The 144,179-nt window shown below is 43.0% G+C and overlaps 1 protein-coding gene across 2 annotated transcripts; it reads right to left on the reverse strand.

Moving 5' to 3' along the window:
* Window positions 1-12,643: 12,643 nt before the first annotated feature.
* LOC124595990 lies at window positions 12,644-118,656 on the reverse strand. Of its 2 annotated transcripts, none has more exons than XM_047134937.1 (4): window positions 118,542-118,656; window positions 75,315-75,556; window positions 39,953-40,099; window positions 12,644-13,126 (listed from the first exon to the last, which is right to left on the reverse strand). In XM_047134937.1, exons 2-4 carry the CDS (start codon window positions 75,543-75,545, stop codon window positions 12,761-12,763), a joined length of 744 nt encoding a protein of 247 aa, XP_046990893.1. In that variant the 5' UTR covers window positions 75,546-75,556; window positions 118,542-118,656; the 3' UTR covers window positions 12,644-12,760. The 2 variants fall into 2 exon arrangements, with proteins under 2 accessions (XP_046990893.1, XP_046990891.1); XM_047134935.1 differs by having other exon boundaries at window positions 39,919-40,099.
* Window positions 118,657-144,179: the final 25,523 nt, after the last annotated feature.

The following is a 144,179-nucleotide window of genomic DNA, read 5'->3' on the forward strand; positions in this document are numbered from 1 at the left end:
ATACTCGAACATAATACGTGTTCCAAAATTCTACAACTGATCGACGTTAGAGATTTGGGTCTATAGTTCTCCACATCTGCTCGAAGTCCCTTCTTGAAAACGGGGATGACCTGTGCCCTTTTCCAATCCTTTGGAACGCTGCGCTCTTCTAGAGGCCTACGGTACACCGCTGCAAGAAGGGGGCAAGTTCCTTCGCGTACTCTGTGTAAAATCGAACTGGTATCCCATCAGGTCCAGAGGCCTTTCCTCTTTTGAGCGATTTTAATTGTTTCTCTATCCCTCTGTCGTCTACTTCGATATCTACCATTTTGTCATCTGTGCGACAATCTAGAGAAGGAACTACAGTGCAATCTTCCTCTGTGAAACAACTTTGGAAAAAGACATTTAGTATTTCGGCCTTTAGTCTGTCATCCTCTGTTTCAGTACCATTTTGGTCACAGAGTGTCTAGACATTTTGTTTTGATCTACCTACCGCTTTGACATAAGACCAAAATTTCTTAGGATTTTCTGCCAAGTCCGTACATAGAACTTCACTTTCGAATTCATTGAACGCCTCTCGCATAGCCCTCCTCACACTACATTTCGCATAACTTAAGGCTCAAAACAGGAATTTGAATTTTAAAAGGCAGAAGGCCTTATCCTAAAATTTCTTTAAATCAGGCTGAAGGCCCAAACAGTCTTACGCCTTAAGGGCAAAACAACTTAAATTTAAAATCAGCTAGAAGCCACACATAAACAAACAACAAGGACAAACAAAATAATCCAGTACATCAAAGGACGCTCAGAAGTTTCCAAGGGTCAGCCTGGAATTCAAACACTAACACTCGCCTAGGTAGACAGTCGGCCCATAATTCTCAATTCTGCGGCAACCCAACCGAGAGACAGTCAACGGACAAGCGACACGATAACTTCCACTCCACCCGACCAGCACACAACAGAAAGTTCAATGGAACAACGCAGAAGGTATCGGCGCCCACAACGAATTACACATTCACCTGTCAAACTACACATCCTACAAGGAGACAGATAAGCGCAAAGCAGCAGCGTGCGACATGTGAAAATTACAACTCATTCCGTCACTAACTCTGTAAACAGCGCATCAGTCGGGCAATGCATACACAGCGATTGCAGCGCGTCACGAGCTCTTACCGCTAAGTTAGTTATGACCCTGAAGTCTCGATTTTACACCCAAGATGCAACAGAGGTGAACGCATAAATGAAAGCTCCTTTAGAGGAGTGTGTCAAGTTTATTCACACATAAGATGGAACTCCTCTGATGACCGACAGGTTTACCGTTAACGATCGCAAGTAGACAGTGCTTTAAAACACATACGGTACACGTAGCTGTATACGAGTAGAACACAGGCTATGTCACGTGACTGATGCATCCGGTACCTCAATAGACATACAGCATAATGCACCCTCAGTGGGAAAAAAATTGACTGCCTCCCTTATTCCCTTCGTTTCGATGTCCCCGTTTTTCCAGGATTCCTCCAGTTGGAGCGTACTTGGTCCGATATACAAATTATTCGGTGCGAACCAGAAGATAGCAAAGTACTTCCTCAAGTTCACCGCATTAGGCTCTATTTTCGGTCGATATATACCTATTCCCTGGTCACTTTTCGCAATTCTATCGATTTGAAATATGGCTCTGAGTACTATGCGACTTAACTTCTGAGGTCATCAGTCGCCTAGAACTTAGAACTAATTGAACCTAACTAACCTAAGGACATCACACACATCCACGCTCGAGGCAGGATTCGAACCTGCGACCGTAGCGGTCACCCGGTTCCAGACTGTAGCGCCTAGAACCGCACGGCCACCCCGGCCGGCTCTATCGATTTGAGGTCAGATCTATATATGCGATCATGACATAACATCTCGTTCTTTGTTCTAAAATGGATTGCAAATGTAGCACATATGTCACCACCAAGCCCATATGCATTGATCGGGACGTGTAATATAGCACTGCAGTCGACTATATGCAGTCACCTCCACATTCGGAGAGCGCTTGCTCTGTTTTCTATATGTCTCTGTATATGCACGCCTCGCGTTATTCCCTCCCATGTAAATTGTTCGGTCGACTGCTTGCGCACTTTTGATGCCTTTATTTAGTTGAGGGAATATGGATTGTGGTGTGTTGTACAGACGTTTGCCTGTTCTCTAGACGTGGGAACGATCCTAGTTGGTTTGTAGAGAATATTGATCATCTCAGATCTGTTAGATGACCGACTTCGGTATTCGAGAGTGCGAATATCAATTTACTCCACTTGTTTCTAGTTAGTCAATGGTTTACAGCACGCTGCACATCGCTAAAGTTTGGTGTTTGTGGAGAAATAATTTACAGTATATATGCTACTTTGGCCATCGGGAGGCTAGTGTGATGTTCTTGATATCGAGAAGTACTGCGAAAACGGTACTCGGTGATATATTCCCTGGTTGGAGATCAATTTGACGGTCCAATATTCTTGCGAGTATGGTTTGTATTTGATGAACTGTACACAACTTTGCAATGTTTAGTTGTCTGTGATAAATGGTGATCAGTGTAAAATAGTTTATTACCATAGAGTGTAGCGTCTGTAGAAAGAAAGAACAGGTTGGCGGTGTATAGATTGAGGGAACTGTCCGTGCAAATTAGCAATCTTTGCGAAATAACGAGAGAGAGCGCCAGAAAGAAAAGGTGGCTGGTGCTTTGATAGCATCGACGTTAGTAATTCGATAAGAGCTCATCAGAATGCTCGATTGATTGTGATGTGATATAGGAACGGCGAGAACATTTGCGTATGCTGCGAGCAGGAAGGCTATCACGTTATATCCGGGAGGAAGACTGGATTAGGCGATATTTCGGTAAACAGGTTCTGTTATGGGAGGAATTTCCGTGCATACAAGCTGAGGCATGAAGAAAGCGAGCGTTAACTATTTCTGGGACACTATACAGTTCCCCGAGAGGTCGACTTGGTTCTTATTTTTTCCAAAGAGATGTGATGCAAGAATAATGTTGAGAACGTTTTAGATGGCGAGTCATCACGCAGACGTTTTTCGCGGCGAGGCGAGAGCTGTGCTGGGTAGTTAAGTAAGGTTAAACGTGTGTGTGTGTGTGTCAACACGCCTTCATTCAACAGCAGAGACAAGCGGCAGCTGGAGATGTGTCAAATATGAGACTGGTGTGAGCGCTGCTTGGAGTGAAACTTTCACCGGTGTTCGGTGGCGGCGGCAGGCGTGTGCAAGCTGTGGCTGCCTCACTTCACGGGGGTTGTGGTGTGCGCGGTGAAGCGTCAGTCAATCGTCACTTATGGTCCGTTAGAATCGCTAAGGGGGGAAAGCAGGTTCTGCTATTGCTGAGTGGATTTCTGAAGCGTCTTCGCCGGATCGCAGTTAGATTGAGGAAGGCCGAACGCGCGCGTCTCTGCTTGGAGTGCGCGATGTGTGTAAATGAACGTTCGGTCATTAACGGCGCCTACAAACAACTTTGGCCTGTGTTCGGCTGCAGCTCGCGGTTGCGCTCCCACCCGACCACATCAGCACGTGTGTGTAGGTGAACACGTATTTGGATGGGAATTTCTCAGGTGAACGGGAGATGCTGCCACCTCATGTTTGCGGAAGCCGAGCAGGGGCTGAGCGCGGTTTGACATATACGTCACTTTTCGCGCTACCTCCTGTGTGCCCAATGGACCGTGCTTGCGCGCGTTTATTGTATTATTTCAGGAGCAGGTCTGTAGGCCTTCATATGCGCTGTTTGAATAGTTCACGAGTACTTACTGTGTCTACAGATCATTGTGCTATATTATTTAGCAGTTTGCAGGTACGCGCTGAAATTATTTCCGAGAATTAGGAGTTGTTTGGCTATTTGGACGTAAATGTTTTACATTATTTACGAGCAGTTCTCATGTCTGTAAGCTGTGTGATGCGTTATTTTTAACTGTTTACAATTAGCAAGCGTGTGTGTAGAGCATTATAAATGACTTATGTAGGAGTGGTTTGGAGGTCTGTATGGTGTGGGGCATGTCAGTACGTGTGTTCTGTGATGCATATACTCCATCCCTAAATAAAGTACATGCGTTCCTCCATCCATGGTCCTAGTGCAGGGTGAGTCCTTTTAACAGAAACCCATAGGAAGAGGTTGCGTCCTGGAGACTTAGGTTAGTGGTGATGATCTTTGTTTGCAACAATTTTCTTAGGTTGGTGCGGGAAGCGCAAGTGACCTTTCTTTACTTCCAGAATTCAAACTCGGCGCTGGTTCCTAGGAAAAGCTGGCTGTCTCGACCTTCAAAGTAGTTGAAATTAGGTAATTGAACGGCTTTTCATACTTCTATGAAATTGTAAATTGAATTATTTAATATGATTAAAATTGAAATGCAGTTAAGTACATAGGCAATTGATAGCTTAAATGCGCGATGTGGGTGTTAGCATATTTACAGATGACTGTATCCGGCACGTGTAAGGAGGCGGCGATCGACGCTGTGTGACGTAAGTGGTCGGACGCCCGCGGGTCTTAAGAGAACCGCATCTCGGTGTTACATCCTCCTAGACCGAGACCGAATCATCGGTCCTGCGTACTCTGACTCCCGATGACTGATGTTCGCCCTGGCGGTGATCTTCTTAGAACTTCCTTTGCCGCTACACTCTTCGTCACCTTTCCGCTTGCTGCCTGTCCCTGGAGCTTCGAATATAGCCTGGGTTTCAGGATCCTTATAGGGCTTCATTCGAAGGACGTGGACCGTATCGCTGATCTTTCGTCGTCTTGTGTCGAGGTCGAAAACTTCAACTTCGTAAGTAACATCAGACAACTGTCTTAGTCCGCAGCTCGTGGTCGTGCGGTAGCGTTCTCGCTTCCCACGCCCGGGTTCCCGGGTTCGATTCCCGGCGGGGTCAGGGATTTTCCCTGCCTCGTGATGACTGGGTGTTGTGTGATGTCCTTAGGTTAGTCAGTTTTAAGTAGTTCTAAGTTCTAGGGGACTGATGACCATAGATGTCTAGTCCCATAGTGCTCAGAGCCATTGAACCATTGAACAACTGTCTTACAACCTTATAACGTCCAAAGAAGCGCCTGAGGAATTTCTCAGAGAGACCAACCTTCCGAACAGGAGTGAAGATCCAGACGAGGTCACCAGGTTGGTAGACAACAGGGCGGTGCCTGGCGTCATACCTTCGGCGATCGTTTTCTCGAGCCTGCAGCGTGCGAAGTCGAGTTAACTGCCGAGCTTCCTGAGCTCTGGTTAACACCTGGCCGATGTAGTCGTCGTCCACGTCATCAGGAAGTAGTGGAAACACAGTGTCCATCGTCGTAGTCGCCTCACGCCCATGCGGCAGGAAAAATGGCGAAAATCCTGTGGTGTCTTGTTTGACGGTGTTGTAGGCAAACGTCACGAAAGGTAGCACCTCATCCCAGTTGCTCTGCTCAACACTGACGAACATTGATAGCATGTCGGCCAAGGTCTTATTAAGGCGTTCAGTAAACCCGTTAGTCTGTGGATGGTAGGCAGTCGTCATGTGATGAGTAATGTTGCACAGACGGTTTATCTGTCGCAAGATTCGATTGAAAAACTTTCCCTCGATCCGTAACTAACGACCTGAGGGCACCGTGTTTTAATACAATGCCTTCCACAATGAATTTGGCTACCTCGGATGCTTCGGCTGTTTTCACTGCTTTTTTAAAGGCATCGCGTGGCAGATAATCAGTGCAAACAATAATCCATCTATTGCCACTAGCAGACTTTGGAAATCGTCCGAGGAGGTCAATCCCAACACGCTGGAAAGGCGTTTCGGCTGGTGGAATTGGTATGAGTCGGCCAGGTGGTTTCTGAGGAACTGCCTTTCTCCAAAAAGAACGGTTGAAATGGCTCTGAGCACTATGCGACTTAGCTTCTCAGGTCATCAGTCCCCTAGAACTTAGAACTACTTAAACCTAACTAACCTAAGGACATCACACACGTCCATGCCCGAGGCAGGTTTCGAACCTGCCACCGTAGTGGTCGCTCGGCTCCAGACTGTAGCGCCTAGAACCGCACGGCCACACGGGCCGGCACCTTTCTACTCTGGCAATCTCGACAGTGCGGCACATAGTTGAGTGGTCAGCGCGACAGACTGTCAATCCTAAGGGGCCGGGTTCGTTTCCCGGCTGGGTCGGAGATTTTCTCCGCTCGGGGACTAGGTTTTGTGTTGTCCTAACCATCATCATTTCATCCCCATCGACGCGCAAGTCGCCGAAGTGGCGTCAAATCGAAAGACTTGCACCAGGCGAACGGTCTACCCGACGGGAGGCCCTCGTCACATGCCATTATTATTATTATTTATTATTATTTTCGATTATTCCCATTTAAGAGAGCGTTTGAACTTGAATTCCTTTATGATGATTGTTTGTGTTTTTTCTGAGCCCAAATTTTCTTCATGTGTTCACTGTGTTGTTTCTTTCGCTCCGCTGTCCATTTGCATCCTGGTCTCTTCTGTGTTGTGGTGTCAAATTTATGTTTTTTGATGATGTTCCTGAATTCAGTTCTGTTTTCTGCATCGTTTACTGTTATTTGTGCTTGTCTGAGGTCCTCTTCAACTTCTTTTATCCATTTTGTTTTTCCCCTGCCTGAGTTGATGACTTTAAGAATTCGCTTTGAAATTCTGTTTTCATTCATCCTGTGGATATGTCCGTAGAACTGCATTCTTCTTTTCCTTACTGTATCTGTAATCTTGTCTGTGTATTCATATAATTCTGATGTTGGTCTCTTCTTCCAGATTCCTTGCTCTTGTATCGGGCCAAAAATTTTCCTGAGAATTTTCCTTTCTTGTTTCTCTATTTCTTTGATTTTAGTTTGCCCACCTATTTGTGTTGTTTCAGATGCATACAGTGCCTCCGGAAGTACGACAGTGTTGTAGTGCCTCAATTTTGCGTTAGTGGATATGGACTTTTTGTTATAATAGTTCCACGTGAGTTTATATGCTTTCTGTAATTTTTTTATTCTTTCCTCATTGGCCTTTAGGTTGATCCCTGATGGCTGAATGATTTCTCCCAGGTATTTAAAATGTGGTACTTGTATGATTTTCCCATGGGTTGTCACAATAGGCAATTTGTCTTGTGGCACTCTTTCTATGTACTGGGTTTTCTCATATGAGATTTGCAGGCCAGTTCTTTGTGCAATTTCGTGTAACTTCTCTATGGCGTTAGTGGCTTCTTTTCTATTATTTGTGAGGATTGCAAGGTCATCTGCAAAAGCTAAACACTTCACATTGAATCTATTATCTTTTCTAATGCCAATTTGGATTCCTTTGACTTCTTTTTCCCATGTCCTGATGATTTTTTCAAGAATGATATTAAAGAGTAATGGTGAAAGTCCGTCACCCTGTCGCACTCCAGTTTGGATTACAAATGGTTCCGAGATATCCCCCATAAATTTAACCTTGGAGACTGTGTCAGTTAATGTTTCCTGAATGATTGCTCTTGTCTTTCTGTCAATGCTGAATTCTTCCAGCGTCTTGCAGAGCACTACTCTGTCTATTGAGTCGTAGGCCTTTTTAAAATCTACGAAAGTGACCACTGTGTTTCGGGTGTTTCTCATCTGGAGAATCATTTTCAGATTCCAGATCTGCTCTATGCATGATCGTCCCTTGCGAAAACCAGCCTGGTATTCTCCTATTTGTGGGTCAGCTTATTATTATTATTATTGTTATTATACTGACAGACACTCCAGAAAAAATCTCTTGCGGATCCTATCGCAGGTCTTAACAAATCCTAAATGTTCGGCCTCAGGTTTCTCATGGGATTTCTGTAGAACATCTAAGCGCACGTGTTTAGGAATCACTGGTAGCCACCTCTTTCCAAACGGATCAAAGGATTTCTCGCAAAGTAATCCATTAACTACCTTAAATTGTCCTTTCACATCCTCTGACCAGCTCAAGGCAAGCATAATTCGAGATATCTCGGCGTCCTTCTTCTGCTCAGCAGAGAGATCCTGGAGTGCAGCGAGACAGTCACTGGCTTCAACAGAGTCTTGATGGTCTTGCACAGAGTGTCTCGAGAGAAAGTCGGCGTCTTGGTGTTTTCTTCCAGTTTTGTACACTGTGGTAATGTCGTACTCTTGAAGGCGTAGCGCCCACCTGCCGAGTCGTCCTGTTGGATCTTTAAGACCTGTCATCCAAGAAAGTGAATGATGGCCTGTAACAACTGTGAAAGGCCCTCCATAGAGATACTGTCGAAATGTGCACATGGCCCAGATCACGGCAACGCATTCTGTTTCTGTAGTTGAGTAGTTTCTCTCGGATTTTGTAAGTGTCCTAGAAGCATAGGCTATAAACTTCTCTTTGCCACCCGAAATTTGCACCAGAACAGCACTGATCCCATACCCACTGGCATCTGTGTGTAGTTCTGTGGGTGCTCTCTCATCGTACAGACCAAGTACAGGGTCAGTCGTCAGAGCTTTTTGCAGCACATCGAAAGAATCTTGTTGAGCACCACTCCAGATAAATGTAGCATCAGTTTTTAACAACTCTTGGAGTGGCCTAGCTTTGCTACAAAAGTCTTTGGTAAAACGACGGTAATAAGATATAATCCGGGGAAGCTTCTCACATCTCTAATATTTTTAGGAATAGGAAATTCCGTTATAGATCTCACCTTTTCTGGGTCTGGCCGCACACCTCCGTTTGACACTAGATGTCCAAGTATTTTGATTCGATTGATGATGCATACTATCCATGCTCTATGGGTTTAAGTCCTGCAGAATACCCCTTTGTTTCACATGCAGTTACCCATTGTAAATCATAAAAATGGTAGACGCAGTGTCCAAAGATTTGGGGGTCAGGATGCCTAACAGCTAGGACACCGAAACATTGATCACATATCTGGCTACAATATTGACCACCAGTATGAGGAATCAATGCTTTGGGTCTCTTTGAGAACGGAACGCCGAGACATCTGCTTCCCCATCACTGTGGAAGTTGAGATTAAAAATATGAAGGTGATCACGTTCAGATAGCAGTCTGGAAACGCTCCACAATGCCGCAGACTCTTCCATACCATATACTCAGGTGTCTTCCACATTTCTGTCAATAAGAAACTTCGCCTCTGTCTTTTTTTCAACCTTTCTGTGTGTGTGGGAGCAGGTTAGTTTATACTTAGCGATGATCAGCTTTCTGTGAGAGTAAATGGATTGAAACTTATTAATGTCGGTTTAGTAACTGACACAAACCTCAAAGAAAAAGATAAAATGTATGGATTTGTGCACTTCTGTAGTCTTACAATTCCTCGATGTGCTACAGAAAAAAAGTATCAAACAGCTTATGAAACAACAACACAAGCAGAACCTTCTATTGTGATTGATAGTACGTGGGACATGATCTTCCTCCAGTACAAGCCAAAAAACTTTACACAGGTCCACAGAAGTGACTGCAATCACTGGCCGCCTGCTCCAATGGACCAACACATGTTTATTTTATTGGGATCACCACGTATGGTCGATGACAACGCGCAGACAGTATTGTTTCCGATATATCGGAAGAGAAAGACGCTCGAAATTCTTATTGGATTCTCTATGAGGTGACATTAGTGGAGTTTTTACAGCTCGTAAGTTTACTCCTTTGGAAGTTACAAAAATAATGAGGGGAGAGAGAGAGAGAGAGAGAAAAAGAGAGAGAGAGACTGTGGTGTCAACGACGACTCTGACACCACTACACTGTCGTATTTCTATCGTGGAGATCATAGGAATACAGTAAAGGAGATTAGGACATGTACAGGGGGATATTTATAGAGTGTCACTCGGTGTCGATGGACTGCAAGTGTTATCTGAATTTCTCTGTGTACTCCACATATACTGTGCTTGGTTGTGAAGTTCCTCGTGTACGTTGGTGTGCTGTTCTAAACAGCCTTCTAACTGTGAAACAGTGCTGTTGGGAGATGATGGAATTCGAGAGAGTTAGCAGGAGTCTGTGATTTGGCTGCTCTGACAAACGCTGGCTGTCGTTCAAGAACATAAGTAACATGAATATAAGACGAGGGGGCTTTTTAATTGTAATTATGCCCTTTATTCCTCGACAAATACGATGTGGTGGGAGTGTTTTTCTACCTGTAAGTTAGTGCAAAACGACACCCGACTGGTGAGAAGGTGGACATACCATAAATTTTCGGACGCTATACAACTATAGATGTTAGGAATGTATTGCTGTTGGAACTTAACGTTACTGTTATTAGTGTTCCGGCACGTTCATAGAAAATTACTGTTTACGGCCACAAAGAAGATCTATATTTGACGTCGGAAACTGCGGTTTCAATGCAGCAATAGCTGTAAGACGTATCAGCGATTTTATGTGGAAAATTATGTCCAGTTGTAAGAAAGACATAGACTTTCGTGGGAAAATGATTTTTGCAGAGCCACACTCGTTAGGAGGAGTATTTCCGACACTTTACTCATTGTTGTATGTGACCAGATTGCTGCTGCAATCATAATGGTTAATTCTAATTAAACTGATGCGTATGTGTCTGGTTTCCTAGGACGACACCACCTAGTGGCCCTCATGGCGGAGGTAGCCAGTGGCTGGAACGAAAGGACATTTCCAGTCCGCCGCTCAGCTTCCCGAACCGCTCAGTCGGGGAACGGTGCTGCAGTTAACCTAACCGTGTCGCTCTCTGGTCGGGTGAATAGCGAGGCAATACTCACAACGTGCTGGACAGCATTTGTGATCGTGTGTGTTGCGAGTATTCTCCCATTTTTATGCGTAAATTTGAGAAGATTCAGTACGGCGAGTCTTTGCTCTGGACAGTTATTTCCCACCCACGTAAAGTGATCGCTTGACTGCTTGTACTGTCATTCTACACACTTACTGTCTTCATTTGTGTGAAACAACATACATTGTGATGTGTTGTTTGCATCGAGATTGTGGAACACAGGTGAAAGAGACATTTGCTGGTTCTCTAGACATGAGAAAAACATACAACTATGAGTGTTAAAAGCTTAGTTATCTTCGTAAAACACAAGGACGATCTGCAATCTGTTTTATATTTGACACCTCTATTCATTAAAATGGAAGAATGATCTACCAGTTCCCGCTATTTTCTCAGTTCCGGCGAGATTGTGCACCAGCGCTCTCACCTGAAGATGGCGGCCAGTTGGACCGCGGAAATATTGTGTCATGAAGACGTTATGATCCGGCTGCATACTCGAGAAGAATATTATCATCCTATTTATAGTTACAGATATATTTATTTATTTCGAGTTGTAAAGTTTGAATCTGCTGTTAATAGTTTTAAGTGATACTGTGAATTCTTTTCGGCAGGATAACTTCAGCTGTCTGACATCGTCAATTTCGACTTGTATTGTGTTTTTAGTCCGCCGCTCGTGGTTTCGTGGTAGCGTTCTTGGCTATCGATCTGGGGATGATGGGTTCGATTCCAGATGGGGTCAGGGATTTACATCTGCCCCAAGATGACTGGGTGTTCTTGTGTCTTCTTCATCATCATCATTCATCCCCATTACGGTCTGAGGAAGGCGACGGCAAACCACCCCCATTAGGACCTTGCCTAGTACAGCAGTGGAGGTCACGCACATAGTTCCCCTACAGCCTGTCAAGAAGCATGGGACTTCATTTCCATTTCCATTGTGATTTTGGAAATAAATTTCGTGCAAACCATCCCTGCAAATTGCTGAAATAAATACTATTCTGCACTTCCTTGGCTCCTGGAAATTGTTTAAACAAACAATATCCCAGAACACTGTTTAAACAATATTTCAATGCCTTTTCTTTCATGCAATCTGATTGACGGTATATTAGCATACTGTTGTGAGATCCTTCCAGTCCAACAATTTAATAATAACTGAGGAATTTGTCCCACCTACTTTCAGAAGGGGGATGGGAGGGAGACTGAGGAATTTATCAGAGGGGAAGGAGTTTGTTAATTTATCGATTTAAGGAATTAGTCAATTAGTTTGATGTCAAAGTTGTCTTTGTATGAGATACGGTGTTTCCCTGAGGGTTGGGGGAGGTAAAGGGGAGTGGTGGGTGGATTCTCAGTAGCACATATTATCACCAGGGGGTCATAAGTCGATTAACAGAACAATACGTTAAGAGGAGGGGGAGGGGGTCGTAAATCAGTCAAGTTTTCCTCGAATGTAAGTTTGCCCCTGAAAATATGGATCCCGCGCAAACGAAATGGCCCAGAACATAGTTTACCCTATTATTGACTGCAAATCAATATGTTCAGCTACTTGGAGACCATTTGCAGCCATTGACGGACTTGACGTTCCCAAACAATGATGGAATTTTTGTGGATGACAAGGCATTGTGTCACGGGGCCAGAATTATTCACGATTAGTTTATAGAAGATTCTGTACAATTTGAGTCAAAGATTTGGCCATCCAGATTGTCGAACATGAATCCAATCGGACATTTTATGGGATTTAATCGAGAGGCCAGTTCGTGCACAAAATTCTACACTGGCAACTCTTTTGCAGTTACGGATGGCTGTAGACTCGGCACGCCTCAACATTCCTGCAGGGACTTCCAACGATTCGCCGAGTCAATGCCACGTCGGGCTGCTGAACTTCGTTGGGCAAAAGGAGGTTCTACACGATATTACAGAATATCCCGTGACTTTTGTGACCTCCGAGTAGCTAATAGAACGCTTGAATTTTTCGTAAAGGAGCCAATCAGTGTAGTTAGTCTCTAATTGTTTATCATTCCGTACAATTTATTCAGTAATAGTCTGTAGTTTACAGTTTTGATTAAGTACATATAAAAAAGATAAAAAAACGTGTGTTTCCGAGCCAGGCACTCTCCGTGCTGCTCACTCCAGGGCGGCCGCCATGAAGATCATGCTGCGCGAGCTGGTGATGGTGTGGAAGGCGGGGTGCGGCTGGTCGGCGTACACCGCCTCGGCCAGCGCCTGGAAGCCGGCGCGGCGCGCCAGCAGCTGCGACGCGGCCCCCGTGAACATGGTGGCGGTGGCCCTGAGCCCCAGGGCGCGGCCCAGCGGCCAGCGGGCCCGCAGCAGCTGCTCGCCCAGCCCCTGGCCGCGGTGCTCGCGCGCCACCACCAGCCCCACCGCCGACAGGCACTCCGGCACGCCGAAGCGCTCGAACACGTCCGGCTGCACCAGCGCCTCCACCTCCTTCACCGTCTTCAGTAGATCCGCCAGCTTCTCGTTTTTTAGCTGCAACATACAGCAACCGATCGCTTTTACTTTTAGTGTCAGGTATCTGTGACTTTGAAATTTATTTATTTATTGAGTCATCATCTCCTGCCTGTTTGATGCTGCCCGCCACAAATTCATCCTACGTGCCGACCTCTTAATCTCAGAGTAGCACTTCCAATCTACATCCTCAACTATTTGTTAGATGTATTCCAATCCCTGTCTTCCTCTACAGATTTTATCTTCTACGGCTCCCTCTAGTAATGTGGAAGTTATTCCCTGATGTCTTAACAGATGTTCTTTCTTCCTGTCCCTTCTTATTGTCATTGTTTTTCATATAGTGCTTCCGTCGCCGATTGTGCAGGGAACCTCCTCATTTCTTACCCTATCAAGTCGACGTAATTTTCAACATTCTTCTGTAGTACCACACTTACAGCGAAAATGCCCTTAATTCATTGGACAACAAATTAGAGGCAACTGGCACATTCTGTGACCTGTCAAAGGCGTTTGTGTGAATCACAGCATTCTTGTAAGTAAATTAAAATATTATGGCCTCACTGGTAGTGCTGCAAAGTGGTTTCAGTCATATCTTACTAATAGAAAACAAACGGTGTCAATTAAGTAACACTTCAGCAGTAGGCAATCAGACATCACCTTACCGGGAAGAAATTACTTGTGGTGTTCCCCAAGGTTCCATACTAGGTCCACTACTGTTTCTTGTGCATATTAATTACCTGTCATCTGTTACATTACCATATGCCAAGTTTGTCTTATTTGCAGATGATACAAACATCCAATAAATAGTAAATCAAATATAAATATCGAAAGGACAGCTAATCAAACTTTCACTGATATTTATAAGTGGTTCACAGCCAATTCACTGTCAGTAAACTTTGAAAAGACCCACTATATGCAGTTGAGAACTTCCAAGAAATTTCCTTCTGGTGTGTGAATAAAATATGATGACATGGAAATAGGAGAATTTGAGAGTGTAAAATTCTTGGGATTACAACATGATAATAAATTCAGTTGGTAGCAACATACTAACGAACTGCTAAAGCGCCTAAACAAGTCTATGTTTGCAATGCGAATGATGTCAGACACAGAAGATATAAATATAAAAAAAAACTAGTATATTTTGCTTCTTTTCACTCCATTAATATCATATGGCATCATATTTTGGGCTAACTCCGCAAACAGAGAAAAAATTTTTAGACTACAGAAGCATATAATAAGAGTAAAGAGTAGTGTAAATCCAAGAACATCATGTCAAAACCTATTGAAAGAATTCGGCATATTAACCACAGCTTCTCAGTAAATTTATTCCTTAATGAAGTTTGTTGTAAATAATATCTCTTCTTCCAACTAACTGCTTAGTACACAGTATCAATACTAGGAATAAGAACAATATACATAAAGATTTAAAATCACTTACTCTTGCCCAGAAAGGAGTCCGTATTCAGCAACGCATATTGTCAATAAGTCACCAGCAACCATTAAGAGTTTAGTTTCAGACAAGGCACAATTTAAACATAATTTAAAAGAATTTTTGGTGGTCATCTCTTTCTATTCAATCAATGAGTTTCTCAACAAGTGCAGTAGACCATTCTAATGAAAATTCATTATACAGGGTGATTCAAAAAGAATACCACAACTTTAGGAATTTAAAACTCTGCAACGACAAAAGGCAGAGCTAAGCACTATCTGTCGGCGAATTAAGGGAGCTATAAAGTTTCATTTAGTTGTACATTTGTTCGCTTGAGGCGCTGTTGACTAGGCGTCAGTGTCAGTTGATGCTAAGATGGCGACCGCTCAACAGAAAGCTTTTTGTGTTATTGAGTACGGCAGAAGTGAATCGACGACAGTTGTTCAGCGTGCATTTCGAACGAAGTATGGTGTTAAACCTCCTGATAGGTGGTGTATTAAACGTTCGTATAAACAGTTTACAGAAAATGGATGTTTGTGCAAAGGGAAAAGTTCTGGACGGCCAAGAACGAGTGATGAAATTGTAGCACGAAGCCCTGATCTTACCTCCTGCGATTTTTTCTTATGGGGGTATGTTAAGGATATGGTGTTTCAGCCACCTCTCCCAGCCACCATTGATGATTTGAAACGAGAAATAACAGCAGCTATCCAAACTGTTGCGCCTGATATGCTACAGAGAGTGTGGAACGAGTTGGAGTATCGGGTTGATATTGCTCGAGTGTCTGGAGGGGGCCATATTGAACATCTCTGAACTTGTTTTTGAGTGGAAAAAAAAACCTTTTTAAATACTCTTTGTAATGATGTATAACAGAAGGTTATATTATGTTTCTTTCATTAAATACACATTTTTAAAGTTGTGGTATTCTTTTTGAATCACCCTGTACTTTAACTTTTGACAATACTAAGTTGTAACAGCCAAGTAACTACCTACTGTGTGAATGATGGATGTAAGGAAAGCAGATGTAGGGCTCAAGACTGTAAATAGTGGAAGTTTAATTTTAAATCTTCTATATAATCTGACTGTTCTTAACTGAGGATCACTGAAATGAATAATTTACTTTGATTTTTGACAATACTTGGTTGTAATAGCCAAGAAACTAGCAAATGTCTGAATGATGGATTTAATGAAAGCAGATGTAAGTATTAAACCTGTAAATATTAGAAGTTTAGATTAAGTTCATGTACATAATGTTACTGTTTATTGACTGAGGATCATTAAAATTAATGAAACTCAAGTTTTTCTAATTACATTTTTGTAATGTTTATCTGAGAAGTTCCACACCCAGGAGGATTCCCTCTTTTATGGGTCTATGGAATGAATAATTAATCTAATCTAATCTAAATATCAAATTTTTTTGTGTTCTGGTTTTCCCACAGTCCATGTTTCACCATCATACAATGCTGTGCTCTAAACGTACATTCTCATAAATTTCTTCCTCAAATTAATCCTAGTGGTGTAGACCTCTGACATTCTCACGGGAAAAGTAAAACAGGGTCACTTATCCGTTGGAGAAATTGCCTGAAAGTAGAATATTTTATAATGATATTTGAGTCTCGTGTACTGAACCGATTTCATGTCACCTCTGTCATGTCCTTTTCCAATCAATATTTGATTTAATGCATCCAAAATTCGTGAATAAGTAAAAACTATCATGGAAACTTTTCAGTGAAGAAACCTGATAGTGATCTGGGTCTAAAGACTGTGATTGCAGTTAAATTAGATGAAGATGTTATTCATTTACTCAATGCACATGTTACAAGAATATTCTGGGGTGTTATCAGTTTTTCATAAATCCGTTCATTTATTATTTCCACGCTCTTGGAATATGACTTCAAGATATCGGCAACTTGCAGATCAGAGTTAGTAAGGACAGCTGTGTGCCAATAATGACCATTCTTGCCATGGACGACTGCATTTTCTTCATCGCCATCTGAAGATTTCTTAGGTTGATCAGTTTCGCCATTGTCCATAACTGCTATAGGACTAACAGTTTCAAAATCACTTTCATCACGAAAATCACTTACGTCACTTTGGTAACTCAGTTCTTCTAACAACGCTTCCCGATTAGCATCTTCCGTTAGTCAAATATCATTTCTACATGCCATTTTCACATAAATGAACTTCAAGCTTGGTGACAGAACAGTTACACAATTTGTACTCCAGGGTCACACTGACCGTTCAAAAAATATTTCTGTTAGATTAATTAAATAACAATGTCCTACAACTTTGAACGTCTGTCCTCTACTAGATCTCACTCAGCGCTGATTTTACGAGGCGCATCCAGAAAGTGTTTCCTTACGTTGTTTCCTTTAAAGTAGACGTATGTAGCTAGGAAAACTGCGCATGCGCAGCAGATGTATGACGTGGCAGTCACGTGCCGGCTGGGCAGGTCCGCAGCAGCAGTGCTCCAAAATCGCGTCTGTTGTTCGTTCTCCAGCCGCCTGCGAGCTTCGGCCAGTGATAAGGTTCCTTAATGCACAAATCATAGTGGCCATCGGAATTCACCCCCAGTTCTGTCCGATCTATGGTCAGAAATGATGAGTAAACAGATGTTGTGTCGCTGGTGTACCCGTGATGAACAGCGTAATGGGCGACCGTGCCTCATCAGTGATCACCTGGCTGAGCGTTCGGATGGTTGTGTTGGTTCAAAACCATTAAGGTGGTAGCGCTATGGCGTAAGTAACGAGTCTCGAGCGGTTTCGTGCCTGTAAGTTATCATCCGTAACTATCAATGCGAATCACTAATTCCCAGTATTCTGCAACAGCGCTTATTTAAATGCGCAGTTTCATTTAAGCATGATATCGGACGCCACGTGGCTGTATATTTCCGAATTGTCAGCAGTAGCTTGCTTAGTGACAGAGGGAACCCAGAGATGCGAGTTTAAGAAATGACTACTTGCAATAGGTGTTTACCTCCCCACTTCGCTACGATCTATCAGAGTGGAATTACAGTTTCTCTGGTACCGCGCGCCGCGGAATTTGAATCCGCGCCAGACGTCATGGATGTCGAAGATCCCTAGAGGTCTCTGCACTATCGGGCCGTAAGCTGTGGCGGCGCGTGCCTCCTGGCCCGCTTTTAGTGTGAGGGCGCCACAGTGGAACACGCGGTTCCAGCGGCCAATAGCATCACCCCCGATAGAGTAGTTAAGCGCCTGCCTCTCGCTCAGCCAGCCCCCACCTGCTCACCTTCTCCAGTATGCTGATGACATCGCCTTCCTGGCTCTCTATCCTACCAACGGTCCGAACACACCCTCCAAACCCACCTTAACCAGTTCACCACTTGGTGTAACGAGTGGTTCCTCCATCACAACCTCTCCAAAACCCATGCAATCATCATAGGCCGCACCACCTGCTCCTTCCGTCTCCATGATTTCTACCTCACCCTTTATGGTCGCCCCATCCAGCTCACCCCCACCCTGAGATACCTTGGCTTCACCCTCGACCGTCACCTCACCTGGACCGCTCACCTCCAGACCATTCAGCAGAAAGCCCATTCCCGCCTCTGCCTCCTGAAACTCCTGTGTGGCCGGACATGGGGATTGCATCCTTCTACCATCCTCCACACCTACAAATCCCTCATCCATCCTATCCTCTGTTATGCCAGTGTCGCCTGGATCTCCACACCCACCCGCTTTTACAAGGCCCTCCAAATCCTCGAACGCCATGCGCTCCGCCTTGCCTTCCCTATCCGCCGCCCTTCCCCCACACGGCTCCTGTATGAACTGATCCCCTTCCCCTACCTCCTCTTGTTCCTCCAACATCTCCGCATCCTTTACATTGTCCGCAGGCTTGATCCCCCCACCCCCTGGTTTCGCCCTTCCTCTCCACCCCCCACCCATTCCCCCCCCCCCTGAGCCCCTGCCCCAATCCTTGCCTCTTTCCGTCCCACATCCCTCCCTACGTGGCCCTCTCTGGCGCCCCCCCCACAAACCTCCCCCCTCTCTTCCCCTCCCTCCCTTCTTCCATTCTCCCTCATCTCCTAGCACCTGGCGGATCCTCCGTTTTGATCATCATCAGTATGCCACGTCAGTGTTGTGTTTAGTGCTGTTTCTCCTGTGCATCGAGAGGTGTGATTTTAATCGTGTACTGGCCGTGTACTTAGTGTTATTATCAGTGTTTGTTATGTGCTACGCCATCCATCGATACTTTCATGCTCCAGTCATACTGCGCCTTGTGTTCTTTTAATTGTCCCAGTGTGTCGTTTTTTTCCTGTGTGCTACTTTTTACGATTTTTATCTCCATTTTACAGTCGCCCCTTTTTTGTCTATTGTTCCCCCCTTTTCTGTACCTATGTTCACCATGTTTTCTCCTTTGTTATTTTTAAATGTCTTCTATTGTTTGTTCTATGTCTTTCGGCTGAAGAGCAGCGAATATGCTGCTGCCAGCCCGCGAAGGGGAATTGAAGTACAATAAAGGAAAAAAAAGGCTCAGCCAACCAGTCTAATGTCGCGTACGTCTGTGGACACGTCGCCTCGCGTTAGACAGCTTGCTTACTTTCTTGTTCTGTGTACGAGTGGACGTGCTTGTTAGGTTTCCTTGTGACTCCGTTGTTCGGTCTTGTTGTCGTTCGTCCTGTCCTCTGTTGCTCTGTCCCTCCTCTACCGCTGTGTTGTTCGCGGGCCTCTCCGCGGGTCCCGCCGCGCCTTCCGTCATTTCAACCCCGCGACTGTTCAAATGGTTCAAATGGCTCTGAGCACTATGGGACTTAACATCTATGGTCATCAGTCCCCTAGAACTTAGAACTACTTAAACCTAACTAACCTACGGACATCACACAACACCCAGTCATCACGAGGCAGAGAAAATCCCTGACCCCGCCGGGAATCGAACCCGGGAACCCGGGAACCCGGGCGTGGGAAGCGAGAACGCTACCGCACGACCACGAGCTGCGGACTCCCGCGACTGTCCCGGTCGCAGTTACAACAGTTTCCATCCCTTGCTAATTTCTGTTTTTTTTTTTTTTTTTTGTTTGTTTACGGATTCCTTGTTTGTGTGCATGCCCGATATCGAGTCACAAAGCATATAATTACCCCATGAGGAATTAGAAGAGATTCATTCTGTATCCTAGTGGTATTCACTTCCTCTGTTGATAATGACAGGACTATAGTGCCGTAAGATACTCAGTGTCTTGGTCATGTTACACTCAATGTTTAGTTTGAATAACAAATGTTAAAGTTTTTTTTAATACAAGTTAAGTGTCACGCACATAGATTTCGTTTCCCATATTTATATTGTGTCTGTAAACTATCAAGGAGTGTGTGTAATGAAAGGGCATAAGTTCGTCACTGCACGGTTGCACCTAATCGGAGCATTTCCACTGCGATTACTTATTTGTTTATTGGTCAGTTTCATTACAAAAAGTGTGAGGCCTAAACGTTTCACAATAACCAAGCAGGATTCTGGGTGACCTTCGCACGTGCAGCGAATGATTCAGTCGCACACGAGGCAAGCCACGGCAAGGCAAGCGGTAACATAAGTTGTACTTCCCCAGTTTCTTCACACCTGTCGCCGTGAACGATGATCTCTTGACAAGACAGAGCCACGAGCAGTTACATACACCTCTTGCAGTACGTCATTAGATGCAACATCATGCTAATTTTTGACTCCCTATTGCAAGCAGTTCCTTAAAAAAACTTATACCTAAAGTTGTGAAAACCCAACTTGTGAGACATTGCAAAAACTGCAACCGTTCGTTTGGATTTTGTGTGCGGTGTTTTCCTAAAGGACTTTTATCACTGAAGTCTCGAAAAATAGGTTTCATATTTATAATCACTGCTCGGGATATCGAGTGCCGGTGTACACTGGAGGAAATTAGTATAAAGGCACGTGGTTATTTATGGAGAAAACATGTTTATTTACGTATTTGGCATCGCACGCATTTTTCCCGTACAGTTTACAACAAAGCAAAACAAAATATATTCTCACTTCACAACTGGAATTAGGCCGAGTATTTAGAAATTGATAAAAAAACGGTCTTTCCGGTGGGACGGGACGGGACGGAAGTTGGTACAAACGCACGTCCGCTAGATGGTGCGCGCCGCGGTGGATGTCAACAGCCTGCTACAGTTAACAGTTTGGAGCTGTGGCTGCTGACGTCGTACGGCAGTTACTGTGATAATGTTCCGTGGAAAGCCTCCATCGGGTGACGAGCAAGCAGGTATTAAGGCGTACAAGGAAATGTACATACCCAGTCGACAGATTGCCAAGAAATTAGGGCGTTCCGGTTGTGTTATTGATGATTTTGTCAGATTTGCTGCACAGTATGACACAAATTGCGAATATGGCCGGTCACGAAAACTGTCAGCATCAGATATGCGTTTCATTCTGCTTAAAGCAAAGAATCAACAGCTTGTGTTACTCTCAAATCGTGGCTGATTTCCAGTTATCAGTCATTTCCACACGCTTTAGACAAATCCTGTCTCAAGAGGCGAACCTGGCATTCAGGAAAAGGCTCCATAACCCACCTTTAAACAATGCGCACAAGGTCGTTCGACTGAAGTTTCCGGAAGAACATATGTCGTGGAATGAAGAGTGGAACAAAGTAATTTTCAGCGCGGAGAAGAAATGTAATTTGGACGGGCCGGACGGTTTTCAGTATTAATTGCGCTCCGTACTGAAGAACACGTTCGCATGAGTAGAAACTTTGGTGGTGGCAGCGTTACGATCTGGGTAGCATTACGAGCTAAAGACACGTCCAACGTAGAACGGCTGCACCGCCAAATGAAGTCCGAAGATTATACACGAATGCTGGAAACTGAATTGGTTCGTACGTATGAGGAATTTAAGGATGATAATTTCGTATTCCAACACGATAACGCTGCGATTCAGTGGCCTATCGCGACGAAGTTGAAGGAATTATACTTCTGAATTGGCCATCGAGAAGTGTCTATGGGTTCAAATGGCTCAGAGCACTATGGGACTTAACATCTGTGGTCATCAGTCCCCTAGAACTTAGAACTACTTTAACCTAACTAACCTAAGGACATCACACACATCCATGCCCGATGCAGGATTCGAACCTGCGACTGGACTGAGCGCCTAGAACCGCTCGGCCACCGCGGCCGGCAGTGTCTATGGGGGATCTTAGCGCGACGTGTTCATTACAGTGGATGACAGTTTGAGACTGTGGCCCAGCTGAAAACTCCAGTTCTAATCTAGTTGATCTCAATTTCGTAGGAAGACATCACTGCCCTTATATAATCAATGCCTAAGAGAATTTTTCTCAGTTATTAAGAACGGTGTAGGTTCCACCAAATACTAGGTCATAGTTGTATTCTGTTTACTGTGCACTTTAGGTTACTCTGACAACAATTTATAAGTGCCTTTACATCAGTTTAAACCCCTAAGGTTGTCTTGTTTATTTATATTTCCTAAGTATCAATGCCACTCGTATAATGTGAATGTATTTTGTTTTGCTTTTTTGTAGACTTCACGGGAAAAATACGTCCAATACTTCCAGAATGAGATTTTCACTCTGCAGCAGAGTGTGCGCTGATATGAAACTTCCTGGCGGATTAAAACTGTGTGCCGAACCGAGACTCGAACTCGGGACCTTTGCCTTTCTCGGGCATCTGCTCTACTATCTGAGCTACCCAAGCACGACTCACGCCCCGTCCTCACAACTTCACTTCCGCCAGTACCTCGTCTCCTACCTTACAAACTTTACAGAAGCTGTCCTGCAAAACTCGCAGAACTAGCACTCCTGAAAGAAAGGATATAGCGGAGACATGGCTTAGCCACAGCCTGGGGGATGTATCCAGAACGAGATTTTCACTCTGCAGCAGAGTGTGAGCTCGAGGTTTGCAGGACAGCTGTTTGAAGTTTGTAAGGTAGGAGACGAGGTACTGGCGGAAGTGAAGCTGTGAGGACGGGGCGTGAGTCGTGCTTGGGTAGCTCAGATGGCGCCTGCACGGTAGCTCAGCGTGTTCTGTCAGAGAGCCGGTTGGCCTCTGTAGTAAAAAACTGAGTAGAAGGATCAACCACCGGACCTGAACAGGATGTCTTGCGACGTCCGCAACGACCAAACACAACGATCAATAACGAAGGGGAAAAAAAAAGATGGTAGAGCACTTGCCCGCGAAAATCAAAGTTCCCGAGATCGAGTCTCGGTCTGGCATACAGTTTTAATCTGCCAGGAAGTTTCACGTGCAATTCCATATACGTAAGTAACATGTTTTTTCCAGAAATAACAAATTGCCTTTACACCAATTTCCACCACTGTGTGTATGTTTCCCCATGTCGCAGCGCAACCTCTTCTTTGCTGCGAGCTGCCCGGTTCTGGCTGCAGAATTGCGCGCGCAGAAATAAGTGTGATAGGTTTCTTAAGTAACGAGGCGAGTGAAGAGTCAAAAATGCTTACTCAACAGGAATATTTTTCCATGTTTCTTGAAATAAACCGCTTTTAGCTGTATATAAAGCTTTACAAGAACACTACCGATTTCGTGATGTCAAATCGCATCTTCTGGTGTTCATACGTCAGTAAAAGATTTAAGTCCTGATACGGGAAGGAGGGGGACTCGACCTTCTCAAAATGAAATACTTCTGACATGACAAAACTGGTTGTGTTGCTGTAAGAGTTCATATACAGCTAAAAAGGTTTATTCCGGAAACATGACTTACTTTAGTTGCGGCTGCCCTCAACAGGAAACTGTTTGAATGGAACATTTTTATTGATTGTTGCCTCCCGTATAGTACCTCGGCAGGTAGGTATGTAATGAGTGGCGTATGCTGAGACAGTAGATGCTGGCAATGTGCAAAGACCTGGCTGTCCGTGTCGTGTGTGAAGTTTCGTGGCGCAACAAGGCTAGGTGGGTAGGTGCCACCAACCGTGGTCTGTGGCAACTGGGAGAAAGAGTGCAGGCATCACGTCGAACGCAGGACCATCGACGGTGGCTGGAGTGTCAGGCCACGACATCGATTTCGAAGCCTGCAGCCATCGTGGCTAGCTGACACCTTCTAAATCAGCGGCTTCGTCTAGTTGACGGTGAAGCTGGATGAGCCTTGACTAGCTTAGCTGTACATTCGACCGATGACTGGTGTGGATGTTGTGGCTGTCTAATGCACGACGCCAAAGGAACCCTGCCACCAGAAGTGTGCTATGACAGCGGCTAAACTCTCGCATGTAATCGGCTGTGGAAACGCTGTGTTCTCCACGCCATTTAGCAACCATGTCGACCACTGACCGGCGGCTGCGCCAGCACTGTCGCATCGCACAGCTAGCAGAGCGCTAGTGGCTGGCCAGCGTATCAGAAAAGGGTCAGAGCACTGCTGCAGAAACAACCAAAAAAGCAAGCCGAACTCGAACGAACGCAAAATCTTCCAGATTAGCGATCTTTATCACAAACTTGAAATTAAGCGCGGATTTCAATGCGAGATGGTTTTATTAGTTTCCACAACAAAACTTTGTCTCAAAACCTGGCAGAGAACCCAAAGAAATTCTGGTCATACATAAAGTATGCTGGCCGCAAGACGCAATCAATGCCTTCTCTGCGCGATAGCAATGGAGATACTATCGACGACAGTGCTGCCAAAGCAGAGTTACTAAACACAGCCTTCCGAAATTCCTCCACCACAGAAGACGAAGTAAATATTCCAGAATACTAATTAAGAACAGCTGCCAACATGAGTAACTTTTCCGTTGCGGCGGAATCTTCTCACGAAATTTCCATACCAACTGTCTCCTCCGAATGCGAAAATATTTTATTGAGGCCGAAATGCATAGGTAAAAAAGATGATCATAATAAAATAAGGGAAATCAGAACTCACACGGAAAGATACAGGTGTTCGTTTTTTCCGCGCGCTTTTAGACACTGGAATAAAAAGAAATTATTGTGAAGGTGGTTCGGTGAACTCTCTGCCAGGCACTTAAATGTGATTTGCGGAGTACACATGTAGATGTAGATATCCCTTGAGTGTTGCCTGACGCCTGACGGCTCACGCTGCAACACTCACTACAGTAAAGTAACAAAAGCCATCACGGGCTGCCTCGTAATACCGTGTCGGACCTCCTTTTGTCTGGCGTCGCACGGACTCGACAAGTGGTTGAAAGTCCCCTGCAGAAACACTAGGCCAGCTGCCTCTATAGCCGTCCATAATTGCGAAAGTGTAACCGGTGCCGGATTTTGTGCACAACCGGACCCAGAAATGTAGTACGGGATTCACGCCGGGCGACCTGGATGGTCAAATAAATTCGCACGTTTCCCAGGACGTACTTCAAACCAATCGCGAACAATTCTGGCCACGTGACAATGCGGATTGTCTTCCATAAAAATTCCATCGTTGTTTGGGAACATGAAATACACGAATGGCTGCAAATGAGTCAATGATCGGTTCAGTTGGACCAGAGGACTAAGTCCATTTCATGTAAGCACAGCCCACACTATTATGGAGCCATCACCAGCTTGCACAGTGCCTTTTTTAGGTCCATGGCATCGTGAGGTCTGCGCCACATTCGACTCGACGCCTGCCATAAGCTCTTACTAACTGAAAACGGGACTCATCTGCCCAGGTCACGGTTTACCAGCAGCCTAAGTCGCAACAGATGTCGCCACGAGCCCAGGAGAGGCACTGCAGGTGATGTCGTGCCATTAGCAGAAGTACTCGCGTCGGTCGTCTGCTGCCACAGACCGTTAACGAAAAATCTCGCCACACTGTCCTTCCGTAAGCTGGTGCCAAGAGTGGCTTTTGACTTGTGTAAAGTTTGTGAGCAATATGAAACAACAATCAGAAGATAAACAACATATAATAAATACACCCCAGACACACATTTATGACCTGTTCCAACACTTCGAGGTTCTCGCTATCATTACTTTCGTTAGGCACGTTCTGTGGCTTGTGGTTCAGATAAAACTGCCAATACAATTCCGATTACGAAGTATAACTACTACCTACACGATCCACACACTAAATTAGCTTGTGAACCCTGAACAACAATTGAGCAGCGCAGAGCAACAAAGATATGCTCTGTGCTTTGGGCCCATATGGAAACGAATATGCAAGAAATCAGTGAGAGAGCTTTTCGTGAATGTTCATATATACAGTGAGGGGCTACAGATAAAGTTAAACCTGGTTCACCATAAGACCAAGAAGTATTAGGAGCATGCAATCATGCTAAAATCTCAAAACTGACGACGATGTGCTTTAGACCTTATGGTCCTCAGTGTCTCAGTTGTTTTGCTCTATCAGCTTGAATGAGAATTCATCACGGAGGCTCTAACAACTTCTGAAATAATTAGTCTTTGTAATGTATGGCCGGCCGCGGTGGTCTCGCGGTTCTAGGCGCTCAGTCCGGAACCGCGTGACTGCTACGGTCGCAGGTTCGAATCCTGCCTCGGGCATGGATGTGTGTGATGTCCTTAGGTTAGTTAGGTTTAAGTAGTTCTACGTTCTAGGGGACTGATGACCACAGATGTTAAGTCCCATAGTGCTCAGAGCCATTTGAACCATTTTGTAATGCATGTACCACTCCTAGCATTCCAAAAATCTGACCTCAGTCTCCAGACCCAAGACCCATTAAAATGTATAGGACGGCATGGAAACAGCGAGGAAAACTCATATCTTTCGTAAAAATTTACACCATCAGTTCCTCCTGGAGAATAACAATATACTTTGCGACTGATATACAAATAAATAAAGCTTATGGGCCTTGTAACACTAACCAAAACGGCTTTGCTGTTCTTGTACTGCGAACGGCTGAAAGCAAGCGGAAACTACAGCCGTAATTTTTCCCGAGGGCATGCAGCTTTACTCTATGTTTAAATGATGATGGCGTCGTTTTGGGTAAAATATTCCGGAGGTAAAATAGTCCCCCATTCGGATCTCCGGGCGGGGACTACTCAGGAGGACAGAAGAATGCTGAAAATTAGATGGGTAGAACACATAACTAATGAGGAGGGATTGAATAGGATTGGGGAGAAGAGAAGTTTGTGGCACAACTTGACTAGAAGAAGGGACCGGTTGGTAGGACATGTTCTGAGGCATTAAGGGGTCACCAGTTTAGTATTGGAGGGCAGCGTGGTGGGTAAAAATAGTAGAGGGAGACCAAGAGATGAATACACTAAGCAGATTCAGAAGGATGTAGGTTGCAGTAGTTACTGGCAGATAAAGACGCTTGCACAGGATAGAGTAGCATGGAGAGCTGCATCAAACCAGTCTCAGGACTGAAGACCACAACAACAACAAACAGCAACAACAACAATGCAAAACATATGAAAATTATTATTTCGCGAGTGCGATGTCAGATACATCATTACTACTTTGTTTGTTCAAACTGATTGGCACTCCCCTTAAAACTTCTGCAAAGTAGCAGTTTGAAATGTGTTTGATATATGCGTGAAGATAGACTAAAGTAATGCCTACGGTCGTCATCAGATGGTGTTGCTGCTTTCCACAGGTGGCTCAGTGCAGTCGCACTTCTTCTGGCTTGCGAGTACGCTGGTGGTCATCAATAAGACAACATGTGGGTAGACGAACATGGGCAAGTGTGAACAGTATGGTTTCTTTGGAGGGAAGGAGTTGTGGCGTCATGGCCGAACTTTACCAATTTTCCCCTTAATTTTATTAATATAAATGTGTGGAAACAGACATTGTAAAGTGCAGAAACGAAAAGTATAAAATTTTAAGAATATATGAACTGTATCAGAGATACCAGAACTGTAACCATAAATGTAACCGCTGTACAGAAAAGATAATAGACGTAAGTGATTAAAAAAACCACTGTACAAGAGTCCTTCCTCAATCTCACTTTTTGATCTCATTTTTTGCTTGTTTTGATCGCTCGCTCTGTGAGCTCGTTTGCTTGTTTTAATCTGATGTTACTTTAGCTGGGTGTTCAGCTTTCATTTTTATCTGGAGAATAAATATTTAACTAAATTCTGGGAATAATTAAATGTATACGAATCATATAAAAGTATTACGTTCACAGACAGTTCAAAAGCTTAATTCTATAAATCTGTGATCAGTGTTAGACGGTATATGAAACGTTTCTATGATGAATATACGTTATCCCTATATACGCAGTTATGAGTGAATAGGCTGGTACAGTGCCTCCCTGTTCCGCTGTGGTGCCTCAATGCCCCCTATGCTCACTTACACGCCATTGATGGCCGAGAATCGCATAATATTATAATAACACGCCACCGTGTAACCGTCATTGCAGCAATGTATTTCTATTTAACAAAGTAGGAAAGAGAAAGGATCAAATATGTTTAGACAGTCTCTGAAGTATGATTTTGAATACTAGGAAAAACTAAGGTTATAGAACAAATAAGCTCTAATAATTTTTTTTTTTTCGAAGATGTTTGCGTTCCGATTCCGAAGGTCATTTTACTCATCTCGTTGATCGCCTGTACAGTAGATTCCATCAGACTACACACGATAAGGCATCCAAAAACACATTTCACACACCAGCACTGGTGTAAGTTCAAAAAACAGATACAACAAAAAATGGTTCAAATGGCTCTGAGCACTATGGGGCTTAACATCTGAGGTCATCAGTCCCCTAGACCTTAGAACTACTTAAACCTAACTAACCTAAGGACATCACACACATCCATGCCAGAGGCAGGATTCGAACCTGCGACCGTAGCGGTCGCTCGGTTCCAGACTGCCAGCACAGATATAACAAGGCTTGCCACAATCGCCTCGTTCAGTATACCGACATCCATATTTACTACTACGGAACTCGGCTGGAGGAACATACAGCAGCAGCCACATGACCTGTTGTTCCACTTTCTTATCTGTAAGACTCGCGATCCGCACAAAACTCTACACTGCGTAACAGTGCACTGTTACGGGATACAATTATAATAACAACTTACACAGTTTCGGAGGGGGAAAATGCAGACTTGCGTTTTAGAGATTGGGGTTTACGTGGTTCTAATCATAATTTAATCATAATTTAATCATAATTATCAGTAAAGTTTCACAGTACTGTAGTAAGAACTTTTTCCATGTCCTCAAACATATTTGTTTAGTTACTGAAGCAAGCTTGTCTGCATAAGTGTCACGCAGAAGAAGCTGAGTGCGCAGCACTTTGGTAGAACGACTGGTGCCATTGGGTGGTGACCAGTAATCCCACCAACACACTGAGGCTGGCCGGTACAGATGGTTCGTGGTCATCATACTATGGAGGTTTTATCTACTCCCATAGAAGGGTGAGGCAGATGTTAGCGCTACAGTCGCTCATATACACTCCTGGAAATGGAAAAAAGAACACATTGACACCGGTGTGTCAGACCCACCATACTTGCTCCGGACACTGCGAGAGGGCTGTACAAGCAATGATCACACGCACGGCACAGCGGACACACCAGGAACCGCGGTGTTGGCCGTCGAATGGCGCTAGCTGCGCAGCATTTGTGCACCGCCGCCGTCAGTGTCAGCCAGTTTGCCGTGGCATACGGAGCTCCATCGCAGTCTTTAACACTGGTAGCATGCCGCGACAGCGTGGACGTGAACCGTATGTGCAGTTGATGGACTTTGAGCGAGGGCGTATAGTGGGCATGCGGGAGGCCGGGTGGACGTACCGCCGAATTGCTCAACACGTGGGGCGTGAGGTCTCCACAGTACATCGATGTTGTCGCCAGTGGTCGGCGGAAGGTGCACGTGCCCGTCGACCTGGGACCGGACCGCAGCGACGCACGGATGCACGCCAAGACCGTAGGATCCTACGCAGTGCCGTAGGGGACCGCACTGCCACTTCCCAGCAAATTAGGGACAATGTTGCTCCTGGGGTATCGGCGAGGACCATTCGCAACCGTCTCCATGAAGCTGGGCTACGGTCCCGCACACCGTTAGGCCGTCTTCCGCTCACGCCCCAACATCGTGCAGCCCGCCTCCAGTGGTGTCGCGACAGGCGTGAATGGAGGGACGAATGGAGACGTGTAATCTTCAGCGATGAGAGTCGCTTCTGCCTTGGTGCCAATGATGGTCGTATGCGTGTTTGGCGCCGTGCAGGTGAGCGCCACAATCAGGACTGCATACGACCGAGGCACACAGGGCCAACACCCGGCATCATGGTGTGGGGAGCGATCTCCTACACTGGCCGTACACCACTGGTGATCGTCGAGGGGACACTGAATAGTGCACGGTACATCCAAACCGTCATCGAACCCATCGTTCTACCATTCCTAGACCGGCAAGGGAACTTGCTGTTCCAACAGGACAATGCACGTCCGCATGTATCCCGTGCCACCCAACGTGCTCTAGAAGGTGTAAGTCAACTACCCTGGCCAGCAAGATCTCCGGATCTGTCCCCCATTGAGCATGTTTGGGACTGGATGAAGCGTCGTCTCACGCGGTCTGCACGTCCAGCACGAACGCTGGTCCAACTGAGGCGCCAGGTGGAAATGGCATGGCAAGCCGTTCCACAGGACTACATCCAGCATCTCTACGATCGTCTCCATGGGAGAATAGCAGCCTGCATTGCTGCGAAAGGTGGATATACACTGTACCAGTGCCGACATTGTGCATGCTCTGTTGCCTGTGTCTATGTGCCTGTGGTTCTGTCAGTGTGATCATGTGATGTATCTGACCCCAGGAATGTGTCAATAAAGTTTCCCCTTCCTGGGACAATGAATTCACGGTGTTCTTATTTCAATTTCCAGGAGTGTAGTTGGCTTTAACCGTAAATTGAACATACAATAGATATTCGGAAATGTTAGTGTTACATGAATGAACCAACGACAATGTAAAATTGTCTGAGGAAGGCCAGTCAGTAATAAATGCAAATGACATTGCAGAAGAAACTGTGACCTCCCCTTCTCTCTCTTTGCTCCGTTTCTTTCGCTGATATTTCCTCTTCTTTCTTCCTCCTTCGTACCGCGGCTATACCTCAGGGTATTCAATGCAGAAATGCAGTGAGAAGGGGGCACACGTGTGTGGTGGTTCACGATATCGTAGTGCTGTGAGGGAGCATCACTCGTACCTCTGGTTTGAGAAGACTGACGACTGAAGTAGGAACATTTCCCAAAAGATAAAACAGGTATAGACTCTCTTTTCTTTTAAAACTATAAATGGTAGCGTAGCTAGTACTATCTATCGTTCTACTAAACTGAATGAGTGCGACACCATTGATGAAGCTTCAACCTCGAAAGAAGTTTATTAATACCAATTAGCCGAAATAAAAAAAATCATCCAATCCAGAAGTCACTCACAGTTAGAGTAATTAGTTTCTGATGTGTGTACTGGCTCGAAAATGGTTCAAATGGCTCTGAGCACTATGGTACTTCAGTACTGAGGTCATCAGTCCCCCAGAACTTAGAACTACTTAAACCTAGCTAACGTAAGGGGATCACACACACCCATGCCCGAGGCAGGATTCGAACATGCGACCGTAGCGGTGTAGTGGCCACTGATACTTAAAAGATCGTTTCAGTAATTGTATCACTGTCCATTTATGAGTTGATTAGCAACATATCAAAAAGCTGACTATGCAATGATTAATATTTGTCGTATCCCGACAGTAAATCGCTTCTCGCTTGCTTTAAGCATCAAGACGATTACTATGCCGTTCATATAAGTCTTTGATAGTTATTATCAAGCTAATGTCCGTAAATTGCAGTTAATGTTACTGAACCAAACGCCCGATATCCAACCGCGTATCTTAAACTCCGTACCGATATTTGAGAATTTGCGCGCGATTTGTCTGCACCAAAGTAGGGCCGTGGTTCCCTTGAATATTTTTTAAATCAACTCCCGGTTGTAAATTAACAATTCTGTGCCCATTCATGAAAGTTACAGAAGATCCGCACTCGACGACTACTCGATCGCGCACTCGAGCAACACGGAAGTTTTTTTTTTTTCTTTTACAAAGAGAAAACATATCAAGCATAATGCAACAAGGTGATCTGCTAGCTCAAAGCATATTTATATCTATCTCATTAAAACTCATTACCTATTAAATGTGGTACATAATTAAATTCTTTACTCTGCAAATAATCAAAAAATTTAGAAATGAATGACATGTGTAAGAAACTCTAGTTGATATGACGTCATGGGTCACTACTTGTTTCGACTCCCCTACACTCGCGTGACGCAAAGTAGATCCGACTATATTGGACATAATCAGGTAATGCTAAAAAACGGATAGCCACAGTTTTCATGGGGGTTGTGCCACATGTTCCCCATGTTTGCTTCATACTAGCGGCTAATCTTTCTGGTACTAATACGAGGGTAGGAGTAGGCAACATGCAACAGGGAATAACAATATTAACGTGCTAATAGTAAACTGCAGCAGCGTCTATAGAAAGCTCCCACAACTGCTCTCATTAATAAACGGTCACAACGCCCACATAGTACTAGGGACAGAAAATTGGCTGAAACCAGACGTAAACAGTAATGAAATCCTAAACTCAGATTGGAATGTATACCGCAGGGACAGGCTGGACAGTGAAGGGGGAGGCGTGTTTACAGCGATAAGAAGTGCAATAGTATCGAAGGAAATTGACGGAGATCCGAAATGTGAAATAATTTGGGTGAAGGTCACGGTTAAAACAGTCTCAGACATGGTAATTGGATGTCTCTATATATTTCGAGTAGATTTCCCCACCATGTTATAGTTCTGGGTGGAGATTTTAATTTGCCGGATATAGACTGGGAGACTCAAACGTTCATAACGGGTGGCAGGGACAAAGAATCCAGTGAAATTTTTTTAAGTGCTTTATCTGAAAACTACCTTGAGCAGTTAAACAGAGGACCGACTCGTGGCGATAACATATTAGACCTTCTGGTGACAAACAGACCCGAATTATTTGAAACAGTTAACGTTGAACAGGGAATCAGCGATCATAAAGCGGTTACGGCATCGATGATTTCAGCCGTAAATAGAAATATTAAAAAAGGTAGGAAGATTTTTCTGTTTACCAAAAGTGACATAAAGCAGATTACAGAGTACTTGACGGCTCAACACAAAAGTCTCGTCTCAAGTACAGATAGTGTTGAGGATCAGTGGACAAAGTTCAAAACCATCGTACAATATGCGTTAGATGAGTATGTGCCAAGCAAGATCGTAAGAGATGGAAGAGAGCCACCGTGGTACAACAGCCGAGTTAGGAAACTGCTGCGGAAGCAAAGGGAACTTCACAGCAAACATAAACATAGCCAAAGCCTTCCAGACAAACAAAAATTACGCGAAGCGATATTTAGTGTGAGGAGGGCTATGCTAGAGGCGTTCAATGAATTCGAAAGTAAAGTTCTGTGTACTGACTTGGCAGAAAATCCTAAGAAATTTTCGTCTTATGGCAAAGCGGTAGGTGGATCAAAACAAAATGTCCAGACACTCTGTGACCAAAATGGTACTGAAACAGAGGATGCCAGACTAAAGGCCGACATACTAAATGTCTTTTTCCAAAGCTGTTTCACAGAGGAAGACTGCACTGTAGTTCCTTCTCTAGATTGTCGCATACATGACAAAATGGTAGATATCGAAATAGACGACAGAGGAATAGAGAAACAATTAAAATCGCTCAAAAGAGGAACGGCCGCTGGGCCTGATGGGATACCAGTTCTATTTTACACAGAGTACGCGAAGGAACTTGCCCCCCTTCTTGCAGCGGTGTACCGTAGGTCCCTACAAGAGCCTAGCGTTCCAAAGGATTGGAAAAGGGCACAGGTCATCCCCGTTTTCAAGAAGGGACGTCGAACAGATGTGCAGGACTATACACCTATATCTCTAACGTCGATCAGTTGTAGAATTTTGGAACACGTACTATGTTCGAGTATAATGACTTTTCTGGAGACTAGAAATCTACTCTGTAGGAAACAGCATAGGTTTCGAAAAAGACGGTCGTGTGAAACCCAGCTCGCGCTATTCGTCCACGAGACTCAGAGGGCCATAAACACGAGTTCACAGGTAGATGCCGTGTTTCTTGACTCCCGCAAGGCGTTCGATACAGTTACCCACAGTCGTTTAATGAACAAAGTAAGACCATATGGACTATCAGACCAATTGTGTGATTGGATTGAAGAGTTCCTAGATAACATAACGCAGCATGTTATTCTCAATGGAGAGAAGTCTTCCGAAGTAAGAATGATTTCAGGTGTGCCGCAGGGGAGTGTCATAGAACCGTTGCTATTCACAATATACATAAATGACCTTGTGGATGACATCGGAAGTTCACTGAGGCTTTTTGCAGATGATGCTGTGGTGTATCGAGAGGTTGTAACAATGGAAAATTGTACTGAAATGCAGGAGGATCTGCAGCGAATTGACGCATGGTGCAGGGAATGGCAATTGAATCTCAATGTAGACAAGTGTAATGTGCTGCGAATACATAGAAAGATAGATCCTTTATCATTTAGCTACAAAATAGCAGGTCAGCAACTGGAAGCAGTTAATTCCATAAATTATCTGGGAGTACGCATTAGGTGTGATTGAAAATGGAATGATCATATAAAGTTGATCGTCGGTAAAGCGGATGCCAGACTGAGATACATTGGAAGAATCCTAAGGAAATGCAGTCCGAAAACAAAGGAAGTAGGTTACAGTACGCTTGTTCGCCCACTGCTTGAATACTGCTCAGCAATGTGGGATCCGTACCAGATAGGGTTGATAGAAGAGATAGAGAAGATCCAACGGAGAGCAGCGCGCTTCGTTACAGGATCATTTAGTAATCGCGAAAGCGTTACGAAGATGATAAACTCCAGTGGAAGACTTTGCAGGAGAGACGCTCAGTAGCTCGGTACGGGCTTTTGTTAAAGTTTCGAGAACATACCTTCACCGAGGAGTCAAGCAGTATATTGCTCCCTCCTACGTATATCTCGCGAAGAGACCATGAGGATAAAATCAGAGAGATTAGAGCCCACACAGAAGCATACCGACAATCCTTCTTTCCACGAACAATACGAGACTGGAATAGAAGGGAGAACCGATAGAGGTACTCAAGGTACCCACCGCCACACACCGTCAGGTGGCTTGCGGAGTATGGATGTAGATGCAGATGCTGGTAATGTGTTCCTACGCAGAGTACGTAAACGACGCGCCTCCGGTGAGAGAATGGCGGTGCATGTTCCACTGAAATCAACTGTACCGGGTGCTGCATCATATGAAAAACTGGTACGTAGCATAGAAACCATGCATTTCTGGAGATACGTGCGTTAGACCTAAATGCCCCTTATCCTCTCCAGTTTACTCTCCTGCAGTTTGTAAAAATACTCCGCACACAGGCTCTTTAGTCGGTATCTTTATTAAGAAACTATTCCACCATACTTACATTGTGATTTAGAGGAACCACATTAAACAAAATTAATTCCTTGCTCTCCTGAATGGGAGTCTTCTATTCTACTGTTTTGAAACCGCTTTCATAACCTGGAACTAAAAATAAAACTCGACATATTTCACATTAACAAACCCCAAATTCCACCCTTGTTCAGAGCCTTTGTTTGTAGATCCACATATAACTGAGACCGGATAAGACTGTCTCGAAGAGGATTATGCAAAGCAATGCGCTACAGTGTTGCAAGTAACTAGCGGGCTGAAAACAGCCTTACTTTATCCCGGTAGAATTTATAAATCAACCTGCCGCCGAGTTTTTCAATAACGTTTTGTAAATAACCTTCTAAAATAATCATCTGACTATCTTTAGTCATAACATCATCCAAAGATATGTACTGTCATATCATTATTACACTATTACACTACGCCATTAAAATTGCTACACCACGAATATGACGTGCTACAGATGCGAAATTTAACAGACAGGAAGAAGATGCTATGATATGCAAATGTTTAGCTTTTCAGATCATTCACACAAGGTTGGCGCCGGTGACGACACCTACAACGTGCTGACATGAGGAAAGTTTCCAACCGATTTCTCATACACAAACAGCAGTTGACCGGCGTTGCCTGGTGAAACGTTGTTCTGATGCCTCGTGTAAGGAGGAGAAATGCGTACCATCACGTTTCCGACTTTGATGAAGGTCGGATTGTAGCCTATCGCGATTGCGGTTTGTCGTATCGCGACATTGCTGCTAGCGTTTATCACCTGGCGTGATGGTACGGGGTGCCATATGTTACACGTCTCGGTCACCTCTTGTTCGCATTGACGGCACCTTGAACGGTGGACGTTACATTTCAGATGTGTTACGACCCGTGGCTCTACCCTTCATTCGATCCCTGCGGAACCCTACATTTCAGCAGAATAATGCACTATCGCATGTTGCAGGTCCTGTACGGGCCTTTCTGGATACAGAAAAAGTGCGACTGCTGTCCTGGCCAGCACATTCTCCAGATCTCTCACCAACTGAAAACGTCTGGTCAACGGTGGCCGAGCAACGGGCTCGCCACAATACGCCAGTCGCTACTCTTGATGAACTGTGGTATCGTGTTGAAGCTGCATGGGCAGCTGTACCTGTACACGCCACCCAAGCTCTGTCTGACTCAATGCCCAGGCGTATGAAGGCCGTTATTACGGCCAGAGGTGGTTGTTCTGGGTACTGATTTCTCAGGATCTATGAACCCAAATTGCGTGAAAATGTAATCACATGTCAGTTCTAGTACAATATACTTGTCCAATGAATACCCGTTTATCATCTGTGTTTCTTCTTGGTGTAGCAATTTTAATGGTTAGTAGTGTATGTCGTGCTTTAGGTGGTCTAAACATTTCCTTCCGCACCTCTTTGTTGTTCTCACCAACTGGCCTAAATATGAAGCATATATAGTGCTCCTGTGGCCGTATGACAAAACTATTTGAACACTCGTGTACATTCTAGATGTCAGTCATTCCGACAGTTTACAGGAAATTCTACATAGTGTCATAGAAAAGACTGATTTCTGAAAGAGAATATTTTAGAAGGAGATATTAGGAAAGATGGCCTAAAACAAAAGAAAAATAGTGGAAAATTTTCAGATATGTTTAGAAGACATAACAGTAAGGAAATACCAACATACAATATATTAATACGCATTTTTCCTATACATAATAGTAAGAAAATATCAACGTACAAGATATTAAGACGCATTTTTACTATCTTATGGTAGCATCTTATACTTTGCAGCAAAGTAGCCAAATATAATGAAATAGATTTACGGATGGTCTCTTTGTACCAGAGTATATGCTTTTGCATCTTTCTTATTTTAAAATTACGAGGCCCATTCAGAAAGTAAGCTCAGTTCGGTCACAAAATGGAAACCACTGTGACAATCAAAAATGTTTTATTTGCAACAGTTAGCTACGCCTTCCAAGCTACTTCTCTACATAGTCGCCGCTCCGATTTAGACATTTGCCGCAGCGTTGTAGCAACATTCCAGTACCCTCGTCATAGAAGGCAGCCGCCCGCGCTTCCTGCCGATCCTCTACGCTGGTCTGCAGCTCGTTGCCTGTGCCACAACAATGTCTTCGTAACCAGTGCTTCATGTGAGCGGAGAAGCAAGTCAGGGAGAATCAGTTATGGGCTCAATTGTGGGTGATCAAACACTTCCCTCCTAAAATGCTGTCGAGCATCTTCATTGACCCTGCAGAGTGCGGCGGAGGATTGTCATGCAGAAGCAAAAGCATGACACCTGTGTTATGTGGGCTGCGTGACATCAAGCGAAACCTCACATCAGGCGCTCATACTTGGTGAGGGACGCTGTTGTTCTAAGCATCTCCACGTGCTCCCTGTGTGCTCAGAACTGAACAGAGCGACGTGACGTGATCGACAGGCAAACTAAAGGCACAGCCCATCGCATTTGTGCAAAGCTTCGTTGGATTTTCATTGTGGTTTCCATTTGTCACCCCATCAGGCCTTACTTTCCGAATAGGCTTCGAATTACTCGTGACTTGCGTAAAAGAAATGTGGAGATCTCAAACGACCATACAGTTGTTTTCTTTTATTCATAAATATGCGAGGCATAGTATAAAACATCTGCTTCATATGGACATTCATACATTAAAGAGACTGTTTGCCCCCCCCCCCCCCTCAAATCAACCCCAGGTGGTACAGACAAGCCGTCGCGTGAATTACTTTTGAACAAATTATCCGAAAACTGTCTTGAGCAGCTAAATCGACAGCCAACGCGTAATGGAGATATTTTAGATCTGGTAGCCACGAACAGACCAGACCTCATCGACGGTGTAAGTGTTGAGACAGGGATTAGTGATCATGATGTTGTCATTACGAATATGGTTACGAAAGTTAAAATGTCGGTCAAGAAGGCTAGGAGAGTATTCCTACTAGAAAGAGCAGATAAGCACTTGTTAGCATCCCACTTAGTAAATGAATCGACTTCATTTACTTCCGGTACGATGGACGTGGAAGAATTATGGGCAAATTTTAAACACATTGTAAATCACGCATTGGACAAGTATGTGCCGAAAAAGTGAGTTACGGACGGAAAAGACCCACCGTGGTTTAACAGCGCAATTCGGAGAATGCTCAGGAAGCAAATGCAGTTGCACTCGCGGTACAAGAAAGATCGGGAGAATGAGGACAGGCAAAAGTTAGTAGAGATTCGTGTTGCTCTAAAAAGAGCGATGCGCGAGCATTCAACCACTACCACCGTCATACCTTAGCAAAAGATCTTGCTGAAAACCCAAGGAAATTCTGGTCTTACGTAAAATCGGTAAGCGGGCCGAAGGCTTCCATCCAGTCACTCACTAATCAGTCTGGCCTGGCAACGCAAGACAGGAAAACGAAAGCTCAAATTTTAAATTTAGCATTTGAGAAATCTTTCACGCAGGAGGACCGTACAACCATACCGCCATTTGAGTCTCGTACAGATTCCCGTATGGAGGACATAGTGACAGACATCCCTGGGGTTGTGAAGCAGCTGAATGGGTTGAAAACAAATAAATCGCCAGGTCCTGATGGGATTCCAATTCGGTTTTGCAGAGAGTACTCTACTGCATTGGCTCCTTACTTAGCTTGCATTTATCGCGAATCTATTGCCCAACGCAAAGTTCCCAGCGACTGGAAAAAAGCGCAGGTGATGCCTGTATATAAGAAGGGTAGAAGGACGGATCCTCAAAATTACAGACCAATATCCTCAACATCGGTTTGTTGCAGGATTCTCGACCATATTCTCAGTTCGAATATAATGAATTTCCTTGAGACAGAGAAGTTGCTGTCCAAGCATCAACACGGCTTTAGAAAGCATCGCTCCTGCGAAACGCAACTCGCCCTTTTTTCCACATGATATCTTGCGAACCATGGATGAAGGGTATCAGACAGATGCCATATTCCTTGACTTCCGGAAAGCGTTTGACTCGGTGCCCCACTGCAGACTCCTAACTAAGGTACGAGTATATGGGATTGGTTCCCAAATATGTGAGTGGCTCAAACACTTCATAAGTAATAGAACCCAGTACGTTGTCCTCGATAGTGGGTGTTCATCGGAGGTGAGGGTATCATCTGGAGTGCCCCAGGGAAGTGTGGTAGGTCCGCTGTTGTTTTCTATCTACATAAATGATCTTTTGGATAGGGTGGATAGCAATGTGCGGCTGTTTGCTGATGACGCTGTGGTGTACGGGAAGGTGTCGTCGTTGAGCGACTGTAGGAGGATACGAGATGACTTGGACAGGATTTGTGACTGGTGTAAAGAATGGCAGATAACTCTAAATATAGATAAATGTAAATTAATGCAGATGAATAGGAAAAAGAATCCGGTAATGTTTGAATACTCCATTAGTAGTGTAGCGCTTGACACATTCACGTCGATTAAATATTTGGGCGTAACACTGCAGAGCGATATGATGTGGGACAAGCATGTAATGGCAGTTGTGGGGAAGGCGGATAGTCGCCTTCGGTTCATTGGTAGAATTTTGGGAAGATGTGGTTCATCTGTAAAGGAGACCGCTTATAGAGCGCTGGTGCGACCTATTCTTGAGTACTGCTCGAGCGTTTGGGATCTCAATCAGGTCGGATTGAGGGAGGACACAGAAGCAATTCAGAGGCGGGCTGCTAGATTTGTTACTGGTAGGTTTGATCATCACGCGAGTGTTACGGAAATGCTTCAGGAACTCGGGTGGGAGTCTCTAGAGGAAAGGAGGCGTTCTTTTCGTGAATCGCTAGTGAGGAAATTTAGAGAACCAGAGTTTGTGGCTGACTGCAGTACAATTTTACTGCCGCCAACTTACATTTCGCGGAAAGATCACAAAGATAAGATAAGAGAGATTAGGGGTCGTACAGAGGCATATAGGCAGTCATTTTTCCCTCTTTCTGTTTGGGAGTGGAACAGGGAGAGAAGATGCTAGTTGTAGAACGAGGTACCACCCACCACGCACCTTATGGTGGATTGCGGAGTATGTATGTAGATGTAGATGTAGATGTAGATGTAGATGTAGAACCAACATTAAAGAGAGAGTGCCCTGCAGAATGCAAGAGTACGCAGATTAGGAACAGAAAACTGCACATTGCAGACGACGCTGTCGAGTGCAGCCCCCCACCTCGAACTTCTCGCCGGGCCGGACGACCATCAGCATGTTGAAGGCGGCCAGCGGCCCCGGGCTGCCGTCCGGCTGCTCCACCAGGGCGCACAGGCTGATGCGCTCCGACAGAACCAGCCGCCACACCTCCTGCAGCTCCGCGAACGCCTGCAACGCAGATTATGGACTACAGTGAACCCGAAAATAGGGGCAGTACCAGGACAAAAAAAAATAATGCTCCGTCGAACAATTCATGATTTTTTTTAAAATTTGTTTTAACTTTGTTGTTGCACGCCCACTGTACCCCCACAGTCTCCAGTAAATGTAATGTATGAAAGTCTCGTGTGCTCCATCTGTCTGTGAATGGTGTGCGTTATTGTACTTCAGTCCTTCCGTATCAAATTTTGTGGCACCGATTTTGGGAACCACGCCACAAATTGCGTGGGAGACGAGCTGTAAAACAAACTGAAAACGCTGGTATACCGGACTTACGGTGGTTAACAACGCACGTAGATTCGAGCCAAAACTGGCAGACTTTCCTGTCTCGTAAGTTTGCGCATTGCACATTCGGCTGTGCCAGCGAGTAGTTTTGCAGTCTGAAGCATAAAAAATGCGCCATTTAAAGAGAACTATTAGCATAGTCTACTCACTTTCTTCATTGACTTCTCACAAAGGTATTTGTGCTATTGACAAAGGATCTCAAATGTTCAAATGTGTGCGGATTCCTAAAGGACCAAACTGCTTAGGTCATCGGTCCCTAGACTTACACACTACTTAAACTTACTTATGCTAACAACAACACACACATCCATGCCCGAGGGAGTACTGGAACCTCCGGCGGGAGGGGCCGCGCAGTCCGTGACATGGCGCCCCGAACCGCGCGGCCACTCCGCGCGCCTCAGAGGATCTCAAATTGACGGCAAATTTTTAAATTTCGAGAAGGCTTTTGACACTATACCTCAAGAGTGACATCAAATCAAATTGCGTGCCAATGGAGTATCGTGTCAATTGTGTAACTAGATTGGTGATTTCCTCTCAGAAAGTTCACAACTCGTAGGAACTCACGGAAAGTCATCGAGTAAAACACAAGCAATATCTGGCGTTCCCCTAGCAAGTGTTACTGACCTTTTGCTGTTCCTGATCTACATAAATGATTTAGGAGACAATCTGAGTAGCACTCTTAGATTGTTTGCAGATGATGCTGTCATTTACCGTCTTATTAAGTCATGAAGTGACCAAAATAAATTACAAAACGATTTATACACGATACGGTACGGTGTGAGAAGTGGCAGCTGCCTCTAAATAAGTGAGTACCAACAGGAATCCGCTAAATTTCGGTTACGCGATAAATCACGCAAATCTAAAGGCTGTAAGTTCAACTAAATAGTTAGGCATTACAGTTAAAAATAACTTACGTTGGGACGATCACATAAGTAATGCTGTGCAAAAAGCAAAACAGACACTACGATTTATTGGAAGACCACTGAGGAAATGCAACAGGTGTACTAAAGAGACTGCCCACACTACGTTTGTACGTCCTCTTCTGGAGCACTGCTGTGCCGTATGGGATCCACATCAGATCGGATCGACGGAGGGCACCGAATAAGTTCTAAGGAAGGCATCTCGTTTTGTACTGTCGCAAAATAGGGGAGAGAGTGTCACGGATATGATACTTGAATTTCGGTGGCAATCATTAAAGCAATGGTGTTTTCGTTGCCGCATTATCTTCTCGAAAAATTTCAATCACCAACTTTCTCCTTTTTTTTTTTTTTTTTTTTTTTTTTTTTTTTTTTGCACGCTGTTCGAGAGTAGAATGGCAGAGAAATAGCTTCAAAGTGGTTCGATGAAACCTCTGACAGGCACTTAATTGTGAATTGCAGAGTAATCCACTGAGAAAACAAAAGAAATCCTTGCCGACAAAGCATATGAAAGTCTCAAGCAAGTTTATGACTGGTCTATAAGCAATGAAGTGACATTGAACATAAAGAAAACTAATGCCATGAATTTCAGTTTGAAGAGGAAAAATGTCATTGTTAAATTAAATGTAGATAGCACCTCTATTGACTGTGTAACAAATGCAAAATTTCTAGGAATGAATATTGATTCTCAGTTGAAGTAGTGTGAACACACAAAGGAACTTGCAAACAGAATGTTATCAGCATATTACGCCCTTAGAATCCTATCATCGGTGTTTAACATGCAATGTCTTTTAGTTACATATTATTCATATGTACGCTCAATTCTTAGCTATATCCTTTTTTGGAGAACAAATGCACAAAATATGAACACAATTTTCAAACTCCAGAAAAGAGCCATAAGAATAATAACCGAAAATACTAGTCGAGCTCATTGTAAAGTTCTGTTCAAAAATACTGGGGATTTTAACTGCTCCATGTGAATAGATTTACCACTCAGGTGTACATATCAAAAATAACATTGGTAACTACCGCACAAACAGATGACCATGCAACAAGAGCTAGACTCAACTTACATTTACCAAGAGAAAATAAAAATTAAACTCAAAACAGCATTTTCTACCAAGGAATAAAACTGTACAATAAATTACCGAAAGAGATTAAACAAACTGCAAAAATATACTTCTTTAAAAGGGCAACTAAAAAGTACATGTTATGCAATACATTTTATACATTGAAGGATTACTTATATAAAACAGACCAGAGGTTTGATAAAAAACACTACACAAATAAATAATAGTAATAATGATTATAAAACATCCAAAATTCCACATAACACCTAAACTTTATTAACTTTATTAACTTTATTAACTTTATGTTTTTTCCTTCTTTTTTCCTTTATAGAAATACTTACCACCAAGCTATGCATAGCACAATACTAACACCTCTTCCACTTTCTGAGCTCAACATCTCACTCATTATGGAGGGATGCTGACTCAGGTTTTCAGGATTGCAAATGGGAAGTTGCGGTACAGAAAATGGACCAGAGATCACCAGTGTGTGTGTGTGTGAGTGTGTGTGTAGTGAGTGAAGTGTTATGAAACAATGTGTGTATAGTGCGTGTAGTGACTGATAGTGAGATATGAGTGAACAGTGCGGCATTACATTATTTAATAAGTTCTTTGTAAAAAAGTATCGTATACCAAGAGTAAATCTAATGATTGTCTCTAACTGGAAGTCTGTAAATATGTGCGTATACGAATTAGCTTATTTTAAATTGATCTAAATTTGTAAATGTTTTGACATGTTCTATATCCTTGTAAAAAGAGATCTATAGATGAATAAAGCTACTACTACTACTACTACTACTACTAATCATGTAGATGGAGATGTTAATATGATTATGTGAATACAGCAAAGTAGAGCATGTTCAAATGGTTCAAATGGCTCCAAGCACTTTGGGACTTAACATCTGAGGTCATCAGTCCCCTAGACATCTGCTTAAACCTAACTAACCTAAGGACAGCACACACATCCATGCCCGAGGCAGGATTCGAACCTGCGACCGTAGTAGCAGCGCGGTTCCAGACTGAAGCGCCTAGAACCACTCGGCCACAGCGGCCGGCACAGTAGAGCACGAGACTTTGGTAATGTTGTCTACTCTGAAGAGGAATGTATCACAGAAAAGACTCTGAAAAAGAAAGAGTGCTCTATGAAAGTAGTGTAACATCCTTAGGAAAATTATTTAATTATTAAGATAAACAGTTCCCATAAGTATTAGCACTTTATTTGGCATTGTATAAAATTTTTGCGCCGCTGCTGATAAGAACGCGCGGCAGCCAATCAGCGCGCGGCCGGATGGGCGGTGCCCGTGCCGGAAGTATTTTTCTCAGCGGATCGCGCTCTGTTAGAACTAGAGCGTGATCCCTCCGGCTCTGGCGGCAGCCAGGCGAAGCTCGTTCAAGGTCACCCGCCTTTCGTAGCAGCAGTAGCTAATTGAAGACAGCCATGCATACATTTGATCTTAAACCTAAGCAGACTGCACAACAGCAGCGGCAGCCTGGCGAAGCTCGTTCAAGGTCAACCGCCTTTCGTAGCTGCAGCGCCAAATGAAGACAGCCATGCGTGAACACCCACCCACCTCCCCAGGGGTCGTAACCCCTGCAACCCATAGAAGATATAAAAGCTTCAGTAGCTGAATTAGAGTTTTAAGGTTTAAAAAAAAAAATCTCACGAGATAGAACGAACTGATAACAACAATAAACAGTTAAGTGTTTTAAGCTTTTTAAAAAAAAATCTCACGAGATAGAACGAACTGATAACAACTAAAAAGAATACACAGAGTACACCCAGAGTAAGAAAGAGAATCCCAGAGAACCCCAGAGATAATCCCAGAGTGACCCAGGGAGAATCCCAGGGTGACCCAGGGAACTACAACACTAAGAAGAATCGCTTCTCGGCTTTTGTCAAGATCAATGTGTAGTAGTTTGATAATCTAAACTGCAAAACTGCAGAATAGCCGAGCGCAGTGCCACGGCACTGGAGGCTAGGAGCAGCCGGGAGTGACAGCGCAGAGGCGTCTGGTGTGGGACAAGAGAGCGACGGTAACTTTGAACTCGCACTGGGGGCCGTGGACGGCAGCTGCAGGTCAAGATCTCGAGTCCCGCGTGGATGGCGCCGGCCAGTCTTGTTTACATCCTGGAGTGGACGGTTCAGGCAGCTGGAGGGTAGCGGCAGCTGGTTGCTGGCAGCCGCTGGTAGTGGCCCGTGTGTATGGAGGATGCGTTGGCCGCTGTCATCGTGGGGACTGGAAGCTAAACGAGATGTGGACAGCATGCAAAGAGCAAGCGAGGAAGCATAACAACAAGCAAGCAACTGAGAAAGGAGTCAGCTAGACAACACACCGGCAAGTTCGTATAGCGAGTAATGGAGGCAGCCTGGTGCAGTTTGGGTCCAAGGTACCAGACACTTGTTATCAACATGAGGGATCACTTCATGTTCCACGCGAGCAGATAGTACCTAGGAAAATCGGGCTGATGAGACCCAAGCAGATGTTTGCTGCGGTGTGTGCTGGTGGACGACAGCGCACAAGGAAGGTGTTGTGCCGGCTGTGCTCGGCAGAAAACTCTAGTTGCACAGGCGCCTGTGTCTGGCTGTGTTTCAGCTTGAGCTGTGCTGGTTATTACGTTGCCGTAACAGCAGGGCTGCCGCGAGGCCTAATGTTTTCTGAAATAAGAATATATGAGAAGATTCTGCGCGAATTGAACCCAAAGGGTACACCTTGTATTATTGCCAATTTTGTTTCGCTGTTTAGCTTCCTGACTTCAAGATGGCTGGCCTCAGTTGAATTCCTGGCCTGATAATTTCGTCCCGCAGGCAGCATGGTATGGCCTGGTTCAGTGTCCCTTAATTATCTATTTACTGTGTCTCTTGTTCATTAGTACTATTTGTCTTTGTTTTTTTCGGGAGGGGGGGGGGGGGGCTGAGGGGGGGAGTGTCCACTCCAGTTGGTCCAGTTTTGGATATGGTGTACTGAGGTAGAAACTTGTTATTTTTTTTGTCATTCCTTCCAGCATGTACAGTTATTAGTGATATAGTTGTCCATTGTTAGATGCCCTCCTTGTTATTATAAAGTTAAAATGATTTTGGAAGTCGGGAATTTTATGGTTTGGCATTTGTATGCTACATTTTCAGTTAATGCGTACTTGCTGACTGAGTGCTGATCATATTCCTTATGCTTTACTTTCATTCATGGGCTCTGACTTATTCAATTCTATTGTTAATAAATGTGTTTATAACTTGTTAACGCGAAGTGCAGGGTGCCCATAAAGTAAGTATCCATTTTTTGGGAAACGTACATGTGAAGTGTTAGAGGTACCGTGAAGGGACATCACAATGTTAACAATTGCCGAAAGAATCACAATTCTGGAACATCGTTTACGTGGCAAAACCTATGGTGAGGTCCAGAGGCCGTTTGAGAGAAAGTATCGGAAGGATTCCCCTACAAGACTTGCTATTCGGAAGCTTGTCAACAAATCTCGGCGTACAGGATCTGTAGCTGGTGAGAGACGCGCTGCGCGACCACCGGTCAGCCCACAATCTGCACAGCGTCTGAGGGAAGCTGTCGAAAGAAGTCGAACGGCATCTACCCGCCGGCTGAGTCGTGAACTATCCATGCCGAAATCCACAGTGTCGAAAGTGCTTCACCACACCCTTAACAAGAAGGCTTATCATGTCCAGATGCTTCACCAGCTAGAGGATGAAGACCATGCGGCACGAGCAGCCATGTGTCATGATCTGTTGGAGGCTGTAGCCGAGGAGGACCTGATGAATCATGTTATGTTCAGCGACGAGGCGTCATTTCACGTCTGCGGCGTCGTCAACAAACACAATTGCCGGATCTGGGCAGACGAGCAACCCCTGAATGCACTGAGTGGCAAACGGACTCTCGCAAAGTCAATGTGTGGCGTGGTCTCATGAAAGATAGGATCTATTACCGGAGCAACCTACCTGGACATGCTGCAGTTGTTCTTGGGGCCACAGTTCCCCTGGACTTTTTTGCGTGGGGTTTCATCAAGAGCCGATTTTATGCTACCACGGTGCCACATTTGACTGAACTGAAACGGCGAATACGAGAGGTGGGCTTGCTAATAACCCCTCAAATGTATAAGCGCGGGTTCCACGCAACCACGAGGCGATGGGAAAAGTGTGTTGCCAACGAAGGTGGACATGCTGAACAATATTAACTACTCTCTCTAAATATAATGTTTATTGTGTTGTAGAACATCTGGAAAATGAAAATGGATACTTTCCTTATGGGCACCCTGTACATGGGGCCAACTTTATGCAATAAAGTATTTACATCAATTAATTTTACCACAGGGTGAGTAACGGGAAAATTTAGTGCTTTGGGGGTTGGTAGTATTGGTAATTTTGAGCACAATACTTATGGATATATGTCCCATTCCGAATAGTCGCTGTGGGAGAACACGTTTACTGTACGTTGTTATTTATCCAAAATTTACCACAGTAGTGTAGAGGAATTCGAGACGAACAGTTTGATACAGGGCACTTATGATGAAGTAGGTCGGAAAACTATCTCAAATTCGCCTACAGACCTACTTAATCCACAGCGCTTGCGCGTCGCGCGAGATTTTCAATATTCTCTTACTTTCTCACGCAAACTATTAGCCGTAGAGTAAAAAATTAATAGCATCTTTTTTGTAGCAAACTGAATGTAATTTAATTTTGTACAGCGACACGCTTTAGCTGTGGCCGCGGTTTTCTAGTTATTCGTGGAAAACGTACAAAACTAACACTAAATGTCTTCTACTCGGAAACCTTTCGGAATAGGGCATAGTATGTCCATGTACCTTCTCTCCTAGCAGACGACGCATATCTTCGAAAAATATAGATTATTGCTGTATGCAGCTAATATTACTTTATTTTCTTGTAAATCAAAGTATAAGCACCAGTACATGTTCTACACTCCTGGAAATTGAAATAAGAACACCGTGAATTCATTGTCCCAGGAAGGGGAAACTTTATTGACACATTCCTGGGGTCAGATACATCACATGATCACACTGACAGAACCACAGGCACATAGACACAGGCAACAGAGCATGCACAATGTCGGCACTAGTACAGTGTATATCCACCTTTCGCAGCAATGCAGGCTGCTATTCTCCCATGGAGACGATCGTAGAGATGCTGGATGTAGTCCTGTGGAACGGCTTGCCATGCCATTTCCACCTGGCGCCTCAGTTGGACCAGCGTTCGTGCTGGACGTGCAGACCGCGTGAGACGACGCTTCATCCAGTCCCAAACATGCTCAATGGGGGACAGATCCGGAGATCTTGCTGGCCAGGGTAGTTGACTTACACCTTCTAGAGCACGTTGGGTGGCACGGGATACATGCGGACGTGCATTGTCCTGTTGGAACAGCAAGTTCCCTTGCCGGTCTAGGAATGGTAGAACGATGGGTTCGATGACGGTTTGGGTGTACCGTGCACTATTCAGTGTCCCCTCGACGATCACCAGTGGTGTACGGCCAGTGTAGGAGATCGCTCCCCACACCATGATGCCGGGTGTTGGCCCTGTGTGCCTCGGTCGTATGCAGTCCTGATTGTGGCGCTCACCTGCACGGCGCCAAACACGCATACGACCATCATTGCCACCAAGGCAGAAGCGACTCTCATCGCTGAAGACGACACGTCTCCATTCGTCCCTCCATTCACGCCTGTCGCGACACCACTGGAGGCGGGCTGCACGATGTTGGGGCGTGAGCGGAAGACGGCCTAACGGTGTGCGGGACCGTAGCCCAGCTTCATGGAGACGGTTGCGAATGGTCCTCGCCGATACTCCAGGAGCAACAGTGTCCCTAATTTGCTGGGAAGTGGCGGTGCGGTCCCCTACGGCACTGCGTAGGATCCTACGGTCTTGGCGTGCATCCGTGCGTCGCTGCGGTCCGGTCCCAGGTCGACGGGCACGTGCACCTTCCGCCGACCACTGGCGACAACATCGATGTACTGTGGAGACCTCACGCCCCACGTGTTGAGCAATTCGGCGGTACGTCCACCCGGCCTCCCGCATGCCCACTATACGCCCTCGCTCAAAGTCCGTCAACTGCACATATGGTTCACGTCCACGCTGTCGCGGCATGCTACCAGTGTTAAAGACTGCGATGGAGCTCCGTATGCCACGGCAAACTGGCTGACACTGACGGCGGCGGTGCACAAATGCTGCGCAGCTAGCGCCATTCGACGGCCAACACCGCGGTTCCTGGTGTGTCCGCTGTGCCGTGCGTGTGATCATTGCTTGTACAGCCCTCTCGCAGTGTCCGGAGCAAGTATGGTGGGTCTGACACACCGGTGTCAATGTGTTCTTTTTTCCATTTCCAGGAGTGTATAAAGTGACGAATTTGCATGAATGTCTTTTTTTATTTAACCACACAAAGAAGTGCCTTCCAGCATCTCACAGTTCTCGTGCTATCTAACCGTGGCTGTGCTATCTGGTGAAAAATACCGTGCAACAACGGTAGGTTCAAATGGTTCAAATGGTTCAGAGCACTATGGGACTTAACATCTATGGTCATCAGTCCCCTAGAACTTAGAACTACTTAAACCTAACTAACCTAAGGACAGCACACTACACCCAGTCATCACGAGGCAGCGAAAATCCCTGACCCCGCCGGGAATCGAACCCGGGAACCCGGGCGTGGAAAACGAGAACGCTACCGCACGACCACGAGCTGCGGACAACAACGGTAGGCCCTGCCAAATGTGCGCAGCCAATAGGCTGACTGGAAGTTAAAATGTACGCTCATGCTCATAAATTAAGGATACTGCAAAATGTGGTGCCACACAATGTGGCACTAAACAAAATTGGCGCTAATATCATAGGCACATAGGGAGCACACACGACACAGATCTGTAAGTCCACGGTATTGGTGATAAGTTGAGAAAACCGTCCCGAAACACATGTGCTACAAAACGCCACTGTTTCCTACGGATGTACCCCGACATCAATATGGGATATGATCACCATGCACACGTACACAGGCCGCACAACGGTTTGGCATACTGTGGATCAGGTGGTCGAGCAGCTGCTGGGGTATAGCCTCCCATTCTCGCACAAGTGCCTGTCGGAGCTCCTGAAGTGTCGTAGGGGTTTGAAGACGTGCAGCGATACGTCGACTGAGAGCATCCCAGGCGTGCTCGATGGGGTTTAGCTCTGGAGAACAATCAGGCCACTCCATCCGCCTGATATATTCTCTTTCAAGGTACTCCTCCACGATAGCAGCTCGGTGGGGCCGTGCACTATCATCCATCAGGAGGAAGGTGGGACCCAGTGCAGCCCTGAAAAGGCGGACATACTGGTGCAAAATGACGTCCCGATACACCAGACCTGTTACAGTTCCTCTGTCAAAGACATGCAAGGGTGTACGTGCACCAATCATAATCCCACCCCACACCATCAAACCACGGCCTCCATACAAGTTCCTTCAAGGACATTAAGGGGTTGGTATTTGGTTCCTGGTTCACGCCAGTTGAAAACCCGGCGAGAATCACTGTTCAGCCTATAGCTCGACTCGTCCGTGAACATAACCTGAGACCACTCTTCCAATGCCCAACAGGGGTCAGTGGAATGCACTTTGCTGATAAACCATGTCTGTTCAGTCGACTGTAGACTGTGTGTCTGGAGACAATTGTTCCAGTGGCTGTGGTAAGGTCCCGAGCAAGGCTACCTCCAGTACTCCGTGGCGGTCTGCAGGCACTGATGGTGAGATATCGGTCCTCTTGTGGTGTTGTACACTGTGGACGTCCGGTACTGTAGCGCCTGGACACGTTTCCTGTCTGCTGGAATCGTTGCCATAATCTTGAGATCACACGTTGTGGCATACGGAGGGCCCCTGCTACGACCTGCTATGTTTGACCAGTCTCCAATCGCCCTAGTATTCTACCCTCATAACGTCATCAATATGTGCTCTTTGAGCCATTTTCAACACACAGTCACCATTAGCACGTCTGAAAACGTCTGCACACTTACTCACTGCACCGTACTCTGACATGCACCAACACACCTCTGCATATGTGGACTGCTGCCAGCGCCACCGTGCGACAACCGCAGGTCAAATGCACCGCATGGTTGTATCCCAAGGTTATTTAAACCCGCAGACCGCACACCAGAGCGTTGTTTCACCATGTATCAGCATTATTCTTAATTTATGAGCATGAGTGTATTAAGAGTTCAAATGGTTCAAATGGCTCTGAGCACTATGGGATTTAACATCTGTGGTCATCAGTCCCCTAGAACTTAGAACTACTTAAACCTAACTAACCTAAGGTCATCACACACATCCATGCCCGAGGCAGGATTCGAACCTGCGACCGGATCGGTCACGCGGATCCAGAATGAAGTGCCTAGAACTGCACGGCCACAACGGCCGGTGTATTAAGAGTATCATTCCTTGTACATCGGTTACTATAAATCAGTATTGTTTGATAGCAATGTTGTTGACTAAAGGGTTAATTATAGCACTTCCCCCAAGAACCACGGACCTTGCCGTTGGTGTGGAGGCTTGTGTGCCTCAGCGATACAAACAGTCGTACCATAGGTGCAACGGAGGGGTATCTGTTGAGAGGCCAGACAAACGTGTGGTTCCTGAAGAGGGGCAGCAGCCTTTTCAGTAGTTGCAGGGGCAACAGTCTGGACGATTGACTGACCTGGCCTTGTAACACTAACCAAAACGGCCTTGCTGTGCTGGTACTGCAAACGGCTGAAAGCAAGGGGAAACTACAGCCGTAATTTTTCCCGAGGGCATGCAGCTTTACTGTATCATTAATTGATGATGGCGTCCTCTTGGGTAAAATATTTCGGAGGTAAAATAGTCCCCCATTCAGAGCTCCGGGCGGGGAATACTCAAGAGGACGTTGTCATCAGGAGAAAGAAAACGGGCGTTCTACGGATCGGAGCATGGAAAGTCAGATCCCTTAATCGGGCAGGTAGGTTAGAAAATTTAAAATGGGAAATGGATAGGTTAAAGTTAGATATAGTGGGAATTAGTGAAGTTCGGTGGCAGGAGGAACGAGACTTCTGGTCAAGTGAATACAGGGTTATAAATACAAAATCAAATAGGGGTAATGCAGGAGTAGGTTTAATAATGAATAAAAAAATAGGAGTGCGGGTAAGCTACTACAAACAGCATAGTGAATGCATTATTGTGGCCAAGATAGACACGAAGCCCACGCCTACTACAATAGTACAAGTTTATATGCCAACTAGCTCTGCAGATGACGAAGAAACTGAAGAAATGTATGATGAAATAAAAGAAATTATTCAGATAATGAAAGGAGACGAAAATTTAATAGTAATGCGTGACTGGAATTCGGCAGTAGGAAAAGGGAGAGAAGGAAACGTAGTAGGTGAATATGGATTGGGGTTAAGAAATGAAAGACGAAGCCGCCATGTAGAATTTTGGACGGAGCATAACTTAATCACAGCTAACACTTGGTTCAAGAATCATAAAAGACGCCTGTATACATGGAAGAAGCCTGGAGATAGTAGAAGGTATCAGACAGATTATATAATGGTAAGACAGAGATTTAAGAACCAGGTTTTAAATTGTAAGACATTTCCAGGGGCAGATGTGGACTCTGACCACAATCTATTGGTTATGAACTGTAGATTAAAACTGAAGAAACTACAAAAAGGTGGGGATTTAAGGAGATGGGACCTGGATAAACTAACTAAACCAGAGGTTGTACAGAGTTTCAGGGAGACTATAAGGGAACAATTGACAGGAATGGGGGAAAGAAATACAGTAGAAGAAGAATGGGTAGCTTTGAGGGATGAAATAGTGATGGCAGCAGAGGATCGTTAGGTAAAAAGACGAGGGCTAGTAGACATCCTTGGGTAACAGAAGAAATAAAATGGCTCTGAGCACTATGCGACTTAACTTCTGAGGTCATCATTCGCCTAGAACTTAGAACTAATTAAACGTAACTAACCTAAGAACATCACACACATCCATGCCCGAGGTAGGATTCGAACCTGCGACCGTAGCGGTCGCTCGGCTCCAGACTGCAGCGCCTAGAACCGCTCGGCCACTCCGGCCGGCACAGAAGAAATATTGAATTTAATTGATGACAGGAGAAAATATAAAAATGCAGTAAATGAATCAGGCAAAAAGGAATAAAAACGTCTCAAAAACGAGATCGACAGGAAGTGCAAAATGGCTAAGCAGGGATGGCTAGAGGACAAATGTAAGGATGTAGAGGCTTGTCTCACTAGGGGTAAGATAGATACTGCCTATAGGAAAATTAAAGAGACCTTTGGAGAAAAGAGAACCACTTGTATGAATATCAAGAGCTCAGATGGAAACCCAGTTCTAAGCAAAGAAAGGAAAGCAGAAAGGTGGAAGGAGTATATAGAGGGTCTATACACACAAGGGCGATGTACTTGAGGACAACATTATCGAAATGGAAGAGGATGTAGATGAAGATGAAATGGGAGATATGATACTGCGTGAAGAGTTTGACAGAGCACTGAAAGACTTAAGTCGAAACAAGGCCCCGCAAGTAGACAACATTCCACCAGAACTACTGATATCCTTGGGGGAGCCAGTACAGACAAAACACTACCATCTGGTGAGCAAGATGTATGAGACAGGCGAAATACCCTCAGACTTCAAGTAGAGTATAAAAATTCCAATCCCAAAGAAAGCAAGTGTTGATGGATGTGAAAATTACCGAACTATCAGCATAATAAGCCACGGCTGCAAACTACTAACCCGAATTCTTTACAGACAAATGGACAAACTAGTAGAAGTCGAACTCGGGGAAGATCAGTTTGGATTCCAAGAAATATTGGAACACGTGAGGGAATACTGACCCTAAGACTTATCTTAGAAGATAGTGTAGGGAAGCAGCCTACTCACGCCGTAATAAATTCACATCAGTCTTTCCATGGTGTGCCAGCCAGTCCGCTGAAACTAGCTCTGACGTCATAAATGTTGCGCAATACTTTAAAAATCAAGTAAATAACCTGAAGCGGTTCTAGCATGTCAGGAGTAATATTAAATTAATATGTGTTGAATATCAGTTCGATAACTTTAACCATTTTCGAAATTTGGACGTTTTTCTGTAAAAATCATTGGCGCAACAGAAAAGAGCTAGAGACTTAAAAATTTATATTTAGATTCCTTTTTCATAATTATTTAATAGAAACAGTACTTTGGATCTCACAAATTAAAATTTTAGTTGAAATTCATAATTTTCTGGTTTTTGTCTTAAAAATTAAGGAAGCAAGATAGATTAAGTAGGCTAATAAATAAGGCTAGGATGTTTATATTTAAGTAGAATGGAGATCCGCTATAATCATAAAGATGTGAAAAGTTTCAATTGAATAACTATAAAACTATAGCGATAGCGTATCTGCAAAGGGCAAGTTCAGAGCTTGTCTACTGCGTGTAGTGTAATTAAATTAATTCTCTCACCCAAAATAATTAACTTAGCCACGTCAAACTTTTATTATGATTACTTACCTGTGTGCTGAATGCACATTTAAATTGAGAGCTTTATCAGCCATCAGCAAAAGAAGCTATGATTTATTCGGTAACTTAAAGTGGTGCATTACTAGCCCAGCAGCTAGTCGGGAGAGCCGATTTGATCAGGCGTTCCCATAGCGGTCCGCGCTGCGGCTTTATATATAAGAACGCTGCGCGAGGAAGAAGACCCCAGTTCTCTCCAGACGCTGAATAGCACACCACCTGTGTTGGGAGTCGCGTCGCGTCGGTATCATTGCTATAAACAGCCTCGGATGCCGTATTAAGTTGAAAGTTACTCGGGATACGCGTAATCATGAAATCATTTTCGAGTGAAGTGTTAATTCTGGGATGACTTTAATTATCCATCTTCAGTTTGCGTATGTCGTATTTTCACGTGCCGTGGCGGGACAAACATTCTACCATTATTTAGCGTGGCAATTGATGAACATTATCATCAAATTATGGCGAGCATTCACTTAAACATTTACTTTTGGACAGTTATAGTTGCATCAGCGTATCAGACTCTGAACTGCTCTGTTAGTCAGATTGTGTGGATTCTTTTTTTTCATCTGTGACTTTCAGAATATAGCGAACGTGTTTTCACGATTGTTTTTGATTATGAATCCCAGACAATCTCCTAATTCCTTAGAGCTATAAGCTGTAGCTATAAGTGTATTTCTCAGATGAAGTGGGCACTAGGAATTCTAATTACAGGCTTCACGTTTTGCTAATCACTTTCTAGTTGCCAATACTGTAGTTAGAGAGCCAGTGTTGAGAACGGCAAAAGACAGCATAAATAACAGGAACATTTATATAACAATTAATTCCACCTGCTGCCCCACATATGGTTAATCGGCCGGGAAATGCATCTGTTTCTTTTCTACATTTAAACAAAAATTGCCACCAGCCGCCCCACAAATGGTGCATCGGCCGGGAAAAACAAACATTTATATAAAACATTAAAATCCACCAGCCGCCCCACATATGGTGCATCGGCCGGGAAATGTTTCTACATAACAAAACATTATACAAAACAACATAATTCCACCCGCCGCCCCACATATGGTGCATCGGCCGGGAAAGAAACTGAGTAAAAGTGAAAGTGATTTTTAAATATTCAGATTCGCGAGTGAAATGCGACACGCAACTGAGTAATAGAACAGTGAAAGTGTTACGTGTGCATGTGGACGACGCAATCGGATTAACAAAGCATCTGGATTGACGGAGCTGGCACCGAGTCTAGCGGCGCTGCCGGCATCGCGAGAAGCCAGTTTCGACTCATCGCAGTCGTCCGCCGGAGCAACCGGAGCCGCGCCTGCAGTTGTGGGCCACGCAAACACACAACAGCCGTCGGAGTGCCGTCTGCAGTTCAACGCGCTGCGTCGCATCAGTAATCCTGGTACGCCGCGCTGGCAACGCCATACGTCGTGCAGAAGGAACTAAGTTAAGTGAAAAGCTGTTAAAAATTTTACTAACCTGCGCTAAAAGACTGTCGGAAACGGAACTGCCAGAAGAAACCGAGGTTAAACTTAAATTAGAACCTATGTCTGTTGAAGGAGCTGTAAATCCAGACAACGGTTCAAGTGTAAATATGCATGAAAGTAGTAAAGTTAAAGTGGAATATGAAGTATTGTCTCCTGACAGTAGTGTGAAAAGGGGCAATGAGTCAATAATAGAGACCCCTGTAGTAAAACAAAAATTTGAAATTGTTGATTTATTGGATGATAGTTTATCTGATGAGTTAAAAACGAAACAGTCATCAGAGATGGAAGAGTTTAAGAAGGAGAAGTTAGATATGACTAATCAATCAGAAGTTTCATTTAGTTTTGATGATTCTGGTGTTGGAGCTAGTTTTTCGTCACCTGAGTGTGATAAAACGCCAGCTAGTGAGCAACCCAAAGATACTGAGGCTATGGATTTAAATGTTATATTACAAGCAGTAGCTGCCAGTAATGCAAAAATGACAGCTGAATTAAAGTCTGAAATTGTGGCCAGCCAAACCAATTTTAATAAACGGTTTGAGGTAATGGACAATACCTTCAAGGCTGGTTGCAATAAGTTGAAAGAGGATCTGGACAGTTTAAATTATAAAATTGATTACAACCATGAGGATATTAAGAAAAAGGTTGCTCAACAATTTTCTGAAATGTATAAAACAGTAAAATCCGAAGTTGCTGAGGTTCGCAGAGACTTCCAAATGGAAGATGCAAAGCTGGAGCACAAGTTAACAGAAAAGGTCGAGACGGAATCTGAACTGTGCTCAGATAGATTTAAAGATGTTAGTATAAAAGTAAACATATGTCAAGCAGAAGTAGATGCAATCAAAACTGATACTACTCATATTGTGCAAAGAGTAAATAATTTTGAAATGAAAGTAGAAAATATTAGTACTAACATTGCTAACATTGAGAGTAAAGTAGCTTCAGTAACTTCTGGTAATGGTAGTATACCACAAGTAGCTGCAAACGCCGCTTTTATCGGGTGTCGGCAGTTCTTGCGGTTCAACCCAGATAAAAATATCCACCCGCTAGATTTCTGGAACGATTTTGAAGATGTGATTCCACCAACTTGGTCTGAACGAGAGAAAATCTCATTTATTAGAAGCCATTTAGCAGGTGACGCCATGCGTTGGTCAGCTGATGTTATGTTGAAGTGTAAAACATTAGCGGAATTTAAAACAGCTTTCATTAATGAGTATTGGTCTAGCAATAAGCAAAATGAAGTGTTGAGAGAATTTTGGAGTGGAAAACGCTTCAATGCAGGCAAGGAATCTATTAAAGAGTTTGCTAGGTCATGGATCTCACGTTTGTCACATTTGGCCGAAAAGCTAAAACCTGAAATAATAATACTAGGTCTTGAAGCCAAACTGCCATGGTATTGGCAAACTAGAATTATATCTGCCCCTAGAGACAATCTGGATCGTTTCATTGAGTATTTGGAACGTGTAGAGCGTGTTGCTGCCAATGAGGAGCAAGCACGTAATAACAGAAATGCTAATAACACTAGTAGTAATTTTAAGAACGAGCAGAATGGCAATGTAAACATCAGAACAGTAGGTGTTCGCCATCCTAAGAGAGGTAGGAATTGGAGAAATAATTATCAGAACCAACAATGGCATCCAAATGATAGTAATTTTGTTCCGAACAAAATTATGCAGGTAAACAACAGTGCGGAAAGCAATGCTGTGCCAGTTAACTATACTGGAAATAAAGGAAACAGTAGTAGGCCGAGGCAGGAAAACTAGTTCCCGTCTATGAGGACACGCGCTCACCAGGCGGTTACTTTTCCTAAGCCAGTAGTTACGGGAATTGGTAAGACAGATCAGAATACTCAGACTGAACATGTGGATGAAGGGTCGGTAGCATCTAAGGATACAACAGAAATATTAGATCACTCACAGTATTTGATAGATACCGTGTTGGAGACGCTTACTAAGTGGGAAGAGAAAGAGAAGGCGCAGCAGTGTAATGGTAGGGAAGAGCTACAAAATACTGAATTGTCAGGTGAAGAAGCAGAAGAAATTCATGCTTATATTTACGATGAGAATGATGTGCTCTTATCTAAAGTGCCTGTGCAGGATGTTGATAATGTACTAATAGATTTAGGACAGGAGGTAAGTGAGAATGTAGAGGGTAGCCTGTTGGGGGTCGGTGAACCCAGTAGCTGTGACCAGTTGACACTGGAGAAGGAACCCGACGATAATGGTGAAAGTGGTTTAGCTGTAACTAGTGTTATGCCCGGTCTGGAGGCGCAGAATCCCTCAGACTACAGTAATTTGGGTCATGTTCATCAAACTAAATGTAATGAAGTCGTGCGGTGTTTCGATTTGAAATTAATAGACCGACTGGAAAAGGCAGCAGAAAATGTAATTCAGGAAACCCCTACACACTTTTGACCTAAATGTAATGAAGACAGATGTCGATCATTTTGTTGTTGTTGTTGTGGTCTTCAGTCCTGAGACTGGTTTGATGCAGCTCTCCATGCTACTCTATCTTGTGCAAGCCTCTTCATCTCCCAGTACCACTTTAGTTGGAGACAAATCCAAAAGAAACTATTGGATGAGTTTGAGGAACCACCTGTACAACCTAGAATTAGCCACCCTATAATAATAGTGAATATGTTGGGTATCAATGTACGTTGTCTCTTAAGACAGTGGAAGTGAGGTGAGTGCGATATCTCAGTCCTTCTTTGATTCATTATCTGGTAAAGACAAGCTTACAGTAATGAGGGTATCAGGACTAAGAATAATTGGTGCTACTGGCAAGGTGTCAAAAACAGTAAAGCAAGAAGCTTTACTGCCCTTTAACATTAATGGTAATTTAATTGATCATCCTTGCTTAATTGTAAACAATTTCAGTATTGAGGTTTTAATTGGCATAGATTTCTTGTCGAAATATCAGAGTGTTGTTGACTTTGAAAGAAGCAAGTTAAAAATGGTCTTGCCGATAACCGGAGTAATTACGGTACCTTTTATTGATAAACTTGTAGTAACTAATGATGAAACTTGGGAGCTGCCTATACGAGTTCTGAAAAATAGGAGATATTGGGACGAAGGTGTTAATGTTAGTACAAGTAAGCTAAATACAGAAGAAGAAGAAACAATTATTTTGGACAAAATAAAAGCTAAATTGCAGGAAATCGATAAAATTTCAGCTAATCAGAAGGAAGAACTGAGACAGGTTTTAAAAAGGCATCATAAGGTATTTTCAATTAGACCTGGCGTGGTCAAAGGTTATGAATGTCAATTAAAGGTGAAACCTGGCCAAGTGTTTTTCAGGAAGCCATACCAAATACATGTAGATAGGAAGGAGGCGGTTCTAAAGGAGTTACAGAGAATGCTAGAGTGGGGTGTGATTGAAAAAGCGGTCAGTGAGTACAATAATCCTATTGTTGTTGTACCAAAAAGAGACGGGAGTGTCAGATGGGTCTTGGACGCTCGTTGGTTGAATGAAATAGTGGTTAGGGAAAGTGATAGACCGCAGAACATGGACGAGTTATTGCAAAAGTTCTGGGGAGTAAAGTTCTTAACTTCTATGGACATCACGTGTGGATACTGGAATTTGCCACTGGCGCAAAGTTCAAGGAAGTACACAGCTTTCTTGTACGAATGAGTTTGTTACCAATATCGTGTGGTACCTTTCGGACTTAATATCTCTGTTTGTGCCTTCGTACATGCGTTGGGCCATGTTTTAGGACCAGCCTTAAGTAATAAAATAACAGTCTACGTTGATGATCTGTTAATAGCAACTCCTACCTGGGAAGAACACATAGCTTTATTAGAGGAAGTGTTAGAGGCTATTGAGAGAGGTGGCATGAAACTAAAGATTGAAAAGACAGAGTGTGTTAAAGAGGAAATAGGTTTCTTGAGATATATGATAAGTGGAAAAGGTATTCTGCCTGACCCAGGCAAGCTAGCAGTCATTGAAAAATTTGAGGCTCCCAGAAACAAGAAGCAGCTGAGATCGATGTTCGGTCTTTTCGGCTTCTATAGGCGTTTTGTTAGTGATCAGGCTTTTAATGCGCCCTGTCTTCACCTCCTGCTGAAAAAGAATACCCCTTGGGTTTGGACAGCAGAATGTCAACAGGCGTTCGAGGTGCTTAAACAATCTTTTATTAATAGCCCTATTTTACATCATCCTGATTTTGAAAAACCATTCTGTATGTCTGTTGATGCTAGTGGCTATGGTATAGCTGTGGAGGTATTCCAAGTAGAAATAGAGAACGAACACGAAGTGCACAAGACTATAGCTTTCGCAAGTCGATCTTTACAGGCAGCAGAGAGAAATTATGGCATCTCAGAACTGGAAGCATTGGCAATTGTATTTGGGGTACAGAAGTTTGAGCAGTATCTATTGGGTCACAAGATAATTGTTTACAGTGACCATAAGGCGTTGACCTTTTTAAAGACCTGTAAGTTGAGGAATGCTCGTTTTGTAAGATGGTCATTGTATCTCCAGCAGTTTGACTTTGAGGTTAGATATATTCAAGGGAAAGACAACCTGGTAGCTGATGGGTTATCTAGAAGTGCGGAGCTCTGTGATGACGCGGGAATTACAACAACAGACCTAAGTGAAGTACGAATGTTTGCGTTGCACGAAGTAAAGGAAGAAAGTGCATTCAAGAGGGTGATTATGAACTTGAGACGTGAGCAGAATCCAGATGACCAGCTGAAATTAGTGAAGAGCTATTTAGGAAATGCGAACTATCCTAAGGTTTCGCAATACTATTGTCTGCATAAAGGTATTCTGTTTAGGAGGAAAAAGGTGGGTGTTTCTGAGTGGAAGCTGTGCTTTCCCTCACAACATGTAGATTTACTAATCGACTATGTACACCTGAGGTATGGGCACTACGGTGCAAAGAAGTGCATTGCAAAATTAAAAGAGAAGGTTGTGTTTGACAACATGTACCGCCGTGTGGCCAAGCGTCTAGCATCTTGTGTAGTGTGCCAGAAAGTCCGTGCTGCTAACACCAGAATACAAGGGGATATGCATTCAGTAGAGCCAACTGAAACGCTAGAATTACTGGCTTGTGATTTGTTTGGCCCTCTTCCCGCTTCGAGAGGTGGTTGCACCCATGTTTTTGTTGTTGTGGATGGATTCAGTAAATATGTTAAGCTACACCCAATTAAAAGAGCAAATGCAAAAACGTTGGTAGAAAAGTTGGAAAAAGATTTCTTCGTGAACGTTGGCGTTCCGAAGAATTTGCTGTCAGACAATGGGCCTCAATTTACTTCTGATAGATTTAAGGAATGTCTAGATAAGGCCGGAATAAACATCTGAAAATATCTGCGTATTTCCCCCAAGGAAATATGAGTGAACGTATTATGAGAGAATTGAATAGGCTTTGCAGGATTTATTGTGCTCGGAAACACTCAAGTTGGGCAGAGCACACGAAGTATTTTGAGAATGTAATTAACAAAAAAAGTGGCTCTGAGCACTATGGGACTCAACTGCTGTGGTCATAAGTCCCCTAGAACTTAGAACTACTTAAACCTAACTAACCTAGGGACAGCACGCAACACCCAGCCATCACGAGGCAGAGAAAATCCCTGACCCCGCCGGGAATCGAACCCGGGAACCCGGGCGTGGGAAGTGAGAACGCTACCGCACGACCACGAGATGCGGGCTTGTAATTAACAACTTAAGACATGATGCAACTGGTTTTGGCGCCTTGCGAATTGATGTTTGGCCAAGAACCGCACAATGTGATTCCAGATATGGTAGAATTCCCTATTCTAACGCAAATATCCACAGACGAGAAGAAGTTAAAGGCTAGGGCAAATATAAGAAAAAGAGCATTGGAAAGGAAGAAGCGTCTTGACGCAAAAGCTGTACCCACCAGTTTTGAAATAGGTCAGTTAGTCCTTGTCAAAACCAAGGAAAAATCAAAGAAAATAAATGCAGAAACAAAGAAATTCATGTTCATATACCAAGGACCTTTCAGAATCATAGGAAAACCACATGCTAATGCATATAGGCTAGAGTACCCTAAGAGTAAAAAGCTATTAGGTCTCAGGAACGTGATCGACCTAAAGAAGTTCATAGGTAGTGAATGAATTCTGTAGGGAGGAGGTTGTTCTGTAACCTCTACACAATGTGGCAGCTGTGCAGTCCCAGCTGTGTGAGATTTTCTTCCCTTTTCAGGTCTCACTCTATCTTCATCTTTACTATTCACCAAAATTTCAGCTCTTACTCTCAAATACTAAAATCTTCCGGTATGACTGTCAAGCCATGAGTTCTGTAACCATTCTATCCACCGATTAGTGAAAAAAAATACCTAATGTGACAAACCTAACAGTACCATAAACAACAGAGAAGTATGACGTAATTAAGATACAAATGTATTTGAGTAACAAATACGTATAGAACCCTGGTAATATTGTAAGTACAAAGTGTTGTTTTATTGAAAATGGTCCAACAACAGTAATTTAAAAAGATATACAAATTCATGTACAAGCAGGATCTGAAGTGGCAGTGAAACCTATTGTATCCTGTAGAGCTAACTAATTAATAGTAAAAGAGATTGCTTAGTGTTATAAGTTGTAAGTATGAACTCACCTTGTGTAGCAAGGAATGGCAGTGTAATAGAATTGAACAGTGTTTGTGGTTGAGACGTGAAGGACATGTCCTTGAAATATTTATAAGGTTGGAGCTGGCCGTTATTTGGTGTAGTGTGTGACAGGACACACCTACGCGTATTGAGGTTATGAGTTGGAGGCGTGAATGCGACCATAGGTACCCTTATGTTAGATGAGACAGAGCAGCTCATGGTGTCCTATAGGTTTAAGGAATTTAGCATTACGCTCGACCATAATTGCTTAATGCATTTTAGTGGTAGGTCGAGGGAGACTACCTGTGGTATCAGCGTCCGATTGAGTGGAACTGGACTGCCACGTGAGCAAACTGATCAGCTGCAATACACTACAGATATGAAATGTGCTATCCTATGCTTTAAATGTTAATAGAGTGAGTGTTAAATAAGTACATACACTAGCAACATAATTGAATAACATAATCGCAGATGTGAAACATTTTTTATAGCTCAGCATAAATACACTTCGATGAAGTAAGTACATAATTGCAGATGTGGAACTGACACAGTAGCAGAGGACCAATAAGTGGATTTAGTAGTCAACTAAACGTAGTGTGTTTTGAACACTCAGAACTGTACTATTACCACTAGTTACTCACACGTACAAAGAAGCTGAGAAGACAACTACTAATCAAATATACTCATACTATCTCTAAGAATAAGGTAATCAAAGATGAGTCAGCTAAGTAAATAAAATACGAATGTATTAAGAATGTACCGAACATTGGTTCAGTGTTCCGGCCCAGAAATAATAAATTGAAATTAAATATGATTTATGATTGTATGCCTAGTACGTGACTAACGGTGTTTTGAGCCATTTGTTTACCGATTTTATGACAGTTAAGTAACCACGAGAGTAAAATTGAAAAAGTTCTGTTAACTTTGTTCCAGTAACATATTGAAAGGTAAAATGTGTATATCCCCATTTCATTGTGACCCACCCTTAGATATTAAGTGAACAGAGTCTGAGGCACTCTTTTTGTTTGTTCTACAGGACAAACCAGATAATGGCTGCCTGGTAGCTGCGTGAAAGCGTGGAGTGACTTGAACACAACTCACAGTGACCCCTCCCCTTTCCCCCAGGTAATTTAGAGAGAACGTGAAGGACGCACACCATAGCAACTTCCCCTCCTCTACCCTTGTGAATGGAAGTGTAGAACGCCAGCCAAAGCGGCTACAACCACGTGTGTAAAAATGATTTGTGAAATTTTCTTTCAGGTTTAGGAAAGATTGCTAAGATATAATCATCTGTTTATGTATCTTGAATAATTGTGTTATTTTCTCTGAATTAGTGTATGTAAAAATGTATTTAATGGATTTAAGATTTTCATAATTTTACATATTTTTATGTGTTTGTTTGTCTAAGGCAATATGTGTGCCAAAGTGTTTCATTGATTTTGCTTAACTTTTGAGGGATAATATTGCTTAAGAGGCAGTGAACATGCCAACAATTTAAATAATTAAAGTAGGTAATCAGTTTTCTTTCAATATTTCTATATGTTTACATTTCAATTTTAATTTTTCATAGGGAGTTAAGCTGTACTCTTGCTTCCCTTTTTGTAATTAAATTTTTTTCGTTCATTAACATTCAAAAACAAAAAATTTAAGTAGAGGGTGATGTAGGGAAGCAGCCTACTCACGCCATAATAAATTCACATTAGTCTTTCCATGGTGTGCCAGCCAGTCCGCTGTAACTAGCTCTGACGTCATATATGTTGCGCTATACTAAATTAAGTAAATAACCTGAAACGGTTCTAGCATGTCAGGAGTAATACTAAATTAATATGTGTTGAATATCAGTTCGATAACTTTAACCATTTTCGAAATTTGGACGTTTTTCTGTAAAAATCACTGGCGCAACAGAAAAGAGCTAGAGACTTAAAAATTTATATTTAGATTCCTTTTTCATAATTATTTAATAGAAACAGTACTTTGGATCTCACAAATTAAAATTTTAGTTGAAATTCATAATTTTCTGGTTTTTGTCTTAAAAATTAAGGAAGCAAGATAGATTAAGTAGGCTAATAAATCAGGCTAGGATGTTTATATATAAGTAGAATGGAGATCCGCTATAATCATAAAGATGTGAAAAGTTTCAATTGAATAACTATAAAACTATAGCGATAGCGTATCTGCAAAGGGCAAGTTCAGAGCTCGTCTACTGCGTGTAGTGTAATTAAATTAATTCTCTCGCCCAAAATAATTAACTTAGCCACGTCAAACTTTTATAATGATTACTTACCTGTGTGCTGAATGCACATTTAAATTGAGAGCTTCATCGGCCATCAGCAAAAGAAGCTATGATTTATTCGGTAACTTAATGTGGTGCATTACTAGCCCAGCGGCTAGTCGGGAGAGCCAATTTGATCAGGCGTTCCCATAGCCGTCCGCACCGCGGCTTTATATATAAGAACGCTGCGCGAGGAAGAAAGGCCCCAGTTCTCTCCAGACGCTGAATAGCACACCACCTGTGTTGGGAGTCGCGTCGCGTCGGTATCATTGCTATAAACAACCTCGGATGCCGTATTAAGTTAAAAGTTACTCGGGATACGCGTAATCATGAAATCATTTTCGAGTGAAGTGTTAATTCTGGGATGACTTTAATTATCCATCTTCAGTTTGCGTATGTCGTATTTACACGTGCCGTCGCGGGACAAACATTCTACCATTATTTAGCGTGGCAATTGATGAACATTATCATCAAATTATGGCGAGCATTCACTTAAACATTTAATTTGGACAGTTATAGTTGCATCAGCGCATCAGACTCTGAACTGCTCTGTTAGTCAGATTGTGTGGATTCTTTTTTTTCATCTGTGACTTTCAGAATATAGCGAACGTGTTTTCACGATTGTTTTTGATTATGAATCCCAGACGATCTCCTAATTCCTTAGAGCTATAAGCTGTAGCTATAAGTGTATTTCTCAGATGAAGTTGGCACTAGGAATTCTAATTACAGGCTTCACGTTTTGCTAATTACTTTCTAGTTGCAAATACTGTAGTTAGAGAGCCAGTGTTGAGAACGGCAAAGGACAGCATAAATAATAGGAACATTTATATAACAATTAATTCCACCTGCCGCCCCACATATAGTTAATCGGCCGGGAAATGCATCTGTTTCTTTTCTACATTTAAACAAAAATTGCCACCAGCCGCCCGCCCCACAAATGGTGCATCAGCCGGGGAAAACAAACATTTATATAAAACATTAAAATCCACCAGCTGCCCCACAATAAGTTAAGGAAAGACAGACCTACGTTTCTACCAATTGTAGACTTAGAGAAAGCTTTTGACAATGTTGACTGGAATACTCTATTCCAAATTCTAAAAGTGGCAGGGGTGAAATACAGGGAGCGAAAGGCTATTTACAATTTGTACAGAAACCAGATGGCAGTTATAACAGTTGAGGGGCATGAAAGGGAAGCAGTGGTTGGGAAGGGAGTGAGACAGGGTTGTAGCCTATCCCCGATTTTATTCATTCTGTATATTGAGCAAGCAGTGAAGGAAGCAAGAGAAAAATTCGGAGTAAGTATTAAAATCCATGGAGAAGAAATAAAAACTTTGAGGTTTGCCGATGACATTGTAATTCTGTCAGAGACAGCAAAGGACTTGGAAGAGCAGTTGAACGGAATGGACAGTGTCTCGAAAGGAGGACGAAAGATGAACATCAACAAAAGCAAAACGAGGATAATGGAATGTAGTCGAATTAAGTCGGGTGATGCTGAGGGAATTAGAATAGGAAATGAGACACTTAAGCCGGCCGGAGTGGCCATGTGTTTCGAGGTGCTACAGTCTGGAACCGAGCGACCGCTACGGTCGCATGTTCGAATCCTGCCTTGGGCATGGATGTGTGTGATGTCCATAGGTTAGTTAGGTTTAATTAGTTCTAAGTTCTAGGCGACTGATGATCTCAGAAGTTAAGTCACGTAGTGCTCAGAGCCATTTGAACCATTTGAGACACTTAAGGTAGTAAGGGAGTTTTGCTATTTGGGGAGCAAAATAACTGATGATGGTCGAAGTAGAGAAGATACAAAATGTAGACTGGCATTGGCAAGGAAAGAGTTTCTGAAGAAGAGAAATTTGTTAACATCGAGTATAGATCTAAGTGTCAGGAAGTCGTTTCTGAAAGTATTTGTATGGAGTGTAGCCATGTATGGAAGTGAAACATGGACGATAAATAGTTTGGACAAGAAGAGAATAGAAGTTTTCGAAATGTGGTGCTACAGAAGAATGCTGAAGATTAGATGGGTAGATCACATAACTAATGAGGAGGTATTGAATAGAATTGGGGAGAAGAGGAGTTTGTGGCACAACTTGACAAGAAGAAGGGACCGGTTGGTAGGACATGTTCTGAGGCATCAAGGGATCACCAATTTAGTATTGGAGGGCAGCGTGGAGGGTAAAAATCGTAGAGGGGGACCAAGAGATGAATACACTAAACAGATTCAGAAGGATGTAGGCTGCAGTAGGTACTGGGAGATGAAGAGGCTTGGACAGGATAGAGTAGCATGGAGAGCTGCATCAAATCAGTCTCAGGACTGAAGACCACAACAACAACATAAAGTGAATAGTAATACAATGTTATGTTTCATAAAGTTGAAGTTGATTCGCTTAAATTTTTATGAACATTGTCTTCCGAAGTCATCCTGCAGATATGGACATTGAAAGCCCATCAGCAGTTCCTAGGTAATAACCACAGTAGACACGTTAATGACCAGTGTCTTGAGAAGTGTGCGGAGGTGTGATAACTCATGTCTTACTCGACGTCAAACTACAGTAAGATTTCCACCTTAGTGTTGAAGAAAATGTCTGTCTCTGACATTTCCCCTAGCCTCAGAACAGCTCACCCTTAGTTTATCATGTAACCGTGTGACCAATTTGCACTTTTAGTTTCACCGATTCAGATGGTAGCTATAAGCTGATTTTATGTTGGGCAACTCCCTCCTTTGTGTCTACTTCTCTCCCCTCAGGTCACGGCGCCTTTGTAGACAGCAAGTCATGAAATTTACCTACCTTACTTAACGGTTGGCTACTGACAACTGCCTCTCATTCCGTTGCATTACATTTAAAAGAAAATCAACTCTCCACCTTCACCAGCAATCTTACGAAAACTGTAGCAACACACATAGTGTGCATCTGTGTGTCAAGATGGAACACCTGCTAGCCCGTTGAACCTGCAAGCAGGATGGAGAGTCACGGGCGTCACAGATCGACACATAATCATCGCGAGGATAAAAGAATTTCGCTAAAATATTTTAACACGTGTCTCTTTCTAATGTTCTCCCGATCACAGAGATTTGAACTTGCTTCTTATCCCGAAGAAATGGCAAACGATGCCGTCAAGGTGCTTCACATTCTTGCTTGATTTTAAATCAGAGTAACTTCCTCCGTATTTTGCTTCTCGAGCCATATTCATTGTTAACAAACAGCATATCAAATCCAGACTGGAATTTTTTTCCTTCCCTTTAAGCTATGTTGTAGTAAAGCTTCCTCACAGATTACACATGGATGACGGACGGATTTCCTTACTACATACCCTTAATTTACATACATATATTAATTAGATATGAAGGTCTTATTTCAATAGTGGTACAAGTCCATTTTTGCTAATTCTGAGATACAGAGTCCTAAAGTTAAATGAGCGCTGAAAAATCTGCAGTTGAGATACCAGAAATATTCAAGTATATATACTATTCTCTCCCCCAGTCCTCTTCACCAGAGACAAAAAAGTGTTGCCTGTGAAAGACAGTCAGTTTTGCTCCATCCTGAAATTTCATACCAGCGCACATTTCTCTCCAGAGGGCAAGAGACACGGGGTAACACCTAAGCGGTGCATTACATGAGTGCCAACTGAGTCAGTTACGGTGGAGAGCGTGTGCGCCGACTGGAAGCGAAGGAGACAGCTACACGTAACCTGAAGCTGGGAATCGGATGACTGGGTGTGGTGTGATCAATCAGTCATTCGAGCTTTTACGATGGAAAACAAAAATTACGGTTTTATTCCTGGTCTATTACAAAGTTTTGTTCTCTCATTTACTCTCAAGTCCGTGTAAAATACTTCTTTATTTACTCGACAAAACTCAGTGCCTAGGCTAATACACAGTCGACTCACATTGATGTGATAACCACTTATGTTCGGCGTCAACGTGCAATAACCACACATAGATGACAGGTGGCTGCACTGGCAGTGGATGGTGTTTATGGGGAACGTCGAAAAGACGGGAGTTACTAACGTAATGTAGAAACTGAGCAATTTATCAGACGTTCAAAAACGTACCATCATTGGCTTTCATCTACATCTACATTTATATTCCACAAGCCACCCAACGGTGTGTGGCGGACGGCACATTACTTGCCACTGTCATTACCTCCCTTTCCTGTTCCAGTTGCGTATGGTTCGCGGGAAGAACGACTGCCGGAAAGCCTCCGTGCGCGCTCGAATCTCTCTAATTTTACATTCGTGATCTCCTCGAGAGGTATAAGTAGGGGGAAGCAATATATTCGATACCTCATCCAGAAACGCACCCTCTCGAAACCTGGCGAGCAAGCTACACCGCGATGCAGAGCGCCTCTCTTGCAGAGTCTGCCACTTGAGTTTGCTTAACATCTCCGTAACGCTATCACGGTTACCGAATAACCCTGTGACGAAACGCGCCGCTCTTCTTTGGATCTTCTCCATCTCCTCCGTCAACCCGACCTGGTACGGATCCCACACTGATGAGCAATACTCATGTATAGGTCGAACGAGCGTTTTGTAAGCCACCTCCTTTGTTGATGGACTACATTTTCTAAGGACTCTCCCAATGAATCTCAACCTGGCACCCGCCTTACCAACAATTAATTTTATATGATCATTCCACTTCAAATCGTTCCGCACGCATACTCCCAGATATTTTACAGAAGCAACTGCTACCAGTTTTTGTTCCGCTATCATATAATCATACAATAAAGGATCCTTCTTTCTATGTATTCGCAATACATTACATTTGTCTATGTCAAGGGTCAGTTGCCACTCCCTGTACCAAGTGCCTATCCGCGGCAGATCTTCCTGCATTTCGCTACAATTTTCTAATGCTGCAACTTCTCTGTATACTACAGCATCATCCGCGAAAAGCCGCATGGAACTCCCGACACTATCTACTAGGTCATTTATATATATTGTGAAAAGCAATAGTCCCATAACACTCCCCTGTGGCACGCCAGAGGTTACTTTAACGTTTGTAGACGTCTCTCCATTGAGAACAACATGCTGTGTTCTGTTTGCTAAAAACTCTTCAATCCACCCACACAGCTGGTCTGATATTCCGTAGGCTCTTACTTTGTTTATCAGGCGACAGTGCGGAACTGTATCGAACGCCTTCCGGAAGCCAAGGAAAATGGCATCTACCTGGGAGCCTGTATCTAATATTTTCTGGGTCTCATGAACAAATAAAGCGAGTTGGGTCTCACACGATCGCTTTTTCCGGAATCCATGTTGATTCCTACAGAGTAGATTATGGGTTTCCAGAAATGACATGATATGCGAGCAAAAAACATGTTCTAAAATTCTACAACATATCGATGTCAGAGATATAGGCCTATAGTTTTGCGCACATGCTCGACGACCCTTCTTGAAAACTGGGACTACCTGTGCTCTTTTCCAATCATTTTGAACCTTCCGTTCCTCTAGAGATTTGCGGTACACGGCTGTTAGAAGGGGGCCAAGTTCTTTCGCGTACTCTGTGTAGAATCGAATTGGTATCCCGTCAGGTCCAGTGGACTTTCCTCTGTTGAGTGATTTCAGTTGCTTTTCTGCTCCTTGGACACATATTTCTATGTCAGCCATTTTTTCGTTCGTGAGAGTATTTAGAGAAGGAACTGCAGTGCGGTCTTCCTCTGTGAAACAGCTTTGGAAAAAGGTGTTTAGTATTTCAGCTTTATGCGTGTCATCCTCTGTTTCAATGCCATCATCATCCCGGAGTGTCTGGATATGCTGTTTCGAGCCACTTACTGATAAGACCAGAACTTCCTAGGATTTTCTATCAAGTCGGTACATAGAATTTTTCTTTCGAATTCACTGAACGCTTAACGCATAGTCCTCCTTACGCTAACTTTGACATCGTTTAGCTTCTGTTTGTCTGAGATGTTTTGGCTGCGTTTAAATTTACAGTGAAGGTCTCTTTGCTTTCGCAGCAGTTTCCTAACTTTGTTGTTGAACCACGGTGGGTTTTTCCCGCCCCTCACAGTTTTACTCGGCACGTACCTGTCTAAAACGCATTTTACGATTGCCTTGAACTTTTTCCATAAACACTCAACACTGTCAGTGTCGGAACAGAAATTTTCGTTTTGATCTGTTAGGTAGTCTGAAATCTGCCTCCTATTACTCTTGCTGAACAGATAAACCTTCCTCCCTTTTCTTGTATTCCTATTTACTTCCATATTCAGGGATGCTGCAACGCCCTTATGATCGCTGATTCCCTGTTCTGTGCTTACAGAGTCGAAAAGTGCAGGTCCAAAGGTGAAAGCATGTCCGAAACTGCTAAGTTTGTAAACTGTTTCTACACCGTCGTGGTTAAAGTATACCATGGATGGCGAAGCGGCACCATTCAAAACCAGCGCCGAGGCAACTGGGGCACTACAGGCCATAGATTACAGGGGTGAACGATGGCCGTGGGGATGTGTATGAGCGAACTGTTGTCCAACTGTTAAGCAGCTGACAGCACAGATGAATCAAGGGGCTACTAACAGTGTCTTCTCTGTGACCGTTCCGCGAATGTCGTTGCGTATGGGCCTCCACAGCTGGTGCCTGGCTCATGCACTCATGCTGACTGCTATTCATCGACGACAAAGACTAGAATTTACACACCAGAAACGCAGCTGGACGTCCAGTGAATGCGAGAGGTGAATCACGTTTTTAGGTGAATCACGTTTTATGTTACATTTGACAGATAGCTATTGGCATGTACAGAGTCAAAGGTCTGAAAGCAAACACGCTGCATACGTTTCGGTCTGGAAGGCCAATGGTTAAGAACAAGTGTGCGTCCGTCCTTGGGGACCGTGCCCACACCCACAAGCCAGTTTGCTTTTCCTCGGCACAATGGTATCCATCAGCGGGACAATCCAACGCGTCACACACCTCACAGTGCACTGCGTCGTTCAGAGAGTACCAGAATGAGTTTAATGTACTACCCTGACGAGCAAACGTCCCGGAGTTAAACCCAATGGGCTATATGTGGGACTACTTTGATCGTGCTGTTGGCGAAATGGATCACCAACCGAAAACCCTAGCGCAGCTAGCTACAGCACTGGAGTCGGAATGTCTCCACATACCTTTCGATACCTTCCAGAACCTAAATGTCTCTCTCTCTCTCTCTCTGCACGACTCGCAGTGGTTCGGGAGGCAATATGTGATTATTCAGGCTTTTGATCGGCGGTCACAGTAACAGTATTGGACAGTGTATTAAGGCTGAAAATGGAATTTCTCAGTCCTCTTAAACTTTATGGTAATTATTTTTCAAATATTTTTTCACTTTTCGTTTCGAGATAGATCTCTTTTGTTCCCTAAACACGATTCAGAGAGTCTTGTCACAAACCACACATGTAGTTCACAGCCTTGACGGAAAGACGCGAAACTAATACTCTAGTATTTCTATGACTGTGGGATATTTTGATCAAAATTTCATCATTGTGAAAGGTTACTGCTTACTTTGTGTGTTTTAATTACAGAAAAAGGTATATCAACAGGTAATGAATGGTGAGTGTTCACGATACCTACTAAACGTGTCTAATGAGTGGAACAGATGGGTATCGAAAGACGTGATATCCGGAGGATGAGCATATGTACGTTATCGCCATCTTTCGGATTTTGTGAAAGGTTGACATGAGAGTATCGTACCGACAGATCGCATAAGCGGTTGGCTGTAGTGCAATTATTGCAGGGCGAATGAAGGAGAGGTGGAGTCAGGACAATAGCGCGATACGAAGAGCAAACACGAGCCCTTCCAAGAAAATTGAACCACAATAATATCACAAGGCAAAGAGACGGATCACAACAACTGAAATCCAAGAAAATTTTACATACCACCCGGAACAGATTGCTGCAACCTGGGTTGAAATCTCGAGTTGCCATGTATCGTTTACAGCTGGCAACATGCCGCAGACAACAGCCTGAAATGCTGCAGAGCCAGAGTGAATTCTTCAGTGAGTCTTGCTTCTGTCCATGGCGGTCAGATTCACGACCTGGCGACAGGTGAAGCGAAGCAGCGATTTCACAGATTCATGCCTCTCCATTTAGCTACTGGAATTGTGATATTGGGAGCTACAGGGGGAAGGAGGGTAGAGGGGAGGGGGGGGAGGAGGAATAAATATATGGAAACACCGCGAGAAACGCGTGCTTGGGCGTAAATCCAGATGGTTGCCAAGCCTGCAGGTTGCGCTGCTGAATTTGACCACGAGTCGTGTCCTCAGTGCATCACAAGTGTCAGCTGAGGTCAGAGCAGTGTTCTGTGTAGTTGTGAGAGCGTTATGTCAGAACTGAGTGAATCCGAATGTGGGCAAATTGTAGGTGCTCGTACGGTAGGCACTTCCGTAACCAAGGGAGCCTGAGTGTTTGATGTTTCAAGAGGTACCGAGTCGAAGATTCACACAGCATACAGGGAAAGTGCTCAAATACCATCCACTAGCCGGCCGGTGTGACCGAGCGCTTCTAGGCGCTTCAGTCTGGAACCGCGAAACCGCTACGGTCGCAGGTTCGAATCCTTCTTCGGGCATGGATGTGTGTGATGTCCTTAGTTTGGTTAGGTTTCAGTAGTTCTCAGTTCTAGGGGACTGATGACCTCAGATGTTAAGTCCCATACTGCTAAGAGCCATTTGAACCATTTCAACCATCCGCTAAGTCAGAGCAGAGCTACATGTCGCGCTCGCAAATCCTGACAGCTCCAAAACACTTCTCCATCAGCAGTGCATTTCAAGGCGAGTTGGAACTACAAAACCACTCATCACTGATGCATATGCTGTAAAAGGAAAGCCTGGTGCCAAAGCCATATGGACCACTGGAAGCAAGTAATTTCGTGAGGTGAGTCTTTCACTCTACTTCCAGCTACTGGCCAATGATTTGGGCAGCCATATCGCGGTATTGCATGGGCCCCGTGGTTACTCAGCAACGTCGCTTTACTTGCAATGATTTTGTGACCACTTTGTCTGATCAAGTCCATCGCATGGTACAATGTTTATTACTCTCTGGTACTCCAAGAAGACAGGACCTCTGTTCACACAGCTCGAATCACCCAGGACTGGTTTTATGAGCACGAGGACGAACTGTTGTACACCCCATCGCCACCACAGTCACCGGATCTCAGCATTATTGAGGCTTTGTGGTCTGCTTTAGAGAAATTTGGAAATTTGTGGTAAGCCCTTACGGGACCAAACTGCTGAGGTCATCGGTCCCTAAGCCTACACGACACTTGATCTATCTCAAACTAACTTACGCTAAGGACGACACACACACCCACGTCCGAGGGAGGAGTCGAACCTCCGACGGGGGGAGCCGCCCGGGCCGCGAAAAGACGCCTCAGACCGCGGGACTACCCGGCGCGGCTTTAGAGAAAACGATGCGTAATCGCTACCTACTTCCATCGTTGTTATCTGCACTTGCCACAGTTTTTCACCAAAACCGATATTTGAAAATCGTACATGACCTGTGTTTCTCCAATCCGAAAGAACTAGAGTCTGTTTTGACCGCCAGTCGTTTTCCTACGCCGTGCTAGGCATGGTATGCCGGTGTGTTTTTGGGGATTCCGCAGTTTGTCCACCCCTGTAGTTGGTACAACAGCACTGATTTGGTAATTGTTGAACGGAGGCTGAACCTATGCTGCGACAGCCTTCATGACCAATGGATCAACTGGCTTATCCCAGCATGATAATGGAAGCTCCCAAACTCTTTTCTCACCAAATGCAGTATACCTGGAGCAATGAATGGATGCTTGACTGGGTTGCCCAGTCCCCCAATTTGTCTGGGATGAGATGGGAAGACCATCCACTAGCGAGAAATCTTGATGAATTGACACACTAAGTGTTCGATCATGGCAAGAAATTCCTCAAGACGAGGTTCGGAAGCTTTTTGCCTTAGTGCCCCAATGAAGAAATGAGTGGAGGGGGGGGGGGGGGGAGGGGTCACAACTCATTCTGATGTTCGTGATGGACATCAGTTCCAAATGGAGTGAAAGGTTAAACACAAGTTATGTGATGAAAATCTCACAAACGACTGATAATTCATGGTATAAAACTTCCCGTTTCCATTACTGTATAATGTCATAGAAACATTAAGTAATAAAAACAGAAATACGTAAATTAGTGTGACATCTTCATTGTCATCTGTTACGTCCCTAGATAGTATCCCCAGCAGAAGCTAAAAATTTGTCTAATGTTTTCCTTGGCAGCTTCCGGAAGCTGAACTGCCTGTGTCAATGAGGGGTACACTGTCAGCTAGGGGGAAATACCGAGCAAGTTGTGGCAGACACAGAAGCTATTGCAGCACATGGGAATGACCAAGTACTCAAGTCTGCATGCGAAGCATAATGACATCTAGTGATACCATCATATTAGTGACAAAGCAGAGTGTGTAAGGAGGCGTACATGCAACGCAACAATAAGTGTTCAGGTGTCGAACCAGCAGAAAATAGCCTTTGTAAGGCGAAGTTGCGAAAGTCCGGATTCACTAGCAGAGCTTACAGTGAGGAAAAACCAGGGCACATGACATCATTGCCATCCCCATTGCTGCAGAGCACACGCGAACATAAATACCCTACCCATCTTACCTAATGTCTGACTGCCGACTGTCCGGTGTGCAATCTCAGTCCTTGTGTCAAGCTGCAGCCATCCACTGAGAGGAAAGGCTACGGAGACCGACCTTCGGCGTGTCTAGCTTTCTTCGATCGTCTGTGGAGCCGCGAGTCCAGCTGGAAGGACGCTTCTGCTGCAGACGCACTAGGGCACTGCAGCTGGGGCGCAGAGGCCACTGTCACCCTGCGAGCCCGCTCGACGCGCGTCACCAGGACGCTGTCCGCCATCCACTTCCATCTGAGAGGGCCACCGCTGCCGCTCGTCCCGTTCCCGAGGCTAACACCGACTTGCCTGCTCCTGTCTCCTAAATGGGGGCTAGGAGCTGACCCCTGTGGGTGAGCGAGTACTTCAGATGGACCTGGGGACGTGACTACGTACCGATCTCGAAAGTAATGTGTTGACGTCAAAGATTTGCAGTCACGAGAGTTTTGGGCCGCTAGAGCTGGAGGCCGCCGACGTCCACGGGTCGAACAATTTGAGCAACACTCAACGTCGAAGGACAGCGTACCTCTGGATCGTCGCGCAAGCCAAAACACGACGTGATGGGCTCTTCACGCAGGAAGACGTCGGCCATGAGGCGCACGGCCTCCTCGTGGCGGTCGCCGGGCAGCTCCTGGACGACGTAGGCGGGCGGTGCGTCTCCTCCGGCGACTTCCAGCGGCCGCCGGCCCACGTGCCGCTGGCGGACGCACGGGAAGGGCACCGGCTCGGGCCGCGTCCACGGCGCCACCTCCGACATCGTGTTGCCACCTGCCAGGAATATAAAATACGCTGATGGCCATTAAAATTACAGCATCGTGAAGGAAGCAAGCATGGAATGTCAAACTGGCACCAACTGACTAAATGCTCAGTTATGCTAATGGTTAACATTTCAGCGCAAAAATAGGTAGGTGTAATGCCGTTTACGTTATGTGTAAGAGAAAGGTTTACACAAGTTCGTCAGAATATTATGATATGCCTCTGTGGGAAGAAGAAATATCTCGCAACATGTATCGGAATTCGAAAGTGGAAGGATAGTGGGCTACAGAGACTCTAGTTTATCGTTTCACAATACTGCTGCTCGCGTTGGTCGCTATTGGCCCCTTCACACTCACGAAGTTATCCGGCCGACCGATGAACGCACCAATTTGAGGCAGCCTACACACGTCCCGATCGACTGCACTCACAGATTACAGCGCCTACCTGTTGTTGTGATTTGTTTATCTGAAGTTCATCGAGTCTGTGTTTTATGAGATTATCTTTGGTTTTGCACATAACAAAAACTGGGGCTTGACCTGGCTGTTTCAGAGTTAACAACGCAAAAAAAAAAAAAAAAAAAAAAGCCGAGAGAAAGCTGTGGCCAAAGAAATGGCTGATGCAAAGAAATTCAGCCGCGCTCTGTTACTTAAGGGGCTGGGAGACATTGACTTCCGTGATTACGTAATAATAGATGAAACATGCATTTCAGAGTTGCTGAACATCGTCAAAGAATTCTTAACGAAAAAGAATACAATCCTGAGAAAGGCTGTAATCTGCGAGGAGAGGATGTTAGCTACTTCACGGTTCCTAGCCATTGACGGAAGTTCAGAGGACCCCAAATTCGTCCTCTCGTATCCCCACAATGTCCGCCTCCGTAGCGTAGCGGTAGCGTTACCAGCAACCACGCAGGGGGCCGGGGTTCGGTTCCCGGCAGGGGACTGGGTGGTGTGTGTCCTTCATCATCACTCACTCGCAAGTCGCCGATGTGGACTCACCTAAAAAGGACTTGCAATATGGCGGCTCAACTCCCCCGAATGGGGCCTCCCGGCCAACAGTGCCATGCGATCATTTCCATCTCCACAGTCATTGTCTATAATAATTCCTAAAACGTGCAACGTGATTTATAGTTACCTGAAGAAATACGTCATGGTCAAGCAAAATAAATAAAACAAGAGTTGTGTATGTGAACTTTAATAATTTATTTGTGTATCTAGTATAAAACGGGAACATCAACAAAAGCAAAATAAGTATAATGGAATACAGTCGAATTAAATCAGGGTGATGCTATGTTAATTAGATTAGGACACGAGGCACTCAAAGTAGTAGATGAGTTTTGCTATTTGGGCAGCAAAATAACTGATGATGATCGAAGTAGAGAGGATATAAAATGTAGACTGGCAATGGCAAGAAAAGCGTTTCTGAAGAAGAGAAAGTTGTTAACACCGAAATAGATTTGTCAGGAAGTCTTTTCTAGAAGTATTTGTATTGAATGTACCCATGTATGGTAGTTCGTTCAAATGGCTCTGAGCACTATGGGACTTAACATCTGAGGTCATCAGTCCCCTAGAACTTAGAACTACTTAAACCTAACTAACCTAAGGACATCACACACATCCATGCCCGAGGCAGGATTCGAACCTGCGACCGTAGCAGTCGCGCGGTTCCAGACTGAAGCGCCTAGAACCGCATGGCCACCGCGCCCGGCTGTATGGAAGTGATAGATCGACAATAAATAGTTTAGACAAAAAGAGAATAGAAGCTTTTGTAATGTGGTGATAACGATGAATGCTGGAAATTGACTGGGTAAATCACGTAACTAACGAGGAGGTACTGAATAGAACTGTGGAAAAAGAAATTTGTGACGCTAGTTGGTTGGAAGAAGGAATCAGTTAATAGGACACACTGAGACATCGTGTGTTGACCAATTTAGCACTGGGAGGGAAGTGTAGAGAGAGACCAAGAGAGGAATGCAGTAAGCACATTCAGAAGGATGCAGGTTGCAGTAGGTAGTCGGAGATGAAGAGTTTCGCACACGATAGGGTAGCGTGGAGAGCTGAATCAAACTAGTTTCGGAGTGAGGACCACCACCACCAAACCACAACAACATATATATAAGTTCTGGAAATAAAACCTAAAAACTGAGATACAGAAGGCCGACAGATTTTCATTCATACAATATGTATCTTTTACTCTATGTGCACATTAACCGCCGGCCGGTGTGGCCGTGCGGTTCTAGACGCTTCAGTTTGGAACCGCATGACCGCTACGGTCGCAGGTTCGAATCCAGCCTCGGGCATGGATGTCTGTGATGTCCTTAGGTTAGTTAGGTTTAAGTAGTTCTAAGTTCTAGGGGACTGATGACCTCAGATGTTAAGTTCCGTAGTGCTCAGAGCCATTTGAACCATTTTGCACATTAACCATTGCATGGGGGCTTAATTATAAATTTAATGCAAATATTTTTAATTTTTAGTAGTTGTCTGTCCGGTTACGCTGTCTCGTAAACGGTTGGCCCTGACTAGTTTTTGTACGCAATCTGACTGCATAGAACAACAACAAAGAATGAAATGAAAATTTCCGTTAACACAATTAATTAATTAAGTCCCCAACTATAAAACCTACGAAACCAAAACACAAGTGTCATTGTTCTGTGTGTGGAAGTGTGATTCAACGTACATATCTGGCACGGTTCTTCGTCAATAAGACAAGAAATTTTAAATACCATTTATACTGAAGTAATTAAAAAAAATATAAATACTATAATTGCGTAAGGAAACCAGAATTACACTCTAATACAAGAACACAAGTCAGATGCTTTGTTGACTGAACCTGTAATGACGCATTATTTAAGACATTGAAATAATAAAAAGAAAAGGGAATTTTTTTTACCTTCATATATATTGACGAAAAGCACTCTGATCATTACAATATCTCCATTCGAACAACATCTGCTGTCTATCTCATCAAACAACTGCATAAAACATGGAACAAGCACTCCCTACTACAACATCTCAACACCGACTCACTCCTACTATTCCACCAGCACTGACAGGTGTAGGCCAACTTCTGCAGGAGGAATTATGACCAGAATACCAGGTCACAAATTTTTTCAAACCAAGTGCTAGTCTGGATCAGGTGACAGAGGATTTAGGTTCACTCTGTAAAGGATTTACCAGGGAAGACACCGTGGTTATTGTGGGAGGGCCAGGGAACAGCATCGACGGAGATCCTGGGTACAGTATAGAGTGTGACCTGGTAAAGATTGCATCGGCATCGAGACACATCAATGTTGAATTTGTATCTGTCCTGAGACGCCATGACCGGCCTCATTTGAACTCTTCTGTTGGGAGAGTTAATTTGGAGTTGGAGCGGCTGCTTGTGTCGGGTGCGGGGGCTCATATTGGTGTGGTTCCTGTTGATTATCTCAGTAGGTGGGACTATACCAGGCACGGCCTACATCTCAACAGGAAAGGGAAGGGGAAACTGGCTGGGGTAATAGCAGGAAATTTAAGGGGGGGAGGCACTGCCATGAATGGTAAAATACCAGTGGTTACAGGTGTTGGAGCAGCACCTTTTTTAGGATAGGTAAGACAGAAAGATGTCAAGTTCTACGAGAGGTCAGGATTGAAACAAATCTTCAGTTTAGGAAAGAAATTCAACAGCACAATTCTAGCACATTGGATCACCAATCACAGCTATCAATTATAAATTTTCACCAATCACCAGAAATTTTATCTCCACCAAGTTGTATCTCAGTCCTAGGTAATTGCATTGATGAACTAAAGTCACCCAACCCAATTGACATAATCTGCCTCTCTGAACACCATGTGACCGCTGGTATAGGAACTAGGCCTAAGGACAATGAGAAACTCAGACAAGAGAGTACTGCAAATGTTAGAATAAGGAAAGGTTCTCATAAAAGTATAATTAAAAATAATGTAAGTATATTTCATCAAAATATCGGGAGTTTAAAGAATAAAGTAGATGAGCTTCTGGTTTGTTTGGAAGATTTAGAAGCTGAGAATGAAATAGATATACTATGCCTGTCTGAGCATCACATTGTTACTGATATGGATAAGGTAAATGTAAGTGGTTATGAGCTCTCTGCACATGTAATGAGAGAAAATATGGAGAAAGGAGGAGTTGCCATATATGTCAAAAGTTATCATTGTGCAAAAAGCATAGAAACAAAAAAGTTTTGTGTAGAGAAACATATAGAAGCATGTGCCTGTGAGCTTAAATTAAATAAAGGCACATTTATAATTGTAACTGTATATAGGTCCCCATCAGGAAATTTTCATCTATTTCTGAAAAATTTGGACTCCTTGTTGTGCTATCTGTCAGACAGGGGGAAGCAAATTATTATTTGTGGGGACTTCAATGTAGATTCTCTGAAAGAGGGTAATAGGAAAAATGACCTTGAAGTATTACTCGGTTCTTTCAATTTGACCCTGTTATTGATTTTCCTACTCGGGTGGTAAAGGATAGCAGCTCACTGATAGATAACTTCTTTATAGACCAAGATAAGTTTAACCAGATAAATGCTCAGCCTGTTGAGAATGGTCTTTCTGATCATGGTGCACAGCTAGTTACAATATATGACATAGCTCCATTCAGCAATACTAAACAGTGCTCCAAAGTAGTACGTTCAGTCAACAATTTAACAATTGCAAATTTCAGGGAAAGCCTACAGCAGTTAGACTGGGATGAGGTGTACCGTGAACCTGACGCCAATTTAAAATACAATTTATTTCATGACATTTTTGTAAATGCATTTGAAAACTGCTTCCCCAAGAAAATAGTTAAATATACTCGTAAGAAATCTTGTAACAAACCATGGCTTACTAAGGGTATAAAAATATCTTGTAACCGGAAAAGGGAAATGTATCTGACAGCAAGAAAGAGTAGTGACCCAGAAACTATCAAAAATTATAAAAACTACTGTGTTATACTAAGAAAAGTTATTAAAAAATCCAGGAGTATGTGTATCATGTCTGAAATCAGCAACTCTGATAATAAAATTAAAACAATTTGGAATATTATTAAAAGAGAAACAGGTCAACCAAGAGCAGAGGAAGACAGTATTACCATCAAATTGAATGAAAACTTTACGAACAAAAAGTCAGAAGTTGAAAATATTTTTAATAATCATTTTCTAAATGTTGTGGATATAGTAGGATCCAGGTGTTCATTAGAAGATGCTAGGCTGTTAATGGAAGAGGCCATACCTATGCAATTTGATACAATTGAAATCTCACCCACTTCTCCCTCTGAAATTAGGAAAATAATAAACTTGCTTAAAAGCAAAAACTCACATGGAATTGATGGCATTTCCAGCAAAATACTAAAAGCTTGTTCTCAACAGATAAGTAAGATTCTCAGCCACCTGTGCAATAGCTCTCTGGAACAGGGCATTTTCCCTGATAGACTGAAATATGCTATTGTTATACCTTTGCATAAAAAGGGGGATAGATCTGATGTCAACAATTACCATCCAATCTCCCTTCTAACAGCTTTATCCAAAATTTTTGAGAAAGTAATGTATTCAAGAGTAGCTTCACATATCTGTAAAAATGAAGTACTAACAAAATGTCAGTTTGGTTTCCAGAAAGGTTTTTCAACAGAAAATGCCATATATGCTTTCACCAGTCAAATTTTGAATGATCTGAATAACCGAACACCACCCATTGGGATTTTTTGTGATCTCTCAAAGGCTTTTGATTGTGTAAATCATGAAATTCTGCTAGACAAGCTCAAGTATTGTGGCATGAGTGGGACAGTGCACAAATGGTTTAATTCATACCTAACTGGAAGAGTGCAGAAAGTTGAAATAAGTAGTTCTCGTAACATGCAAAGATCAGCACATTCCTCAAACTGGGGAACTATCAAGAATGGGGTTCCACAAGGGTCAGTCTTGGGTCCTTTGTTGTTCTTATTACATATTAACGATTTTGCCATTCTATATTCATGAAGAGGCAAAGTTAGTTCTCTTCGCTGATGATACAAGTATAGTAATCACACCTGAGAAACAAGAATTAACTGATGAAATTGTCAATACTGTCTTTCAGAAAATTACTAAGTGGTTCCTTGTAAACGGACTCTCACTGAATTTTGATAAGACACAGTACATACAGTTCCGTACAGTGAATGGTATGACGTCATTAATAAATATAGACCTTAATCAGAAGCATATAGCTAAGGTAGAATATTCCAAATTTTTAGGTATGTCCATTGATGAGAGATTAAATTGGAAGAAACACATTGATGATCTGCTGAAACGTTTGAGTTCAGCTACTTATGCAATAAGGGTCATTGCAAATTTTGGTGATAAACATCTTAGTAAATTAGCTTACTACGCCTATTTTCACTCATTGCTTTCATATGGCATCATATTTTGGGGTAATTCATCACTGAGGAATAAAGTATTTATTGCACAAAAGCGTGTAATCAGAATAATAGCTGGAGTCCACCCAAGATCCTCCTGCAGACATTTATTTAAGGATTTAGGGATATTCACAGTAGCTTCTCAGTATATATACTCTCTTATGAAATTTGTTATTAACAACCAAACCCAATTCAAAAGTAATAGCAGTGTGTATAACTACAATACTAGGAGAAAGGACGATCTTCACTATTCAAGATTAAATCTAACTTTGGCACAGAAAGGGGTGAATTATACTGGCACTAAAGTCTTTGGTCACTTACCAAATAGTATCAAAAGTCTGACAGATAACCAACAAGTATTTAAGAAGAAATTAAAAGAATTTCTGAATGACAACTCCTTCTACTCCATAGAGAAATTTTTAGATATAAATTAAGAAAAAAAAGAAAAAAAACAAAAATACAAAAAAAAATATTATAAAAAACAAAAAAATAAAAATAAAAAATAAAGAAAAACAAAAAACACAAAAAAATAAAGTTGTTATATTAACTTAAGTATGTTGTTAAATTAACCTAACTATGTCATGTATTGGAAAATTCGACTCGTTCCACATCATTACGAAATATCGTATTCATGATCCATGGAACTAGTATTAATCTAATCTAATCTAATCTACTGCCACATCTCGACAAGCACTCTCCACCACGACTTCTCGACAAGAACTTTTCACTACGACATCTCAGCAAGCACTGACTACTACGAGTTCTCGACAAGCACTGCCAGTGGGGGCGACGGAATAAAAGTCTTTGGCGCAATCTCTGGCGCTGTGGCTCAGTGTAGCCACCTTTCATATGCCCTTCCTCCACGGGCCAGAATTTGATGGTATTTTTGCCAGCATTGGTGGTGAAAATACCACCAAATTTGTCCACAAAAATACAGACAAAAATAAAAGATAATATTAATACGTAAATATCACATAATTAGATAAAATTTTGGCTTTGCACTGACCTTTCAATAACCTAATATATGAAATACAGTAAGCAATACAAATTCTTTCATACATGTGACTTTACATAATAGTTTACACAATACACAAAAAATCAGTTTATACAAATGTTCACATAAAATGCTTTCAATGATTTAAAAAAAAAAAAACAAGTAGTTGATATTTCCAGCAGTAACACCCAGCAATGGTCAACAGGTGCAGACACCAACAAGTGACATCATTCAGCAGAAGCAGTTCCATTAGTGGCACCCAGCAATGTTGAACAGGTGCAGACAGCAACAAGTGACATCTTTCAGCAGAAGCAGTCCATTAGTGGCACCCAGCAATGTTGAGCAGGTGCTTACAGCAACAAGTGACATCATTCTGTAGAAGCAGTTCCATCTGTGGCACCCAGTAATGTTGAGCAGGTGCAGACAGCAACAAGTGACATTATTTTAGTAGAAGCAGTTCCACCAGTGGCACGCAGCAATGTTGAACAGGTGCAGACACCAAGAAGTGACATCTTCTCAGTAGAAGCAGTCCATCAATGGCACCCAGTAATGTTGAACAGGTGCAGACACCAACAAGTGACATTATCTCAGTAGAAGCAGTCCATCAGTGGCACCCAGCAATGTTGAGCAGGTGCAGACACCAACAAGTGACATTATTTCAATAGATGCAGTCCATCAGTGGCACCCAGTAATGTTGAACAGGTGCAGACACCAACAAGTGACATTATGTCAGTAGAAGCAGTTCATCAGTGGCACCTAGCAATGATGAACAGGTGCAGACAGCAACAAGTGACATCATTCAGCATAAACAGTTCCATTAGTGGCACCTAGCAATGTTGAACAAGTGCAGACATCAACAAGTGACATTATTTCAGTAGAAGCAGTCCATCAGTGGCACCCAGCAATGTTGAGCAGGTGCAGACAGCAACAAGTGACATCATTTCAGTAGAAGCAGTTCCATCAGTGGCACCCAGTAATGTTGAGCAGGTGCAGACACCAACAAGTGACATCATTTCAGTAGAAGTAGTCCATCAGTGGCACCCAGCAATGTTGAGCAGGTGCAGACAGCAACAAGTGACATCATTTCAGTAGAAGCAGTTCCATCAGCGGCACCCAGTAATGTTGAGCAGGTGCAGACACCAACAAGTGACATCATTTCAGTAGAAGCAGGCCATCAGTGGCACCCAGTAATGTTGAACAGGTGCAGACACCAACAAGTGACATTATGTCAGTAGAAGCAGTTCATCAGTGGCACCTAGCAATGATGAGCAGGTCCAGACAGCAGTCCATAATATTCACTATCACTAATCACACAGTTCAGGCATGAACAATAGTTTGAATGCACACACAATTGCTTTTACAAAATTATTATCAATGCTCTTACACTAAACATACAAATTATAAGAAACACACAAATGATATCAGATAATTGTCATATTAACTATTACGAATACACAAATCTCAGTAAACCTATGATATTTATGGGTGTCAGTGCAAGCCACAACAAGCAAGTAAAATAATATTTAGGAGATAAGTCGGTACCACTTATCTGGGATTAGGAAGGGAAAACACACAAAACACACTCAATCATCTTTCATCCATATTAAGTACTACTGTGTAATTGAATAGTGTTAACTGTGTAAATGCAATTCTGTCAAAATTTGATGTTCATTATGTGTATCAAGTAGTAGTGGCAGCAATGTATAACAGTCAATAATAGTTAGTCAACGTCATAGTCATCATGTCAAGACCAATGTTTGCCAAGCCAGATCAAAATGTACGGTTGCTGAACAACTGTCAGTGTGCCAAGATATGCAAATACTTCCTCTCTCCAAAAAAAGTATATACTGCTTAATGATTTAACAAAGTGTGTGTGTAGACTATCTTCCTTCTACTTGAGTGTTCTAGTCTGCCAACTTCATCTTCCTTGTTCCATATAAACCAACAAAAAAAATATGTTCCTCACTTACTTTGCCTCTTAACCATCAAAACTCCAATAATCATCAGCATCACATAATCTTAATACTTCAATAATACCTCTTACGTCGATACATATAAACCTTATCATCAATAGCATTTACCTTACCTCTTGTCCACCAAAACTCCAATAATCATCAACTTCACACAATCTCAATACCTCAATAATACCTCTTCAATACGTCGATACATATAAACCTTATTACCAATATCATTTCACTTCCATAACAACCCTTTCCTCTAGTCAGTCTCCTCGAACAAGTACAGATAAAATCCTAGTGCAAACTTCAATTCATCATCCCATACAATCCGAAGACACAGTGTCCACACACAACCTCTGTGTAATCCATCTGACCCAAATCTTCTACTCATTAGGAATTATAACATACATTTTGGTTACCTTGTCCATCATTAAATAAAAGAAATGCATACATGACCTCTAACAGACTTTAGTTTGAATAACTTTCAGTAAGTAAGTACGAATACGTAGTGTTAATGATGGTAATATTTCACAGTGTGTACACCACTTCAAAAATTATGGCAAAACAGAAGCAAACATGTGGAGTATTTCTTGTGTCAAGTGTCACTTACTATTTCAATTGCTCACGAAGAATTCAGTGTAATAACTGTCAATGGTCTAACCCTAGTGCTGGTATGTCATGTCGTTAGCTTCCTTCCTATTAGCATAAATTTATACAGCTTCCATAAAACCTCCAGCTCATGTGATTTCTATGAAGTTTCTTGTACTAATGTCGTTCGTCGAATTATACACTCCTGGAAATTGAAATAAGAACACCGTGAATTCATTGTCCCAGGAAGGGGAAACTTTATTGACACATTCCTGGGGTCAGATACATCACATGATCACACTGACAGAACCACAGGCACATAGACACAGGCAACAGAGCATGCACAATGTCGGCACTAGTACAGTGTATATCCACCTTTCGCAGCAATGCAGGCTGCTATTCTCCCATGGAGACGATCGTAGAGATGCTGGATGTAGTCCTGTGGAACGGCTTGCCATGCCATTTCCACCTGGCGCCTCAGTTGGACCAGCGTTCGTGCTGGACGTGCAGACCGCGTGAGACGACGCTTCATCCAGTCCCAAACATGCTCAATGGGGGACAGATCCGGAGATCTTGCTGGCCAGGGTAGTTGACTTACACCTTCTAGAGCACGTTGGGTGGCACGGGATACATGCGGACGTGCATTGTCCTGTTGGAACAGCAAGTTCCCTTGCCGGTCTAGGAATGGTAGAACGATGGGTTCGATGACGGTTTGGATGTACCGTGCACTATTCAGTGTCCCCTCGACGATCACCAGTGGTGTACGGCCAGTGTAGGAGATCGCTCCCCACACCATGAAGCCGGGTGTTGGCCCTGTGTGCCTCGGTCGTATGCAGTCCTGATTGTGGCGCTCACCTGCACGGCGCCAAACACGCATACGACCATCATTGGCACCAAGGCAGAAGCGACTCTCATCGCTGAAGACGACACGTCTCCATTCGTCCCTCCATTCACGCCTGTCGCGACACCACTGGAGGCGGGCTGCACGATGTTGGGGCGTGAGCGGAAGACGGCCTAACGGTGTGCGGGACCGTAGCCCAGCTTCATGGAGACGGTTGCGAATGGTCCTCGCCGATACCCCAGGAGCAACAGTGTCCCTAATTTGCTGGGAAGTGGCGGTGCGGTCCCCTATGGCACTGCGTAGGATCCTACGGTCTTGGCGTGCATCCGTGCGTCGCTGCGGTCCGGTCCCAGGTCGACGGGCACGTGCACCTTCCGCCGACCACTGGCGACAACATCGATGTACTGTGGAGACCTCACGCCCCACGTGTTGAGCAATTCGGCGGTACGTCCACCCGGCCTCCCGCATGCCCGCTATACGCCCTCGTTCAAAGTCCGTCAACTGCACATACGGTTCACGTCCACGCTGTCGCGGCATGCTACCAGTGTTAAAGACTGCGATGGAGCTCCGTATGCCACGGCAAACTGGCTGACACTGACGGCGGCGGTGCACAAATGCTGCGCAGCTAGCGCCATTCGACGGCCAACACCGCGGTTCCTGGTGTGTCCGCTGTGCCGTGCGTGTGATCATTGCTTGTACAGCCCTCTCGCAGTGTCCGGTCTGACACACCGGTGTCAATGTGTTCTTTTTTCCATTTCCAGGAGTGTAGCAGTTCATTTTCTTATCTTAAAAATATCAGGCACTGAGCGTAAGCGAAACATGCAATAGCGAGTAAATATACCTGTAGAGAACAGAATGTCAACAAGTGGATGCAGCACAATTCCTACAACGAGGCTCTGCCAAGCAAACAATCTATAATTAATACCATAGTGTGACCTAAACTCTATGTTTGTAGACAGTATATCAGCATTTCTATATACCAAATTAAAGACAACAAACAGAAATGTATAAATATGCAATCCATACGCAAAGCAGCAAATATATATCTCACATAATAAACAGGTCATTATCATCATATCAGCATAAGCAAATAAACGTTCGTGTGTCATCTTAATAAGTAAACATGAAGGCGCAAGCAGATAAATCACAAAGTATAACTTACAGACATAACCACAGTCAGCACAATTAATCAGTTGACAATTACAATTTTAACAAATAAGCACAGCAGGCACATAATAAAAAAATATGACATCAGTGAAAAAGCATAGCAGCCAAGCGATGCATAATATACGCAAGTAATAACACTGTTCATTAATAAAACATTGTCAAAATCAGTTAATGTACGCAAGCACGTCGCTTCACAAGTAAATTCATAGAACATAAAATTTAGCACAAAGTATAAATCACGTAATCGCGAGCAGCAAATTACGTCTAAAGTACGTATCTAAGTGGAAATATGTTACCTGAAAAATAAACTCAATTAACAGTTACCTTTTTAGTTTATTAGTTTCTTCTTCGAAATTACATTCTTCCTGAAATTTTCTCGATAGCAAGTCGTCTTAACGTCGGACACACACAGAATTTACCTGAAGTTCTTAAATATTTTATACAAGCGTATCCTGAAAAATACTGAACGTTAATAACATAATTCATCAAGTCACTGTAGCTTTATACTGAATTTAATCAGAGAAATTAAACTGTGTATTTGTTTACGGCTGTCAGTGCATTCGCACTGAGCGCTCGATCAGCTGTAGGCGCGTGACGTAGGAAGCAATTGTTCGCGGTCAACGACTGCCTTGTGCGGCGCAGACTTGATTGTTGCTTTGAGTATGTGCCGCCGCCAAAACACGGCGCGGTATCCTTATACTCTCCGTGTGTTTACGTATAACTGTTGATGTCTCAAAAGTATGTCATTCCACAAAAATTTTAACGTTCGATATATGATGTATTCCCTTAGAGCGCCGAGATTTAAGAGTTTCTACTTCGACAGTGTTATCATGAATAATTTTGCGAACCCTATATGGACCGTTATGAAGCAGAAAAAAATTTGCGACTCAAGCCTTTTCCTTTGTGAGACAAATGATGAGACTTAATTAATACCTTTTGACCAACTGACAAGATTTTTAAACGACCAGGACGTTTCACTGATTTCTCTCTTCTAGCAGCTGCAGATGCAATATTTCGTAGAGCCAGGTTGACAACTTCAGAATGCCGCAATTTCCGTGAAGGTGGAAAAGGAACGATTTCAGAAATGCGATTTGTCGGTGCTTTATTTTTTAATATCAATATCGGCGGTAAAGAAGTTGAATCATTAGGGAGTTCATTCAGAATGTTTTGAAAAATATGAAGGTACTGATCCCATGTTTTGTGATTCTGATGACAATAAAGTCGACACAATTTATTGATTTCCTTCATCCATATCTCTGAAGCGTTAGATTGAGGGTGAAAAAGTGAAATGAAAATTGGTTTAATCCTACGACGCCGTAGAGTACGAAGCCAAATTTTAGAGCGAAACTGTGATCCATTATCTGATATACCCTTATCAACATGACCAACTTATTTAAGAAAATGTTTGATGAAAGCGTTAGATACTAAACGAGCTGTTGCTCTGCGTAAAGGTGTAAAACACACATATTTTGATGTCAATTCCACTGCTATGAAAATGTACGCAAAACCATTATTAGAACGAACCACTGGCCCGAACAAATCGACTGCAGCCATCTCCTTTAATTTCGCTGGAATGATAGGAAACAACGGTGCTCTGTGAGAAATAGTTGGCGGCTTAGCCTTTTGACATAATTTGCATTTGGCAAGAACAGATCGAATACGTTTTTCCATATTACTGAAGTAGCAATTTTCTCGCAATTTATGAAAGCATTTTCTGGGACCAAAGTGTGCATAACTGAAATGTGTGTACCAAATCAGTTTATTGACCCACTCATCAGGAATACAAACTAACCAAACAGAGTTGTCGACCGATTTTCGTTTTAGAAAGAACTTTCCAGATAGTTCGCAAAAACGAGGTGTGGCCAAATTGTCCAATCTAACAAAGCGTCTAGGAAAATTAGAGACACCAAGGAAACTACGAACGTCACGTTTTGTGGTAGGTACAGCATAATTACGAATAGCGTCTAGTTTCTCTGGATCAGGAAGAATACCTTCTGTAGAAATAATGTGACCGAGAAATTTCACCTGAGAACGACCAAATTCAGATTTTTCCAAGTTCACTGTAATGCCAACTCTTGCAAAAATACGTAATGATGAATCCAAAATTTTGTTATGTTCACTCCAAGAACGTTTCGCAATAAGAATATCGTCAACATATGAAGTAATATTGTCACGAAAATAAACAGGTAAAATTTCGTTTAAACTATGAATGAATGCTGCTGAAGATACAGTAAGTCCAAACGGTAATTTCCGAAATCACTTTTGGGTAAAATAGTCACATCCGGTTATTCTTTACCGATTCTCTAGATAGATTGATAGTCGAAGAGTTGTTTTGACAGATGCAAAGAATAGTCAAAGAGTAGGCAGCGGTGCAGAAAACTAAAAGGGAAATAGCACCACTACAGCTCGGGGCCCTATGCGCGCTACGGCACATATTCACTTAGTGTAGTGAATCCCCTGAGGACATTAATTATTCGCGTAATTTCGCGGATCAATTTCTACGATTTGCACGTGTCTTTCTGAAGTTCTGTCACGTGGAGGATGCCAATTAGGTCCCTCCTGTCTGTTGGATGTAAATTCTTGGTTGTGTCTGTTATTAAAATTTCTATTTTCCTGTCTGTCTGCATGACTGCTTCTTGTGTAATTTCGACTGTCACTTCTGAAATTACTGTTAGACCTACTACCCTGGTTATTTCTGTAGTAAGAATTTCTATTACTGTACGAATAATTTCTGTCTTGATGATACCGATTACTGTTTCCGTATGATTGATCATTCCGGTACGAATTACCGTTATTATAATTGTCTGTGTAATTTCTGTTAGAACGTCTGTTATTGTCATAAGGCTGGTATCTATTGTCCTGTCTGTTACGTCCATCATTCTCAAAATTACCCATATAACGCCCGTTCCGATCACTATCCCTTTTCTCTGAAAATCTATTGTAATTACTGTTACTGAAAAAATTACATGAAGTCCCGTCGTCGTTGTCATACTCAAGTTCTTGTAGCAAAGTCTTAAAAGTCTCAATGTCGTCTTTACATCTTCCGGCTAAAGCAATTTGTCTTATTGATTGTGGCAGCTTAGTTAAACAAATGCGAATTAATTCAGTCGGGCTATAAGGGTTGGACAGGAACTGATTCTTTCGAATCATGTCTTCAAAGTATTCTGCTGGCGTGCGGAACTCAGACTGTTTAAAATTACGCTGCATAATAAGACTGTGTTTGACTCTGTCTTGCGTGTTTTCGGACCAATATGCCGATAGAAATGCATGATAAAAATCATTTTGATTATTACAATCTCCAATAAGTGCGCGCATGCGCGTCGCCGGTTCGTTTTCTAAATATCCACACATAAATTCCAGTTTGTGACTTAGTGGCCAATTTGGTGGAAGTGCGTACATAAATTGATCTAACCATGAACATGGATGTATGTCATTCTTAGAATTGCGAAAGATCTTAAATTTCCGACCAGTTAAGAAGTGTTTATAGTCAAAGTTTTCTCCTCGTGGCGACAAAGACCTACCGCGTCTGTCCCAGTCCGATTGTCGATTATTGTCAGGTTCGCGCGCCTGGCGCTCTCTTGTTGCATCCCGTAAATGAAACAAATTATTTTCTTCAAACCCCTCTGCTATCTGTGATTCTAAATTTCTTCTGCTGTCTTTTCCTACGATTTCGCCTTCAATTTGTTTGACTTGCTTTCGTAATGCCTCAAATTCCCTTTTGACGCGTTCGTTAAATTTTCCCTGATTTTCAACATGCTTATTTATGTTCTGGTACCCTTCGGTTTCTGCAAATGGCAACGGTGCTGCATCATCTGAATCTCTGTCCCCATTTAAACTAAGACTTGCCAATTTGTCTGAAATCTTCTCAACTTTTTCCGATAAATCACCTATTTGTTCTTTCTGTTTATTTACATCTTCCGTAAGTGTCGCGACTCGGGTTTCAGTATTAACACATTTGGTAGTTAACTGTTCATATTGTTGTGTTAGGTTATTTATTCCGTCATTTGGTACGGATTCCTCGATTCTCTCAAATATTTCTTCCTTATCGTGTGCACGTTGTAAATTTAACTCTGAAAATTTTTGTACTATCACGTGATCTCTTTCTTCCTGTTCTCTATCCTGTTCCTTTTGTCTAATCTCTACTGCAATTAATCTATTATTGTGAGAATTCAAAATCGGTTGTACTTCTTCTCTGATTTCTTTCTTTAATTCATCTTTCATATTTTTGAAACATGTCCCTATTCGTGAGTCTAACTGTGTTTCCATTGTTCCCATCTCAGTTTTAATTGTTCCTATCTCTGTTTTTAATTCAGATCCTAACTGTGATCCAAGTGAGTCTAACCGTATTTCCATTGTCCCCATATCAGTTTCTAAACGTGTTGCCAAAGTTTCCATCTCTGTTTTAATTGTTCCTATTTGTGAGTCTAACCGTGTTGCCAAAGTTCCCATACCAGTTTTAATTGTTCCTATTTGTGATCCCAGTGAGTCTAACCGTGTTTCCATTGTTCCCATACCAGTTTTAATTTCAGATCGAAAATTTAATATTGCATTCATCAACTGCTCTATATTAACTTGTTCGAAATTCTTTTCGCCCCTAACATTTCCCGCAAAACCAGTTTCCTTCGTCATAGCAGTAAAGCTATCTGTGTTCGATACTATTCCAGAATCTTCTATCGTTAATCTCGTATTCTGTGAATTATCTGATTGAGAAAAATTTTGAAATGGTTCCGGACTATCTTCCCGACTTATTAAATTGTCTTCAACTTCATTATTCATCATCCTGTTCTCCTGTGTTGGCGAGTTCGCCATGTTAACAATTTCGTCATTCTCACTATTCATCATTTTTGCCATTTTCATCGATCGCGTAATCATTTACAAAACCTACAAAACTCGTCACTGTACGCAAATTACACACAATGACTCTTTATCTCCAACAATACCATTCACACGAAATGTTTCCCTCAAACACGATTAACGAACAATTGAAATAATTGCACTAAATTGTCAAACCCGTAGACAAGACAACAAAAATTAAATTATGCAAAAAAAATACCATCAGAAGAAAGACAATTACCAAATCTACACATGCAATATAGACTACAATTACTAAACTACAAATTACTACAACAATACTACTGTCTGCTATTTTTACAATCAGAAGAATTCCAAGGGACGATCCGAAGCAGCGGTCGCCACGTGCATGGGGGCTTAATTATAAATTTAATGCAAATATTTTTAATTTTTAGTAGTTGTCTGTCCGGTTACGCTGTCTCGTAAACGGTTGGCCCTGACTAGTTTTTGTACGCAATCTGACTGCATAGAACAACAACAAAGAATGAAATGAAAATTTCCGTTAACACAATTAATTAATTAAGTCCCCAACTATAAAACCTACGAAACCAAAACACAAGTGTCATTGTTCTGTGTGTGGAAGTGTGATTCAACGTACACATCTGGCACGGTTCTTCGTCAATAAGACAAGAAATTTTAAATACCATTTATACTGAAGTGATTAAAAAATATATAAATACTATAATTGCGTAAGGAAACCAGAATTACACTCTAATACAAGAACACAAGCCAGATGCTTTGTTGACTGAACCTGTAATGACGCATTATTTAAGACATTGAAATAATAAAAAGAAAAGGGAATTTTTTTTACCTTCATATATATTGACGAAAAGCACTCTGATCATTACAATATCTCCATTCGAACAACATCTGCTGTCTATCTCATCAAACAACTGCATAAAACATGGAACAAGCACTCCCTACTACAACATCTCAACACCGACTCACTCCTACTATTCCACAAGCACTGACTACTGCCACATCTCGACAAGCACTCTCCACCACGACTTCTCGACAAGAACTTTTCACTACGACATCTCAGCAAGCACTGACTACTACGAGTTCTCGACAAGCACTGCCAGTGGAGGCGACGGAATAAAACTCTTTGGCGCAATCTCTGGCGCTGTGGCTCAGTGTAGCCACCTTTCACCATTATGGATAAATTGAAAAAATTTCGTGCACCTCTATTCCTGTACTCCTCACACGACATGTCACTCAAACATTTCTAGTCTTTAAATTTCTTCAGTACCTCTGTCAAAGTTCCGCCCGTCGCGCACTCTGCTCAGTAAGGTCCGAAAGCCCCGGCACTCCTCCCTCTTTTGGTCACGATGTATACTCCTTATACTCCTTATGTCTTTCTTTTCTTTTCAGATGGCGGGCTCAAGTACCTACAGTGTGCGAGAACGTCTTCCTGCAACTGCATGGGCTCATGAACGTGCACACAGCTTGAGAACTATTAGAAATGTGCAACAGGATTTTGCTGCACGATTCAGTAAAGAAGCTCCCCCAAAGCGAACGATACTGCGATGCCAACAGAAACTGTTCAGAACTGAATCTACTAGGATCACTTTTTAAGTAAGAACCAATAGCGGCGCATCCTGTCCCGTGATGTCCGTTCACGGATGGCCACTCTTGGCCAGTCTCTCACTAAATTAAATTAAAATTATTTATTAATACCTCCAGCTGCTGACGGGCGTTGATATATATCAACAGGGACAGGTGAAAATGTGTGCCCCGACCGGGACTCGAACGAGGGATCTCCTGCTTACGTGGCAGACACTCTAGCCATCTGAGCCACCGAGGGCACAGAGGATAGTGCGACTGCAGGGACTATCTCGCGCACGCTTCCCGCGAGACCCACATTCTCACCTTATATGTCCACACAGTACATTCGTGGTGTCCCACCCCAGCGCACTCATTACTCGTGGAAGACATTCCCATAAGAGTTCGGGTAATATGTGTGCATCAGCACAGAAGAGGTATTGCCAGAACGATATACTTATATGGATATGGTGTCTGTTCTTTCGGACACGTTCGAAAGAACAGACACCATATCCATATAAGCATATAGTCTCTCACTAGGCCGGCATTACGTTTCACGTCTCTGCCGGTGTTGGTTGTACGCTTATACTGCCGCGCCTGTCGCCATGCCCATTCACGGGCAGCTTGTTGAAGTTTATGGTGCAGGTGAAATGAGTGATGGAAATGTGCGTAAATGGTGTGGGTTGCTTTATGAAGGAAGGACAAATGTTCATGATGTAGAACGACCTGGTCGGCCTACTGTTATGAATTAAGACTTGACACGAAAACTTGACGGGTCAATTCATCAGAACAGGAGCTTCACTGTCGACGAGCTGTATCAGAAATTTCCACAAGTTTCAAGATCATTAGTATTTCACAATTTCACTACAAAATAGTGTGTGCGAGATAGATGCCGAAAATCTTGATAGAAGAACACAAAACAAAGTGAATAACACATTGTTTGTCCGTTTTGGAGCGCTATCACAAGGATGGTGACGAGTTCTTGCGTCACATTGCGACCGGCGGTGAAACGTGGATTGCACGCTACACTCTAGTGAGTAGACGTCAATCGAGTGATCATCATTCAAACTCCCCGACAAAATCAAGAAAATTCAAACAAGAACCTTCAACAAGGAAAATCGTGGACGGTTTTTTGGGACCGGAATGGCATTCTTTTGTTATACCTTTTTTTTGCCAAGAGGAATGACAATAAATGCTGAGAGGTACGGTGGAACACTATCAAAGCTTAGGCGCGCCATTCAAAATCGGCGGCGGGACTGGTCTCCAGCTGCGTCGTCCTGCTCCACAACTCCCGGCCTCCGGTTGCGGCGAGGACAGAGACGCAACTGCACAAGTTTCATTGGGAATTACTGCATCGTCCGCCATACAGCCCTGACTTAGCACCAGCAGATTTTTATCTGTTTCCAAAACTCAGGGGATTTCTTGGTGAAATGCGGATGGGAAAGGGAGACATGTTGGAAGAAAATGTTACTAACTGGTTTAACCGTCAGGCGGCAGTGTTCTTTGATGCTGGGATCTAGAAGCTGGAGCCACGAGTTGACAAATCTTTAAATGTTCACGGTGAGCATGTCGAAAAGTGAAAAAATGTGCATATTGTACCTTGTGATACAATTTACTTTCACAAATAAGGTTTCTCTCACTAAATTACAAATCAGGGAAAGAGGACAGATCGACCATCAACACGACAGTAGAAACGTGCAGCAGTGGCAGATTCTTTGACCAGATCTCCCATAAAATCATTGCGGAAAAGATCTCTGAACTTGGAATTCCATAAACACTATGCTGACACACATGAAAGAAGATCTGGAATGAAAATCTTTCAGGTCAAAATTCGTACATGAGTTAAGGACGAGGACACACGGCGAAAGTATGAAGCTTGCTCAAGTTCTCTCGAAGTGTTAGTGACCCTTACAAAGAGAGGCATGGTTTTCTTCTCAGACGAGTGTGCAATTTACCAATCCTTTCAGAACAGAGGCATTCTTTCTGAAAAAAGGAAAATCCATATTATTAATAGAGTTAGAGAGTAATCTACCACATGTCATGAATTGGCCTGCAATTTCCAGTAGGCACCTCATACGTCAGTAGTAGTAGAACTACCTTCGTACAGGAACACTCTGCATTGTTGCCAAATTTATTCAAGATGCTGGCGATGACGTCATCCAAGATGGCCGTGTGTAGACTTGGCAACAGTGCATGATGTCATTCAAGATGGCGGATTTTGATGGGAAAATAGGGCAATTCGTCTATGTCCACTAACCTAACCCCTAAAAAAATGGCGGGAAATTTGATTTTTGGCGGGAAAATAGGCCAATTGGGCTATGCCACTAACCTAACCCTCCAGAAAAATTGGCGCCAAATGCAAAATCCAACAGGATAATGGCTGCAAAACCGTACTTGGCTCTATTATTATTCACTAATATTTATTATCATTCATTATCATTTATAATTATTTATTATTATTATTCATACAATGCACAGGTGTTCACTACAAGGTCCCGAGTCCAACTGTGTTAGTTCATACCCCTCCACCAGAGAGCACCACCATGAAGTCATTTAATATGGCGGATTTTGGTGGGAAGAAAGCCAATTGGGGTACCTCCACTAACCTTACCCCCAGAAAATTGGCGCGAAATTTGGATTTTGGCGGGAAAATAAGTCAATTGTGTTATGTCCACTAACCTAACCATCCAGCAAAAATTGGCGCCAAATTCAAATTCCAACACGATAATAGCTGCAAAAACCGTACTTGTCTTTATTATTATAATTCATTATCATTTATTACCATTCATTATCATTTATTATAATTCATTATCATTTATTATTATTTATTATTACTATTATTTATTATTATTGGCCGTCCTCCACTAGAAAAAAGCGCCAAATTCAAATTCCAACACGACAATGTCTCGAAAACTACTTCTATTTATTATTATTATCATTTATTATTTATTCAAGATGTCTGATTTCGGTGGGAAGAAAGTCATTTGCGTTACATCCAAAACAAAAATCTGTCACAAGTTCCAACACCATAATCGATCACACATACAAAATAGTCCACATCCTACGAACTTTGACTGTCACTCATCTTTTTTCACTGCTAACCTATCAAAATCGTGTCAAATAACACACTGCACTTGTGCTAACGTAATTCACATCCTCTGATTTAGCAAGGAAAAAGGACTGAAGTGTTTATTTCAAGCAGTACAGTCATCACTTGTTCTCAAACTGACTTAGTACACATCCTCGAGATCGCAGCAGGTCCCAGTGCACTCGCCACTAGGTCCAGGCTCCAACTGACTTAGTTCAAATCGTCGCCAGCAGAGGAGGCTAACCCTGGCGCCACCGGTCAGTGGTAGCCCGCCACTGGTCCAGTGGCCGCCCGGACTGCGCTAGTTGCTGGACCCTGTAAACATGTTTCCGCCGGACACACTGGAACCCGCCGATGCCGACATCACACACACAACCGCCCTTCCGTCCACGATCCACCATGTGGTCGACATAGAATGCACTGCTACACTTTTGGCACCAAATTTGTTTTTCTGGACAGGTTGGTACCTGTCCATGCCTACCTCACGACGGTCGGTCAGCCGCTCGGACCATTAAACATGTTTTGCTCGGTCGAACCTGCCAATTCTGATGTCACAACCATTGGTTAGCAATTCACCACGTGGTTTTGTGGCGGACAAAGAACACGCTTTGCGCCAAAGTCGTTTGCTGGAGAGTGGAATCTGCCCTGGCGTCACACAACCGCTAGTCCATCACGTGGCATGCTCGACAAAGAATGCTCTCGCTAACTTAACTGGCACAAAATTGTCTGCTCTCTCTCTGTCGCGCGCGCGTTATAACTGGACACGTGCCGCCGCCCCGCGGGTGTCAGACCACTTACGTTACACAGCCTCGATCGCTGCCTCCATACAAGTGCCGGTCATAGTCTTCTGTAAATATGCTAACACCCACATCGGACATCTAAGCTATCAATTGCCTAAGTACTTAATTTCATTTCAATTTTAATCATATTAAATAATTCAATCCACAATTTCATAAAAGTATAAAAGTATCAATTGCGGGTCAATTATCTAATTTCAACTGTTTTCAAGGTCGAGATTGCCACCTTTTCCTAGGAACCAGAGTCAAGTTTGAATTTGGGCAGTAAAGAAAGGTCACTAGTGCTTTCTCTACAAACCTAAAAAAACTGTTGGAAAGAAAGGACACTTGTACTAACCTCAGCCACCCGACTGCCACTTTCTCCTACGAACCATCGCCAAGTTTCAATTCTGCCAGAAAAGAAAAGTCACTTGCACTTCCACCACCAACCTAAGAAAATTGTTGCAAACAAAGCTCATGACCAGTAACCTAAGCCTCCAGGACGCAATGTCTTCCTATGTGTTTCTGTTAAAAGGACTCACCCTGCACTAGGACCATGGATGGAAAAACGAATGTACTTTATTTAGGGATGGAGTATATGCATCACAGAACACACGTACTGACATGTCCCACACCATACAGACCTCCAAACCACTCCTACATAAGTCATTTATAATGATCTACACACATGCTTGCTAATCGTAAACAGTTAAAAATAACACATCGGACAGCCTACAGACATGAGAACCGCTCATAAATAATACAAAACATTTACGTCCAAATAGCCAAACAACACCTAATTTTCGGAAATAATTTCAGCGCAGACCTGCAAACTGCTCCTAAATAAGACAGCACAATCATGTGTAGACACATTACGTACTCGTAAACTATTCAAATAGCGCATATGAAGGCCTACAGACCCGCTCCCCAATAATCCAATCAACGCGCGCAAGCACAGTCCCTTGAATACAAAGGGGGCAGCGAAAAGTGGCGTATATGTCAAACCGCGCACAGCCCCTGCTCGGCTTCCGCAAACATGAGGTGGCAGCATCTCCCGTTCACCTGAGAAATTCCCATCCAAATACGTGTTCACCTACACACACGTGCTGATGTGGTCGGGTGGGAGCACAACCGCGAGCTGCAGCCGAACACAGGCCAAAGTTTTATGTAGGCGCCGTTAATGACCGAGCGTTCATTTACACACAACTCCCACTCCAAGCAGAGACGCGCGCGTTCGGCCTTCGTCACTCTAACTGCGATCCGGCGAAGGCGCTTCAGAAATCCACTCAGCAATAGCAGAACCTGCTTTCCCCCCTTAGCGATTCTAACGGACCATAAGTGACGATTGACTCCGCTTCACTGCGCACACCACAACCCCGCCTGCCGCCGCCACCGAACACCGGTGAAAGTTGCACTCCAAGCAGCGCTCACACCAGTCTCATATTTGACACATCTCCCGGTGCCGCTTGTCTCTGCTGTTGAATGAAGGCGTGTTGACACACACACACACACGTTTAACCTTACTTAACTATCCAGCACAGCTCTCGCCTCGCCGCGAAAAACGTCTGCGTGATGACTCGCCATCTAAAACGTTCTCAACATTATTCTTACATCACATGTCTTTGCAAAAAATAAGAACCAAGTCGACCTCTCGGGGACTGTATAGTGTCCCGGAAATAGTTAACGCTCGCTTTCTTCATGCCTCAGCTTGTATGCACAGAAATTCCTTCCATAACAGAACCTGTTTACTAAAATATCGCCTAATCCAGTCTTCCTCCCGGACATAACGTGATAGCCTTCCTGTTAGCAACATACGCAAACGTTCTCACCGCTCCTATATCACATCACAATCAATCGAGCATTCTCATGAGCTCTTATCGAATTACTAACACCGATGCTATCAAAGCACCAGCCACCTTTTCTTTCTGGCGCTCTCTCTCGTTATTTCGCAAAGATTGCTAATTTGCACGGACAGTTCCCTCAATCTATACACACCCAACCTGTTCTTTCTTTCTACAGACGCTACACTCAATGGTAATAACCTATTTTACACCGATCACCATTTTTCACAGACAACTATAACGACGCAATGTTGTGTACAGGTCATCAAATATAAACCATAGTCGCAAGAGAATTGGACCGTCAAACCGAACTCCAACCAGGGAATATCACGGAGTATCGTCAATTTTCGCTGTATTTCTCGATATCAACAACACCGCACTAGCCTCCTGATCGCTAACGTAGCATATACACTGTAAATTATTTCTCCACAAACACCAAACTTTAGCAATGCGCAGCGTGCTGTAAACCACTAACTAACTAGAAACAAGTAGAGTAATCTGATATTCGCACTCTCGAATACCGATGTCGGCCATCTAACAGATCCGAGATGATCAATATTTTGCTGGCCAGAGTGGCCGAGCGGTTCTAGGCGCTTCAGTCTGGAACTGCGCAGCCGCTACGGTCGCAGGTTCAAATCCTGCCTCGGGCATGGATGTGTGTGATGTCCTTAGGTTAGTTAGGTTTAAGTAGTTCTAAGTTCTAGGGGACTGATGACCTCAGATGTTAAGTCCCATAGTGCTCAGAGCCATTTGAACCATTTTTTTAATCAATATTCTCTGCAAACCAACTAAGGTCGTTCCCACGTCTAGAGAACAGGAAAATGTGTGTCCAACACACCACAATCCATATTCCCTCAACTAAATAAAGGCATCAAATGTGCAGAACCAGTTGACTGCACAATTTACATGGGAGGGAATAACGCTCCACCGCAAACGCGCCATCTTCTCAAAGTTACACTTGATCAAGAAAGCAGCCCAGGACATACTTAGTTCGCTATTCGGTCGTCTAGAACATGATAAAGTTACCTTTCTCGAACCTATCTGCAACAGTAAAAATCCAACATGGTCTTAGTCAGTCCCTACACATCTTCCAACTGTTCCCATTTATACAGCTTTGCACATGTGATCACACCATTTTAAGTCGAGACTGAGGAGAAGTCGGACAAAGCCGTATCCACCACCTTCTGCAGCCCGTCTAGAAACAGAGCGAACTGAGTTACTGCGACAGGACCGTGTTTTGACCATTCGGTGGAAATGCGCGCATTGTGGTGCGTCCCCAACTACATACAAGCACTACAGATCCACATCCATTCGAATCTATAAGCCCAACATCGTGTCATCGTTATTCTCTACCCCCCCAACAGACAAAAATTAACAACGATAGAAGCTAAAATAACTTCATCCGACACAGAACTCACATAGACACCATTACTCGCGCGTTGACGCAAAGCTGCGTTGGGGGTCCAGCGGGGAGAGAGAGACAGAGACAGAGAGAGGGAGATAGAGAGATTCGCAATGCTTCCCAAAATAGCACAGCGCGCAGCCCTAACGGCATACTCCACCCCTCACTGAATTTACTCCTCAAACTGCTGCTGCTCCTTCCTGGGTCGAACAAACCTATTAAATACACACTTATTGATACACTACAGAGGGTAGTTTAAAGTTTCATCACCTCTACTCTAGGAGAATGATCGTATCCCACGTCCTATACTGTAAATCCCAAGAAACGCCCAGTCTGTTTACTTGTTTGAAACACTGTTTTCTAACGCGCTTTGTACACTGCCAAACATTTCTTTTTTCTGTCACGACTTCGACCTCTAAGTCACATTCTAAACTGGCATTAAGACGCTCTGATCCACGGCCTCTCACTGAAAACTAGACATCACACTATATTAATCATATTCTTACTGCGGATAACATAACACTGAATTATTTTTAAATAAAACACACTTACAACATAAGGAATGTAGAAGAGTTTGGCAGCGTTGTGCGGGTTTTCCAAACTACCGTGCGAAAGTCTTTCATGACCTCTGCATTTAATTTCATATGTCGCCGTGACAGAACAGATGATGGCTCGGCGTTCCATTTCGACTCATTGGTAAATTTGCACTCATGTACGCGATCGCTGTTTAGTTGCTAGCAGCCCCCAGAAGTTGTCTCCCACCCACAAAACTCAAATAAGCTATGTCACTCAATTTTTATGTGGTAACCAATGTGTGGATGTGATGGAAAAAACACCTTTGATGTACTGTAATATTAAGCAACAGACTTGATAGTGCGAAGAATTTTACACTAAGTTCAGCAGCGGCCATTGACGTGAAGGCATGCTCCCCCCCCCCCCCCCCCCTCCCCCAATTTCAGTGTCACAGCTACACCGCCCCTTTTACATCACTTTGCGAGTATGATTGCGAATGTGGGTAGATTACTGGGCAGTACGTGCGTTCATTGTTAATTCTCGAACACATACATGATCAAAGTGTATCAGACAACGCTCTACATATTTGTAACACTTCGAGCAGAGTGTTTAATTTACGATCTATCTCTCAGCGTATGTGTCACAGAGCATTCTCCCCGACTCAGGATAAAAGACCAACCTCACACAGTCATTGACCAACACACCCTGCAGCACCGCTAGAGAATTAAACTCCAAGCGATTAGAAAAAGAGCGCTACACTCCACGTCTCGTGAATGAATATAGCTCTCCAAGCCCCAAACCATCCAAGAAGCCGAGATTTCTCGAGATGTTACCATGTCGAGGAGCTTAGCCCTCCTTATCGATGTATAGTAACAGATTTCAAAGTGCCGTAATGTAATAGCATACAATTAAGAAGAACAAGACAAGACAAGACTTATTTTTATACGCAATGGACTTCGAGACGAATTGAGTTGGACACATGTTTACCTAAATCAACGAAGCTATCAACTCTAAATTATTGTTCTAGAGTCTAGGATCTGTACTTGGAAGGTATTCGTAAAATAGAGAACATAAACACACACACGCTCCTAAACTACGATGTTCTGCACTTAAAAGCTGTCTACAAATGGTTCAAATGGCTCTGAGCATATGAGACTTAACTTCTGAGGTCATCAGTCCCCTAGAACTTAGACCTAATTAAACCTAACTAACCTAAGGACATCACACACATCCATGCCCGAGGCAGGATTCGAACCTGCGACCGTAGTGGTCGCGCGGTTCAAGACTGAAGCGCCTAGAACCGCTCGGCCACTCTGGCCGGCAAAAGCTGTCTACAATATTAGATCGAAAACCTTTCACCCCTTTCAGACATACCTCCTTCTTCATAGTTTCTCTACGCTGAACTATCTTATCGAATCGTAAAACATTTCCTGTTCATGATACGTGCGCAATATAGCTTTGCGGAGACGTATAGTGTCCATTGTTCACATCTGATCATGTTTTAGAAATTATAAGGCCTACATAAAATGATACTTACTAGCGGGGGATACATCCTACAAGGAGACAGATAAGCGCAAAGCAGCAGCGTGCGACATGTGAAAATTACAACTCATTCCGTCACTAACTCTGTAAACAGCGCATCAGTCGGGCAATGCATACACAGCGATTGCAGCGCGTCACAAGCTCTTACCGCTAAGTTAGTTATGACCCTGAAGTCTCGATTTTACACCCAAGATGCAACAGGGTTGAACGCATAAATGAAAGCTCCTTTAGAGGAGTGTGTCAAGTTTATTCACACATAAGATGGAAGTCCTCTGATGTCCGACAGGTTTACTGTTAACGATCGCAAGTAGACAGTGCTTCAAAACACATATGGGACACGTAGCTGTATACGAGTAGAACACAGGCTATGTCACGTGACTGATGCATCTGGTACCCCAATAGACATACAGCATAATGCACCCTCAATGGGAAAAAATATTGACTGCCTCCCTTATTCCCTTCGTTTCGATGTCCCCGTTTTTCCAGGATTCCTCCTGTTGGAGCATACTTGGTCCGATATACAAATTGTTCGATACGAACCAGAAGATGGCAAAGTACCTTCTCAAGTTCACCGCATCAGGCTCTATATTCGGTCGACATATACCTATTCCCTGGTCACTTTTCGCAATTCTATCGATTTGAGGTCAGATCTATATATGCGATCATGACATAACATCTCGTTCTGTGTTCTAAAATGGATTGTAAATGTAGCACAGATGCCACCACCTAACCCAAATGCATTGATCGGGACATGTAATATAGCACTGCACTCGACTGTATCCAGTCACATCCACATTCGGAGAGCGTGACGTCAGAATCGGCGGGTTCGAAAAAGCAAAACATGTTTAATGGTCCGAGCGGTTGACCGACCGTCGTGAGGTAGGCATGGACAGGTACCAACCTGTCCAGCAAAACAAATTTGGCGCCAAAAGTGTAGCAGTGCATTCTATGTCGACCACATGGTGGATCGTGGACGGAAGGGCGGTTGTGTGTGTGATGTCGGCATCGGCGGGTTCCAGTGTGTCCGGCGGAAACATGTTTACAGGGTCCAGCAACTAGCGCAGTCCGGGCGGCCACTGGACCAGTGGCGGGCTACCACTGACCGGTGGCGCCAGGGTTAGCCTCCTCTGCTGGCGACGATTTGAACTAAGTCAGTTGGAGCCTGGACCTAGTGGCGAGTGCACTGGGACCTGCTGCGATCTCGAGGATGTGTACTAAGTCAGTTTGAGAACAAGTGATGACTGTACTGCTTGAAATAAACACTTCAGTCCTTTTTCCTTGCTAAATCAGAGGATGTGAATTACGTTAGCACAAGTGCAGTGTGTTATTTGACACGATTTTGATAGGTTAGCAGTGAAAAAAGATGAGTGACAGTCAAAGTTCGTAGCATGTGGACTATTTTGTACGTGTGATCGATTATGGTGTTGGAACTTGTGACAGATTTTTGTTTTGGATGTAACGCAAATGACTTTCTTCCCACCGAAATCGGACATCTTGAATAAATAATAAATGATAATAATAATAAATAGAAGTACAGTTTTCGAGACATTATCGTGTCGGAATTTGAATTTGGCGCAATGTTCTAGTGGAGGTAGGCCAATAATAATAATAATAATAATAATAATAAATAATAAATAATAACGAACGATATTGAATGATAATAAATGATAATGAATAATAATAAAGACAAGTAAGGTTCTTGTAGCCATTATCGTGTTGGAATTTGAATTTGGCGCTATTTTCTAGTGGAGGACGGCCAATAATTATAAATAAGAGTAATAATAAATAATAATAAATGATAATGATTTATAATAAATGATAATGAATGGTAATAAATGATAATGGATTATAATAATATAGACAAGTACGGTTTTTGCAGCCATTATCGTGTTGGAATTTGAATTTGGCGCCAATTTTTTCTGGATGGTTAGGTTAGTGGACATAACACAATTGACTTATTTTCCCGCCAAAATTCAAATTTCGCGCCAATTTTCTGGGGGTTAGGTTAGTGGAGGTAGCCCAATTGGCTTTCTTCCCACCAAAATCCGCCATATTAAATGACTTCATGGTGGTGCTCTCTGGTGCAGGGGTATGAACTAACACAGTTGGACTCCGGACCTCGTAGTGAACACCCATGCATCATATAAATAATAATAATAAATGATAATAAATGGTAATGAATAATAATGAGTAATAGTAAAGACAAGTATGGTTTTGCAGCCAATCCTGTTGGAATTTGAATTTGTTCTGGAGGGATAGGTTAGTCGCATAGCCCAATTGGTCTATTTTCCCACCAAAAATCAAATTTCCCGCCATTTTTATAGGAGTTAGGTTAGTGGACGTAGCCCAATTGGTCTATTTTCCCACCAAAATCCGCCATCTTGAATGATGTCAGGTACTGTTGCCAAGTCTACACGCTGCCATCTTGGATGACGTCATCGCCGCCATCTTGAATAAATTTGGCAACAATGCAGGGTGTCCCCATACGAAGGTAGTCCTACTACTGTCGGTATTTCTTTGACGGTGCAATGAATCAATGTTCTTACTTGCGAATGTTCAGTGGACGGTTTATTCCAGAGCCCCAGAGAGAGAACATTCTCAGTGACAGGTGGCTACAACAAGACAGAGCTCCAGCTCCAGTCCACTACGCTCTCCGTGTTCATGAATTCCTGGATGATGTGTTATCCCGGAGGTGTATCTGCCAGCGCCGATCGAGTGGCCTCCAAGAAGTCCAGATCTGACATTATGCGGCGATTACCCGTGGGGAATAAATAAGAAACATGTCGCCAGTCAATGATACCAGACTGCTGACAAATTGAAACATGGTGGTAAGCGAGGAAGTCACGCAAATGACATTGTGTACGCTTCGGAAAATTTCACACAGGACCTGGCGCCGCATCAGTTTGTGTCGCGACAATGATGGTGCCCATACTGATATTCTGGATCATTAAACAAGCTGGAACGTTGAGAATCGAATCTGTTATGACATGTTCGAAATAAATAAGCATGACCAAAAAAGGAGGAGATAACAGGGCTGACAGGGCTGAAAATCCCACGCGCAGTGACAAAAGACGGCTTTACACAAGACACAATTTGTTGGGTGAATTTGAGAGGGGGGGGGGGGGGGGGGCAGCTGTCGTTTAGGCCGAACCGACCGACATCCCGACAAGGAAAATCCTCCTGACTGACCGGCTGTCGGTCAAAATGACTGCACACGTCAAATTTGACGGTCTGTCCGTCGGCCTGTCGCGGGAATATGTAATCGAAGGGCTAAGAGAGAGCCGTACTCAACGCTGTGCTGGACACCAATGGCTCTAAGCGATCAGGCCGAGAGAGGGCAGACATACCGTTTACTCGGCCCCTCAGCCGTGTTCCATCACAAATCCTGTCACCAACCGTGAGTAAGGAAGTTGACTTATGTTAGTTACAGCACTCTAAGTATCGACATCGACTGTGTGACAACTTCTGGAGGACCGCGGACTGTCAGCACAGCGGTGATTGTAGCGGCTTCCGTAGATGTGACAACGGAGAGAAGTAGCCGACAGCTATGCGACCGACGACAAAATTGGACACAGTAGCGGCACAACGTCGCCTTTTAGGTGAGTATCGGTTCAGCATATAACATCACGATGGATGGACACGCGACAAAAGTATGGTATAGATATGGGCAAACGTGAAGCTGGCAGCAGTACCGCGTACACAAGGTATAAAAGGGCAGCACACAGATGGAGACGTCATCTGAACTCAGGTCATTCATGTGAAAAGGTTTCCGACCTCACTGTGGGCGCACCCTGGGAATTAACAGATTGTTCTGAATGCGAAATGATACTTGGAGCCAGATGCATGGGAGAAGATTTATTCAGCACTTCTGATCACTTCGTGACAAAATCAAACATTAGTTTTGATAAAATTGTGTCTCTTTCAACGGAAGGGACCCCAGCGATAATCGGCGAAGAAAGAGACTAGCACAGGGCATCAAGGATAAGGATCCTGGGCTACTACCTCATTAGTGCATAATTCACCAGGCAGTCCTTTGCAGGAAACTTAGTCCACTCTGAAAGAAGTAAAGGATAGTTAGGTCAAGTTGATTAATTTTTTGAGGTCCATTTCTGCTCTTCAGCGCAGACAGTTCAAAGAGTTTCTATCCGAGTGTGATTCGGCGCTTTCTGACTTACTGCAGCACAAGTGTTCGTTGGCTAAATACAGGTCAAGTGATTGAACGTTTTGGCAAATAAAACAAGAAGTGACCTGCTTCTACGGCAACTTGCAAGAAGCAAGGAAGCATGTGGAGTTCCTAGTAACGTCTTCCTTCTTCATTCTCAAACATTTAAAGGCGCTCAGTACCGAACTACAAGGAAATGTGTACGTTGTCTGATAAATGTGTATCTTCTGTCCTTTGCAATCTATACATATCTGAAAAAGACTTTGCGAGTCAAGAATTTATTCAATTTTCAACAATTCTTGAATATAAAAATAAATCTGAAATAGACACTGCAGTATTTTCAGATTCTATGTCAGATACTACAGTTAGCAAGGAGTTTGCAGCAAGATTCCAAGAATTCGCAACGTTGGAGAAGTTGTCGGGATTGCTAAAATCGTCTTTTGAATTTTCTACAGCGGCAGAATGGACCTACGAGGCTGCGAAGTTGTTCTGTCTTTCAAAGCCTTTACTCCAGATGCAGATAACAGACTTGCAGGAAGACATCCTCCAAAGAATTTTAAACATGTCACAGACAAATTTGAAAATTGCAAAAAAATTGCCGTTTACCTGGCTGCTAAGTTCGGCTCCAAACATAGTGAAACTTCATTTTCAAAAACGAATTTTTTAAAGAAATAATATTGCTCAAGATTAACGGCCATTCATCTCGAAAGACACTCTTCCCATAAGCACCCTGCGTGAACCTAACTTTAGAAAACTGACTTAAAGACCGCAAATGTAATTTCTTCCACTGATTTTTAATACAGTCATGCCTATCTATCGTATCTCATAATACTTTGTGAGTGAAAATCAAAACAAAAATTAGTAAGGAATATGAGTTTTTTTTTCGATACAAATTTTCAAAAGTTCCGGACCCCATCTAATATTACTTGCCGCCCTCTGACCTACAGTGCCAACAACAGCGGTAGTACAGTGTATACCCAACTGTGGCAAATAAACAGCGAACAGACTAGTTGCATTAGTCAGTCAGTATTCTGCGAGGTATTAAAAAAAGAGATTAACGACTTAAAGCTCTTGGTTAACCAGTAAAGTTCATGTCAACAGTGATAACAATGACAAGACGTCTGAAATGGATGTACAGGACTATGGTCAAAAATATCGACACTAAAGAAGTCTTTCCAAACATTACCTGCCTCTATCAGTGTAAATGAAACCGTTAATTTCAAGAGCATTAAGATCTAAACATCGACGTCAAGCGGCACATTATGTTGATATCCTCCTCGTTGTTGAATCTCACCTGCGGCGCTTTCGGAACGTAATGAGGTCCAACTTCTAGCCCGTCATCTTGACTTTCCTAAATCACTTAAGACAAAGACCGAGACTGCTCGCATTCAAGTGACACAGCCCACTACGTTTTCCTCCTCCTTCATCAATTATACTGCTTGCACGCACGAAGTATGAGACAGGCGAAATGCCCTCAGATTCGAGAATTTTGTAGCAGTCCAGCACCAATAAAAGGAAGTGCTGACAGTTGTGACCATTAATGAATCAACCGTTCACTAAGTATGGTTGTAAAACACTGAGACGAATTTTCTGCAGAAACAAGCAGAAGGGGACTTGAGAGAAGAATAATTATGGTTTCGAAGAAATGAACGACTCATTTTAAAAGACGGGAAGAATATATTTATAACAAGTTTGCAGCTGTGACGTTTTGCAGGTACAAAATACAGGAGCGGTTGGTTATCTACAACACGTATTGAAACCAGACTGTAGCGATCAGAGCCGAAGAACATGGGAAAGAGGCAGTAACTGAGAAGAGACGGAGACATGGTGGTGGTGGTGGTTGGTGTTTAACGTCCCGTCGACAACGAGGTCATTAGAGACGGAGCGCAAGCTCGGGTTAGGGAGGGATTGGGAAGGAAATCGGCCGTGCCCTTTCAAAGGTACCATCCCGGCATTTGCCTGAAACGATTTAGGGAAATCACGGAAAACCTAAATCAGGATGGCTGGAGACGGGATTGAACCGTCGTCCTCCCGAATGCGAGTCCAGTGTGCTACCACTGCGCCACCTCGCTCGGTACGGAGACATGAGTCTAGCCTATGTCCACAGTTATTTAATAATCTGTACGTTGAGCAATCACAACGCAAACAAAGGAGATACTGATAAACGGGATTAAAAGTTCAGGGAGAAAAAAAATGGTTCATATGGCTCTGAGCACTATGAGACTTAACTATTGAGCTCATCAGTCCCCTAGAACTTCAAGAACTACTTAAACCTAACTAACCTAAGGACATCACACACATCCATGCCCGAGGCAGGGTTCGAACCTGCGACCGTAGCGGTCACGCGGTTCCAAACTGATGCGCTTAGAACCGCACGGCCACAGCGGCCGGCATTCAGGGAGAGAAAAATTAAAAGTTTAAGGTTTGCCGACGAGTTAGTTCTACCAGAGACAGCAATGAATTTGGATCTTTTGAGCGGAATCGATAGTGTCTTGGAAAGATGTTATAAGATGAATAAACCAAGCATAAGACTAATGGAGTTCCGTCGAATTAAGTCAGATATTGCTGACTGATTTAGATTAAGAACTGGAACGCTGAAAGTAATACATGAGCGTGTACTGAAGGAAAATGGCTTTGTCCTGCCATTAGCCTTTAAGCTATTCAAAGAAAGCACGTAAAACCTGAATCAGAATGGCCGGGCCGCTGTCCCGTGCTACCCACAGTGCCAGTCGCAATGTGGCAAAAGTAAAAGAGGATATGAGATACAGGCTGGCAATGGCAGGAGAAGCAGCTATACTGGAAAAGAAAAGCATGTTAATACTGAACGTACGTTATATTGTTAAGAAGTTTTTTTTAAGTGTTTGTTTGGAGTGTTTCTTTACATGTTTGTGAAATGCGGACAATACACACTGCATACAATAAGAGTATAAACAGCGAAATTGGATATGCGCTGCTACAAAAGATTGTTGAAGACATGCGGTTAAATCGAGTAAATAATAAAGAGTTACTGAATCGAATTGGAAAGAAAAGAGCATAATGGCACAGCTTAAGTGAAATAAGGCACAGGTTAATAGGACACATCCTGAGAAATCAAGGAATATTTAATGTGTAAATGGACGGAATTGTGGGGGCAACGGCTGCAGTAGGAGACGAAGCCTTGACTACAGTGTGCATGTTCAAATTGATTTAGTTTGGAGTCTTACGACTGAAGATCACAACGACAGTGTCTTCTTATCAGTCAGGAATGTCTCTTGCTGGTGTCGAAACGTCAAACTCTCGCCACTTGAAGTACTCGTACTGGTTCCTGTTGTGGTCTACAGTCCGAAGTCTGATTTGATGCAGCTCTGAATTCTACTCTATCCTGTCTCTTCATCTCCGAATCACTACCATAACCTACATCCTTCTGAATCTGCTTACTGTATTCACCTCTTGGTCTCCCTCTATGATATTGAGCTAGCCCCCCCCCCCCCCCCACACACACACACACCTACACACACTTTCCTCCAATTCTAAATTAATGACAGCATGATGTCTCAGAATTCGTCAGGTTGTAACACAAATTTCTTCTCTCTCCAGCTCTGTTCAGTACCTCCTTAAAAGCTCCGTGATCTATTCATCTTATCTCCAGGATACTTCTATAGCACCACATTTCAAAAGCTTCTATTCTCTTGTTTTCGTCCATTTCCCACTTCCACACATAGCTACAACTCCATACAAATACTTTCAGAAAGGACTTCCTGACACTTAAACCTATAATCGATGTTAACAAATTTCTCTTCTTCAGAAACGCTTCCCGTGAATTTGCCAGTCTACATTTTATGTCCTCTCTACTTTGGCCATCATCAGTTATTTTGATACCCAAATAGCAAAACTCATGTACTAGTTTAAGTGTCTCGCTTCCTAATCTAATTCCCTCAGCATCGCGTGATTTAATTCAACTGCATTCCATTATTCTTGTTTTGCTTTCGTTGACGTCGATCTTATATCCTGCCTTGAAGACACCATCTACTCCGTTCAAGTGCTCTTCCAAGTCCTTTGCTGTCTCTGACAGAATTGCAATGTTATCGGTAAACCTCAGAGTTTTTATTTCTTCCCCCTGAACTTTAATTTCGACTCTAGATTTTTCTTTGGTTTCCTTTACTGCTTCCTCAGTGTACACACTCAGTAACATCGGGGACAGGCTGCAGCCCTGTCTCGTTCCATTCTCAACTACTGATTCAATTTTTACTGTCATTTCTACTGTCATTTAAATACTTTGTAGGAAGAAAACAGTGAAAGCGTAGTTTTTCTGAATACTTGATAATTATAACGGACTAGCGCTTCAGATGTGTGAGCAGATAATAAATATCTGAAGGGAACTTAAGAGTACTGAATTTTTTGTGGCGATGGAATCTACAGCAATAATTTTACTCTTTAGAGATTAACAGTCTTTCTATGTATTAAACCTTGCATGCTAAACATAATACACCATTTTATTTATTACATATTACATTCTATAAAACGAACGCTCTAAAGATTTTGCATGACAAGGACCTCGTTTACATAACACATTATTCACAAATCACGGAAATCACCGACAATCGTCGTTAGAGTACAGGCACGCTACAATGGATTCGCTGTTGTTATGTGTGTTTGTGCATTAATCTGACATTGACAAAGCACAATCAAATAGTATCTGCAAAAGACGAACATCAATCCACTACACTGGAAACAAGGAACTAATGCCGGCATGTTAAGCATGTCATCTACGGTTATCCCAATGAAGAGTTTCTACTGTCTAGAAGACTTTATACTTTCTAGTAGAGTTCGCTACTTGTGTTCTAGGAAGGTCAACGCATAATAGGCAAATATTTTCTCCTAAGTGCAGTACGGGGGTGGAATAAAGATGTGGTTGTTAAGATGATACAGGCAAAGCTTATTAGTCTTAGAAAACAACTATGTCGCATGTTGTGACAAGTACGGAATTATCGTACCGCACTGCATCTTGTTTAAGTTCACTACAGAAATATTTTCTGTGCGATACGGATGAAATTCACATCTCTTTTACAATACTTTCTAAATTTTTATTTGGATGCGTGGTTGTCCGATACAGTATATTGGCCAGCCTTTCTCTCTGATGGTGTAACTCCTCCATTTCGCTCCTTGCAGGTGATCTGCTTCAGCCTTACACAAGCTCCACGCCATCACAAACCAATAGCACGAAAGGTTGGGACCGATGACCAAGCAGTCTGGTCCCTTCCCCCTCCTTTTAAACCAACCAACCAACCACAAAAGGTAAGACTTGCCAAAAACTCCTTACAACTGAGAAAACTGTTCAGGATAAAATCGAGAAATTAAAAATGATAGCATGAGTCGAAAAGAACTAAAGACGATTATTTTTACGTGTTGTAATTTATTACCTCCATAGTAAAGTGCTAGACCACAGATCCAAACGTCTCCGGTTCGATCTCTGGTTGCTCCTAGTATTTTTACCTGCAACTTACCACTTCATTCACCTCTGGATTGTTTGTCTTAGTGAAATTGTCGAGTAGCACCGCGGTTCGGAATCCACATGAAAATGCGGATTCCCCTGTAATGGGCTAACACAACACAAGGATCACTACTGTTTCAGTTACTATCAACACGTCCATAGGCGTCCGCAGAAATTTTCCAAGGGGCAAAATTCTGAAAGTTGAATTTCTTTAATAACTGGCTACGTGCGTCTGAAAACGTGTCGTGCGCCAGGAACTAAATTTGACGAGAAGCACACAAAATTTATTATACCTCAAATGATTACTACTTACGTAGTTAGCATCTTTAAGATAGATTACCTTCATATTTAAAGGGTAATCACTTTGAACTGTACGTGCAAATTATATCTTTTATGTTACTAATATTAATAAGGTTGCCACTCTTTGATTCAACGATCTAATATTTCATGCTCATATGATTAATTCCAGTGTATGCAAAGAGTTATGAAAAAAGCTAGAACAATTTACAAAAACGTTATTTATTGCCCCATATTGTGGTATGAAACGAAAACCAAAAATCTACATCAGAAAAAAAATCGAAACGACTGAGAAAATTCTGTTGGACATCTACAAAAATAACCAATATTAATAGTGATCGAAGTGGAGGAAAAGGCTGCTGCAAATTTTGAGAAAAGGCGTAGAGGAGAGCACTACACAGTAAAGCACGGTACTTTTGGTAGTCAGGAATTACAATGAGCATCTATTTATAAACTTAATATTTTCCGTAATACTCACAGGTAAGAAGAATTTGCTATTTTGTGATCTTATATACACTATTAGCTATATAACGGCCAGTTTCAGATGTGGTACATACGTAGGTTATGAAACTTAAAAATATTTTTGGTTTATCGTGTCTTTAGTACACAGTTGAACACTTGCACACAGTACATAGTGAAACAGTGTAGACTCGCAGATGCCTATGGCAATTTCTGAAGTTGCGGAATTTGCTGGTGAAAGCTTGCTTAAGGCATGACACCAACAAATGCAACTTCTGATTTCAGAAGATGTGGAATGCAGCCACTGAATGGCAAGATCATCGACGAGTCGGATTTCCTTGTGACTGCAGTTTCAGACCACTCTCTAAATTCTCATTGTGTGCCTAATCCAGTAGAGCCATTTGATTCAAAGTGCTTAGAAACCCCTCGAAATACTTGGAAAGACGATATGCAAAATGTTGAGGCAGTCAGTTGAAGTTTATACACTCATAAGTCTAGAACCAGCAGCCCATATATCTCATCGAACGAGTTTCGTAACTTCCCAGAAGATCCTCCGATTTAGACACTCATATCCCAGAAGCATCATATTGACTTCAACACCTGAGATGTCGGCTATTGAAGAAAAAAAGCTTTGAGGAAAAGGGTAAAGCTAAAAGAAAAAGAGGAAAACGTACGAAGAGACTAACAAGCAGAAAACTAAGTAACGTGTAAGTAAAAGGGTTTCAAGCGAAAGTTACGAACGAGGTAATACAGATGTCTCACCTGATGAGTCTGAGGGCAGTTCATCACTAGATGTTTGTGACGGCAGCGACGGTCTGGAACGTTACAGCAGAGTCGGCTGTGAGACGCCAGCCAATAGTACGCTGACTAGGACGACACCAAGACAGGAGCGGTCTCTGCGTCAAGAGAATATAAGAGACGCGCAGCTTAGCCGCGGCCGCAGTGGCAGACGAGCCGTCTTACAAGGCTACAGCAGTGACTTACGAAGTGTTTTGTTTTGCTTACATTGAAATAGTATACATCGAACGACACTGCTTATTTGCCTGTCGCCACTTGCTTGCGACACACCTTTGTGAATACGCAAAGTTAAGTATTATCAATTTATCTTACTGTAATAAACTGCATTAATACGATTTGCTTGAATTGTTGTCTAGCGATACGAGCAAACAGCTTCCTAGGCACACTATGTTAGATGAGTGGGCAGGATACTAAAATCTTTTTGATTTGAACTGGGATTTTGTGAGTAGCAATTATATTTTGGTAAAATGACATGTTTTTTGTAACTAAAATGTTGAAGGTGGTGATGAAGAATATATGGTCTCATACCATACAAAAAAAAAAAAAAAAAAAAAAAAAAAAAAAAAAAAAAAAAAAAAAAACGGTTTTGTGTAGCCAGAAGCAGAAGGCACAGTTTGTGTATCACATAAGGACACTGCAATGATTCTGACTTCAGCTTTGTCTACGGCTACCAAAAGATTGTATTCTACGTCCAATCAGTTTTGGTAGACTTGATGTTCACTGAAGTGAAATGTATTGTAGCTTGTTGATGTTGTTGTGGTATTCAGTCCAGTGACTTCGTTTGATGCAGCCCTCCATGCTGCTCTATCCTGCGCAAGCTTCTTCATCTCCAATTGTAGTCTAAACGTTTGTATTTATATTTAGCATCGCATTAATGTTTTATGTGTGATATAGGCTGTTCATTAATGATGCGAAAAATCGTAAGTGTTTCACTGTGTACTGTGCATAGTACACAGCAAAACACTTGCGGCACATTTTTAAAACTGTAAGTTCATTTGTTAATTAGTTTGCCAAATTATTTTTTTTCATTCCAAAATGTTGATAAGGAATTATTCTTTTAAACAAATACAAAGTTTTTTCTGTAAGAAGTAATTTGCACAAAATTATCAAAATTATAATTTTTGTTTCACTTTGTACTATTCTCTCCTATTAGATTTGATGTCATCTACTACATGCTGTTTCCTTGGAAAACACATCTTATCACGTTAATGGATGTATTACATCAGTTTCGTGCTTTCTATTTTTTTATGTTTACTTGCATTTGCCGCATCTATCTGGGACCTCGTTGGGACACTTTGAGATGGGGTTGTAGAAACGAAGTAAAAAATTTAGAGTACAACTGCATGGAGCTTGTTACGTCTGACGTAGCTGGTGCATCATTTCCTGAAGATTTCACCCTTTTCGGTGACGCTTTTTTCCCTTTTACATATTTATAAAACTCCATGCAAGCCAGCTGATAGTTAAACGGACAGTGTAAGACTAATTCCACAGTCCCTGGCAGCATTCGATTATTTCTTTCATGTTGGCGTTGTGTGCGCGAATAGGAAACAAATACTCGCATAATTTTAGCAGTTGGCATTTGCGGTCAGGATTCTCGGTTTCCTTAAGAAAGTAAATCCATCTTTCTTCCACAGAGTGTTTAGACTTCCATTCTTCCGACTCACGCTTAGTTTATAAAAAGCTCTTCAGATACGTAGATTCCTGAAAACAATTGTCAACTAAAAGCCGACACACCATTTTCAGTCAGGTATAGAACAGTGTTTTCAGTCATCACCCAATCTGGGGTTTCATATAGCGTCATCCTTCTACTAATTAAAAGAAGCAGGCAATTTCTCTAAGTAATCAAATGCTATGATATAGAAAGCCATTCTCTCTTCCTCAGATTTCGACATTAAATTAATTATTTCTTGGTCAGGGTTCTCATTCTTTAATTTGTTCGAATTCATCTTGGCTCGCATGCCAATAAAATTGGCAGTCTTCCTTTCATTCAGATATCTGTTGATAAATATATTTCCTATTTCATTTATCGAGACTATATTCGTCTCCAAGTTTTTTTTTACATTTCTTTTCAAAATATGACTGCAGAAACATGAAGTAAATTTCACTGATCGGAGTACTGGAAAAAAATCTGAAATTATTTCAGATGGCCTGTCTTCGGTATCAAACCTTGTTTTAATGGAATTCTCTCAACTGCGAGCACTACTGGCCCCCATCTTGTTTTTAGGTGAGAGAGAAGAGTCTGACGACTGGCATCAACGTATAAGCTGAAGACTTTAAGCTTCTCTGTCCTTACCGTGTATATTAAAAATAAATGTTTTCATGACCATTATTGTAACGTCGGCGGTTAAAGACTCCAGCAGCGCTTGATATAGCATTGTGGAGAATATTGGCACGGCATTCAATTTTCTAAATTTTTTCCTAGTTCTTCTTTAATTTGGTGAAACACATTCCGCTGGCCGTGTCAATGAAGCCCTCCAATAATGGCATGCTATTGTCTCCATACAAAGCGGTTAATTCATCTAATAGAATTCCTTACAGTGTCTAGACAAAACTTTGCAGTTTTCTCCGATGTTTCGTTATTCAGCGAATAAAACTTCAACAGCTTGTGTTGGATTCCGTCAGATTCAGTAAAGTGCTGAACATTTTAAGGAAATACCTTTTCTGACTTGTGGTTCGATGTGTCGGGGCCTATGCCGTAAAATGAAACTTCTTGTTTTGGGACACTTATTTTTAACAATCGTTATAGCTTTGGTCCTAGATACAGACTACTTTGCGGCGATTTTGGAATCATGATCCATCGCGGCACTCAGATTTACGGTACAGTCAAGAGAAATGAAGGACTGATGATGCTTGACAGCTTAATAAGCTGATCCGTAGTGCCTTCCCTGACAAAAGACCACTCTTCGGTGTAATCTTCCATAAAGTGAAACTTCCTCTTTCCACCATTTGGCATTTTCGTAAGCTATGATAAGTTGATTAGACGGTAAACAATAGACAATAACACTTTAGTCATCGAAGTACAAGTCACTATACACTTCATGCCCTATCTATCCGCAGTAAACACTTCAGATATTAGTAACTTTCACTCTTTGTTCGCATTACGTTTGGAAACAATGGTCTTAGCAGATCGCTGTTCCAATGGGAACTGCTCGATTCTTTCGCGTGGCGCTGCTTAAATAGTTCCAACCCCTTACTAATGGAGAAGTCTGCTAGTTTCTCGAATTATAGCACTACATCTAGAAGGTGCTTGCATCGTCAATGTAGCATACACATCTGTGAGACAACCTCGTCAACATAAACTTGTTGAGATAAATAAAATTAACCGAGGCTTTATTTACATGCTGCGCTAACAGATGGTGTTATTTCAGTACTTCAGGCGAGCTCGTAATAGTATTTTGCAAAATCAGGACAAAATAGGGTCTTGTCGGGATGACGGGACAAGAAGGTCCGTAATGGTGGCGGTCGCGATATAAAGGGACAGAGGGCGACCCTGTGTTTACTTGCATAACTAAAACTGAACAAAATACGTTTTCAAAACTATTTTTTTCTTGGTTATATAAAGATTAGCCAACAGCCTGTACCTGATTAGGTGAGCGTGGAAAAGCAAATGGTTCAAATGGCTCTGAGCACTACGGGACTTAACTTCTCAGGTCATCAGTCCCTTAGAACTTAGAACTACGTAGTCCTAACTAACCTAAGGACATCACACACATCCATGCCTGATGCAGGATTCGAACCTGCGACCGTAGTGGAAAAGCACCTTACATTATCGTACAGTCATACCAACTCGACCGATCAATTCATACTGGTAGCTCGATGATCGCATGTGGCGCTGTATCACAGCCCGACAGACAAGAGATTTCAAATTACTGGTGAGGTCATAGGTTTCACGTTTTCCCCCCACTTCCAGAGCGTTAAATGGAATTCTCCGTTTCGACTGAAGCGTTTAGACTTCTGGATTAAGTATAGCCGGCTGTGTTCCACTTAGTCTACTACAATACCTGTGGCCTGTAGAGTAATGCTGAATCTGCAAGCCGTCGCGGGTCTCGACTGTCCACAGGATTTTAGATTAGTGAAAAGAAGCATATTGAGACATACTTATAATAGTGCAGGGTCTCCGGGTCTTAGGACGATTGTTGACACACGGCTCAACAAGCAGAGCGAAAGATATGAGTGTTACAGCACTAGCACAAAGGCGCTAAGAAGAGTTGTTCCATGCGTATGTATCACGCTATGCAGAACAGCACATAGGTGTTTGAGATGCAGACTTATAGGAATTTAATCAGTACGGAAGTAAAGAGGAAATGACTAGCAGTACTGTAGTTACCTTTTAACAAGAGAGGCACGAGGACACGCCAAGGCGCCGAACAACAACAGGGTCACGTGCTGACTCGCGCGGGAGGCGACGTAAGTGCCCTTGCCCCCTCCACAGGACTCCCGCCCGTGCGTCGCAGTGGACCACGCCAGAAGAGAGCTGAATACGATGCGCCGCGATGAGTGACGTCACTGTCTGCCGTGGCTCGAAACCTGATGCGGCTCCACTTTTTTCCTTGCATGTTAATAACACACCTAACTCATGCTGTATCTAAAGACCCCTATAAACGATCAAACAATTTGAAAAATATTCCTAGTTCAGACTTCACCAGTTTTGTCAAATTATTTGGCAGCGTGTGTCTTTGAAAGATTTCGTTTAACGTATCTGAAAGACATTGTGATTGATGGTCGATTTGAAGAGGGCGGACGCTGTTTCTGCTAATGTTTCGTCGCGCATGTTTAGCGAGAAAGAGTTTTTATTACAATTTTATCTCATTGTATTGTGAGTTTCCACAATTGTGGAAAACACGATCAAAGTTAAAAACAAAAGAGGACTGGCAATAACCGAAATGGTAGAGGTGTTGCGTCTTTCCCAGCCTTATATTACGCAGGAATACGTGAAGAAGAAAATGAATATTCTAGACACAACATGCAAGCGGGAGTGCGTAAAATAAAAAAATAATAAAAAAATCAATGATCTCCTATTCTTCCATGAACGACGTATATAATTTCCAAGTGTATTTTTTAATGAACTTTCCTTAGGGAAACAAATAGAAGACATCAGATTTCGCATAACTGTGTCGCCTTTTTCAGTGTAACTGCTAGGTAGTTCTACAAAGTTACTAAAAGAGTGACTGTACTTGCGGAGGAAGTTGATGCAATCATCAAGGTCTGAGTTCAATATTTCCTTCGGCGCGTTTTCATCGATGTATTTATCTCTAACTTTCAACCATTCCCTGGACCAGCGTCTTGTTTTCTATCTTTTCATTATACACAGCGCTAAAGTCAACCCAAGAAATGCTCTGTCTACATTGCTACACATTCCTAGGCCCTGATCTAGTAGGGGCAAACCGGGGTGTCTGCCCCGAGCAGCAATTTCAGGGGGCGCTAAATTCATATTCTTGAAGAAAAGAACCTTGTGACACGAAGCGCCTAGCATCCAGCCCACGTTGGCTATCGATTATTCGTTGGCTTTCATACACCATGGTGGTTTTCGAACATTTTTGAACACAGTCTAAGTTGATTTCTGAACGAATCATAAGTTGATTTTTGAATGCGTGCATAATGTACGTGATGCCTCTGCCAGGGGAGTCCCCGTCGCATCTAGAAATAATAAACTTTCCCGCAGACAAAAGGAGACGGGGCTATACGAGCTGAGCCGAATAAACACGCACGGTGGACGACAATCGCTACTTGCTTATGTGTTTTATTGGGTGTGCGAGCGATCGGAGTTGTTATAATTATTAGCGAAATCCTTAGATCGAGACTACCAGAGTGGAAGTAAACGGAATAACACATAAGAAACGGAATAACATGTGACAAAGTTTACATATTTTCTTCTCGGTATATCCAAGAAAACAAATTTTGACAGAAAATTTTTGCCAGATCGCTACACTACTAAGGGCCAGTTGTACAGTCCCCGGTTAGCAGCCGCTTAAGCTCAGTTCTCGGAATAGCGCGGAAAACGCGTTGTGTGAACCGGAGAATAAACGCGGGGTAACTAAAACGTTGATTCTGGAAGGGCTAGTGAAGTTAACCGGAGAATAAGTTTTGACAATGGTAGGAATAGCTAGAGAATTAGTGATGACAAAATTGTTTGTTAGAACGAGGAACGAGAAGAAACAGGGACAGCACGCAAAGTATATGGAACAACATGACGATTCCAAATTTATACAAAAATTTCGTACTACAGCTTTTCGATCCCATGCTTGAGAAACTGGAGCGTATAAATGAAATTTTAAACTATTAGGTAACATAAAACCTTTTGCTTGCAGTAGGCCTAATAGGCATTTGATATTGGTACTTCGCGAATTATATGCTGTCGTGTTATTTTTGTAAATGAGGTACATAAAAATGACTATATGTGCCAAAATAGTCTAACTTATTTAGTGTGTGTTACAATTGCTGCAATATTAGAAAGGCCTATTTCGTTTTATCTAACAGACGGTGACAAAACAGACGTAATCAACTTGAGAAACCACACCAGTCTTGGGTACTATTCGTATTAACAGCTTTTTCGGTATTAAAGAACGACATTTTGATTTTTCACCTAGCAAAACGTTTGACGAACTTTGATGAGGTAATACATTCTTTCGCAGACAGGAAAGAACGTAATGTAAAGCTGTAGCAAGATTAAAGAGAAAAAAATTTTGGGATCTAAGGACGGAAGAAATGTGTACCGTCTTGCTTGTCTCTTGTCTTTACAGGTTTTATGTTTCTTATATTCAATTTTACGTCACACAAACGAGAAAGTTATTAGCTAATAGGACACAAAGAGTGCAAATTTTCAAAAGTTCTTATTCTCCCGGGTACAAATAATCCTACCCAGTATTAATTTTGAGTTTTTTTTAAGGAGTCTAGGTGTAGGATATCAAACCAGGCGACTGACAGCAGGAGAAGCACCGCAGAACATTTTAATCTTACTGTCCTGAATACAGGTTTGATGGCATCCATTACAAAATATACGCGTTTGAATTCCCCAGCGCGGAATACAGTAACGTGCGATAGAAAAATGCTTTGTGAAGTGGCCTGGCACTGCACTTTGGCGCACTTAAGACCAAATAACATGTCTTACATTTATTCCTCGAACATATACGTTTTATATATCAAATTCTTCTGAAAGATTTGCGCTACAAAATCAACGTATTTTTGAAAAAACGATTTTTATTTTTGTCGTCTTATTTCAAACGCACGAGGAGGGTAAGGTGGGGTAAGGTGGGGAGGGGGGGGGGGGGGGGGGTGGCGCCACTGTCAAGCTTTTGCCCCGATTCGGAAATAACGTAGATACGGAGCTGGCCATGCCCACTAGCATGGTTCGCCTGCACGGAAGTGTTGATATTACGCAGGACGATCGATGAACTCTGGTTGCACTGGATTCGTGACCAGGTCAAATGAGTTTGGAGAAGGGAACACGTCTGCTCCCGTAATTTATGTATTTAATTTGTTTGCGGACATTTTTACACATACTCTGCAAACCACTTAGAAATATTTGCTAGGGGCTGCTTGCCACTGTGTCATACAGTACGCTTGCTTCACGTTCCGTTCGCGTGTAGAGTGCTGGTTGATTGCGTATGCATTAATACTACTGCTTCATCAAACGCAAGAGACCTTTTTAAAGCCAAAGATGGGAATTGTGATCTCGAGTACGCTGCTAAGGAAGTTACATTTTCATTCGATACTGTTAAGACACGAGCTCTGTTCCAAAACATCAGACTATATATCTGAACTGGTTAAAAGGTTGTAGGCCTAGTCCCCTCCCGGGGAGGGGATGCCTTTCCTCAATCATTTGACAATAGCTTTCTCAGAATTTCCGAGAATCAAACGAACCTCTGACTATACGCACTGTCTTTGTATATGTCCGATATCCCCATTAGTCCTATTCGGTACGGGTCCCACACACTTCATTGATATTCTAGGATTGGTCGCACAAATGTTTTATAACCGTTATCATTTGGAGGCTGATTGCTTTTTCCCAGTATCTTAGCAGTGGACCGAAGTCTGCTGTCTGCTTAACCTGCGACTGTGCCTATGTTATCGTCAGTGGCGGCAAGTGAGTATAGATTCTGGGTATTCACAAATTTTTAGATTCAGATAAATTTGAGAATGTGAAATTAATAGCATCTCCTGTATAACAGTTATGCTTATCAACAAGTTTATACCACCGCAGGCACTGTGAATATTAACAACAATAATAAGACGCATAACTTACCTGACAAAAGAAAGAATTGTTCTTGTGGGTTTTTGTTGTTTTGTACATAATTAAGCACAGTTTAGGGCGATATCGAAATAATGTGTAAGATTTCGCAACTCTCTGTTTCGCATTTTTGTATAAATGCGAGTTTTCGTGCGTTTCCATTTTTTCAGACACATGTACAAGATCCCTAACAGAGGTATTAGTTCACGGATTTACTTCCATGCTGATAATCAGGTATTTTGCGCTGCACCCAAACAACAACTTGTGCTAACTGTGCACTTCCTTGCTAAACGTTTGCTCGCAGTCACACTTATTTGATTTCGTCACTCTCTCAATCATAGGATCTGTTACTGCAACCCTAGTTCCTTTGCGGCTGACTTTTCCTGGTAACTTATTTTTCTGTTCCCAGAACGAGATTTTCACTCTGCAGCGGAGTGTGCGCTAATATAAAACTTCATGGCAGATTAAAGCTGTGTGCCGGACCGAGATTCGAACTTGGGACCGTTGCCTTCCGCGGGCAATTGCTCTACCGACTGAGCTACCCAAAGCATCACTCATTACCTGTCCCCACAGCTTTATTTTGCTGTTAGCATTTAAAATATATTCAACATCATTCATGTTTACACGGCACATGAAGGCCGATTCTAGCAATGGCAAGAAAAGCGTTTTTGAAGAAGAGAAATTTGTTAACATTGAGTCTAGATTTAAGTGTCAGAAGTCTTTTCTAAAAGTATTTGTATGGAGTGTAGCCACGTATGGATGTGAAACATGGACGATAAATAGTTTAGACAAGAAGAGAATAGAAGCTTTCGAAATGTGCTACAGAAGAATGCTGAAGATTAGATGGGTAGATCACGTAGCTAATGAGGAGGTACTGAATAGAATTTGGGAGAACAGGAATTTGTGGCACAACTTGACTAGAAGGGATCGGTTAGTAGGACACGTTCTGTGGCATCAAGAGATCACCAATTTAGTGATGGAGGGTAAAAATCGTAGAGGCAGACCAAGAGATCAATACACTAAGCCGATTCAGAAGGATGTAAATTGCAGTAGTTACTCGGAGATGAAGAAGCTTGTACAGGATAGAGTAGCATGGAGAGCTGCATCAAACCAGTCTCTGGACTGAATACCACAACAACAACATGATTGTTGGCAGAGAGCACTAAGGGACTTAACAACTGAGGTCATCAGTCATCAACACAATTGTTTCACTATAGAAGATAAGTAAGACAGTTCATCCTTTTAATGTAGGAAGACTGAATTCAGTACTTCATATTTCTCTGTGACATATTGCATTTCGACACCAGTATGGTCACTAAGTAACTGAGTAGATGATTTCAATCCACTTCGTAATTTTGTATACGATTAAATGCTCTTAGGGTTATTGGTTGGCTCAGTCAGCAGATTTTTACTTTCAAATTCAGTGAATGATTCTGACATTGTTCTCCTTATGTTAATTTCTGCTTCTTTCAGCTTTCATTTGTCATCAACATTTTGACTTCACTTGAATCAGTGATGAAACACTCTTCAGTTTCAGAGCAACATTCTAAAACCACTAGCTGGTTGTCTACAGGTGTACCCGAAACACATAAAACATCAGTGGAAAAATCTTACATAAAAATCATGTATATAGGCCTACAGGGCAAACACATTTCTTCAGTATACTGTATTTTTTGAAAAAAATGTTAGTTCAGTTCTTTCTTCTTCTTCTTCTTCTTCTTCTTCTTCAAATTTTACAATGGAAGCCAACAATGTTTTTACAGGTGTGGCCTGTTTGCAAATTCTAGCTTTTATATGTTGCCTGCACATTGTAAAAGTAATTTCTACATGAAGCTCTGCGGAGTATCTGCAGAGGTTTTTGTGACATGATCTGAATTTTTGAATAACTGTTTTGTATTGTGTAAAATATATTTTTAATAATTTCAACATCTGCAGTGCTGATGACTTGTGTAATGCACACTTTTTGAGAAAAAGTGGAATGAAGAATCTTTGAAAATATTATTATATGATCTATGTTTATGTCTACATCAACAAACATCGTCAGGAATTTTATATTGTTTTCCACTCACAATCAGGAAGCACTTCTAGAACTTTTAAATAAAATATGGCAGATAGGATAAATCAAAACTCAAGGAGGGAGGCAGTTTTGGTCTCCTCCTTCAAACCATGGAATGACTAAAATATCCCCTTAAATACCTGAGTAGAGAAGACTTCAGAGTTTGTGAAAAATTAATGTCTGACATAGATCCTTCAGACTGGGCAGTTTCTTAGCCACTCTCATTGTGGGTTCAGGAGGTATGGATCCAACATCAACAATCCGACAATGCTACAGGTGGCATAACAATAAGCTTTCCTACAGAAATGGGATCTATTAGGCAAATCTTTCAATATAAAAAAGGTATATAATAATATTTGGTGGGACAATATTCTTGACAGCTCCATCAATGTCACAACTAAGAACATTTGCCTATATTCATGTGATCATCCCTATTCCATGATTTATTTTGATACCAAATTGGCAAATTTATTTCTGGTGCATTCAGCAGAAGAAAAGTATTCCTCAAAGCATTATTGTAACTGAAAACTTTTCTATTATTGACACAAATAGTGTAATATACACTGTAATGGGCTCTGATAGCAGTACAAGACTAGTAACATAAAAATATTTTCCGTGTCTAATGCGAGCAGTAAAGCTGCTGGCATTCAAAACAGATTAGAGTCTTCTTGGAATGGATGAATACATCACCTGTATGGTTTTCAAGGGAATCTTATACCACTTTTCTGGTAAAGTAGTGGCACGTTCAGGCAAAGATGATGGAGGTTGATAGTGATTACGTATCATTCTCTCAAAGGTTGACCAAAAAGGCTCAATAATATTGACGTCTGTTGACTTTTGTGGCCGGGGGGTGAGATGCGACAATTCATTTTTGTGCTCACAAAAGCAGTTTTCGATGATGAAAACTGTCCAAACAGAGGCCCTATTATCTTGGAACACAGCATCAGTACTGGCAAACAAATATTGTACCCTGAGATGGAACTGATAATCCAAAATGATTGCACAGTCCTTGGCAGTTTTGCAACCTTGCACAGTAACCACGGCGCCAATTCAGTAAATCAATGTGACTGCCCAAATCATCACAGAATCTCCTACAATGTTTCACTCTTGGGACATACGCTCAACCAGAAGTTGGAAACAGTGTGCAGCAAGACTCATCTGACCAAATATCTTTCTTCTCTTGCCCCTCCGGGTTTTATGGCTTTGGCACCACATTTTCCTGTTATGGGCATCTGCATCATTGATGAAATGTTTTGGACTTCCAGCTCACCCTGCAGTTCCCCGACTGAGGAGCTCCCTTCACGTTTTTAAATTTGTTAAAAGATGTCTTGAAGGCAAAGCTCTATCATAGGTAAATTTAAATTTAAGTCTGTGGGAAACACATCAAAGTTGCAAAAAACTTTCTTAAATAAATTTTGGTCAGAAGCTGAACAGGGAGAATTAAAAGTGAATTTTTGAATGGTCCTAATTATAGGAATAGGGACGGTACTTTGAAAGAGTTTTGTAAGAACCGACTTAAAAAGTTAACACACCTTGTCAAATGATCTGACTAAATAACCTTGATTGATGCACATAAAAGATTACCAGAAAGCTTGCAGTGGGATTTAGTACACAGATCTGACAATTGTCTTGAACAATTTTTACAATATGTTGAAATGCTGGATAGGGCAGTAGAAAGAAGTATGTACCATAATAATTGGAATTATAGAAATCAAAATGGAAATAATTACAGAATCAGAGATAATGGTAACTTCTATCAGTGTGTACTAATAATTTCTACTCTTGATCAGAAAACAGTGTTATTGATTTAACAGAAAACAGTGTTATTGATTTATGCACTCGTAAATCAGGTGATGACTGTATTGGATCAGAAATAGGTGGTATTTTTTATGTAGGTGTGAATGAGAGCTGTGAAATGGCTTAGTCTGGTAGGTCTGAGACTGGTAAATTATTGCAAATTAATGTAGGTGAGGTAAGTGATTTTGATGGAGATCAGACTTGTATAGTTAGTGATGTTGTTGTTGCGGGAATTTTGGAGGAATAGGATGATCATGACTATTAGATATTTGTGATGTTTAAGAGTAATGAAGTTTCAGAGTTATCTGTGAATGAGGTTGACAATACAGGTAAGGCAAGTGATGCTGTAAGTGAGAGTCATGGAATAACAGTCCAGTCAAAACAGTTTTTCATTAATGTCACACAGAGAAATGAACCAAACAGTAAAAGTGAGTTACATGTGAGCCTAGAGAATAAAAGCGAAAAGTTTTTGAAGTTCGTTTGGGACCAGATTCATGATAACACAGATAAAGGTGCATTCTAGAATAAGCCCCATGAACCATGGACCTTGCCGTTGGTGGGGAGGCTTGTGTGCCTCAGCGATACAGATAGCCGTACCGTAGGTGCAACCACAATGGAGGGGTATCTGTTGAGAGGCCAGACAAACGTGTGGTTCCTGAAGAGGGGCAGCAGCCTTTTCAGTAGTTGCAAGGGCAACAGTCTGGATGATTGACTGATGTGGCCTTGTAACAATAACCAAAACGGCCTTGCTGTGCTGGTACTGCAAACGGCTGAAAGCAAGGGGAAACTACAGCCGTAATTTTTCCCGAGGGCATGCAGCTTTACTGTATGATTACATGATGATGGCGTCCTCTTGGATAAAATATTCCGGAGGTAAAATAGTCCCCCATTCGGATCTCTGGGTGGCGACTACTCAAGAGGATGTCGTTATCAGGAGAAAGAAAACTGGCGTTCTACGGATCGGAGCGTGGAATGTCAGATCCCTTAATCGGACAGGTAGGTTAGAAAATTTAAAAAGGGAAATGGATAGGTTGAAGTTAGATATAGTGGGAATTAGTGAAGTTCGGTGGCAGGAGGAACAAGACTTCTGGTCAGGTGACTACAGGGTTATAAACACAAAATCAAATAGGGGTAATGCAGGAGTAGGTTTAATAATGAGTAGGAAAATAGGAATGCGGGTAAGCTACTACAAACAGCATAGTGAACGCATTATTGTGGCCAAGATAAATACGAAGCCCACACCTACTACAGTAGTACAAGTTTATATGCCAACTAGCTCTGCAGATGACGAAGAAATTGAAGAAATGTATGATGAAATAAAAGAAATTATTCAGATTGTGAAGGGAGACGAAAATTTAATAGTCATGGGTGACTGGAATTCGAGTGTAGGAAAAAGGAGAGAAGGAAACATAGTAGGTGAATATGGATTGGGGGACAGAAGTGAAAGAGGAAGCCGCCTGGTAGAATTTTGCACAGAACACAACATAATCATAACTAACACTTGGTTTAAGAATCATGAAAGAAGGTTGTATACATGGAAGAACCCTGGAGATACTAAAAGGTATCAGATAGATTATATAATGGTAAGACAGAGATTTAGGAACCAGGTTTTAAATTGTAAGACATTTCCAGGGGCAGATGTGGACTCTGACCACAATCTATTGGTTATGACCTGTAGATTAAAACTGAAGAAACTGCAAAAAGGTGGGAATTTAAGGAGATGGGACCTGGATAAACTAAAAGAACCAGAGGTTGTACAGAGATTCAGGGAGAGCATAAGGGAGCAATTGACAGGAATGGGGGAAAGAAATACAGTAGAAGAAGAATGGGTAGCTTTGAGGGATGAAGTAGTGAAGGCAGCAGAGGATCAAGTAGGTAAAAAGACGAGGGCTAGTAGAAATCCTTGGGTAACAGAAGAAATATTGAATTTAATTGATGAAAGGAGAAAATATAAAAATGCAGTAAGTGAAACAGGCAAAACGGAATACAAACGTCTCAAAAATGAGATCGACAGGAAGTGCAAAATGGCTAAGCAGGGATGGCTGAGAGGACAAATGTAAGGATGTAGAGGCCTATCTCACTAGGCGTAAGATAGATACCGCCTACAGGAAAATTAAAGGGACCTTTGGAGATAAGAGAACGACTTGTATGAATATCAAGAGCTCAGATGGAAACCCAGTTCTAAGCGAAGAAGGGAAAGCAGAAAGGTAGAAGGAGTATACAGAGGGTCTATACAAGGGCGATGTACTTGAGGACAATATTATGGAAATGGAAGAGGATATAGATGAAGATGAAATGGGAGATATGATACTGCGTGAAGAGTTTGACAGAGCACTGAAAGACCTGAGTCGAAACAAGGCCCCGGGAGTAGACAACATTCCATTAGAACTACTGATGGGCTTGGGAGAGCCAGTCCTGACAAAACTCTACCATCTGGTGAGCAAGATGTATGAAACAGGCGAAATACCCTCAGACTTCAAGAAGAATATAATAACTCCAATCCCAAATAAAGCAGGTGTTGACAGATGTGAAAATTACCGAACTATCAGCTTAATAAGTCACAGCTGCAAAATACTAACATGAATTCTTTACAGACCAATGGAAAAACTAGTAGAAGCCAACCTCGGGGAAGATCAGTTTGAATTCCGTAGAAACACTGGAATACGTGAGGCAATACTGACCTTACGACTTATCGTAGAAGAAAGATTAAGGAAAGGCAAACCTACGTTTCTAGCATTTGAATACTTAGAGAAAGCTTTTGACAATGTTGACTGGAATACTCTCATTCAAATTCTAAAGGTGGCAGGAGTAAAATATAGGGAGCGAAAGGCTATTTACAATTTGTACAGAAAGCAGATGGCAGTTATAAGAGTCGAGGGACATGAAAGGGAAGCAGTGGTTGGGAAGGGAGTAAGACAGGGTTGTAGCCTCTCCCCGATGATGTTCAATCTGTATATTGAGCAAGCAGTAAAGGAAACAAAAGAAAAATTCGGAGTAGGTATTAAAATTCATGGAGAAGAAATAAAAACCTTGAGGTTCACCGATGACATTGTAATTCTGTCAGAGACAGCAAAGGACTTGGAAGAGCAGTTCAATGGAATGGACAGTGTCTTGAAAGGAGGATATAAGATGAACATCAACAAAAGCAAAACAAGGATAATGGAATGTAGTCTAAGTCGGGTGATGCTGAGGGAATTAGATTAGGAAATGAGGCACTTAAAGTAGTAAAGGAGTTTTGCTATTTGGGGAGCAAAATAACTGATGATTGTCGAAGTAGAGAGGATATGAAATGTAGGCTGGCAATGGCAAGGAAAGCGTTTCTGAAGAAGAGAAATTTGTTAACATCCAGTATTGATTTAAGTGTCAGGAAGTCATTTCTGAAAGTATTCGTACGGAGTGTAGCCATGTATGGAAGTGAAACATGGACGATAAATAGTTTGGACAAGAAGAGAATAGAAGCTTTCGAAATGTGGTGCTACAGAAGAATGCTGAAGATTAGATGGGTAGATCACATAACTAATGAGGAAGTATTGAATAGGATTGGGGAGAAGAGAAGTTTGTGGCACAACTTGACCAGAAGAAGGGATCGGTTGGTAGGACATGTTCTGAGGCATCAAGGGATCACCAATTTAGTATTGGAGGGCAGTGTGGAGGGTAAAAATCGTAGAGGGAGGCCAAGAGATGAATACACTAAGCAGATTCAGAAGGATGTAGGTTGCAAATAAGTACTGGAAGATGAAGAAGCTTGCACAGGATAGAGTAGCATGGAGAGCTGCATCAAACCAGTCTCAGGACTGAAGACCACAACAACAACAACATGGTTAGTTAGAATTAGTATCCAAATTGGTGGAATGAAGTGAAAGAAGATTTAAGCAGGAAGTGTAATTTTGACAGTAATGTGTTTTGTGTGCCTTCTGTAGCAAGTGATGTTAGTTGTGCCATGGAATCCATTCATTATGTTCAATCTATAACTGACAACATGTGTAACCATGCTATGATAGCATTGAAGTTGAGAAAACCCTGTAAAGACAGTGTGGATGTAGAATTTCATGAAACTAAAAGTGATCTTTTGCATGACGTGTCTGACAACAGAGATGACAATTCAGGTTTTGGGTGTCCTTACATGGAGATTAAGACTGATCAGCGGGAAGGGATCTGTTTGTTTGATACAGGAACCACGATTTCTGGTATATCTGAACAGTTAAGAGACAAGATTAGGTATAGTAAGAATTTTGTGACCTAAGTCGAACAAGGCCCCGGGAGTGGACTGCATTCCATTAGAACTACTGAAAGCCTTGGGAGAGCCAGTACTGACAAAACTCTACCATCTGGTGAGTAAGATGTATGAGACAGGTGAAATTCCCTCAGACTTCAAGAAGAATATAATAATTCCAATCCCAGAGAAAGCAAGTGTTGACAGATGTGAAAATTACCGAACTATTAGTTTAATAAGCCACAGCTGCAAAATACTAACGTGAATTCTTTACAGACGAATGTAAAAAATGGTAGAAGCCGACCTCGGAGAAGATTAGTTTGGATTCCGTAGAAATGTTGGAACACGTGAGGCAATACTGACCCTACGACTTATCTTAGAAGAAAGGTTAAGGAAAGGCAAACCTACGCTTCCAGCATTTGTAGACTTAGAGAAAGCTTTTGACAATGTTGACCGGAATACTCTCTTTCAAATACTGAAGGTGGCAGGGGTAAAATACAGGGAGCGAAAGGCTATTTACAATTTGTACAGAAAGCAGATGGCAGTTGTAAGAGTCAAGGGACATGAAAGGGAAGCAGGAGTTAGGAAGGGAGTGAGACAGGGTTTTAGCCTCTCCCTGATGCTATTCAATCTGTATATTGAGCAAGCAGTAAAGGAAACGAAAGAAAAGTTCGGAGTAGGTATTAAAATCCATGGAGAAGAAATAAAAACCTTGAGGTTCACCGATGACATTGTAATTCTGTCAGAGACAGCAAAGGACTTGGAAGAGCAGTTCAATGGAATGGACAGTGTCTTGAAAGGAGAGTATAAGATGAACATCAACAAAAGCAAAACGAGGATAATGGAATGTAGTCGGATTAAGTCGGGTGATGCTGAGGGAATTAGATTAGGAAATGAGACACTTAAAGTAGTAAAGGAGTTTTACTATTTGGGGAGCAAAATAACTGATGATTGTCGAAGTAGAGAGGATATAAAATGTAGGCTGGCAATGGCAAGGAAAGCGTTTTAACATCGAGTATTCATTTTAAGTGTCAGGAAGTTGTTTCTGAAAGTATTTGTATGGAGTGTAGCCATGTATGGAAGTGAAACATGGACGATAAATAGTTTGGACAAGAAGAGAATAGAAGCTTTCGAAATGTGGTGCTACAGAAGAATGCTGAAGATTAGTTGGGTAGATCACATAACTAATGAGGAGGTGTTGAATAGAATTGGGGAGGAGTTTGTGGCACAACTTGACTAGAAGAAGGGATCGGTTGGTAGGACATGTTCTTAGGCATCAAGGGATCACCAATTTAGTACTTGAGGGCAGCGTGGAGGGTAAAAATCGTGGAGGGAGACCAAGAGATGAATACACTAAGCAGATTCAGGAGGATGTAGGCTGAAGTAGGTACTGGGAGATGAAGAGGCTTGCACAGGATAGAGCAGCATGGAGAGCTGCATCAAACCAGTCTCAGGACTGAAGACCACAACAATAACAACAAGAATTTTGTTGCTGTAAAGACAAAAGAAGCGACTGGTAAACAAAGCAAACTTGTAAACTTTCAAACTGTTAACTTTTAGGTTTGCACATGGATGCATAAGGATGTCTAGTCTGGAGGAAAATATACACTACATTTGCAGATTCATGTGACTATATAATTGTGTTTAAAAAAAAAAAAAATAAATAAATATTGATATAATTGTGTTTTGTTTGTTACGAATGTAGTGTGTGAGATAATGTGATTTCTAAACTTCTATCTTATCTAGTGACTGAGTTTAAATCCATACAATACTATATTCGCAAATTCATACAACTTTATAATAATGTTTTTTTAATAGATTTGTGCTGTATCACCTTACTAGTTCATTTTTTCATTGCATTTAGATATGTTTATTAAAGTTTAATATGTGAAGACTTATTAATCCTATCTGACACTGTGGCGGCCGCACCATTCAAATGCATGAAGGGCTGAACTACAGCACAGCCGACACAAGTAAGCGATGCCCGGCATTCACTAGTGCAGCTATAACGCTACGCCAAATTTTGGCGTGGGCACAGCAATAAAGCCAGTTCTTAGCCGAGTGATCTAAGGCACTGCAGTCATGGGCTGTGCGGCTGGTCCCGGCGGAGGTTCGAGTCCTCCCTCGGGCATGGGTGTGTGTGTGTGTTTGTCCTTAGAGTAATTTAGGTTAAGTAGTGTGTAAGCTTAGGGACTGATGACCTTAGCAGTTAAGTCCCATAAGATTCCACACACACACACACACACACACACACACACACACAAAGCCAGTTCGCTGCACGTTAATGACTGTAAGTGGTGATACCACACATCTCCACTTCACTGGTGACCCCGACGTGATCTGAGGTTAAAAACACATGGTGACGTATGTTCGTTGGTATGAGCGATGTGGAACCGCGAGTAGGCTGGTGCGTACACGCCCGCACATGAACAGTGCTCCGTAGTGATAAACTATCTTTTTTATAGCGAACTCTTTTTTGTATTGTTTTCTGTGTGTTTTTGTTTCATTCGCGAACTGACTAGTGTTGTTCTTTTTTTGTGTGTTTTACTTTGTCGTGTTATTTTCATTGTGTGCTTTCCCCTTGTGTGAGGACTCGACTCTAAGCTAAGATGGTGACATTAGAAGATTTGCAAAAGACTGTTTAACACCTGCTCACATGCAACAAGGGGCTGGAGAGTGAGCTACAAGCACAAACTACATGTGCGGACGCCGCGCAGCTACAGACAGCCCAGGACAATTTTGGCATGCAAATCCCCACCACACTGATGCCTCCTACAATCGCCAGAGTGCCCACAAGCACTGGACAGGTGTTGATCAGGCTGCCGCCCTTTTGGCTGCGTGACCATGTAATGTGGCTCCACCAAGTGGAGGTGGCCTTTATGAGCAACCATGTAACCTGCGGCCTTTGCAAAATTTGGATATGTAGTGAGCCATTTCGACCAGAACTATGCAGCCGAAGTGTGGGATACAATCACTGCCTTGCCGTCGCTGTCACCCTACAAATAGCTCAAGGAAGAGCTGATCTGGCGGATCTCGTCGTCTGAAGAACAAGTCCACCAACTGCTACGGCAAGAGGAATGCGGCCACTGGAGGCCCTCACAGTTCCTGCACCACTTGCGGAGACTCGTGCAGTCTGACACGATACCAGATTCACTGTTATGCACTATCTGTGTGCGCAGCCTCCCAGCTCAGGTGCAGGCAGTGATAGCAGAACAGACAGAGATGCAGCTGGACGCCATCGCCAACTTGGCCGACTGGGTGCACGATGCGCTGACAATGGCACCTAGCACCGTGGCCGTGGCAGGTTACAAAACCGTCCCCCCACCTCCGTGGCGGCATGCACCTCCCACACCCACATCTGATGCCAACCTGCACCAGCTAGTGCAAAACTTGTCCACACAGGTGGCAGCTCTCTCCACGCAAGTCGACCGGTCGGTGCGCTCGCAGAAAGAGGGGAGCACGCATCGCAGCAGCAGCAGATCAGGCTACAGGTGGCATGGCTCGTGCAGCCATCAACAGCCGCTCCAGCTGTACCCCACAGACATCAGAGCACACATAAAGCAGCTACTGCTGGTACCATGCCCGTTTTGGCAATGAAGAAACCAGGTGCTGCTCCTTGCTCGCACCCAAATGCCAGCTGCGACCAGACCTAGGTGCACCCAGCTGCTGTACAGTATCGAAGAACTGTTTGTGGCAGAACGGGGTGTGGGCTTGAGGTAGCTTGTCGACATATGTTCAGACCTTTCGATATTCCCGTGTTCTATGTTATGAGACTGCAGGTGGGTCGAGGCACTCTCCCTCACAGCAGAGAACAATTCAGCTATTAGAACTTATGGCACACAAAGCCACAATTTAGATCTATCTCTACGCTGCACCTTCTCGTGGACTTTTACTGTGGCCGACATCAATGAGCCCATCTTGGGCATTGACTTTCTGAGCCATTATGGGCTGCTATCCGACATCGCAAACGGCCAGCTCATTGACACGACAACAAATTTAAAGATAGTGGGACAGCACCAGCAGGCCACATTCTACAGTCTTAAACCTGTGAAGTGCCCCGGACCTTGAAAAATTCCCTGACCTCACCTACTCAGCCAGTGCACCGAGAGATATTAAACATTCAACGGTGCGCCACATAATAACCACACCCGGACCCCCCACATCGTGTCGCTCATGTCGACTCGTGCCTGATAGACTTGCAGCAGCAAAGGCAGAGTTCGAGGCCATGCTGTGGCAAGGCATCGTTCAACCATTGAGCACCCCATGGTCATCGGTGTTACATTTAACACCAAAAAAAGACAATTGATGGCGCCCATGTGGGGACTATCGCGCCCTTAATTTGCAAATGGTGCCAGACTGATACCTAGTCCCACACCTTCAAGACTTCAGTTATTCTTTGGTGGGCTGCACGGTGTTCAGCAGGATAGATTACGCAAATGCGTACACCCAAATTCCAGTGGCGCCTGAAGACATTGAAAAAACAGCTATCGTAAAGCCTTTGGGCTTTTTGAAAGCCTGTTTATGACTTTCGGTCTTCGGATTGCTGCCCAGACTTGGCAGCGGTTCCTGGATGGCATCTTGCGAGGCTTGGCATTTCGTTTCGCATACCTCGAGGACGTCCTGGTGTATTCCAAGTCGCTCGAGCTCCACTGCTGCCAACTAACAACCGACGTTCAGCGTCTGAGTGAAGCTGACATCGTTATTAATCCAGTGAAATGCGAATTTCGTGTGACGGAAATAGAGTTCCTTACCCATTTAATTACCCCCACTGGATTGACGCCACTACCAGAGAAAGTGCAAGTGATACTGAATATGCCCCGTCTGCAGACACACAAAGAATTACACCGTTACCTCGGCATGTTGAACTTTTATCGCAACATCCGCTCAGTGGCGTTGCCATGCAAGAGCTGTTGACTAAGGTGTTACACGGTCCTACCTCAAAGGGAAAGACCCATGTGAATTGGATGGACGCAATGGAGCAGAGCTTCATGGACCCAAAATGGAGTCTCGCAGAAGCGATGCTGCTCGCGCACCCAGTACATGACACAGACATAGCTGTAGTCGTGTATGACATCAGTGCGGCGTTACAACAGCGTGTCGGCGCGAGCTGGCAGCCTCTCGGTTTTTTCTCTAAGAAGCTATCCAAATCACAATGCGCTTGGAGTGCTTATGACCAAGAGTTGCTTGCGGTGTATGCGGCAGTGAAATACTTCTGACTGTCCGTAGAAGCCTGACCATTTGTCATTTTCACAGTCCGCAAACCGATTACTCACGCATTCCAGAACAATCACACTCAGTGTTCACCGCACCAACTCCAGCAATTGGAGTACATCTCGCAATTCACGACAGACATCAGACACATTTTGGGGATAGACAATATCGTCGCCGATTGTTTGTACCGAGCGTGTGCCGTCATCTCACCCCTGTGAACGTTGAGGACGTCGCCCAAGTACAGGAGAGTGATGAAGAACTGCGACACTTCCGTCACGACATTTCCAGCGGCCTGCAACTGGAGCTGGTGCCTGTCCGTGGCTCTGCCCGGAAGATTTGGTGCGACATCTCTACTGGCATGCACGAACCGTTCCTTCTGGAGAAATTCCAGCGCAGTGCCTTCGACCATTCCCACAGACTGTCACACCCCGGCACCAACACCATTGCGACGCTCGTGGCTGCAAGTTTCGTCCCGCCCAGGCTTCGGAAGGATTGCTGCAAATGGGCGCGCACTTGCACAGCATTTCAGCACGTCAAAGTCGGGAGGCACACCCATGCACCCGTGCGCACCTTTCCTGATGCGACACGCCGATTTGTGCACCTTCACATGGACCTCGTTAGCCTGCTTCCTCTCTCTCAAGGCAAGCAGTATCTCTCAACTATGGTAGACCGCTTCACTCATTGACCGGAAGCAACGCCCGTCACGGACATCACCACGAGACGACCGCCACCACATTCGTCGACACCTGGGTGGCACGCTTTGGCTGTCCCAGTCACGTGACAACTGACCGCAGCCGCCATTTTGACTGTGCGTTGTTCACGCATGTCGCCAGACTGTGTGACATCCAGTTACACAGGACAACAAGCTACCATCTGGCGTCAAATGGCTCCACGGGACTCTGGAAGCTGCCCTAACTTGCCACGACACCTCATGGCCAGAGGCACTCCCAATGGTGCTGCTCGGCCTGCGAGTAACGCCGAAGGAGGAGAATGGCACGTCACCTGCCGACCTCATTTACGGACAACCTCTGACAATCCCGGGAAATTTTGCCAAAGAAGTACCACTCCCACACGATACCGCGGCACCCACCCTGGCAGAACGTCTGCGTACTCACATGGCCGGCCTCCGAGCGCATGCACCGATGTGGCAAGGCACCGGGAAGGTATTCATACACGCCGACCTGCAGCACTGCATGCATCATGTTCGTCCCAACGCAGTACAGCCACCTCTCTGGTCGCCCTACTGTGGACTGCGCCGTGTGATCACCCAGGGAGACAAAACGCTAGTCATCAAATGCAACGGGAAGCCATCTACAGCGTCAATCGACTGCATCGAGCCAGTTTACATCTTACCTGCTTCAGCAGCAATGCGTTTCTTCAACTCGGTGGAAGATCTGATTACAGACGACACTCCCTCTGCGAGTGGTCAGATGGAGCCCGCAGTCGCTGGTGATGCACAGCTGCAGCCTGCTGTCATTGTGCCATCATGTGCGCCTCCCACCACCCCGCCCAGGCAGCCGGCATGGCCACTGCAAGCGCCAGCAGACTAAGTCTTGTGCACCGGCCACCATGTCCGATTCAAACAGCCGTGCTGTGTCGCCAACATGCCACGCCACCCCAAACAAAAAACATGTGTCCGAGCCACCAAACGCCATCAGAATCCGGCATCCACGAGCCGTCATCCACTGTAGAGACCTGGCCTCCAGCTGCCCGCACCTTCGGCCAGTAACTCCTGTCGAGCCCCAGAAAATGCGCTCCACACTGCTGACAGGCTTGTCCGTAGCAGCTCCCAGACCCACGTCCGAGTCCCGACGGTACCGCACTCGTGCATATTCTCTGGACCTCAGTTGTCTCGAACATTGAGGTCGGTTCAAGTGCTGTGCTGTGTTCCTGCCACTGAGTCACTTGGCGAACTTGTGGTACGGTGCAACATATGAACACTTGAACTTGACACTCTCGACACCACTCTGAACAATGTAAATAGTAAACTTTTTCTGTAGCTCCTGTGAATACTCGGCGCTGTTATTAAGATGTCAGTGCCTTCGAGACGTCATACGAAATGACCTGCAGCGTGCACCTTCGCTGCGCATTGCTATGGACAGTTGTAGCCAGTGCCTGCCACCGCTGTCACTAGCTGACCATGTGAGGACACGACCACCACATGCTCGCCAGTCTGGTGCGCAGACCTTACAATACTGACTGACCCCAACCAATGCTGCCGCACTGTCATCACGCAGCGCACGAACTTTAAACACATTTGTGCCACAGAACGATCGCAGCGTTTTCTCAGCTACTGAGCTCCACTCTCCAAGGGGGGATCTGTGAGGCGGCCGCACCGTTCAAACGTGCAAAGGGCTGAACTGCAGCATAGCTGACAAGTAAGCGACACCCAGCATTCATTCATGAGTGCAGTTACACCACTACGCTGGATTTTGGCAACAGTGCATCGCGCACTGGAATGCACAGGACAAAGCAGGCAAACAGTGCGAGAGTGCGAGCTGGTCAACACAATGCGAAACACATCTCAGACTCCCCCACAAACGCGTATGTCCAATCTTAAATGCAGTCGTCTATTTCTCGGTGTGAACACTTCCGTTTGGCAGTGCCTTTCTCCTTTTTGCGGACATCACAGCGCCTCTGGTCACGCCAGGAGCTGAACATTCGGCGACACGGCTTTTGTCTCGCTCAGTCCACACAGTCACGCCATGGCTCATCACCGGAGTGTATACCCTCCGGGATTGGTGATCGAGCCTTACTGCTAGTGCAACACGCCTGTACGGATGGGCATTGGTGATGAATTGTATTTGTAACTTAGTGTAAGACTTGCGAAGAATAAATGTGTCACGACCAAAACTGCTCTAGTCGTTCCTGTCGCCAAGCCTCCCCCTCGAACATAGTGCATGGGCATGGCAATAAAAGCGGTTCGTTGCACATTAATGACTGTAAGCGGTGATGTCACACATCTCCATTTCAATGTAAATCCTAAATACATGGTTTTGTATTATAAATAGGGCAAGCATATGCCACGTGATGGGAGGAAGGTACAGAACAGCATATTTAGTACATAAACCAATGTTTCAGGATTTGATGTGAATGCTAGACAGGAAGTTATCTATCTGTTGGACTGTGTGATGGGTAATATAGGGGGGAAGCTGAAAGATGTGGGTGGATCTACTCCCCATACATTTGTACGGGTGTACCCTGCTGGTCCAGTTGACTCATAAGAGATCACAGGCGCTGGGTAATGTACTCAAGCATCTGTTAGCTACATCAGTGCTGTGACAGATTTGTAAATTGTTAGCCAAGAAATCATACTATATGAAGAATTCATGGAACTATTTGCTTAGGAAAACAATCACTGCTATGGACAGTGTTAATCCACATAAATGTATGTCTTTTCAAGTAGGAGGATTATCTGCCTAATACATTATGTTACTTTAAATCGGAATGATTTTTTTATCAATTGTAAATGAATCTTCTAGGCTGCTATGTATATAGGTTAGTGCATATGAACAATTAGCAAATAATGTGGAAGACATTTATGAGTATAGACAGTATGACAAGATATATACATTTCTGATTTCACACACTGATTTTAGTCCCCAAGCTAATGGATTATGTCATCATTCAAAGGTATTTATGACTCTGATTACCTATATTTATCATGAGCGCTGCAATATCGTATCTCACTGGAACTTGAATTGGGGGCAAACTCATACTTAACTCTGTGTTAGGTGCCCCTGGTCATCACGACTCTGTGAGCATACTCAAGAAGCACATGCAACTATTGAGTGAGGCTAGATCCTTCTTATAATTATTCTTTATGTATCATTGATATGATTATGAACTTTATTCATTTTGATATGTTGAAACATTTTTTTGCTGATGTGTACCCAGTGTGGTTTGGATTCATGGGTCGGTCTCCACATCGTAAGCTTAGGCCCTAATATTTCTTCATTATTTTGTTCTTTCATGAGCCAAGATATCCTTGCATACTCCAGTTTATGTGGCTCGTTGTTTCATGTTATATCCCTACTCATGACTGAGTATATTCTACTGCTCTGTACCCATTTTTGCGAGTTTTTTGTGTCGGCACCTCGTCATACATTTGGGTTCAGAGTTTTTTTCTCTTCTCTTTTGGAGAGATGACTTTATGGATGTAAACTTGCAATTTGTAATTCTAGTAATTTACATAGTCCCTGTATTTATTTCTATAGATTAGTGTTGTAAAGTTGCAGCTTTAACTTTGCATCATTTGTCTTGTGACAGAATGTGCCACAGGTCTGAAAATCTGAATGTCATGTCCTGATATACGTATAAATTATGACTTGTTCAGTAGATATTTTTCTTATATTTTCTGTAATAGGTTATGTATCAGATACTTCTATACATCTGTATTCTATCTTTTGGCACAATTTTGTACACCATATGGCAAACTTTATGGTAACACACAGAAAATTGTAAACACATTGTTTCCAAATTTTGCTAGACGGATATTGTAAAGATACACCCACCTTTAGCATTACTTTTCCTCGACAGAAGTATTTGACACCGGAAATATTTGTGAATTTTGAATAGGTTAATATTACCTCACCTGTTTTTCTAAAAAATTTCACATGACTTTGTACACAATGTATTATATTACAAGCTAAAATCTGTAAAAATAAATTACTTTATTTTCTTTGTTACAATCAATATGTACTAGCTCTGAATGTACAGTTTTCTTTTTTAGACACATTTAAATTATGAAATATTTGACACACTTAAAATTTCTATTATTAATTATGCAATTTGATACTATAATACAGAAAACTGTGAGAGAATAAAATGTTCATGAAAACAAAAAATGCAGTGCAGGCAGTCTTCAAAATTAATTATATCAATTGGGACCATGAGATCCTAAAATATGGAAATTTCAGCTTCAAGGATCAGCCCCTAGATGTGAAGAACTGCAGCCAACTATGAGAAAAGAAGATAAGTAAAAAGTTTATTGTAAATCTTATTCCTCTCATATTTTTGAATAAAGTGACCATACCATTGGCAGTAGTAGTGACGTCAACAACAAATAGGGGGAAGGGGAGATTACAAGTGGTAACACTGGTTTCCATCAGATCATCAAAGTTACGTCTGATGGGCTTGGCTAGCACTTGGATGGGAGGCTGTCTGAGTCTGTCAATCGCTGTTGGCAAGTGGGATGCACTCAGCCCTTGTGAGGCCAATTGAGGAGCTACTTGACTGAGAAGTAGTGGTTCCAGTCACGAAAGCTGACAAAAGCTGGGACAATCTGCATTGGGTGGTGCATATTGACCGAGGATGAAACAGCAATCAGTTGGGCCTTCCAATGACTGGTTGGATGGAGTTTAGTTTAGAATATAGCATAAATCTTTGATATGGCCCCTCTTGAAACATCAAATGCTTTGGCTATCTCAGTTGTGGAAGCACTCTCCATTTGAGTACCGACAATAAGCCCACGTTCCAATTCATGTATCTCCAACATAATGCACCCACACTGACACAGAACACTCTTCTGATCACAAGTGACACTGGCAACATACTAAGTCTGCAATTTTGAACCCGGTTGTAGCTCTGTCGGGATTAAACGGCGGCAGCATCGGTAAGCATTGTAGAATGTTCGGAAGAACAGATTGAGTTGAGTTCGTCAGAGCACTGCCTGAAATGAGATGTTGTTGCTGTAGTATTCCAGCGGAATGTGCCTTCAGGGGCTGTGGCAACGACGGCTGCTCGGGAGGCAGCGTGAAGGTGACACGCTCTGGTTGAGCACGATCCGTCGCGACACGGTAGGCCGATGCGGCTGCAACACCATAATGCAGCTGCGTAAGATCAACATGTTGCAGGTGTGTTCAGAGTGACGTGTCGCAGAAGACCAACGTGGATGAGGCACCGAGACGTGCCGAGAACGGTAGCGGAAGTTCGACTGGAGCCGGCACGTGGGAGACAGGTGAGAAAAAGTTAAAACTTTGAGAATGTGTGTTAGTCTGCAGAAAGCTCAACGTTTGATCAGAGCCAGGGCCACCTGTGTTGCAGGGAGGCTGAGGAGGTGTGGGCTGTCCAGAAGCACAGTGTGGGAAATGATGTCGAACTTAGGATGGAATGTGCGAATGTTCACTGTTCATAGTCACTCCACTCAAAGCGGTGTGCAGATAAGGTGAATGTCATGGCACAAAACACTGAGGTGTAGGAGTGGGAAGGAGGTGGAGGCCAGGCACAGATAACAAGTTATTGTTTGTGTTACAGTCCGAGGTATCGAAGTAGGAAGGCATGTGCTGATGCTGAAGCGAGGCAGGCGTGGGCGTGGTTGGTTGCTGAGGAGGTTGACCTGTGAACGAAGCAGTTCTGGCCACGTGGGAGGTATCCATGTGGTACAGCACAGATTGCGGCATAGCAAATCGTTGTCCTGGTGGTGGTAGGTTGTCCGACGAAGCATTTGCAGAAATCGGCATTGGTCCCGCACTGCACGGAGATCCGTAAGAGGTAACTGCACAGTCGATGAGGGAGGGCACATGTGGTGGGAACAAAGGCGTTTGATAGCCCAAGCCATGCATACTCCTAACCTCACTTATTGTTGCAGGCTCAAAAACGTCCAGCGAAATCGGCATAATGATCGAGTGAGAGGCATCGTGTTGCAGTCCTGGCGGGTTTACATCGCCCGCAACACGATGCATGTCGATCACAAAATCCGGCGTTAGGTGTTGGACCGAAGTCATTGTTCGAATGCTGTGTCGACGTAATACACGCGAAAATAACTGACGCGGAGGTCGCGGACACAGTAAAACGGAGAAAACAGAAGACGTTACAATTCGGGGTCACCAGTGAGGGAGAAGTTCGGGTCGGTTACGCCAAACAACACTCCCATTTTGCAGTAGTTCGATTATTCATCTGAACACATCAAAGGCTTACACAGAACTGAAATGGCGGAACTGCACAAAGACAATGTTTATTTTAGTTCAAAGATGATACTCAGATCGATACTGGTGTCTCCCTCATCAGCGTCACAAAGTAAACTATAAACTCCACTTCTGTTACTTTTTCTGCAATTATGGAATAGAATTGCTGGCCAGTTCTTATATCAGGAGACAATCTTTTTAGCATTAATTACAGATACGTATGAAAGTACACAACACTATCCTAGCTTTTGAACTTATTTGTTCCTTCATCAAGGAGGAAAGAGGAATAGGCTGAAAAAGTGAAAAAGGAAGGGCAGATCCCAGGAAGAGAGAGAGAGAGAGAGAGAGAGAGAGAGAGAGAGAGAGAGAGAGACCCCCAGCTCTTGTGAGGAGGTCAATCAAAGATGAAAGAGAATAAATTTTTGCTTTAACCTCCTTATTGTATTACTGTGCTTAAGATTACAGAATAACTCACTTTATGCAATGATATGTATTTATTTACAGCATTTAATTATTTTATTGTGATAGTCACTCCTATTAGCATCAGAGTTGCTAGCATATGGAATGGGCCAGTGTTTTTACAATCTTTACATTCACCAGTTTTTCATAAAATTTATGATAATGGATACAGAATATAATGTAGTAGGTAACACTCAACATTAATTAATATTATATATTAGATAATAAATTATATACCTTCTATAGTTGCTAGACATATATTTTTACTGTTTCTTTATGAATTTATATTTATTTTTGCACTGTCTTAATTTTCTGATATAGAAATGCCTAATCATCTGCAAATGAAAAGTGGTCTATCCTAATACTGATTCTTCCTAAGTTGTTTTCTAAGACAGCTAAAAACTAATGATGAGTGTCTCACTCCTTTTCATTTTCCAAATGTTGTGGAATGCCGCTCTTGAATTTAACTTCGATTTTGTACCTTTTTTGTTTTGCTAAAAATTGCAGTGGTTGTGAGGACCAAGCTTTGCACTTTCAGATTTGGGGAAAGAGATGTATAGTCCACCAAGTCATAAGCATTTTCATAAAACTGAAAAGGTGAACACTATTTTCTTGCTATAAATTTTTTGGTGCCTGACAATTAATTTCAGAAGTAAAATTTGATCTGGGTGAGATGTATTTAATCTGAAAGCTGCTTAATATTCAACAATTTTGCATTCAATTTGTTGTTGTGTGAGGTCCAGGAGACATTCAGATAGAATTTTGTATGGGACAGGAAGAAGGGAAATCCCTCTACAGTTATTCACATCCATTCTGTCTCCCTTTTTATGTACAGGATGTATTAATGTAGTTTTCCGTTGATCTGGATGATTTCCAGTTTGTAAAGACAGTGTGATATAAAAATGTGACATAACACAAATAACAGAATAGACTTTCTTACACATTATCGTGTCATCTGGAACCTACAAAGTCAACAAATTTCATCCTCAAGAATAAACCCCTAGATGTGACGAACTGGAGCCAATAATGAGAAAAGTAGATAAGTAATAAGATTGTTTTTAAAGCTTGCTCCTCTCAAGGCTTATTAAATAAGTTAA

Source organism: Schistocerca americana, chromosome 2, assembly GCF_021461395.2.
Source record: "Schistocerca americana isolate TAMUIC-IGC-003095 chromosome 2, iqSchAmer2.1, whole genome shotgun sequence".
In the NCBI taxonomy this organism is placed as follows: domain Eukaryota; kingdom Metazoa; phylum Arthropoda; class Insecta; order Orthoptera; family Acrididae; genus Schistocerca; species Schistocerca americana.

Excerpts from the sequence above, each read along its gene's own strand:
- LOC124595990 (XM_047134935.1), bottom strand. The coding sequence starts at position 75,545 with ATGTCGGAGGTGGCGCCGTGGACGCGGCCCGAGCCGGTGCCCTTCCCG. Across the intron at positions 40,100-75,314 it reads GCTTGCGCGACGATCCAGAG|GCGTTCGCGGAGCTGCAGGA; the intron begins GTACGCTGTCCT and ends TCTGCGTTGCAG. Across the intron at positions 13,127-39,918 it reads TCGACAGCGTCGTCTGCAAT|CTAAAAAACGAGAAGCTGGC; the intron begins GTGCAGTTTTCT and ends TGTATGTTGCAG.